This window comes from Podarcis raffonei, chromosome 13 (assembly GCF_027172205.1).
Source record: "Podarcis raffonei isolate rPodRaf1 chromosome 13, rPodRaf1.pri, whole genome shotgun sequence".
Taxonomy (NCBI): Eukaryota; Metazoa; Chordata; class Lepidosauria; order Squamata; family Lacertidae; genus Podarcis; species Podarcis raffonei.
In genome coordinates this window covers 31,621,884-31,764,525 of record NC_070614.1, presented here as the reverse complement: position 1 = coordinate 31,764,525, position 142,642 = coordinate 31,621,884, and the positions used below count along the sequence as shown (strand labels likewise).

The following is a 142,642-nucleotide window of genomic DNA, read 5'->3' as shown; positions in this document are numbered from 1 at the left end:
CCAGGCGGGCTTTCTCCCGAAAAGGCATTTGTCGGACAATGTAAGGAATATAATTGACATTTTGGAGAAGTTGGAAGTGAGTATAAACACTAAGGCTGTTTTGATATTTGTGGACGCCGAGAAAGCCTTTGACAATATTTCTTGGAGCTTCATGTTGAAGAACCTCCGGGGGATGGGGGTAGGCCAAGGGTTTGAAAATGGTATAGGTGCAATATATTCTGAACAGAAAGCAAAATTAATTGTAAATAATGTGGTAACAGAAGAGTTTAAGATTGAAAAAGGGACACGTCAGGGGTGCCCTATCTCCCCATTACTTTTTATTTCGGTCCTGGAGGTTTTGCTTAATATGATTAGGAAGGACCAGTTGGTGAAAGGGGTTCAGGTCGGAGCCAAACAATATAAACTGAGAGCATTTGCAGATGATCTAGTACTTACTTTACAGGAGCCAGAAGCTAGTACGAAAAGAGTTTTGGAGATAATTCAAGAGTTTGGCCAATTGGCAGGATTTAAACTGAATAAGTCAAAGACTAAGGTATTGGAGAAAAATTTAACACAGATTGAAAAAGAAAGGTTTCAGAATGAGACGGGGTTGACTGTGGTTAAAAAAGTGAAATATCTGGGTGTGAATATGACAGCCAAGAATGTGAATCTATTTAAAGACAATTATGAAAAAACTTGGACAGAAGTGAAAAAAGATCTGGAGATTTGGTCAAACCTGAAGCTTTCCTTGTTAGGTCGAATTGCAGTTATAAAAATGAATGTATTGCCAAGAATGTTGTTTCTGTTTCAAGCATTACAAATAATGGATAAAATGGACTGTTTCAAGAAGTGGCAGAAAGATATATCTAAATTTGTCTGGCAGGGCAAGAAGCCCAGAATAAAATTTAAGATATTAACGGATTCAAAGGAAAGAGGGGGGTTTGCCCTGCCAGACTTTAAATTGTACTATGAAGCGGCAGCTTTCTGCTGGCTAAAAGAATGGCTGCTTCTTGAAAACACAGACATTTTGGATTTGGAAGGATTTAACAATATTTTTGGGTGGCATGCATATTTGTGGTATGACAAGGTTAAAGCGCACAAAAGTTTCAAAAATCATATTGTCAGGAAAGCACTATTAAATGTCTGGGTTAGATATAAGGACTTGCTGGAAAATAAGACTCCAAGGTGGCTATCACCAATGGAAGCTAAGGCAGTTAAAAAGCTAAATATGGAGTCGAAATGGCCAAGATATTGGGAAATTTTGGAAAAGGAAGGGGACAAATTGAGATTGCAGAGTTTTGAAAAACTAAAAGGGAAGGTGAGAGATTGGTTACATTATCATCAAATAAATGAAGTGTTTAAATTGGACAGTAAAATAGGCTTCCAGGTGGAAAAATCAAAATTAGAGACTGAACTGTTAGAATCCAGTACTAAGAATTTGTCAAAAATGTATGATCTGCTGCTGAAATGGAATACACAAGATGAAATGGTAAAATCAAGTATGATTAAATGGGCTCAGGACATTGGTCATAACATCATGTTTGCTGATTGGGAAAAGTTGTGGACCACCGGGTTGAAGTTTACGGCGTGTAATGCCTTAAGAGAAAATATAATGAAAATGATTTATAGGTGGTACATAACCCCAGTCAAGCTTGCAAAGATCTACCATTTGCCTGACAATAAATGTTGGAAATGTAAAGAAAAGGAAGGTACATTCTTTCACCTCTGGTGGACGTGCCCGAAGATTAAGGCATTCTGGGAAATGATTTATAATGAACTGAAAAAGGTATTTAAATATACTTTCCCCAAGAAACCAGAGGCCTTTCTCTTGGGTATTGTCGGCCAGGGGGTGCTAAAGACAGATACAACTTTTTTTATGTATGCTACAACAGCAGCCAGAATACTCATTGCAAAGTACTGGAAGACGCAGGATCTACCCACACTGGAAGAATGGCAGATGAAGGTGATGGACTACATGGGCTTGGCAGAAATGACGAGCAGAATCCGAAACCAGGGAAGAGAAGCGGCGGAAGAAGAATGGAAAAAGTTCAAGGACTATTTAAAGAAATACTACAAAATTAATGACAGTTAGAATGATGTTGGATTAAAATAAATGGTTACTATTAGTAATGGTTAAGACAAAGAGAATAAGGATGATTAGAATAAATTTATAGTAAAATAAGGGAAGATTCGCTGAATAATTATAAGAATTTGGAATACAGAAACGGGAGGCAAGAGGAAGTCGAGGAAGAAAGGCTTAAGAAATTAGGATATGAAATGGTACTTGTTTTTTGTTCTGTTATTGTTTGTTGTCTGTTTATGTATGTTTTGTTTGTATTAATATAAAATTTGTTTAATAAAAATATTATTAAAAAAAAAATGGATGGTGGCTTGTATGCTATTAATAATTGTGTGTGCAGTGATATAGTGAGCCCCTATACTAGTCATAGAATCATAGAATCATAGAATCATAGAGTTGGAAGAGACCACAAGGGCCATCGAGTCCAACCCCCTGCCAAGCAGGAAACACCATCAGAGCACTCCTGACATATGGTTGTCAAGCCTCTGCTTAAAGACCTCCAAAGAAGGAGACTCCACCACACTCCTTGGCAGCAAATTCCACTGTCAAACAGCTCTTACTGTCAGGAAGTTCTTCCTAATGTTTAGGTGGAATCTTCTTTCCTGCAGTTTGGATCCATTGCTCCGTGTCCGCTTCTCTGGAGCAGCAGAAAACAACCTTTCTCCCTCCTCTATGTGACATCCTTTTATATATTTGAACATGGCTATCATATCACCCCTTAACCTCCTCTTCTCCAGGCTAAACATGCCCAGCTCCCTTAGCCGTTCCTCATAAGGCATCATTTCCAGACCTTTGACCATTTTGGTTGCCCTCCTCTGGACACGTTCCAGTTTCTCAGTGTCCTTCTTGAACTGCGGTGCCCAGAAAGTCTTCAGATAAGTTTATGTGGGGCTATGATACAATGGTGCTGCATTCATCTGAGAGTCCTCCATCTTCTAATGCGACCAGAGAGAATATTGAGTAGCAATTCTTTGTTTATGGGGGGGGGGACTGCTAACTGTGAAAAGGGCCTGCTGTTTGGTGACCTTTCTGGGGCAGGCAGAGGAACTGGGACAAATGTGTTCACACAGTTTGTGGAAAGGGTGGGAGGAAATAGTTGAAAATATGAAAATAGTTGATCCACCCTGCCTTCTCAGGCTGCATTAAGTTTCATATTTCCTTCCACGTCCATCCAAACACCCAAAAGGAAGGCTATATGTGTATATTGTGTGCATATAAAATGGTAGTTTAATTGAGAACCCTGAATCATTGGGACCTACAGTATAGCTTGGTGGTGAACTCCTATGACATAGATGTGCCTGCATGTTGGCTTCTCTTTCTGATGTCCCTCTGAATGCATAGATGTCAGGAGAAGAGATTATGGATATAGTCAGACCTTGCCCTGAACACATTTGCAACAGATATAGAGGCTCAATGAGTGGACAGGGATTCTCTCATGACAATACAGAGGGGTCAGACAGCGTATCATTATATGTTTTCATTTCATATTTCAGCAAAGAAATATCAGCTTCATTTGATTATTACACAGAAGGAGTCCAGCTTAAATTAAACTGTTTACTCAATATTTCTTCCTATTTTATTCTGGTACAGGTAATATGTGAATATGCCCAGTGAAAAAAATGCACAATCTTACCTCCATGTCAACATTTCTGCTGCTGGGATTCTCAGATATTCGAGAACTGCAGATCTTGCACTTCTTTGTGTTCCTAGCATTGTACATTATAGCAATCATAGGGAATCTCCTCATTGTTGCTGCAATTGTACTTGATCACCACCTTCACACACCCATGTACTTCTTTCTACTGAATTTGGCTATGCTGGACATTGGAACAATTTCCGTCATGGTACCCAAATCAATAGTTCTTTCCCTCCTAAACAGCAGGTTTATTTCTTATTTTGGATGTGTTGCTCAAGTTTTCTTTTTTATGTTATTTGGAACATCAGATTTTGCTCTCCTAACTATAATGGCACATGATCGCTATGTTGCTATTTGCAACCCATTGCAATATGAGTCAATAATGCACAAAGCAGCCTGTATTCGAATGGTAGTGATTGTGTGGGCTATTTGTGTTTTATATTCTGTGTTACATACTGGGAGCACCTTTGCAAATACCTTCTGTTCTAATGCTGTTAATCAGTTCTTCTGTGAAATCCCACCACTACTGAAGCTCTCCTGCTCTAACTTCTACCTGGTTGAAGTTGGGCTTCTTGTGCTAAGCTCTGGTATAGCACTAGGTTGTTTTGTTTTCATCATCTTAACATATATGCAGATCTTTTCTACAGTGTTAAAAATCCCCTCTGTTCATGGAAAGAAAAAAGCCCTCTCCACTTGCCTTCCTCACCTCACTGTTGTCTCTGTGTTTCTTATAAGTGGGGTGTTTGCCTATGCAAGGCCTCCTAGTGATTCTTCTTCTGATCTGGATATAGTTCTGTCTGTGATGTACACCATAATTCCTCCCACATTGAATCCATTCATCTACAGCATGAGAAACAAAGAAATCAAGACTGCTTTGTGGAAACTTTTAAATTTTGGGAAATCTTCTAAAGTTTTCTCCTGAGTTGTTCTGTGAAAATGGGATTCTGTGCTCTTCTGTATGTGAATGGTTTCCTTTAAATAAAGTGCCACACACATTTCAGTAACCAGCAAACATTACTTCTATCACATACATTACCCTATGCCTCTTCTAGCTTACATTGAATTTCTTTCATCCATCATTTTTCATATTCATAGTTTGGCTACATTCAACCTAATATCAGCTGAATTCTAATCTATGCAGAAATCAACATGGCATTCTAATATTGTCTGGCTTTTATTGATTAGGTTCCTTTTCTAAGCACTGGTGTAGGCCTCGTCCCTTGCTACTTCCAATAACAATGGGTGAGAATTCCACCGCAGCTCTCATTCTAAACTGAATCTATCAAATTTTCAGTTGATAGATTTCACTTCAATATACGAACTTAACCACAAATTCAGTTCTCTGAATTTTCCTATGAAGTTTGCCCATAAACCAATGTTTTAGAAAAATCCATATATTCAGGGAATTTATGTAAATAAATGGATATATTAGTGAACCTAACACAAAAAATGCTTTAAAAATGTGTGCATTAGTAAAAACTGCACATAAATATATTTATTAGAAGATATGCACACTAAAATGCTGAGGAAATGTCATGAGGATTTTTTTTTTAACAGCGAATTGCTCCAAAAATTGAGAATTGAATTTATGGTTAGAAAAATGTGCAACTGAGATAGGACCTTTATCTGGGACTGAAGAGAAAATGTTTTTGGACAATGTCAAGGACTTTAAAAAGACTGGAACATATTGCTAGTTTGCTTAGAGAAATTTGTTACTTTGCATTTTGTAACATTTTATTTTGTAACTAGTTTAAAACATTTTGCAGTAAAACTTTTTGGAATTCATTCTTGTGGTGGAGCTTATTCACTTCTATGGTGCACAAGATCCAGAGTAGGGAATTCCATTCTAATATCTCTAACAAGAGGTGCTGAGGGAAGGCACATTCCTTTCTGTTTGTGGAGCTTTCTGACCTGCCAGCAATGGCAGTGTGGAACAGCAAGAAGGCCGTGCTTTGACTTGGGAAGCCTCATACAGATCCCATGTCAGCTTGGGGAAATCCAGAACCCACCCTGCTGCCTCCCTCAAGGCACCCTGCTTTGGCTCAGGATGAATTTGGTATTTGTCTGAATTCACTGCACACATCCTTAATCTTAAGTAATTCATGCACTCTTACAAGATTGCACATAAATTGCAGGTCTCCAGCAGGATGGAGGACCCAGAGTGCTTCTACATAATACAGTGGTATTTTATTTCTTATTTCTTGGACAATAGCACAATTGGAGGTTACCAGAGTCTGAGTGATGGTAGCCAAGCTATCCCTGTCCATTAAAGACAATAGTTGTGCACCAGCTGAAGCTTGGCATAAGCACTTCAAGCCACTGACTCCTGATCCCAAATGATTATGAATTTGCTCCTTTAAGGGGAGTGGAACACTATACAGGACAGATTGTTTTTCCATTTCCCAAACTCAGGAACCATACACCCAGAACAACTCCATCTTGCCTTGATTTCATTTCATTGTCTGGGCCCACATCAAGACTCCGGACACCAGTCAAGTACTTTACAAGCCTCTCCTGGTACCAATGGAACACAGAGAGAGAGTTGTGTGTCATCACTACATATTCTCTGGGGACTATTCATGGTGGGCCAGGAGCTGGCAATACCTGTTTTGCCTCAATAACCCCCATATCAATGCAGCCTTTGTTCCCTTAACCCACCTCCAATCATAATAGTACAATGTGGGGGTGGGGGTGTTGCGGGGAGAGACAGATCCAGCCATCCCAGCCAGAACCACCCCATCTCTAACCGAGGGTCACTGGCAAATTTATGACATCATTTCTGAGAGAAGTTTTTTGTGTTAATTTAATTGCATTATATTGTTTAAAAATATCAGCACATCCTCCGTTGAATTTTTGGCATTAATGAGATCAGTTAGAATCTCAAGATCTTTCCCAATGTTCCTCTGAAGTGCCAGATCTATGACAATCTATTTGATTGAAGGGGCACACGGAACAGCCTGCTGGACCAACTGCACAGGAATGTACTTAATTAAAGGCACATAAGGGGAAAGATGTACTGTCTACCATTGTAAGTGGGGGCTCACTTCAGAAGACTGAATCTTCCATCACCCTTGGTCACAACAAGATTCCTCAGGTATGTGCATGTGTTTGTTGGCATGGTCAGAGAATTCCTGCTTTTCATATACAGTCATACCTCATGTTGCATCCGCTGCAGGTTGCGGACAATGTCAAGGAAGTACCGGAACGGGTTACGGCAGTCGTGCATGCGCAGAAGCACTAAATCATGCTTTGCACATGCGCAGAAGTGCCAAATCGCAACCCGCGTGTGCACAGACACGGGTTGTGAACACTGCGGGTTGCGAACATGCATCCCGCACGGATCACGTTCACAACCCGAGCGTCCACTGTATAAACTTTTCATGTGTATGTGTGCGCGCACACACATGCTTAACTCTTGATGGCATTCTGATCTGCCTGTTGTTGTTTTTATGTCCTGGAAACATCTACAGGTATAGAACAGCCTGGTGACTTCACTACCCACACAATTATATTTTTCTTTGTTTTAAGTAACTCAACTTTCAGAATTGGATAGTTAAAGTGGTTGGAGCCTGTAATTTAAGTGCTGCATGATCTATGTCTAGAAACTTCTCTTTATTAAAACTGTATTTTGCAAGGAGAAAACAACCAACATTGGAGTCAGCTAGGGGACCTTTCAATCAAATACAGTCCAATCCTGTGCATGTCTTATTGGAAGCAAACCCTACTGACCTCAATGAGATTTCCTCCAAAGTAAGTATATATAAATTTGCAAACTTCAGATGAACTGTGTCTTAGACTTGCAGCAACATAAAATTTATGAGGGCATAGTAGACTAGATTATGTAGTTTGACTGCAAAGACTTACGTGTGGTTCTCCTTTCTGTAGTGGGATACACTACATAGCTTTTAGACACTTTCTAAGTATAAATCAAAATGCTGAATGCATAGAGTAGAGATATTTTTAATCCAGTATGTATGCTGTGGAACATAGGTGGTGGTGGGGGGGAGAGAACTGAAATGTGAATTTATTCCAAGCACAGCCAAGCATGACTTAATCCTCCATTCACCAATTGGTGAGAGGAGAATTCAATCCTATGGGGTGCAGGGGACTCCTTTGTCCTTGTGCCCCTTTGCTTGTAAAGAAATGTCCTGCAGAATCCACACTCTGACCCCCTAGCTTTCTCATAGCCCATTTCCAAGGCCCCAGTGACACAGGAACCACCTGGGTCTACCAACAGACATTGCTCTACTGCAGGTGGCCAGCCATGTCAGATGATGACTGAAAGCATGCTGGGACCCACAGCTAGCTGAGCACTTCTGAGGACTGTACTATGCCTAGATGTAAGTCTGGGTAGTTTCCATGGCAATGGGACTTGGGGAATTGGTTGTGAGAAGGTCTGCTTGCGAGATATTTGGGATTCATTTCTGTGGGACGCTCCTTTGCAAACACATTGCCTGGTGGGAAGACACTTGCATGGGAATGCCTTGTATTGCACAGGAATGAACCCTCCTCCTCTTATTCTCAGTGTGCCCATATTAGTTATTTGTTTATGTTTGTGACACAGATTAAGTAATAATTGAGGTGAGGGAGTTCTGTTTCTGATAAGCTGTTTTGGGCTCATGGGAGCAATTTGCCAAAATGCCAGAGTTGATATACAATTAACTTCCTTCCTACACAGAGAGCTCGAAAAATCAGTTTGGATATAAAACTGCTAGGCAATATTCTGGAAAGGGCTTGTGCAGCAGCTAAATGAAATACTTCATTTACCCACACTGAAACCTAACTGCTTTTAAAGGAGCAAGGTAAGTTTTTTTTTATTAAGAAAAAACAACAACTGTGAATCTAACACTACCCATGATGAAAAAAATGACTGTTTTTTCTTTCTTCTCATCAATCCCTTTCTCTCAGTCTACAACCCTCTCTGACTGCTACTCTTACACTACATTTCTCCCTTAGAATTTTTTCTCACAGTGAAATCAATGAATTGAAAGTATAATAAAAAAACAGCATGTTGCATTAACTGGGACATTACTATATCTGTGGAAAACACCAGGATTAGAATTCTAAGATATGGAAGTAACACATGAGTACACCTGACCAAGAAACATGACAAACAGAAAAAAAAGAAAGGTAAGACGTCACCTCACATTGCATTCAGTCCTCCAGCTATATACTGCTCACAGGACTAGACACTCTTATAATGAATTATTTTGGGGACTTAGTTGACTGAAGAAATGTTATTGGATCAGGTTTTTCTGCTGTACAGTGGTACCTCAGGTACTTAATTCGTTCCGGAGGTCCGTTCTTAATCTGAAACTGTTCTTAACCTGAAGACCACTTTAGCTAATGGGGCCTCCCGCTGCTGCCATGCCGCCGCTGTACAATTTCTGTTCTCATCCTGAAGCAAAGTTCTTAACCTGAGGTACTATTTCTGGGTTAGTGGAGTCTGTTACCTGAAGCGTATGTAACCTGAAGCGTTTGTAACCCGAGGTAGCACTGTATTTGGGGACACAAATCCAGATTAGGCTACAATTGCAACCCAGTCAACCTTGGTTGATCCAAACATTTTGATGACTGAGGTGAAAGCTGAGTTGTCCCCATCCCCATTAACCACTTAAACACTGGGGATGGGAAAGCATCTTACAACAAACGTGAAGGTGGAAAGGGAAAATGAAAGGACAGTAGTACTCTCGTGACAATACCAAGGGAACAAAGAGCCCATAATAACATTTGCCTGTCTGGTATATGTGACTGCTAGATTAAAGGAATCTTGGTTAAATTAAACTCATGAATCAACATTTGTATATTAATAGTTATTTCCTTCTTATTTGCACAGCAAGCATCTGAACAAGTCCTGTGAGCATAATGCACAATCTTACCTCCATGTCTGCATTTCTCCTGCTAGGATTCTCAGACATTCGAGAACTGCAGGTCTTACACTTCTTTGTGTTCCTAGCCTTGTACTTGATGGCAATAATAGGAAATCTTCTCATTGTCATTGCATTTGTCCTTGATCACCACCTTCACACACCCATGTACTTCTTTCTGATGAATTTAGCCATGATGGATGTTGGAACAATTTCAGTCATCGTACCCAAATCAATGGCTATTTCCCTCCTAAACAGCAGGTCAATTTCTTACTCCGGATGTGTTGCTCAAGTTTTCTTTTATTTCTTATTTGGGACATCAGATTTTTTCCTCCTAACTATAATGGCACATGACCGCAATGTTGCTATTTGCAACCCACTCCACTATGAGACAATTATGCACAAAGGAGCCTGTATTCAGATGGTGGCCATCCTGTGGATTACGAGCCTTCTTTTTGCCATGTTACATACAGGTAGCATCTTTGCAAACACTTTCTGTTCTAATGCTGTCAATCAGTTCTTTTGTGAAGTCCCAACATTACTGAAGCTCTCCTGCTCTGATTTCTACTTAGTTGAAGTTGGATTCCTGGTGCTGAGCTGGAGTGTGGGACTAGGTTGTTTCATATTCATTATCATAACATACATTCAGATTTTTTCTACAGTGCTCAGAATCCCTTCAGTTCATGGTCAGAAAAAAGCCCTCTCCACTTGCATTCCCCACCTCACTGTTGTCTCTGTGGTTCTCTTCAGTGGAGTCTTTGCCTATGCAAGGCCTCCCAGTAATGCTTCTTCTTATACAGATATCTCTTTTGCTGTGGTCTATACCATCATTCCTCCCACATTGAATCCATTCATCTACAGTATGAGAAACAAGGAAATCAAGGCTGCTTTGTGGAAACTCTTAGATCTTGGACATTCCTTGAAAACATTTTCCAGAGTTATTATTTAAAAATAAGTTTGCATGCTTTTATGTGTGTGGATGCACTTTTTAACATAAGTGCTATACACATTTCACTTTTCAGCAAACATTTTTATAAATGAATTTCTCTCTGTCCTCCTTCAGTGTCATTTGTTGCTTTCCTGTGCATCTTGAGTATTTTGACTACATAAAACCTAAAATTATTCAATCCTGATTTCTAATGCAGAAATAGGATCTCCCCCCCTATTTTTTCCTCATTTCTTTTCCTTTTTTAGAAAAATAATATTTCAATGACTTATTGATTAGCATCATTTCTGTACCACTGAAAATGATCCTGGTAAAGCTTTTCTCATAGTGCCTTAATTCAGCATTGCGAAGTCTCATAGCTCACCTGCAAATGCCAGCCAAGTTCACCAGCCATGCACACCTCCCACAAAATTAATTTGGAGGACTGTTGCATGAATTACCCCTGCTCTTTAAATTCAGTGTAGCAGATCTTTCAACTAGGCTGTTGAATTGAGAATGGTGAAGGTATAATGAGCAGGAGGAGAAGGAATGAATTTGAATACAAGTAAGCCTGACATGTAAATGGAGGGAATTCATGAGAAACATGATCATGGAAAAGAAGAGGAAGATCATATTGACTAGAATGATTCCTTATCACTTGGTTTTTATTCCTGGGTTATAGGTATGAATTGAATAAAAAGCTGGCCTCCATGGTGGCAGGGCCAATTTGTATGGTAGCCCAAACTTTAAGTCTTTATGTGTATATGCGTTTATCGTTGTTGTTCAATGTTTTAAATGTATATTTTATTCTTGTGAAAACTGTCCCAGTTGTGCTTTTCGAGCTGGTCTTTGACCATAATAAATTATGATGATGATGTCCCCAAACAAAAATCAGTATATTGCCAGAATTTACATCCTTATCAATTAAAATAGTTCTAATCTGACCTTCATCACAAATATTCCAGACATAGATGTTATTCGTACGATCCCATTCTACTATTTTTGGAGGGGGCAAATTTGCCACACCCCTCCTCCCTTGGAAGAAGAGGAGAGGTGGTATCTCCCTAGGGGAGAATGTTATGGCCTGATGGGCAATTTTGCCCAATGGAGAGAGGTGGTGACAGCCTATTTCAGCTTGCTCTGTCCTGCACTCTTACCTCTTCTTTATTCAGCGCCTACCCTCCTGCCCTTTTGCAGTCTGGGTCTACAGGTTAGTCATCAGTTTTCCAAGGGCTGAGTAGGAAATATTTGTGGAAACCTTAATTGACTGGGGTCTTCTATTTTTTGCCAACTCCAGACTGTTGGGTGTTTTTTGTTGGAGTGGTGTTCCTTCAGTTTGGAAAACTGGCATGTGGTCCAGGCAGGTGATGAGATTTCAGAAGGAATGGAACACTTACAGTACCTAAGACAGTGTTGCTTGGTTGTGGGCATCCCTTAGTCACTGTTATCTTGTTATTAATCAACACCTGTCTGGACTTGATTTGATTTGGTTACATTAGTTGAATCTAACTAGTTAATTGGTTTTTGCAGATCCTCAAGTTGTTATATTTCATAAATAGAGCCGTACTTTGGATCTCATATGCCTTGCAACTCGAACATTTTGGCTCCCGAACCCGGCAAACCCAGAAGTGAGTGTTCTAGTTTGTGATTGTTCTTTGGAAGCTGGATGTCCGACACGGCTTCCACAGCTTCCAATTGAGTGCAGGAAGCTCCTGCACCCAATCGGAAGCTGCACCTTGGTTGTCAAACTTTTTTGGAAGTTGAACAGACTTCCGGAATGGATTTCATTTGACAACCAAAGTACAAAGTACATCCTATTTATTCACATTTGGTTGTGTTGATTCTTCTTCCTGGTATGTTGGCAAATACAATACAATAGCATTTTGAAATGTAATTTACATCCTGAGAGGGAACAAATGATCTTTGACACTGATAACAGACAGATGCACTTTAACCCTTTGAAATGCCAGAACAGACAAAATAATGTAGTGCAACCTATGAGGGTTATCTTGAAGAGCTGGGGCATATCTATCTCTATCTCTATCTCTATTTCTATCTATCTCTGTCTCTCTATATATTTGTAGTGTAGTGCATGCAGAATGCAGCTGTGCTGAGGGAAACACTAGGCAAAAGGACTTAACCAAAAATCTTAAGGGACAAGCAGGATGCTATGGAAGGTAGCATTTTAAAGGTAAACTCCACTGCCAGCCACTTTTAAATGGAGTAACATTACTCCACCTGGTTGAACCAGTTAGAATATTCAACGGCAGAAGACTGAAATGTTTTGGCCATCTTCAAATATCCAAAGAGCTGTCACATGGAAGATGGCACAAGCTTGTTTTTCACTGCTCCAAAGGATAGGACCTGAACCAATGGATTCAAATTACAAGAAAGGAGATTCTGATTGAAAGTTAGGAAGAACTTTCTGATGGTAAGAGCTGTTGGACAATGGAACCGACTACCTCTGAAGGTGGTGGACTATTATTCATTGGAGGCTTTTAAATAGAGGTTGGATGGCTCCCTGTCAGGGATTATTTACTTGTTATTCCTGCATTGTAACGAGTTGGGCTATATGGCCATTGAGGTCCCTTCCAACTGTTCAATTCTAGGTATAATTCAATGCAACAATTCAAGCAAGAGGTAACCAGAACATGGATTGCTGTGAAAGACTATCTCTATACATAAATGGCAAGAGCTGAGTAATCAGTCAAAGCTGGCAGAATAATTCCATGTCACCAAGTGACAATGGTGGATCAAAGATCTCCTTCAAAGTTGTGCAGTTGCCCCTTTGGATGGGGGTATTGGACTGTAAAAAAATGGTTGAACCTCATGGTTTGAAGCTTCATAATGATGATGAAGATGGTTTTACTGTACTTTTATCAGTGAGGTCAGGAAAAGCTGTGTGTGGTGGACAGTCCTTTGGTCAGCCTCCTGAAGACTCAGTAGCCAATCACAGCAAGGTGAAGTGCTAGCCAATCAGGAGGGAGTGGAAAGGTAAAAGGTAAAACCTGACAGTTAAAGTGTTAGATAGGGCTTGGATGGGAGAATAGCTGAGCAGCTAGAGGTTTGCTAGGCAGGGCAAACTAGATTATTTCATAAAACAATTATAACATATTATATAAGGGGGCTAGATGTGTTTTACTAGCATGGTGGGACAAAGAGCCATTCTAGGATGAATCAGGTGATTTAGGAACACTGTTAAAGTCATTAGTAAAATTCTTAAACACTTCTGTAAAAAAAGACTTTGACCAAAATCAAGCTTGTACTTTACCAAAGTAACCATCAAGCTGTAATGCTCATTGGGTGTGTATAAATAAAATACCAGTTTTGTTTTAAACATGTCTAATTTAATTTATTCCCACTTTAAGGAATAAGTGGTCACAGATCGTGAGTGAATGCCTGGAACCCCATGGGCTCCTGCCACCGCTCAGCAAAGAGAGAGGGAGGCACCCAACTTTTGTAACAGTATGTTTTATCTGCATGGTGGACAATTTACCAGGCAATCCAATAAACTTTTTAAAAAACATGGAAAGAAAGAAGGCAGTCCTCAGAAATCTTCCCAAGTACCATTGAGGAACCCATGTATGGATTGATTCATAGATATGCAGACAAATCCTCTTTTCATGTTCCAATGTGCACATAGGTCTGCCAGGGTCAAGATGGAAAACCTCTCTGTATAGGCAGTGTGATCTGGAATCCTCTATAAGACAGTGAGCATATATGAGTTGCTTACATTTGTGACAGAAACAGAGGAAACAATAATTGCGGAGTTCTGGTTCTGATCAACTGTTTTGGACTCATGGGAGCAATTTGCCACAATGCCAAAGCACATATCCAATTAAGCTCCTTCTAACACACACACCTTTTAAAAACCAGTTTATAAATACATCTGTTATACAATATTCTGGCATGTGCCAGAAGAAGAAGAAATAATCTCAGATGTCTCAGTGAATGTCTGACCAGTCATGGCCTATAGTAGTGATATGAAAAACTTCACTTACCCAGGCTGAAACTGTTTTAAAAGGAAGAGGTAAGTGGTTGGGGTTTTTAGCTGTGAACTTTACTGTGAACAATACCTGTGGCAAGAAAACTGCAACTCATTATTTCTTCTCATCATTCTTCATCACCACACCTACATCTTTCTGCATGTTACTCTTACACTCAGTGCTTTTCTTGAGGGGGGGGGAGATGCATGGGTACGCATACCCCTAAACATTTTATGAATCTAAGTTTGGCCTCATTGAGGGGCAGTATTTCAATATGAGTAGGAAAATGAGAGTACCCCAAACATTTTTTTTTTTAGAAAAAAAGCACTGCTTACACTGCATTTTGACGTAAACAATTTCTCAGAACTGAGGTTAATGAATTGAAAGAAAAATAATACAAACATATTACATTAACTGGCATTCCTATATCTGTGGAATGAATCAGAATCAGACTCGGCAGATAAGGTGGTAACACTTAAATATCTTTGTACATTTAAACTGGAAACATAACAAATCTAAGAATACTGCAAATTGTGATTCCACATACCCACCCATCCCCAGTAGGGAAGAAGTGGTCTCAGATTAAAATCAGTTTCCCAACAGTATATTGCTCACAGGGCATAGGCAGATTTGTGATGAATTATTTGTGGATATTAGCTGGCTGAAGAAATGTTTGCACCAGTTGTGTTTTTTAAAAAATCCAGATTAGACTAGGACTTCCACCCAGTCAATATGTATTGTGTACATTGTGTGTCTTTAGTCTGTCCACCTTATCTGGCACCCTGCATAATTGGGGCCAGCAACTGATTGGTGAGCTCCTATGCACATATAAATATATGCATGTAACTTCCATTTCTGAATGCATAGATGCCAGGGGAAGGATTTCAGGGAGTATAGACTCACCACACCTTGCCTACATTTGCAAATGGTGTGTGTGGGGGGGGGCACAAGTGGATAGGGATTATCTGATGAGAAAACAGAGGGGACAACAATTATTGCTGATTATGCAAAGGAATATTTGGTGGACTTGATTTCTAGATCAGAGAAGCTCAGTTTAAATTAAATTGATGAATCAATAATTGTACACTAATAGTCCTTATCCTCTTGCTTGTACAGGTAACATGTGGATAAGTGCTGTGAACATAATGCACAATCTTACCTCCATGCCTGCATTTCTGCTGCTGGGATTCTCAGATATTCGAGAACTACAGCTCTTGCACTTCTTCATGTTCCTAGTCTTGTACTTGATGGCAATAATAGGGAATCTTTTAATTGTCATTGTCATTGTCCTTGATCACCACCTTCATACCCCTATGTATTTCTTTCTAATGAATTTGGCCATCATGGACCTTGGAACAGTCACAGTTATGGTGCCCAAATCAATGGCTATTTCCCTTTACAACAACAGGTTAATTTCTTATTTTGGATGTGTTGCTCAGGTTTTCTTTTTACATTTTTTTGGAATATCAGATTTTGCTCTCCTAACTATAATGGCACATGACCGTTACGTTGCTATTTGCAGACCACTGCAATATGAGACAATTATGCACAAAGGAGCCTGTATGCGGATGGTAGCCATTGGGTGGATCACAGGCTTTCTTGCTGCCATGTTACATACTGGGAGCACCTTTGGTAATACCTTCTGTGCTAATTCTGTCCATCAGTTCTTCTGTGAAATCTCAAAATTACTGAAGATCTCTTGCTCCGACTTTTACCTAGTTGAAGTTCGGGTTCTTGTGATAGCCTTTATTATATCAGTAGGATGCTTCATTTTCATCATCATAACATACATGCAGATCTTTTCTACAGTGCTCAGAATACCTTCTTCAGATGGTCAGAAAAAAGCCCTCTCCACTTGCATTCCCCACCTCACTGTTGTCTCTTTGCTTATGTTCACTGGTGCCTTTGCCTACGTAAGGCCACCCACTGACTCTTCTTCTGATCTAGATATAGTTTTTGCTGTGATATATACCATAATTCCTCCCACATTAAATCCATTTATTTACAGTATGAGAAACAAAGAAATTAAGACTGCTTTGTGGAAACTGTTCTATAAAAATGGTGTTGTATACTGTTCTATATGTTAAAGGTTGGCAATGCCATTTTTAACCCAGCAACATAACTTTTGGTGGAGTATTTGCTTTCCATGCAGCAGGTTCCTGCCTTTACCCCTGGCAAGTCCTGGCTGGGGGATCATGATTCCACCTCTGAAGTAATAGAGGGCTACTGCAAGTCAGTGCTGACAATACTGAACTAAATGGACCCAGTGAAATAAGTGTAAACCAGTTTGTTCTGTTCCTGAATCTGTGATACAAATCATTCCATAATTCCTCCACCTCATTTTTCATATAATTCATTGTCAATTGATCACGCATTTCACCATCATCTCAAGACAGTGTATTTCACTTACAAGTGATACATGTATACGACAATCGAATGTCACCATATTAACAAATATTCCATGTAAACATTTAGTTAGAAAAAGAAAGTTGAAGAACATAAAATGTATCATTTTCCCAAAATGTTCTGAACAGAACATGACATTGTGGGGCATTTTGTTCTTGATCATTCTACAATATTATAAAAATTATTTTTGCATAAAAATGTCATCTGGCAATTTTCTTTCTATTGTTTCATAATATTGATTAGTAAAGGTAAAGGGCACCCTGACCATTAGGTCCAGTCATGACCGACTCTGGGGTTGCGGCGCTCATCTCGCTTTATTGGCCGAGGGAGCCGGCGTACAGCTTCCGGGTCATGTGGCCAGCATGACTAAGCCGCTTCTGGCGAACCAGAGCAGCGCACGGAAACGCCGTCTACTTTCCTGCTGGAGCGGTACCTATTTATCTACTTGCACTTTGACGTGCTTTCGAACTGCTAGGTTGGCAGGAGCTGGGACCGAGCAACGGGAGCTCACCCCGTCGTGGGGATTCGAACCGCCAACCTTCTGATCGGCAAGCCCTAGGCTCTGTGGTTTAACCCACAGCGCCACCCGTGTTCCACAATATTGATTAGTAAGGTAAAGGTACCCCTGCCCGTACGGGCTAGTCTTGCCAGACTCCAGGGTTGTGCGCTCATCTCACTCTATAGGCCGGGAGCCAGCGCTGTCCGCAGACACTTCCGGGTCACGTGGCCAGCGTGACAAGCTGCATCTGGTGAGCCAGCACAGCACACGGAATGCCGTTTACCTTCCCGCTGGTAAGTGGTCCCTATTTATCTACTTGCACCCGGGGGTGCTTTCGAACTGCTAGGTTGGCAGGCGCTGGGACCGAATGACGGGAGCGCACCCCGCCGCGGGGATTCGAACCGCCGACCATACGATTGGCAAGTCCTAGGTGCTGAGGTTTTTCCCACAGCACCACCCGCGCTGTGATTAGTAGAACCATTAGTAGAACCCACAGTGCCACCCGCACTGTGATTAGTAGAACCATCTAATTTGAACTTTTGTTGTCCAGTGGGTTGTGTTCATGATAAATTATCCCTCCAAGAGCTGCATGCCAGAGCTGGGTCTCCACTCTTAGTCTATTATACTCATACTACACACACCGGCGGACATGCAGCACACAAACCTACAGATATGGACACACACTGATCATAAAAAGAAAACAAGAACATAAGCAACACCCCGCCCCCAATTGACCCAGGGAGACAGTTCCTTTCATGTGCAGATAGCACTTGTGCAGAGTAAATTTTCACACATCACAGTGCAGGACTGCTTGGAGATTGGGGTGACAATATGATAAAATTTATACATTCAGAAATTACTAAACAAAATATTAAATTATTATATGCTATTATGACAGAGATGTGCATAACATTATGCAGAACATTAACACAACAAATCTTTAGCATCTCCACTCTTTTCAGTTCACACAACCATCATTTCTAATGTATATGAACACTCTGAATGACAGGAACCAACTGGAAACTAATAGAAAAATACAAGGAACAATTACTGACCACATACCTCATCATTCATTAATGGAGGCCATTCCACATGTACCATACTGTGAAGGCTTGAGATCAGTTTACTTGTAAGCTTGCTATACCCCATTTATGCCCATCCGACTGTTTTTGTCTGTGGAACTGGCAATGTTACAGGTGCCACATACCGGTAATTTAGGACTAAAAAAGAAAAGAAAATGTTTTTAACTATTTTTATTAATAATTATATATTTCTTGTTAGCCATGTGGAGGCTTTATTACAATCAAGTGGTATATAAATTTTGTTAAATGAAACAAATAAACAGAGGTTATTCCCTCAGCAACTGGGCCAGATAGGTCAGTCTGGGACTGACTATCCCAAAGTCACACAATATGTTTTATGACTGATTTTAACCATGGTCTCTCACGTCCTACTCCACTTAATATTCCTCCGTTTTTCCCCACATTCTGGGAAAATGACATAGAAGTGAGTAAACTGGGGGGATGGAAGTAATCTTTTCTGATAGGTCTGGAATCTATTGCAGATAGAGGCACATGACGGCAAATAAATAAATAAATAATAAAAAATGGAATGGTAGTTAGAATTCTCTTCAGTTAGAATTATTGCAGCCAGGTTTTGCACTAAAGGAGTCATATTGAAGGGCAGCCCCATGTATAATGCAATATAGCAATTCAGCCAGGATGTTACCAGGAAATGGATAGTTTGTGAAAGCCTATCTCTATCTAGAAATGGCTACAGTGTTTGGATACAGTGGTACCTCGGGTTAAGTACTTAATTCGTTCCAGAGGTCTGTTCTTAACCTGAAACTGTTCTTAACCTGAAGCACCACTTTAGCTAATGGGGCCTCCTGCTGCCGCCGCGCCGCAGGAGCATGATTTCTGTTCTCATCCTGAAGCAAAGTTCTTAATCTGAAGCACTATTTCTGGGTTAGCGGAGTCTGTAACCTGAAGCGTATGTAACCTGAAGCATATGTAACCTGAGGTACTACTGTATAACTAAATAAATAGCCATAGAGTGATCATTTTTCATGTACTGAAGCACATGTTGTATCTGTTGTTTTTTGTTTGTTTCTATTACCAAAGTCGAAGCAGCAAAATTGCCTTGAGGATTCTGATCAGCTCTGCTGCGCTCTTGGGAGCAGGATCCCAAGATGCCTAAACAAGAATTAACTAACACTCCCTCACATGCCTGCTGGCACTAATAGCTGATGCTACATTTAGTGACTATTACCTTTAAATATGCTGTCTTTTTTAAAGGGAAAAAATACTCGGTTACATGTTTGGGGGTAAGTGTCCAGGGAAGGTTGAAAGTGCTTGGTTGAGAAGGTACATGGGCTCTTGCATCTGAAGCATATCTTACCCTATGAATTTTACACTTGAAGGCATTTCAATTGCTTGCCAACTTTTTCTAACTGGATTTTAATTTTGTTCGATTAAATCCAGACTTGGTGATGCTATTAGTAGACCCATTGACTTCAGAGGTTCTGTTGCAAGTATATGACTAAATGTGAGTCCAACCCAATACGTTCGATTATAGTTGTATAATTGTGAGATCTGGTATGCCACATTGAATGGGAAATTGTGACAAAAATGGAAGTGCACAAGCCAAGTTATAAAAGATGATATAAGTATTTTATTATTCATGTGATAGTAATAACCGCAAAACCAATACTGTGGGGTGAGCTCTTATGTACATGTATGTGTATGTAGGCTTCTCTTTTGGATGTTCCATCAAACGCACAGATATTAGAAGGATTGAGGGGGTATAGCCTATACCCTTCAACATTCCTCATATGAAAATAGGGATATTCTGTTCTACATCAGTGTCATTCCACCCCCATGCCCATTAGACAAAGTCAAGTGACCATCTCAAGCAGCAAATGCTGGGGATTGGTGAAGCGGCAGTGAAGTTGGGAGGTTAGGGCTGCGTGTACAAGGTGCCCTGCCCTGTATTAACTCATTGTATTCTTATAAGCTGTTTAGGACCATGCCCTCACAATGCAACATACAGACAAGAGCAAGGCCAGATATAAAGGTATAATAGCTACATGACCAAACATACAACATACTTTAAGAAGCTGTCCTGTAAAACCCAGTTATGGCCTAAGTAAAAGGTAGCATTAAACATAAAGGTCTTCACCGCTTGCCTAAGTGCCTGTACACATGGGGTAGGGCACAAGTCAATAGGAAGGGAGGGTATGAGCTCATGATATAATAAGCCAGAAAGTTAACAGTGAAATATTTGATTTTCCTATCCTTTATTTTTGCAGTCCCAAGCAGAAACCCACCTACCAAACCTTCAGGGAGCCTCTGTTCATACTGTCTTCAATTTACTGAGTCTACCTAATTTGTGCAGGTCTGCTGCAAATTATCCCAAATTAAAAGCATGTGCATGTGTGCATAGTGATAACAAAGTCAGTTTATACGAGCACCAATTCCAGTTCTTATCCAGGTGCTGCTGCAAGCCACTGGCAGACTCAGGAGCACATATATAAAATGGGTATAATAGTAACCTGCCATTTATTTTGGCTAAAAGAAGTAGATTGATTTTGAGCACATAACTCTGAAATTATTTGATGATATGTGTTGTACTCTTAACTCTTAATATTGTATAGGTCACATGCAAGAACATGCAGATTGTTCTGTGTAAACAAAACTGCTCTGCAAGAAGGCTCACAATGCAAGTTGCAAATCAGTGTTGCTGGGAGGAATTGGGACAATCCTGGATAAAATGAGAAGCCAAAATGGCTTCTGTAATTCCAGGAGTGTCCTGGGAAAATTGTGACACTTCAAGGTTTTGCTAGCCTCCCCACACCATGCACACAGTTCAAATAGGTGCGGGGGGGGGGTCAGTGACAATCCTAGGGGGAAAGCATAGAATGCATGGTGGATTTGACTCTTTAAAGGAACTTTGTTTAAATTAAACGGGTTAATAAACATTTATAAACAAACAATCCTATCTTCTTCCTTGTACAGGTAATGTGTGAACACGTTGTGTGAATAAAATGTCCAATCTTACCTCCATGTCTACATTTCTGCTGTTGGGATTCTCAGACATTCGAGAACTACAGATCTTGCACTTTTTTGTTTTCTTGTTGTTGTACTCGGTGGCAATAATGGGGAATTTTCTCATTATTGTAGTAGTTGTCTTCGATCACCACCTTCACACCCCCATGTACTTCTTTCTCATGAATTTGGCCATGATGGACCTTGGAACAATTTCTGTCATGGTACCCAAATCGATGGCTATTTCTCTTTTAAACAGCAGGTTCATGTCTTATTCTGGATGCATTGCTCAAGTCTTTTTTTCATATTTATTTGGAACATCAGATCTTGCCCTCCTAACTATAATGGCACATGACCGCAATGTTGCTATTTGCAACCCACTCCAATATGAGTTAATTATGAAAAGAGGAGCCTGTATACGGATGGTAGCCATTGTATGGATTATCAGTCTTCTTAATGCCACCCTACATGCTGGTTGCACCTTTGCAAACACCTTCTGTTCTAATGCTGTCAATCAATTCTTCTGTGAAATCCCAAGGTTACTGAAGCTTTCCTGCACTGACTTTTACTTAGTTGAAGTTGGGTTTCTTGTGCTAGGATGGAGTATAGGGCTCGGTTGTTTCATTTTCATCATCATAACATACATTCAAATCTTTTCTACAGTGCGTAGAATCCCTTCTGTTCATGGTCAGAAAAAGGCCCTTTCCACTTGCCTGCCCCACCTCATGGTTGTCTCTGTGTTTATGTTCACTGGAGTATTTGCTTATGCAAAGCCCCCCACAGATAATGCTTCCAATGTGGACATAGCTTTTGCTGTGGTCTATACCATCATTCCTCCCACACTGAATCCATTCATCTACAGTATGAGAAACAAGGAAATAAAAACTGCTATGTGGAAACTCTTAGATTATGGACATTCTTCTAAAAATATATTTTGAGTTTTTAAAAATGGGATTGTATGTTCAATGTGAATATTTTGATATACAGTTTTTAACCTAGCACTAGAACCTTGGGGTGGACATTTGCTTTGCATGTAGGAAGTTCCTGCTGTAACCCCTGGCATCTGCAGGTGGAGGAATGAATGATTCCATATAGCGTGTTCTCCCTAACAGAGAGCACGTGTTGCGGTTGGGGGAACAAGCCACCCTGCAGTGACTAGGCAAATTTGGTAAGGAACCCAAGCCTTTAAGTGGTTAAATTTGGGTTGCTGGGGAGTTTTGATTGTTGCCAATTTGGAGGAGGGGTAAGAGTCTTTAAATACAGGGGCCAGACGTTGGACGTCCTCTTGGCCGTTTTGCACCGGATCACCCGCCCTCCCTCCCTTTTATAGGGTGGTTTTTCTTGATCACTTGACCTTGCTATGCCTGTCATGGGGTCGTCCGCCTTGGAGCGGGGGCCTGGTAGGAATTTTGCCATTTGGCTGATTGGCTGGTGCCATTTGGTTTTTGCCTACTGCGTAGCAAATCGTCACAACTTGTAAGGTTGGCGGTTAGGCATTGGTTAAATTGGTTCTTGGAGGGGTAAGTGCCTATCCCTCCAAATGATGCGGAAAGGGAATTCCGTTAAAGGAATCCAGGGGCTTGCCATTCTTTTCGTCCTTGTCCCCGGAGTCGGACTTGGGCCGTGCAAGCCCCACAGGAACATGAGGGTGAGAAGTGAGGGACTGATGCCCAGCTTCATTTTCTCACCCAATACTTGTTTCCCACGCTGGCTTCCGCCGGAGTCCGGAAGGCCAGCTCTGTCCCTGAGGGCAAGGACAGATAGTCATAACCAATGCCTAAGCAACCACTCACATTTTTTGTATTTTGAATAAAGTTGTGGCCAAAATTATGCCAAAAACCTTAAACAAAAATTGATGTGTGAAGTGTGAATTTTTTTGGGGGTGGCATTGTGGGACTCAACACGCAACTCAAGCCATAGGGAGCCACTACCAATCAGTGTCAACAATACTGAGCTAAATGGACCAATGGGCTGATTCAGTGTAAAATAACTTCCTGTGTTCCTAACTCTACAATGCAAATAGTCTTATAATTTATTCACCTTATTCTCCATGCCATTTATTGCCATTTGTTCATCCTCTTCACTCTTCTCTCCCCCCCACAAATGTGTTTTACTTACTACTGATACAAGTATAGTACAATTAGATATACTGTAACTGTATCAGCAAATACTATTTCCAATGCCTTTAGTAAGAAAATAAAAGTTCAAAAGCATAAAATGTATGTCCCCAAAATAATAATGAATTTTATTATATTTTTGCTTGCCACTCCAGTCTCTGAGTAGTGTGAGATTCCAGGGGTTCCAGGAATTTACCCAGGGTTAAACTCGTGGTGCCTTGGAACGTAACCCTTACTTAATGGGCGTTGCCTATATAGAACAATCAAATGTAACGAATATTCATTCTAAAACGAAAAAGTGTTGAAAAATGTGTAATTTTCCCATCAGAATTTTCAGCTTTACTGTAGTGTAGACAGAATCAGACATTTTGATTGTGACCATTCTAAATTATAAAACTTATTTTGATAAATTAATATATGATGTTGCAATCTTCCTTCTCTTATTTTGATAATATCCATTGCTAGAAACATTTCCCTTGCCATATTCCATCTTCCCATCAGTCACCCTGGAGACTGCCTCTCCCTCGGGAGTTGTTAGGATCCACCTCTGGCTCAGTCCATTGGGATTTCTTTCCACTAAATAGTGCCATTCACCGCTCTAAGAGATACTGCTGTGAAAAACCCAGCCACACTTGCAGTTACTTCCAGGCTAACATAATTAACAGGAAACTAAAATATTATCTTAAAGATTTCAAAATAAAACATTACCAAAGGAAATCAAATGCAAAATGCACATTTAAAACAGCACAATTAGGAAGATAATATTATCATAGATACCATGCTCTCTGTATCCAGTATCCAGTAACTAGTTGTTGTGGTTCGATCCCCGTGTAGTGGAATGAAAACACACGGACACGTGATATAAGGTTAATGGGCAAGAAAAGGCCACAACTTTATTGATTACAGCAAATGAAAAGGTATTGGCTTAGGCATTGGATCACGTCAGTTGACTCCACCCACTCGGAGAGGGGTGAGTCAGAAAGGGGGTTTATTCACCAGTAGGTGGAGCCTGTTGATGCTAATCCAACTATAAGCTCTCCCCTGATGTCACCGAGGGTCGTGCCATGGCCTCCCGCCACACAGGCATCAGACAGAATACACGACCGCCGGATTCCTTTAACGGAATACCCAAAAATTGAAGGCGTAGGCGATGGCCACACCTAGCCCTTCCACACACCACAAACACATTATTCCAATGCCTAACCGCCACCCGAGCCCAGAATGGGGCTCGCCGCCAATACTCTCACGGCTGTAACCAATCCCTAATGCTGATGATGATGCTACCTAACCACCATATATCATTCCCATTGGCCACTCGTTCATGACATTCTACAAGCCTCACTAGGTCCAATGAGCATCAACTGCCACTGTCAGAGCCTGTTATATTCAAAACTATATTATGTACCAGGTGAGGCGGGGTCTGTGTGTCCTGAAGCTGAACAAGAAAATGTCAAACCTGCAATGTGGAAGAATGCAAATGGATCAAAGAGAGGCAGGTCCTATGTAGCTGGTTTCCACAGTAGATATAGTACATTTGATCAAGAGGCATGACAGGGTTTAGTTGGGAGGAAAGGTCCATAGCAAAACACACTTCCTCCTCCTCCTCCTCCTCCTCCTCCTCCTCCTCCTCCTCCTCCTCCCTCTTCTTCTTCTTCCGCTCTACACCCAGAGATTTCAGAGCAGTTCAGAGATGGGGCAACCCAAAAAATGGGGGGGCTCTATGGCCTGCTGACCATCCGTTTCTGGCTCTATGGACAGAGACTTCCCCCTCAAGACCCCTTTAACAGGGTACCCTGTAAATGCCACTGCTGTTGGGGGGGGTGGATCACCCCTCCCCCCTCCAGGTCAGAAGATAGACTAAAGGATTCCGCCAAAGGACTAATCCGCCAAAATTGCGACTAGTGCTACAGGGAAGGCAAAACCTGACAATCAGGGGAAATTCCTTCCCAGCTCCGAAAAACAGCAACCATTAAGGAATCATAGGAAAGCCCACTAAGCTGGATAGGAAAAGGTTAGAAGAAAATCAGAAAAACAACAGCAATGCTAAGGGGTGGGCAGGGTTGGTGACACCACAAGGCTGACTTGGCTGCAGTGAGTTGTGTCGGCCTGATTATAAGTCCAGGGAGTGGACCTGAGTGAAGCCTGCAAAAGCTTCACCCCCACAGACCACCGTGGATTGGCAAGATGCTCTGTGGTGGCTGGGGAGGAACACAACAGTCAGGGCAACATGGCGAGGCTCCAGGGGCTTAGGGAGGCACCGTGGTGGGCCGCAACTGGCACTCGCCGTGGAAGAAGGGTTAAGTGGTCATTGTCACTTCACTGGATAAATGTTATACTCTAGCTCTCCTCTGATCCTTGCACTAAAACTTTGCATTGACTTGTGGGCATTCTTTCAGGTTTAATAGTTTTCCCGGGGGGTGTAAAACAAGTTTGATTTTGGACCCCTCCTGTATAATTTCTATATAAATACTTTTTTTGTTTACTGTGAAAGTAGAAGCAGTAACTTTCAACAATGTTTTCAGATCAGCTGTGCTGGACTCTTGGGAGTAAGATCCCAAGACGACAAATAAGGCTTAAAAGAATGATCTTTCCCATGTCTACTGCTGCTAATTTAGTGACTATTATCCTCACCTATGCAGTCTATTTAAAGGAGAGGGGGGACGTTACACGTACTGTGGCAAGTGCTGCAAGAAGGCTGAAAGAGCTTGGTTGAGAAGATGCATGGATTCTGACATCTTTATCGTATCGTACCCTAAAGTATTTGGAGAGGAAATTGAATCTTATCATCAAAGGTATTTTAAAACGATTTAAGGTGGTTTGGTAGTTTCCTTTTACTCTGATGTAATCTAGATATGTCTATCAGCATTTTATTTTCTTCTCATCTATCAATTTTAAAGGGGTCTTATATACTCTTGTATGCTGATACCAGTCCTTATTAGAGTGCTCAACTTTAAAATGAACAATGACCACCTGGTATGCTAAACACATTCCTAATTATTGTTCCAAAGGCAAATAGATGTAGCTGATGCGGATATATTGTATCATTCAACTGTGTGGTCCATTTGTGATGCGTGAATCATGGATCTGGGCTGTGTTCTGTTCCATTCAGTCTGCGTGCTGGAAGAACGATCCCAATCAAGGCTACAGCCTTTTCCCCCAGTAACTGGATAATTTGCAGCAGGTTTTTTCCCCCCATGTCAGAAAAATAAGAGAGTGATGACATGAAAATCCATGCAGGCAGAACTAGATTTGTGTTACATTTCATGGGGACGCAAATCCACCCCAGATCATTATCACCCACTGAAGTATTAGAGACATATATTGGCACAAACAGTAGCACTACTGGCCTGTGAAATTCATTAGGAGATTTTATGTCAATATAATGCATTCACTTTACTATTTATCTGTAGCCGACTACATTCAAAACAGGCTGTTGCCTTAGAATTCTGCCTTATTCGCAAACACATATATACTCTATTACTTATTTTTGAAAAACATGGGTTTGAATTAGGCCACAAGCGATGGGACAGCTCTTCAAGTGACATTAATAGCAGCTTATTTTGTGGGGCAAGGCAACTAAAGGAAGTAGTTTAAAAGCCCCCAGATAGCTTCATATCACTGTAAGATTACTTGTTGTTGTTGTTTAGTTGTTTAGTCGTGTCCGACTCTTCGTGACCCATGGACCAGAGCACGCCAGGCACCTCTGTCCTCCACTGCCTCCTGCAGAATCCTCCAAACATGGAGACTGAACAAAAATATGCAATATGAGTTAATATGTAAATTTTGGAGTAAAAGTGTTTGAGATACTTTAGATAATAACAGATATAGAAGCTTCAATTTACAAACTGGCTATTTTGGCATAACCTTTAATTTCAATTGTTTTTTCACTACTTGATTAGCAAAATAATGTGGAATATATAATGAAATTTCAAGAAGCATGTTTAAATTAGCTTGTTAATCAATATTAACACTTTTTAGCTTCTTCCTCCACCAGAGAAAATACAAATGTTGAAGAAAAAATGAGCAATCTTACTTCCATTTCAACGTTTCTGCTGTGGGAATTCTCAGATGTACGAGAACTACAGATCTTATATTTCTTTCTGTTCTTAGGATTGTACTTGACTACCATGACTGGGAATCTCCTCATTATTGCTGCAATAGTGCTAGACCATCACCTCCATACACCAATGTACTTTTTCCTAACTAATTTGGCAATGATGGACATGGGCTCTGCTTCTGTCATGATTCCCAAATCATTAGCCAATTCCATCATGAACAGCAGGTCGATTTCTTACTCTGGGTGTGTGGCCCAGGTTTTCTTCTATATGTTCTTTGTAGCAGCAGATTTTGCCATTCTAACAGTAATGGCACATGATCGCTATGTTGCCATCTGCAACCCATTACAGTATGAGACAATTATGCACAGAGGAGCTTGTATTCAGATGACCATCATTGTGTTGACTTCTAGTCTTCTTTATGCCATGTTACACGCTTGTAGCACTTTTGCAATCACCTTCTGTTCAAATGACGTCCATCAGTTCTTCTGTGAAGTTCCAACATTACTGAAGCTCTCTTGCTCTAATATCTACCTCGTCGAAGTAGGGGTTATTGTGTTAGGGTGTTGCCTGGGACTAGGATGCTTCATGTTCATTATCATAACATACATGCAGCTATTTGCTACAGTGCACAGAATTCCTTCAGTACATGGTCAGAAAAAAGCCCTCTCCACTTGCCTTCCCCACCTCACTGTTGTCTCTTTGTTTATGGGCACTGCACTCTTTGCCTATGCAAGGCCTCCCACTAATGCTTCTTCTGATCTGGATATAACTTTTGCTGTGATTTATACTGTAATTCCTCCCATGTTGAATCCATTCATCTACAGCATGAGAAACAAAGAAATCAAGACTGCTTTGTGGAAACTCTTAGATTATGGGCATTCTTCTAAAAATATATTTTGAGTTTTTAAAAATGGATTGTATATTCAATGTGAATGTTTTGATATACAGTTTTTAACCTAGCACTAGAACCTTGGGGTGGACATTTGCTTTGCATGTAGGAAGTTCCTGCTGTAACCCCTGGCATCTGCAGGTGGAGGAATGAATGATTCCATATCTCAAGCCATAGGGAGCCACTACCAATCAATGTCAACAATATTGAGCTAAATGGACCAATGGGCTGTTTCAGTGTAAAATAACTTCCTGTGTTGCTCACTCTGCAATGCAAATAGTCTTATAATTTATTCACCTTATTCTCCATGCCATTCATTGCCATTTGTTCATCCTCTTCACCCTTCTCCCCCCAAACAATGTTTTACTTACTAGTGATACCAATTAGATATAACTGTTTCAGCAAATACTATTTCCAATGCCTTTAGGAGAAAAATGAAAGTTCAAAAGCATAAAATGTATGTCCCCAAAATAATTATCAATTTTATTATATTTTTGCTTGCCACTCCAATTTCTGAGTCGCGTGAGATTCCAGGGGTTCCTGGAATTTACCCAGGGTTCATGTTTCCTTTGGAATGAGGGACAACAGAGACTGTTGTGTCTTTATGATATATGCTTCATTTACACATATATACAACTTGTGCCTACATTGGAGGGTTTCAAAGCATTAAGACTCCAAAAAGGTTGGTGTGTACTATCCATCATACAACTTCAGTTAGAAATACTCCAGTCAGTTTCTGCACTAACTGAGGCTTCTGAAGGGCAGCCCTATGTATAATGCAATACCACAATTCAACATGGATTGCTATGGAAATCTATCTCTATCTAGAAATGGCTACAGTATTTGAATATTGCAAAATAAATAGACATGGATTTCACCACATGTGTGATCATTTTTCATGTACTGACGCACATGTTGTATCTGTTATTTCTTTGTGTCTGCTACCAAAGGACTACCAACATGTACCTGAGGAGTGTGATCAGTTGTGCTTACTCTTGGGAGTAAGATCTCAAGATGGCAAAACAGGCTTAAAATAACTCTCCCTGCCATGTCTGCTGGCACTAATACCTGATGCAACCTTTAGCGACCATTATTCCCACATATGCAATCTTTTTAAAATGGGGAAAACAGCTACCTCTTCAGTGGTAAGTTCCACAGGAAGATTGAAAGAAGATGCATGGGCTCTCACATATGAACTGCATTTTACCTTAAAACAGCTGGAGGGAAAACTGAATTTCACGATTAAAGGTACTGTATTTTAAAATGATGTAAGGGGGTTCAGTAGTTTCCTATTACTTTTATGCAATCTCAAGGTGTTTGCCAATTTGTTTGTCTTCTGGTCTTCTATCAGTTCTCAAGGGGTCTCATACATACATACTTGAAACAATGAAGCCATCACTACACTGCTCTACTTTTAAAAATGTGTAGTTTCTTTCTAACTGGATCATCATTTTGTTAGGCTGGGTCCAGACTTGGTAACACTTGGAATAGACCCATTGATTTCAGCAGGTCTCCTGCAAGTAGGACTAAATAAGGATCCAACCCAGTATGTTTCATATTTGTGAATTCTGGTACACCACATTTAATGGGAAACTGTGGCTAAAAAGGCAGCGCAGTTATAAATGATGGTATAAATATTTTATTATTCCTGTAACAGCAACAACCAAAATGAAATCCCCTACCACACTGAAACCCAGCCCTATCCCCCACTGAATGACTGAGGTTAGGACAGAATCTTACTACACAAGGGGACGGTAGACTAGCTCTTAGGAGATCCAGGGCAGATCACATAGCACAAAGCAGCTCTGTGATCAGAGCAAGCAGCCCCAAGCATTGATTTTCACCATTACATATCTTTTGAGAACTGTTCATGAAAGGAGTCAATTGAAGTGGGGTTGTGGGAATAAAGGCTGCTCACTGAAAAGTCACCACTCAGCTGAGAAACAGCCCATTCATTCAGAACAAAAATGTGCTTAGGAGTTTCCACACTAGCAATGAAAGCAGATGCACGATGAGTTATTTTTTCAGACCTCAACACAGATAATCCAGGTTAAAGGAAGAAAAAGTATAGGCTGGAATTTTGATGGTGACAAAATTGTGTGGATGACGTGAGAACTTTCTGAGCATGACCAGCACCAAGTCCACAATAAACTGCCATGTGGAAGCACACCTTGTGATATGCATCAAACAAGGGTGTGAGTAGTTGTTTTGTTCCTCCTCCTGCACTACTGTTCCCTTACTCCTGCGTAGGTCTGAGCTAAAATGGTACAAATCTCTCCCCCCCCCAATGAAAATTGCTGTAAAAATGATGTGGTGTATCTGAGGTGGGAAACTGGAGCCAGTGCATCCAAATCAGTTTGTGGTGAGGGTTGGAGGAAGGCAACATCTCTCTGCATCATGGAGGCTGGTGGCTGATGTGTTGTCATTTCCTATGCTGCACTCTGTTGCATAAGTTTTAGAAAGAAACCTAGGGTTGCCCAGTTGCACTGTTTTCCGTCTATCCCAGTGGAGACAATGGGGGAGGTGGACTACTCCCTTTTATTCTTAGAAAAGGCTTGCAAGGTAGGTTAGGCTTCATGGAGAATGCAGATTCCCCCCTCTGCAGAATTGCCCTTGAACCAATGTTCTCCTTTAAGCATTTTAGCCATGACCATTCATTATTTCATTAGACTATTGAACTAAAGCAGTGGTTCTCAAACTTTTTTCTTTGGGCTCACTTTTAAACTACATCTATTCCACAACCCTACAATGAGTAACTTCTTCCATCCTTCCATCCTTCTCCCTGACATCTGCATGTCCACCCAAACATCAGAAAAGAAGCATGTAGTTTTGTGCATGTATTCGGTGCACCTTAATCAGAACCCTTCATGATTGGGGCCAACAACTGTGTGGTGAGCTCTTACACACATATAGATGTGTGAACATAGGTTTCCCTTTCTGATGTTCCATTGAATGCATAACTGTAAGCAAAGTGTGGAGGGGATAGTCTCACGCCATTCTGCACACATTTGCAAGAGATGTAGAGGCAGGACTGGCAGCAACAGCAGCAGATATGTTCTATGCCTATGATAATGTTTTATTCTCTTGTTAATTATGTTGTTTTAAAGGTGCATTTTATATTTGACTTCATTTAGCAATGTTTTATTTTGAAATGTTTAAGTTCTTTTGTTAACTTGGTTTGTGTTAAATATGTATTCTGTACTTGACTTCCTTTGTAATGTTTTATTTTGAAAGCTTTAAGGTAATATTTTAGTTTCCTGTAAATCATGTTGCCTTGACTATATACAGTGGTACCTCGGATTAAGAATTTAATTCGTTCCGGAGATCTATTCTTCACTTGAAACTGTTCTTAACCTGAGACACCACATTAGCTAATGGGGCTTCCCGCTGCCACCGTGCCACCGTGCCACTGTGCGATTTCTGTTCTTATCCTGAAGCAAAGTTCTTAACCCGAGGTACTATTTCTGGTTTAGTGGAGTCTGTAACCTGAAGCGTCTGTAACCTGAGGTACCACTGTATTTGACTTTCTTTAAAAATGTTTTATTCTGCATTGTTTTATTTGATGTTTTAATGTGCTGTAAAGCACTCTGAGATTTTTTTCTTTAAACTATAAAGCGGTATAGAAAATGATGATGATAAAAATAAAAATAAAAATAAAAATAAAAATAAAAATAAAAATAAAAATAAAAATAAAAATAAAAATAAAAATAAAAATAAAAATAAAATGAATAGACACAGATACTCTCAGGACAATATCCATGCTGGGATAGCTCAGTTGGTAAACCTGAGACTCTTAAACTCAGTCATGAGTTTGAGCTCCATGTTGGGTAAAAGATACTTGCATTGCAGGGGGTTGGGGTCCATTCCAACTCTACAATTCTATTGTTCTATGGTTCTAAAACTGAGGGGGCAAAAGGGCCATCACAACATTTGCCTATTAATCAGTTAAGCAAAGAATACCATTAGATTTGATTATTAGATAAAAGGCACTGTGCTTAAATCTAACTGGTTAATCAATATTTGTACCCTAACAATCCTTATCTTCTTCCTTGTACAGGTAGCATGTTAATAAGCCCTATGAACAAAATGCACAATGTTACTTTTCTGCTGCTGGGATTCTCAGACATTCGAGAACTACAGATCTTACACTTTTTTGTGTTCCTAGCATTATACATGACAGCAATCATAGGGAACCTGCTCATTGTTGCTGCAATTGTCCTTGATCACCACCTTCACACACCCATGTACTTCTTTCTACTGAATTTGGCTATGCTGGATGTTGGAACAATTTCCGTCATGGTACCCAAATCAATGGCTATTTCCCTCTTAAACAGCAGGTATATTTCATATTTTGGATGCGTTGCTCAAGTTTTCTTTTTATATTTATTTGGAACATCAGATTTTGCTCTGCTAACTATCATGGCACATGATCGCTATGTTGCTATTTGCAACCCACTCCACTATGAGACAATTATGCACAAAGGAGCCTGCATACAGATGGTAGCCATTGGGTGGATTGTAGGCCTTCTTGCTGCCATATTGCATGCTGGCAGCACCTTTGCCAACACCTTCTGTTCTAATGCTGTCAATCAGTTCTTCTGTGAAATCCCAAAATTATTGAAGCTCTCCTGCTCTGACTTTTACTTAGTTGAAGTTGGGCTTCTTGTTCTAACCTTTAGTATAGGAACAGGTTGTTTCATATTCATTATCATAACATATATGCAGATCTTTTCCGCAGTGCTCAGAATCCCTTCTGTTCAGGGTCAGAAAAAACTCCTCTCCACTTGCCTTCCTCACCTCACGGTTGTATCTGTGCTTATATTCACTGGGATCTTTGCTTATGCAAAGCCTCCAAATGACGCTTCTTCTGATCTCGATATTGCTTTTGCTGGAATATATACCATTATTCCTCCCACACTGAATCCATTCATTTACAGCATGAGAAACAAAGACATCAAGACTGCATTGTGGAAACTCTTAGATTTGGGGCCTTCTAAAACTCAATTTAGAGTTCTCTAAAAGTGCAATTCTATACCCTTCAATGTGTGAACATTTTAATATGCAATTTTTTAACCCAGAATTATAACCTTTGATAAAATAAATCCTTTGAATTCAAACAGCATGGGAAGGAATTGTTTCCTCTTTCAAGCCCTAGAGAGCCACTGAAAGCCATTGTAGGCATTACAGAGCTAAATGGACAAATATTCTCATTCAGAATATTGCAGTTTCTGTATGGTAATATTTGGCTCTGCAATTTTTTACCTTGAACTATAAGCTTTTGGTAGAACATCTGCTTTGCATGTTGATAATCCCTGACATCTCCAGGGATGGATCATCTGCTTTGGATACAGAAGGTTCTCAATTTAACCCTGACATCTCCAGATAGAGGCAGGAATGATGCCCTGTCTGAAGAGAGTTTACCATGCTCCTAATTCTGTGATACATATTTCCCTCCCACCCGGTTTCCCCACAAAATTCTCCGTGTCATTCATTGTCATTTCACCCTATTTTTAAAATTGTTTATTTCACTTACAACTGGCATAAATACAGCCAACCTGCCATTTACAGATTTTCAATATGTGTTCAACCTCACAAAAGTGCATCACACTGAACCCCGAAGTGACCTAAAAATGTCACAGAAAGGGGTGGAATGAGGTGTTTACAGGCTTTTTCAATGATGTTTCAAATACACATTATTTCGCTTGAACTCGTGGTGCCTTGGAACATAACCCCCACTTAATGGGGGTTGCCTATATAGAACAATCAAAGGTAACGAATATTCATTCTAAAAAGAAAAAGTGTTGAAAACGTGTAATTTCCCATCAGAATTTTCAGTTTTACTGTAGTGTAGACAGAATCAGGCATTTTGATTGTGATCATTCTAAATTATAAAACTTTTTTTGATAAATTAATATATGATGTTGCAATCTTCCTTCTCTTATTTTGATAATATTCATTGCTAGAAACATTTCCCTTGCCATATTCCATCTTCCCATCAGTCACCCTGGAGACTGCCTCTCCCTCGGGAGTTGTTAGGATCCACCTCTGGCTCAGTCCATTGGGATTTCTTTCCACTAAATAGTGCCATTCACTGCTCTAAGAGATACTGCTGTCAAAAACCCAGCCACCCTTGCAGTTACTTCCAGGCTAACATAATTAACAGAAAGCTAAAACATTATCTTAAAGATTTCAAAATAAAACATTACCAAAGGAAATCAAATGCAAAATGCACATTTAAAACAGCACAATTAGGAAGATAATATTATCATAGATACCACGCTCTCTGTATCCAGTATCCAGTATCCTATCCAGTATCCAATATCCAGTATCCAGTAACTAGTTGTAATTGCACACTCTAACCACATGTGCAACAATGTGCATTCCCTGATGAACCAATTTATCATAGTTGATTCTTCCATGAAATAATCCATCATGGAATGTGGTATTCTGCCCCCACACCCCGTTTGCACACACTCTCACCTTCGCATTTTTCCAGCACTTTTAATACAGGTAGTCCAGTTTGCACATTATGGTCAAATATGCAAACATTATCAACTAACTAACTAACTAACTAACTAACTAAACTAACTAAATCATACCCTCACAGCAAGCTCATGAAGTACATTAGACTGAGAGGCAGTGACTGGCCTAAAGCCACTCAGTGAGTTTCATGGCTGGGTTTAACCTTGGTCTCTCAGGTTGTAGTCCACTTACACCTTTTTACATCTTTTGGAAAAAAGATGTAGAAGTGAATAAGCTGGGTGAAGGGGATATTGGTCTGGAAATTTATTGGGTTTCTTGTTAGCAGTCCTATGTAGCACTTTTAAGATTCACCAATTCAGTTTGCTAACCTGTACATACTTATCACAGCTCATTGGCCACTTGTTCATGACATTTTACAAGTCTCACTAGGTCCAGTGAGCACCAACTGCCACTGACAGAGCTTGTTATATTCAAAATTATATTATGTATGGATCAAAGAGAGGTAGCTGGTTTCCACAGTAGATATAACACATTTGATCACTGTGTTGTTTTTCCTTATCTTATTCAAAAGTATGTTAGCAACAAACAAACAAAACCGTGGGTGCTGTATTAATTGGGCTCACTCTTATTTGCCTTTGATTCCATTAACCAACAGTGTCTATGGCTGAGGTTAGAGGAATAGTTGCATGCCCAGCCACAGAGGCCCTGCCCCCAGGGAGACTAGCTGACTGGTGGGAAGAATGAATAGACATGACAACTGTAATGGGATTAAAAGGCCACAGTTTTATTAATTTCAGATGTAGGTAAACCTTGGCATAGGCATTGGGCATCTATTCCCCATGGGGAACCGAGGCATGACTGGGTCCTGGTTGGGAGGAAGGGTTAATAGCAAAACACTCCTCCTCCTCCTCCTCCTTCTTCTTCAGGGCAGTTAAGAGATGGGGCAGCCCAAACATTGGGGGGGGGGGCTCTATGGCCTGCTGGCCAACCGCTTCTGGCTCTATATAGACAGAGACTTCCCCCTCAAGACCCCTTTAATGGGGTACCCTGTAAATGCTGCTGCTGGTAGGGGGGGTGTATCACCCGTCCACCCCTCCAGGTCAGAAGATAGACTAAAGGATTCCGCCAAAGCACTAACCCGCCAAAATTGCGACTAGTTCTACGGGGAAGGCAAAACCTGACAATCAGGGGAAATTCCTTCCCAGCTCTGAAAAACAGCAACCATTAAGGAATCATAGGAAAGCCCACTAAGCTGGAAGGAAAAGGTTAGAAGAAAAGCAGAAAAACAATAGCAATGCTAAAGGGTGGGCAGGGTTGGTGACACCACAAGGCTGACTTGGCTGCAGTGAGTTGCGTCGGCCTGATTATAAGTCCAGGGAGTGGACCTGAGTGAAGCCTGCAAAAGCTTCACCCCCCCAGACCACCGTGGATTGGCAAGATGCTCTGCGGTGGCTGGGGAGGAACCCAACAGTCAGGGCAACATGGCGAGGCTCCAGGGGCTTAGGGAGGCACCATGGTGGGCCACAACTGCCACTCGCCGTGGAAGAAGGGTAAGTGGCCATTCTCACTTCACTGGATAAATGTTATACTCTAGCTCTCCTCTGATCCTTGCACTAAAATTTTGCATGGACTTGTGGACTTCCTTTCAGATTCAATAGTTTTCCTAAGGGGTGTAAAACAAGATTGATTTTGTGCCCCACTCTTGTATAATTTCTACATAAATACTTTTTTTTCTACTGTGAATGTAGAAGCAGCAAATTTCAACAATGTTTTCAGATGAGCTGTGCTGGACTCTTGGGAGTAAGATCCCAAGATGGCAAGTAAGACTTAAAAAAATGATCCTTCCCATGTCTACTGTTGCTAATTTAGTGACTATTATCCTCACCTATGCAGTCTATTTAAAGGAGAGGGGGGGGACGTTACACGTACTGTGGCAAGTGCTGCAAGAAGGCTGAAAGAGCTTGGTTGAGAAGATGCATGGATTCTGACATCTTTATCGTATCGTACCCTAAAGTAGCTGGAGAGGAAATTGAATCTTATCATTAAAGGTATTTTAAAACAATTTAAGGTGATTTGGTAGTTTCCTTTTACTCTGATGTAATCTAGATGTGTCTATCAGCATTTTATTTTCTTCTCATCTTTCAATTTTAAAGGAGTCTTAAAGGTAAAGGGACCATTAGGGGTTGCGACGCTCATCTTGCTTTATTGGCCGAGGGAGCCGGCATACAGCTTCCGGGTCATGTGGCCAACATGACTAAGCCGCTTCTGGCGAACCAGAGCAGCGCACCTATTTATCTATTTGCACTTTGAAGTGCTTTTGAACTGCTAGGTTGGCAGGAGTAGGGACCGAGCAACGGGAGCTCACCCCGCTGCGGGGATTCGAACCACCAACCTTCTGATTGGCAAGTCCTAGGCTCTGTGGTTTAACCCACAGCACCACCCGCATCCCAAAGGGGTGTATCATTCAACTGTGTGGTCCGTTTGTGATGCGTGTATGATGGAACTGGGCTGTGTTCTGTTCCAATCAGTCTCTGTGTTGGAAGAAAGATCCCGATCAAGGCCACAGCTTTTTCCCCAGTAACTGGATAATCTGCAGCAGGTTTTTCCCCCCATGTCAGAAAAACAAAAGTGATGAAATGAAAATTCATGCTGGCAGAACTAGAATTGTGTTACATTTCATGGGGACACTAATATACCCCAGATCATTATCACCCACTGAAGTATTAGAGACATATTTTGGCACAAACAGTAGCACTACCAGCCTGTGAATTCATTAGGAGATTTTATGTCAGGGGTCAGCAAACTTTTTCAGCAGGGGGGCGATCCACTCTCCCTCAGACATTGTGGGGGGGGTGGACTATATTTTGAAAATAAATAAACAATGAATAAATTCCTATGCCCCATAAATAATCCAGAGATGCATTTTAATTAAAAGGACACATTCTACTCATGTAAAACACACTGATTCTCGGACTGTCCGCGGGCCGGATTTAGAAGGCGATTGGGCCAGATCTGACCCCCAGGCCTTAGTTTGCCTACCCATGTTTTATGTCAATATAATACATTCAATTTAATATTTATCTGTAGCAGACTACATCAAAATAGGCTGTTACACTGTTACCTTAGAATTCTGTCTTATTCGCAAACACATGTATACTTAGTTCTGAAAAACCAGGAGCACCTATAACTGAGGATAGCAGTATGTTATAGTTTCCAATTTCAATACCTGACATTTCCATATATATATATATATATATATATATATATATATATATATATATATGAGAATGAAAGATTAGGTAGTGGACTAGTCATGTAGATGTAGACAGTATTTTGCAAGATAGACATATAGAAGCACCCTAATTCAGTGATATACAAAGTGCTTTGTATGCAAGATCTTCCCATTTGACAGATGGTTTCAGGTTTGGGAGCTGCCAGTCCAACACTATCTTCTTCAAGTGATATCTAAATGCCATATAAAACATATGTTTAACATCATGATTATCTCTTCAAAGATTACTACAGTGGTACCTTGGGTTACATACGCTTCAGGTTACATACGCTTCAGGTTACAGACTCCACTAACCCTGAAATATTAACTCAGGTTAAGAACTTTGCTTCAGGATGAGAACGGAAATCATGCAGCAGCGGTGCAGCAGCAGCAGGAGGCCCCATTAGGTAAAGTGGTGCTTCAGGTTAAGAACAATTTCAGGTTAAGAACGGACCTCCAGAACGAATTAAGTTCTTAACCCGAGCTACCACTGTATAGCAGATGAGGGTTTGAATTAGGCCACAAGAGATGGGACAGCTCTCCAAGTGACATTAATAGCAGCTTCCTTTGTGGGGCAAAGCAACTAAAGGAAGTAGTTAAAAAAAACCCAGATAGCTTCATGTTACTGCAAGATTACTTAGAGTACCTCAAACATGCAGACTGAGCAGAAATAGAAAATATTAGTTAATATATAAAGTTTGGAGTGAAATCAGTGTTTGAGATACTTTATATAATAACAGATATGCATGCTTCAATTTACAAATGGGCTATTTTGGCATAATCTTTAATCTCAATTGTTTTTACACTACTTGATTAGCAAAAGAATGGGGAATATATAATGAAATTTCAGGAAGCATGTTTTTTTTTGTTTTGGTTTTTTTAATGTTCTGTATTCTGATTTTAATCTGTTGGGAGCAGCCCAGAGTGGCTGGGGAAACCTAGCCCGATGAATGGGGTATAATAAATAAATAAATGATATAATTAGCTCATTAATCATTATTAACACATTTTAGCTTCTTCCTCCAACAGAGAAAATGCAAATACTGAAGAAAAAATGAGCAATCTTACTTCCATGTCAACGTTTCTGCTGTGGGAATTCTCAGATGTACGAGAACTACAGATCTTATACTTTTTTCTGTTCTTAGGATTGTACTTGACCACTATGGCTGGGAATCTTCTCATTATTGCTGCATTTGCGCTAGACCATCACCTCCATACACCAATGTACTTTTTCCTAACTAATTTGGCAATGATGGACATGGGCTCTGCTTCTGTCATGATTCCCAAATCATTAGCCAATTCCATCATGAACAGCAGGTCGATTTCTTACTCTGGGTGTGTGGCCCAGGTTTTCTTCTATATGTTCTTTGTAGCAGCAGATTTTGCCATTCTAACAGTAATGGCACATGATCGCTATGTTGCCATCTGCAACCCATTACAGTATGAGACAATTATGCACAAAGGAGCTTGTATTCAGAAGACCATCATTGTGTTGATTGCTAGTCTTCTTCATGCCATGTTACACACTTGTAGCACTTTTGCAATCACCTTCTGTTCAAATGACGTCCATCAGTTCTTCTGTGAAGTTCCAACATTACTGAAGCTCTCCTGCTCTAATATCTACCTTGTCGAAGTAGGGGTTATTGTGTTAGGGTGTTGCCTGGGACTAGGATGCTTCATGTTCATTATCATAACATACAGGCAGCTGTTTGCTACAGTGCGCAGAATTCCTTCAGTACATGGTCAGAAAAAAGCCCTCTCCACTTGCCTTCCCCACCTCACTGTTGTCTCTTTGTTTATGGGCACTGCACTCTTTGCCTATGCAAAGCCTCCCACCGGTGCGTCTTCTGATCTGGATATAGCTTTTGCTGTGATCTATACCATAATTCCTCCCATGTTGAATCCATTCATCTATAGCATGAGAAACAAAGAAATCAAGACTGCTTTGTGGAAACTTTTAGATTTTGGACATTCCTCTAAAAATAGATAAATATATATATATATTTCTATAAAACAGCATCTGCACTTCTTCCTGTGAATGGTTGGTCTTGAAATGCCATTGTTCTTTGACCCTCTCACCTTATTATTCATGGAATTCATCCATTTGTTTTTCATCGCCCACTTTTAAAATTGTATCTTTCATCTGCAACTGTTTCAATGATCAGATCTGATTCACCACGTGTCTTCTTAGACATAATACCTAAAAGAGAGACATTAAGAGTGGGGCAGGGTGGGAAATCAGGAGGGCTCAGAACCCTCCCCTCCCCTTCCTATTTCTATTTTCCAATGCAACTGATTTTAAATTATAGATCTGGTTTACTGATCAGTAACAGTGGATGAGTAGGAAAATTCCAGCCTGATGTTGACACAAGTCCTTGTTGTTATGGTGTTTTAAATTTCATGGTATATATTGTTGTACGCCATTCTATGATAATATATGAATCGGTGGTTTATACCTTTGATATTAAAAACAAATAAACCAGATTTGTGATAATATCAAGACAGTGGGTGGCTCATAGACAGCAAGACAGCTGTGTGGGTATAGACCTGAGTCGTCCAAACAAATGGTACTTAGGGAAGAATTGTTTCAAACGTGGAGCCAGTGTTCACACCTTCCCTAGGTTGATTGTATTGGCTCCTCTGTAACTCTCTCAAGGTGGTGAGGACAATGGGGTCAGGTCAATATGTGCACAGAGCAATAAGACAGGATGGCAAATCTTTCAATACTGGGGCATGACTGATGCCATGGCTGGTCATGGCTGTGGCCAGTGCCCAGCCAACCAGCAAAGAAACTCCCCAAGACCTGGGCCCTTATTTCCCCATTTGAACCTGGCTTTTGACTAGGAGGTAACACCCCCATGGTTGCAATGACCAAGGGAATTCCCCACTGGCCAGAGACCAGGAGGGTCTGGCTGGCCAGGAAGGAGGCAGAGGGTTAGGGTCTGCAACAGATGCCCATCAGGAAAGTGGTGAGCATCCATTATAGTAATCATATTCAGGCCAAGGAATACAATACAGCAAGTCACTATTTACTATCAGCAATTCTTAAGAAGGCCTGAAGGTACACCAAATGGGTTTTAGATCTTTAGATCTTTTGAATTCATAGACATATCTCTTTAGTATTTCACTGTAAAACCCTCTTGTCAGACATAACACATAACTCCAATTCTAGCCAAAGTTTATTGATGGTCCAAGTTAAAGATTATATATGTATATTGTAACTGCTGAATAGCTTTGATTTTCCTTATGAGTTTTAGGTACCTGATCCCCTTAGAACAGCCAAGGGTTGATCTACATTTTTGGGGATGTGAAAAACTTGCCTGTATACACAAAATTAAGAAACAAAGTATACAATTTTATTAGTTACATGCAGCATTCTATATCATGGCAATGAGCAATAAATAATTGTAAAAGGAATACATTTGCATCCATAATTAATTATTAGTTAATTAATACAAATTGTATCTCAACCTACATCACTAGAACAAAAACATACATCATGCCTTTCAACCATTAAACTTTCTGTGTGGGGGTAGTTGAGGTGTGCTTTGTCCAGGGCTTCTTTTCCCCAGCTCGAATTGAGTTCTGGCAACTCTCAGGTCTTTGCCATTTTAAGAGAACAAGGTGAGTTCATTATGCATTCCAGCCCCTTGTTATCTAGAAAAATAGCACTACCTTTGCCTCTTACTTCCAGATGTGAAAAAAAGAAAGAAAAAGACATGTTATAGGGTGGGGAACCTATGGACAGTCATATGTTGTTGGATTCCATGCCCCAGATAGCATGACCTATGGATAGGAATCATGAGAACTATACTCCAGAACATCTAGAGAGCACAGGTTCATCACTTCTGTTCTAGAGAGACAAATAACTTAGGAAAGAGAAAGAATCAGTCTCACAGGAAAACTGTAGCAAACTGTTATGGCTTGGTCTCTCCCACAAATGTGAGACGACTCTGCCTGCTAATTATTTCAGATTTATTTCTAAAACAACAAACTAGGATGGAGCTCCTCTACTCAACATCCTCCCCAGAAGATGGAGTTGCCTGGACTGAGCTCCTCCCCCTTCCCCAGCACGGAAACCCCCACCTTCTCTTCCGATAACTTTTGCTCGTCTTGGCCACTTTTGAGATCCTACGAGATTTGGGAGAGAATGTTTCCTGCATTCCAATTTCTGGCTCACTATTGGAACTCTCACACAGCTGCCTGTCACTTTGACCCTGTTTTTCTCCTCCCCTTTGTTCTGACCTCAGATTACAGCTGCTCTCCCCCTCCTCTCTGCCTTCCGCTGCTAACTGTTCTCTCCTTATGCCTGCTTCTTATCCTCCTGTCAGCACCTGAGCTTCGCTGACACAAACTCTGGGATAGTCTATGGGATAAACAGAAATATATCACTGCAAATGGAACACTTGAAATTTGCACGATGATATTTAATACACATAACACACTCATGTGTTCCATTGAACTAAAAATTCAGTTCCATTGAACTGAAAATTCTTAGAAAACTGGTTTCATGGCTGTGACCAAAAAGATGATGCATTTAAGTTTCCTTCCTGGCAGTAAGCAGAGAACAAAATAATCCAGAAACAACTATCACATCACAAAGCAGTTTCAGAAGAGATTGTAAAACAATATATCCACCAGATGGTGGCCAAAGCAGGGTGTTCATAGATGGTGAAGATCAGTGGTAGAGTGTATGCTTTGTAGGCAAAAAATAAATAAAATGCTGAATTTCTGGAACCTTGGGTGAAAAGATCCTTAAAGTCAGGTTAGTCAGTTCTGAGAAAAAAAATGATTTGGAGAGCTTTAGGGAAGATCTGCAAATGGGAAAATGCTAAGGGTGAATTTCCCAGAGGTATACTAGTGTGTATGCATCCAAAAGGTACTGCACATTAGAATATGACTGAAAACAAATACATTTGAGTATGTCATGCTTTTCTTCTTATTATCTGTTCCCTGTTGTTCAGCTCAGGCCTCAACACAATGATATAAAATTTTGGGGCAAATATGCAGCCCAGCAACCCAGCACTAGAGGCTAAAATAGAAAAGATCTCCACAGCTACCATGTACTTTCCCTTCGAGCTCAGATAGGATGGGATAAAGGATAACCAAACACTGCAAAAGACCAACATGCTGAAGGTGATGAATTTGGCTTCGTTGAAACTGTCAGGTAACTTTCTAGCAAGGAAAGCCACACTGAAGCTGATAATGGCCAGAAAGCCCATATAGCCTAAAACACAGTAGAAGAAAGTCAGAGATCCCTCATTGCACTCCAATATAAGTTCTTCTCTTACTGAATGAATGTCAACATCTGGGAATGGGGGAGAAGTTACCAACCACACAAAGCAAATGCCTGCTTGGATGAATGAGCAGGAAAGAACAATGGAGTTAGCTAATGACTTCCCCAGCCAATTCCTCATGCTGGATCCCGGTCTGGTGGCCATGAAAGCCAGGACCACTGTGGTGGTTTTGGCCAACACACAAGAAACAGCTACTGAGAATATGATCCCAAAAGCAGTTTGTCGGAGAAGACATGTCACCTTCTGTGGCTGGCCAATGAATAGCAATGAACAAAGGAAGCAGAGCAAGAGGGAGACAAGGAGAGTGTAGGTGAGGCCCCGGTTGTTGGCTTTGACAATGGGAGTGCTGCGGTGCTTCAGAAATGCTGCTAGCACGAGAGCTGTGATCAAGGAAGAGAAAAGGGCAAAAAAGGCTAAAGCGACCCCCAGTGGTTCTTTGTAAGACAAGAAGGAAGTCAATCTGGGAACACAGGAATCTTGGTTCTTGCTTGGATAGCTTACGTCACTGCATTTGGAGCAGTCATTCATATCTGAAAAGGGAAAGATAGGTGCTTTATGCCGCCATCTCTGCTAGTTCAAGGCAACTGGAGGAACACCAAATGGATACAATGCAAAGTAATGGTTATGTACCTTTTTATGTTCATCTGGTAACACTCTAATGTTTAAGGAAAAGGTGGGGGCAGGTGAGATTTACATCCTTTGGAGCAATAAACTTGTAGCCTGCATCTGCTGCACTGTCGCTTGCTTCTGCTTTCTGGTGCTCTATCTTTGGTGTGCTCTGTTGTTTATCAAGAAGGTTTGACATCATTTGGCAATATATTTCTTACCGTGTTGGATGGAAATCTTCCCTTCTGGACATGGGATGCAATCATAGCAGCAAAATGGATCCCCCTCCTTCACTTTCTTGCTAAAACCAGGACGACAACTTTCACTACATACAGAATGAGGCTTTGCCTAATCCACAAATGAAAGAGGACCATGTAAGTACTAAAGAACAAAAGAAGAACAAAATATGGCTAAAGGTGGTACCACCTCAGTTTTAACCCCTTCTGTTTTACTCCAGCCCTGCCAACTGAAATTACTAGCAATTGGCTCCTACCTGATTAAACCAGCTGTGCCACGTTATGGCACTCTCATTGATGCTGAATACATTGTCCAGAAGACCTTGGGGGTCCACCTGTCCAACTTTCACTCTATGAAAGGATTGGTTTGAAGAAAAAATCCAGTTGAAAATGTCAAATCCAGCTACTAACTCCCCATTCTGGTCAAAGGAAACCTGGTCACCAGCACTGTTGTTAAAGGAGACTCTTCTCAGAAAGTGATGGGACTAGAATGCAAAGGGAAATGTAAGAGTGTAGGGCATGATGCATTTTAACAGTAGTGCATTGAATCTTTTAGATGGAGTTATAAAAATGCTTTCCCTTGATGAAGAGATGTCCCCCCCCTACTCCCCTTCCCTCAAATTGCAGTATAGCAATAACCAAATGAGAAAGAGTATTCATACATTTAAAGTTTACTTTTGAGAAGCTTCATTGAAATCCTTTTATTTATTCCTGACTGGTAGCCTCCTTAAAATACACCCAGAAAGAAATGGATTCTCATGTTATTATTTTTTGAAAATCAGTTTTCTGTGTATATAATTGTCTAAAAGGGTAGATAATATCTTGGTGTCGATATAGTTAGATACAGACATCATTTTCCCTACTTCATAGGGAAGTGAAATAATAGGAAATTGGGAGCCATATGCAGCTTGGGAGTCAGTTTACTTGGCATTTTGAGCCTGGTGGAATGTGCGCATAGACACTCTAGGTGCTGTATTCCTTGGGTCCATTACCTGCCAGAACTGTAGATTCCAAAGCTTCTGTCCCCCTTCAGCCCCCATTGCTCTGTATGGGAGTCTAGATGAGAACATCGTTTGTAAAGCATAGGCCACAGCATAGACAGCGTTATAGATGCTGTAGCTGTGGCCAATCATCCTTGTTTCAAAAAAGGGCCCCGGAAGACTCTCCAGTTTCTCTTCCCCAGTACAAAAATCTCCATCCAATCGCTCAGTTACTCTATTTGCAAATATACAACCAAATGCATGTTGCCAGAAGTCCAGGATAAAGCCATCTCCTTTTGCATTCAGAGGTTTCCTATTCTCAACATAATGTTGAAATCCTGAAGGATCCTTGGAGTGAATTGAGAAGGAGAGAGCACCATGGATTATGTCTATACTCCAAGTCCTTTGATATGTAATAGATGTGAGCTCCATCTGGGCTGTCAGTATCCACACTATACCTTTTTCTTTATTTGTCACATGTTGTTGTTCTGATAGGTATGATAGCCATCGCAAAAAAACAACTGCCAATGATTCTGCATAGGCAACCACTGCATTGGCTTTACTCTCAATGATTTTATCATGTATTTTTGCTCCCTGAGTAAACATGTTATTAATTTCACTGACAATTGTTTGTTTGTGGCTTCTTTCTATGAAGGCAAAACAGATACCACTCTGGGAGAAAAGTGGAAATACAGTTTGGACAAATCTATCTCCATATTCATCGTTGGAAGTAAGGATTCCAATCCATATCCACTTGAAATGCAGAAGCAAAGAGAGAATCCCTGCATACTGAATTGCTTCCTGAGGTGTCATCTGGTAAAAAGAAAGGCCAGGGGTTTTATCATTCATCACTGGAGCAGGGCTATATATGAGCTAAAGGAGGTGTGAAGGAGAATAGAGAATGAGAGAAGTCTTTTTTACTATTTGAAGTCTTCAAAGTAATCTACAGTCATCAAATGAACAATTCTTAAAACTCTCCTGGAACGTTAAAATTGTATCTTTCCCATGCAGCATTGTGGCTTCACTGACAAGTTACTGAAAAGTTACGCAGCTACTCTACTACTGGGGAAAATTCACTTTCCAGATGAGGTGTAGAAGAGGACCCCTCTGACTCCCACTCCCCTTCCCGGACCCCTGATGAAACTGGGGTAGGACCTTATCCAGACCACCGTCCTGATGTTCCCCCTCAGCCAAATTGGAGGCTTCCTCCTTCTCCCCTTCTGAACAATGACTGTCTTCATGGGACCAATGATAATTTTATGCTTTTAAAGTACATTCTCTCAATTCAGATTTACAGATCAATTCAGCGGGCTTTATTGCTTGGCTTAGATTTGATATTTGTCTTTTTATAAGGAAAATCTACCTGTTTGCTCCAATTGTACCTCCTTCTGTCCCTTTCACCCTTTGTCTGCCTCTAAGAATCTGGAAGGATCTGTCCTACCTGTGGAATCTTGTAAATATCCAAGACTGTTGCCATGTGCAAGGAGGTCAGTGGGTCCAGTCCTCCAATAACTGCAATGAGGTTCTCCTGGATGTCACATTTGTAGTTTGGGAGATGTTTCCATGGTGTGAATATAAGTAGCATTGTAGCATGGTAGGTCCCTTTGGCAGTGAAATAGCTGTCATAAATGCGGAAACCCAAGGTAATGTTGGGTAACAGCTGAGGGTTTTCATTTATTTCCTTGATTGCAAATGCCAAGGTGAGAATGTGTTGGTAATTTTTTGTCACCACACTAGAAAGAGAGATGTGTATTGTATTATAATGTCATTCTGCAGTAGGGTTAGGGCACTGGTGGCGTATAGATAACCAGATCAAACTCATTAAGCCTTTTCAGCCATTCTGCACCCCAGCAGTGGAGTAAATTGACAGGGTTAAAGCCACCATCTACTGCAGTGTACAGTCTACATTACTGTGCTGCCAAATCATGCTTGGAGCAAGGAGGTAGCTGCAAGGCCTCTTCTGATTTCAGCCAAGCAGAGAAGCACACCTGCCCTACCGCCTGCTTTCATCTAATTCCACCCATGATTGGCAAAAGCATATATTCATTTTGTTAAAAGGCCAATTCCATGGAAGCAACAATGCAGTGCGTCTGTTGAAATATGTTAAATGATCAAGCCACATTTCCAGTATCAGCTGTGAGGGCAGGAGACAGGAGTTTTTAAATATCTCTTTCAGGTGACATCTCCCCAATTAAGAGGACAATGTGTATGCATGTGTGCGTTTTGAGTGCAGTGCATATAAATGTTGTATACAAGATATTTTAGGGATGCTGGCATGTGACTCTACACACAAAGGGTAGATATGAACCTTGGCTTAACATTTCCCCTCACCTGTGTACTGCATCTTGTAAGATGAGCACCATCTTCACTACTAGAGCAATTAAATAGACAATTTATTGAAGCAATACTTGGCTTAGTGGTCCTATATGAAGATTAAATAAGCAAACCATGTAAAAGTTAAATAAGCAAACCATATGAAAGTTGGAGTACTTCCACACTGCAGTTTATTGAGTGCTTGTTGCTGCAAACAATATTAGCGGGGGTTCCACAGTGGAAGCTATTAAAAGTGGGACAAACTCAGGTGGCAACTGCCAATGCACATCACTCAAGTGACAGAAAGAAAGAATAATGCATTAAAAACAAACTCCTTACAGAAGCTCTTCATGCAGAGTCTGTGGCGGAACTTCTGTGAAGGGGATGAAATTGGAGATGATGATGCTCTGGGAAACAATTCCACCAATGAAGAAGTCACCTGGCTGCTGATAGTCCTGAAGTGGAGGCTGTGGATCTTTAACCCGGCAGTTAACAGTGTGATCCTTGCATGCCATAGGAGGAAGCAGTATCAGAAGAAATGCTACTAGAATCCCCATCCTGGATACATTATTATTATTACTATTAATAGTAGTAGTAGTAGTATACAGCCGTTCCTCTGAAGATTGCAGGGCAGTTTACAATATTAAAAAAAAGTCAAAATGTGTAACATAGTAAAAAAAGAATTAAGAATGAAAACAAAAATGGGGAACAAATCCAGATTGGTACACATATTTTTTCTTCTCATGTCCAAAATCAGAAAACAAATTACCATTCAACAGCAATACAGCCTTCATTTTAAAAAGTGTGCACATTTTCCTTGCCTTTGACATGGATTCTTCTGTTTCCTTCTATTCTCATCTTTTACGGTTCCAACTTAAATGCAAAACATCAGGGATCAAACTGGAAGTCTTTTGTCTATATTTTCTTCTGGCCCCAGATTGGAATGCCATGAGGTATATTTATATCATCCTACAAATTTTGTAATTCTTTTATTTTCTGTTTTTGGAGGTGGCCACTGCAATTCCTTGGGGTTTTAGAAAAAGAGGGGAAATAATTATAGTCCTTTTGATAATTAAAAGGCAGGGTAATCTCCAGTTTGAAGTTGCGAATTCTCTGCAGAATTGCTGCAGACCACCTCCCCCCAAACAATTTTTTTCCTTTTCATTTAACTAAGTTGAGTCTCTGCCGTGGAGAAAATCGTCAAAATTCAGGAGTGTTATGTTATTTTTAAGGACAAACTTTAATATTGATATGTGAGTGAATTGCATAATTGTTTGGGGTAGAAACACATGAGCCAGTTTAATAAAAGGGCTAAGAATATTAGGAATTTTCATTTTTTATTGGTTATTTAAACATGATTTTTTAAAAAGGAACCTAGGACTAGATACATAATTTTGAGGAAGATTTATACTGGGCAGCTGGTGAACAGTAGGTGGTGAACAGCATTTCAGTCCCTGACTACAAGTATGACTCTGGACTTCAGACTGCAAGAAAGTGAAGAGATATTTATACCCTTTTATTTCTTCTTCACGTTAACTTTTCCCTGATTCTAGATATGTACCACTAAGTATGGGTTTAACAGGGGAAGGAAGCAACTTATGTAAGGAACTGTGAGACAGTGAATCTGATAAGCAGCAACATATCTAGATTATCAAAAGAGACACGTGCAAAGTTGAATTGTCCTGCTTATGGTAACAAATGTACTGTGCATGTATTTCATGTGATACCTCAGATGCATTTTCATGATGTTCATTCGTTCCACTGAGCTAAAGCTTCTAAGAGAACATGTTTTATATATATTACCCATTTGTGCCCCAAAACACAAACTGTTATTTAGCAAAATAGACAAGTAATTACCAAGCCTTCAGTTTATAAGATATTCCCTTTTTAAGGGGGGTGGGGGTGAGCAGGAATTTATGGGAACCGAGTTCCCTTACCTTTTTCTGCTGGGGCTGGAATGGATATACATCCAATGCCTGAGCCAAAAATCTACCTATATCTGTAATAAAGTAATAAACAATAAAGTTGTGGCCATATCTAATCCAGATCATTGTCCGCTTTGGGTTTTTAAATCACATCTTACCTTTAGCCACTGCCTGTGTGTGTGTGTGTGTGTGTGTGTGTGTGTGTGTGTGTGTGTGTGGCACTGCAACTAAGTCCACAGTAAACAAACCAACAAGCAGACAAGCAAGCAAGCAAGCAAACAAACAAACAAACTTCATGGTGAGTTCCTCCAACTTTTCTTCCAGAACATGGCCCGTTATTGTTATTGTTATTATTATTAAAATCATCGTCGTTGTCGTCGTCCATTTTTTAGAAAGCAACTGAACAGCAAGGCATTCAGAGGAAAGATGGAACTCAGCAGTGCAGATGTAGTGGTTGAACGTTTATCAAATCTGAGTATCTACAAAATCGTTAAAACAAAACAACTCAAAGTGACTTTTAAAGCTTTGAGGCAGCTGCCAAGACAAAATGCCTTAGGAAATACCGACACTTTTACAGACAAAATATAATCACATCTCTTTCTTATTATCTGTTCCCTGTTGCTCAGACCAGGCTGCCAGTACTGCACAGTAGAATATAAATAAACACAGATACATCTGGGTATGTCATGCTTTTCTTCTTATTATCTGTTCCCTGTTATTCAGCTCAGGCCTCAACACAATGATATAAAATTTTGGGGCAAATATGCAGGCCAGCAACCCAGCACTAGAGGCTAAAATAGAAAAGATCTCCACAGCTACCATGTACTTTCCCTTGGAGCTCAGATAGGATGGGATAAAGGATAACCAAACACTGCAAAAGACCAACATGCTGAAGGTGATGAATTTGGCTTCGTTGAAACTGTCAGGTAACTTTCTAGCAAGGAAAGCCACACTGAAGCTGATAATGGCCAGAAAGCCCATATAGCCTAAAACACAGTAGAAGAAAGTCAGAGATCCCTCATTGCACTCCAATATAAGTTCTTCTCTTACTGAATGAATGTCAACATCTGGGAATGGGGGAGAAGTTATCAACCACACAAAGCAAATGCCTGCTTGGATGAATGAGCAGGAAAGAACAATGGAGTTAGCTAATGACTTCCCCACCCAATTCCTCATGCTGGATCCTGGTCTGGTGGCCATGAAAGCCAGGACCACTGTGGTGGTTTTGGCCAACACACAAGAAACAGCTACTGAGAATATGATCCCAAAAGCAGTTTGTCGGAGAAGACATGTCACCTTCTGTGGCTGGCCAATGAATAGCAATGAACAAAGGAAGCAGAGCAAGAGGGAGACAAGGAGAGTGTAGGTGAGGCCCCGGTTGTTGGCTTTGACAATGGGAGTGCTGCGGTGCTTCAGAAATGCTGCTAGCACCAGAGCTGTGATCAAGGAAGAGAAAAGGGCAAAAAAGGCTAAAGCGACCCCCAGTGGTTCTTTGTAAGACAAGAAGGAAGCCAATCTGGGAACACAGGAATCTTGGTTCTTGCTTGGATAGCTTACGTCACTGCATTTGGAGCAGCCATTCATATCTGAAAAGGGAAAGATAGGTGCTTTATGCCGCCATCTCTGCTAGTTCAAGGCAACTGGAGGAACACCAAATGGATACATTGCAAAGTAATGGTTATGTACCTTTTTATGTTCATCTGGTAACACTCTAATGTTTAAGGAGAAGGTGGGGGCAGGTGAGATTTACATCCTTTGGAGCAATAAACTCGTAGCCTGCATCTGCTGCATTGTCGCTTGCTTCTGCTTTCTGGTGCTCTATCTTTGGTGTATCTATCTGTTGTTGTATCTATCTTTGTATCTATCTGTTGTTTATCAAGAAGGTTTGACATCATTTGGCAATATCTTTCTTACCGTGTTGGACTGAAATCTTCCCTTCTGGACATGGGATGCAATCGTAGCAGCAAAATGGATCCCCCTCCTTCATTTTCTTGCTAAAACCAGGACGACAACTTTCACTAAATACAGAATGAGGCTTTGCCTAATTCACAAATGAAGGAGGACCATGTAAGTACTAAAGAACAAAAGAAGAACAAAATATGGCTAAAGGTGGTACCACTTTAATTTTACTCTGGCTCTGCCAACGGAAATTACTAGCAATTGGCTCCTACCTGATTAAACCAGCTGTGCCACGTTATGGCACTCTCATTGATGCTGAATACATTGTCCAGAAGACCTTGGGGGTCCACCTGTCCAACTTTCACTCTAAGAAAGGATTGGTTTGAAGAAAAAATCCAGTTGAAAATGTCAAATCCAGCTACTAACTCCCCATTCTGGTCAAAGGAAACCTGGTCACCAGCACTGTTGTTAAAGGAGACTCTTCTCAGAAAGTGATGGGACTAGAATGCAAAGGGAAATGTAAGAGTGTAGGGCATGATGCTTTTTAACAATAGTGCATTGAATCTTTTAGATGGAGTTATAAAAACACTTTCCCTGAATGAAGAGATGTCCCCCTTCCCTCAAATTGCAGTATAGCAATAAGCAAATAAGAAAAGTTTTCATACATTCAAAGTTTACTTTTGAGAAGCTTCATTGAAATATTTTTAGTTATTCCTGACTGGTAGCCTCCTTAAAATACACCCAGAAACAAATGGATTCTCATGTTATTATTTTTTTAAACAACAGTTTTCTGAGTATATAATTGTTTTAAATGGAAGATAATATCTTGGTGTCAATATAGTTAGATACAGACAGCATTTTTGCTACTTCATAGGGAAGTGAAGTAATAGGAAATTGGGAGCCATATGCAGCTTGGGAGTCAGTTTCCTCGGCATTTTGAGCCTGGTGGAATGTGTGCATAGACACTCTAGGTGCTGTACTCCTTGGGTCCATTACCTGCCAGAACTGTAGATTCCAAAGCTTCTGTCCCCCTTCAGCCCCCATTGCTCTGTATGGGAGTCTAGATGAGAACATCGTTTGTAAAGCATAGGCCACAGCATAGACAGCGTTATAGATGCTGTAGCTGTGGCCAATCATCCTTGTTTCAAAAAAGGGCCCTGGAAGACTCTCCAGTTTCTCTTCCCCAGTACAAAAATCTCCATCCAATCGCTCAGTTACTCTATTTGCAAATATACAACCAAATGCATGTTGCCAGAAGTCCAGGATAAAGCCATCTCCTTTTGCATTCAGAGGTTTCCTATTCTCAACATAATGTTGAAATCCTGAAGGATCCTTGGAGTGAATTGAGAAGGAGAGAGCACCATGGATAATGTCTATACTCCAAGTCCTTTGATATGTAATAGATGTGAGCTCCATCTGGGCTGTCAGTATCCACACAATACCTTTTTCATTTTTTGACACATGTTGTTGTTCTGACAGGTATGAGAACCATCTCAAAAATATAACTGCCAATGATTCTGCATAGGCAACCACTGCATTGGCTTTACTCTCAATGATTTTATCATGTATTTTTGCTCCCTGAGTAAACATGTTATTAATTTCAGTGACAATTGTTTGTTTATGACTTCTTTCTATGAAGGCAAAACAGATACCACTTTGGGAGAAAAGTGGAAATACAGTTTGGACAAATCTATCTCCATATTCATCGTTGGAAGTAAGGATTCCAATCCATATCCACTTGAAATGCAGAAGCAAAGAGAGAATCCCTGCATACTGAATTGCTTCCTGAGGTGTCATCTGGTAAAAAGAAAGGCCAGGGGTTTTATCATTCATCACTGGAGCAGGGCTATATATGAGCTAAAGGAGGTGTGAAGGAGAATAGAGAATGAGAGAAGTCTTTTTTACTATTTGAAGTCTTCAAAGTAATCTACAGTCATCAAATGAACAATTCTTAAAACTCTCCTGGAACGTTAAAATTGTATCTTTCCCATGCAGCATTGTGGCTTCACTGACAAGTTACTGAAAAGTTACGCAGCTACTCTACTACTGGGGAAAATTCACTTTCCAGATGAGGTGTAGAAGAGGACCCCTCTGACTCCCACTCCCCTTCCCGGACCCCTGATGAAACTGGGGTAGGACCTTATCCAGACCACTGTCCTGATGTTCCCCCTCAGCCAAATTGGAGGTTTCCTCCTTCTCCCCTTCAGAATAATCCTGCCAACCTCACTGTGTCCTGATTGTCTTCATGGGACCCATGATAAGTTTATTCTTTTAAAGTACATTCTCTTAATTCAGATTTACAAATCAATTCACGTAGGCTGTATTGCTTGGCTTAGATTTGATGTTCATCTCTTAAAAAGAAAAATCTGCCCGTTTGCTCCAATTGTACCTCCTTCTGTCCTCTTTCCCCTCTGCCAGCCTCTAAAAAACTGGAAGGATCTGTCCTACCTGTGGAATCTTGTAAATATCCAAGAGAGTTGCCATGTGCAAGGAGGTCAGTGGGTCCAGTCCTCCAATAACAGCAATGAGGTTATCCTGGATGTCACATTTGTAGTTTGGGAGATGTTTCCATGGTGTGAATATAAGTAGCATTGTAGCATGGTAGGTCCCTTTGGCAGTGAAATAGCTGTCATAAATGCGGAAACCCAAGGTGATGTTGGGTAACAGCTGAGGGTTTTCATTTATTTCCTTGATTGCAAATGCCAAGGTGAGAATGTGTTGGTAATTTTTTGTCACCACACTAGAAGGAGAGATATGTTCTGTATTAGAATGTCATTCTGCAGTAAGGCTAGGACACTGGTGGCCTATAGATAACCAGATCAAACTCATAAAGCCTTTTCAGCCATTCTCCACCCCAGCAGTGGAGTAAATTGACAGGGTTAAAGCCACCATCTACTGCAGTGTGCTGTCATTACTGTGCTGCCAAATCATGCTTGGAGTAAGGAGGTAGCTGCAAGGGCTCTTCTGATTTCAGCCAAGCAGAGAAGCACACCTGCCCTACCGCCTGCTTTCATCTAATTCCACCCATGATTGGCAAAAGCATATATTCATTTTGTTAAAAGGCCAATTCCATGGAAGCAACAATGCAGTGCGTCTGTTGAAATATGTTAAATGATCAAGCCACATTTCCAGTATCGGCTGAGAGGGCAGGAGACGGGAGTTTTAAATATCTCTTTCAGGTGACATCTCTCTAATGAAGAGGGGGATGTGTATGCATGTGTTTTTTGTCTGTGTATGTATGTATGTATGTGTGTGTTTTATGTCCAGTACATGCATATTATTTGATCATGGGATTTTGGAGATGATGGCATGTGACTCTAGACTTGCAGCAAAGGGTGAATATGGACCTTGGCTGAACATTTCCGCTCACCTGTGTACTGCATCTTGTAAGATTATCACCATCTTCATTACTAGAGCAATAGGCAATTTATTGAAAAGCACTTCTCCTAAATGAAGATTAAATAACCAAACCATATGAAAGTTGGAGTACTTCTGCACTGCAGTTTATTGAGTGCTTGTTGCTGCAAACAATATTAGTGGAGGTCCCACAGTGAAATCTATTAAAAGTGAGACAAACTGAGGCGGCAGCTGCCAAGACACATTACTCAAGTGACAGAAAGAATAATGCATTAAAAACAAACTCCTTACAGAAGCTCTTCATGCAGAGTCTGTGGTGGTACTTCTGTGAACGGTATTAAATTTGTGACGATGATGCTCTGGGAAACAATTCCACCAATGAAGAGGTCACCTGGCTGCTGATAGTCATGAAGTGGAGGGTGTGGATCTTTAACCATGCAGTTAAGAATGTGATCCTTGCATGCCATATGAGGAAGCTGTATCAGAAGAAATGCTACTAGAATCTCCATCCTAAATACAATATATCTATTATTATTATTATTATTATTATTATTATTATTATTATTATTATTATTTCTATACAGCCCTTCATCTAAAGATCACAGGGCTGTTTACACTATTTTAAAAACATGCAAAATGTGTAACAAAGGAATTAAGGAATTAAAACAAAAATGGAGCAAAAATCCAGATTGGTACACATAATTTTTCTTCTCATGTTCAAAATCAGAAAACAAATAACTATTCAACAGCAATACAGACTTCATTTTCAAAAGCTTGCAAGTTTTCCTTGCCTTTGACATGGATGCTCCTGTTTCCTTCTATTCTCATCTTTTAAGGTTCCAACTTAAAATGCAAAACATCAGATATCAAAGTGGAAGTGTCTTGTGTGTACAGTATTTTCTTCTGGCCCCAGATTGGAATGCTATGAGGTATATTTATATCATCCTACAAATTTTGTAATTCTTTTATTTTCTGTTTTTGGAGGTGGCCACTGCACTTCCTTGGGGTTTTAGAAAAAGAGGGGAAATAATTATAGTCCTTTTGATAATTAATGGGCAGGCTAATCTCCAGTTTGAAGTTGTGAATTCTCTGAGGAATTGCTGAAGAAAAACTTTCCCCCTCCACATTTGAAAAGAAGTTTCCCATTTTGTTTAACTAAGTTGAGTCTCTGCCATGGAGAAAATGGTCAAAATTCAGGACTGTAATGTTACGTTTAAGGAATAAATTTGTATTAATATTTGTGTGAATCACACTCATAATTGTTTGGGGAAGAAACACATGAGCCAGTATGATTAAATGGTTAAGAAAACTGGGAATTATTATTATATTTAGGACTATTCATTTTTTATTTTATTACTGGTTATTTAAACATGATTTTTGAAAAAGGAAACCTATGACTACATAGATAATTTTGAGCTGTTATCTATTAAAGCAATACATATACATAAACTTCCTCCAATCTAAAGTTACAACACAATAATAATTACCGGTATACCATGTGTAATAATAATAATAATTTATTATTTATACCCCACCCATCTGACTGGGTTTTCCCAGCCACTCTGGGCGGCTTCCAACAAAGTATTAAAATACAGTGGTCTGTTAAACATTAAAAGCTTTCCTAAACAGGGCTGCCTTCAGATGTCTTCTAAAAGTATGGTAGTTGTTGTTCTCTTTGACATCTATTGGGAGGGCGTTCCACAGGGTGGTTGCCACTACCGAGAAGGCCCTCTGCCTGGTTCCCTGTAACCTGGCTTCTCTCAGTGAGGGACCACCAGAAGGCCCTGGGTGCTTCTGTATGGTCTTTCCTTCATTACCTATTCATTGAGCAAGCGAACAAAGAACTCTCTCTCTAAGCAGCCCCCACTGCACGTGATCTCTTTGCATTCCTTTCTACCTGAGGGGGTTAGGACATTTGAGCAGAGCATGCCTCATTGTCAAATGTAGACACTTAGGCATGTATTTACAACCTTGGGAGTAAAGCTACTCCTAGCACAATATAAGGCAGTATAAAGAAACAATAGGCCCAAGGCTTCTAGGCTGGCTAGTTAGCTGAGCTTATACTGTAGGTCTCCACATGCATCAGTTTTACTTTTAAGAAAATCTGAGTATATTCAAAATACTTAAAAGGAAACAACTAGAAGTGATTTTTAAAGCTTTTCGGCAGCTGCCAAGACAGAATGCCTTAGAAAATATTGACACTAGTATTGTCAAAATACGATCAGCTGCGGACTATAGCAAACTGCAGACACATTTCTTTCTTATTAGCTGTGCCCTGTTGCTCAGGCCAGGCTTAAAGTCAATGATGTAACACCTGGGGGGAAAGATGCAACCCAGCAGCCCAACAATGGAAGTTAAGTGAAAAAATATATCCACAGGCACCATGTATTTTCCCTTTGTGCTCAGGTAGGTTGGAACAAAAGATAACCAAACACTGCAAAATATCAACATGCTGAACGTGATAAACTTGATTTCAATAAATCTGTCGGGTAGTTTCTGGGTAGGCAAAAAAAGCCATGCTTGGCTGACAATGGCCAAGAAACTCATATAGCCTAGGACAGAGTAATACATGACAGATGATCCCTTGTTACGTTTTATCTGTGTGAAAGTGACTTTACTGGCACTTCCAATGAGTTTTAATATGTTTTTGAAATAAAGAAGGCAGCCCTCAGACAACTTCACAAGTATTGTTGCCAAACCCATGCATTGATTGGTTCTTTGATATGTGCTCTAATCCTCATATCTGTCTTCCCATCCACACATGGGGGACTGCAAGGAAGAAGAAGAGTAGTTTGGATTTGATATCCCACTTTATCACTACCCTAAGGAGTCTCAAAGCGGCTAACATTCTCCTTTCCCTTTCCTCCATAACAACAAACACTCTGTGAGGTGAGTGAGGCTGAGAGACTTCAAAGAAGTGTGACTAGCCCAAGGTCATCCAGCAGCTGCATGTGGAGGAGCAGGGAATCGAGCCCGGTTCACCAGATTATGAGACTACCACTCTTAACCACTACACCACACTGGGACAAAAGAGCTGAGCTCCCTCCAAAATGCAGTGTGCTCTGGAATGCTGCATCAGACACAGAGGGCTTATATGAATTATTTCTTTTTGTTTGTGACAAAAAACAGAGGCAGCAATAATTGGAGTAGGGGAATTCCAGTTCTGATCGGCTGTTTAGACTCATGGGAGTGTTTTCCCAAAATGCCAAAGCAGATATCCAATGAACCTCCTACACATACAGCTTTTAAAACCTGATTTAGAAATAAAACTGCTACACCATATTTTGGCAAGGGTGAAAAGAAGATGTAAAGTTCTCAGACGACTCTATTAATGTATGACCTACAACAGCTAAACAAAAGACTTCACCTACCCACAATGAAACCCGCTTGTTTTTAAAGAGCCTAGGTAAGTTTTGATTTTTGAAATATTAATTTAATGCTATCCATAGTAAGAAATCTATTATTCCTTTTCTTTTCTTATTTCATCATTCCCTGCCTCTCCACCTTCATCTCTCTCTGGCTGTTACTCTTACAGCACAAGTTTCTTACAGCACAAGTTTCCCTGAGCAGTTTTGTTGTTGTGGTGGTGGTTGCTTCTGGGAACAGAAATCCAAATTAATCTAAAATTGCCAGTCAGCCACTCAGAGATTATCTAAGTCATTATGCTGACTGAGATGAAGGTTGACTTGCTCTCTCTCTCTGCCTCACCCCAATTCCCTGTGCAAAGACTAGGGATGGGGCAGCATTGTAAACCACACACGAGGGCAGAGGCTACCGTAGGAGGCATTGGGCAGGTCACAAAACACAAATCCAGTTCTGTCCTCTAATATTTGGCTGCTTCTTGCTTATTGTGCTGCCTAGTTTTTCCTCAGTGGCTTTTTCAAAGAAAAGCTGCAATGCAGCAGTGGAGGTACCAACATTTGTAAGGTTGGCCCAAGACATATTGGTACCTGGGGTGAACATCAAAACAGCACTCCACTCCCTGCCGGGAAAGAAAGTGTGAGTGAGAATATTCAGGAACAAGCAGAAAATAAAGATCTACACCATGGTTTGCTGCCCCTGCTACCTAAGACGGTTACCTCACCTCGCCTCACCTCATGGGTGGGCTGACTCTGAGCATGTGTAACATGAGCAGAACAATGCATGAACATAAATGAAAGCTCCTGGCTGTCTTGATGCTTTTGTACTTAATCAGGCACATTTACCAATTTCAAGGAAAGAGGAATTACTTTAGAGAAATATTCACATACACTGTGCAAATCTGCTCATGCAAGGAGCAGGTGGAAGCAGGAATGTGGCAACACACTGAGCAGTTAGCCCACAGCTAACAAACCACCAATCCCCCCCAAAATGTGCTAAAAGATTTTCACACCAGCAGCGACTGCTGATTTTGCCACAGATTAGGGATGCAGGTGGCACTGTGGTGTAAACCACTGAGCCTGGGACTTGCTGATCGGAAGGTTGGCAGTTCGAATCCCCGTGATGGGGTGAGCTCCTGTTGCTTGGTCCCAGCTCCTGCCAACCTAGCAGTTTGAAAGCACGTCAAAGTGCAAGTAGAAAAATAGGTATCGCTCCAGCGGGAAGGTCAAATCAAATCAAATTTATTAAAAACGGTCACAGACCAGATGAACTCGTACAGCTAGTCAGCAAAGCATAACACCGGAAAAAACAAAGGACAATTTCAATACAGATTAGGCCATAACAGCAATTTAAAATTAGACAGCATAAATAAAATTAAGTATTTGCCTTCGCCTGCATATTGGCATTGGAAAGCTCTTGTTTCCTGCGCCTAATAGCGGCTACACAGAATTTGGCAACATTGATCGTAATTTCAGGAACCTTATCTTCTACCAAGGCTCTCATACGTTGGAGTTCTGGTTCATTTTTAAGCTTTTGTAGAACTGGGGCAATAAAGGTCAGGCGTAGATCCTCGTAGTAACTACAGTGCAGCAATACATGCAGATTTGTTTCCACTTCCGATGAGCCACATGGGCAAACACGTGACTCATATGGTTTGCCCTCATATCTGCCTAGCAGCAGGGCAGAGGGCAGAACATTAAATCTGGCCAGGGTAAAGGAGTGTCTGTACTTAGGTATTTGTAAATCAGCCAGATAATTTGCGGGTGAGAAGGTAAACAGTGTTTCCGTGCACTGCTGTGGTTTGCCAGAAGTGGCTTAGTCATGCTGGCCACATGACCCGGAAGCTGTACACTGGCTCCCTCGGCCAATAAAGCGAGATGAGTGCCGCAACCCCAGAGTCGGTCACGACTGGACCTAATGGTCAGGGGTCCCTTTAGCTGTACCTATAGGGAAATATGGCAACCTGTTTAGGGTGTATTGTCACCTCCTGGAAGAATTTTCAGATGACTCTACGAATGTATGACTAGTCATGATCTACAATAAGCTAAATATAAACATCACCTACCCACAAAGAACTACAGCTGTTCTTAAAGAGACAAGGTAAGTTTTAATTTTTGAACAGTGAATATAAAGCAACCTATTGTCATAAATCTATGATTCTTCATATTGGTATTCATCATTCCCTATTTCTCCCCCAACATTACTCTTGGGCTGTTACTCTTTCACCACTTTTTTTTTTGTTGCTTCTGGGAACAGAAACCCAGATGAGCCACTCAGGGTTGATCCAAGACCTTTTGCTGGCTGAGATGAAGGGTGTCTTCCTCCCCACACCCCGTTCCCTTCTTAAAGACTAGATATAGGACAGCATCTTAAACCACATATGAAGGCAGCAGACTTGTAAAGAGGCAGGTCACATAGCCCTAATCCAGCTCTGTGCTCTTAGTACTTTCCTGCTGTACTACCTAGCTTTTGCTCAGTGCCTGCTCAAATAAATGCTGCAATGCAATCCAGGATGTGTCACAGGAGCAGAATCACATGCACATACATGCTGCCTCCTGGAGTCCTGGTCTGGCTGCCAAGCTGCTTTTTCACTCAGTCAGACACATTCTCCAATTCCAAGGAAAGAGGAATTAATTGGTTCAGAGAAATAGTGGCATAGACATTAAATCAACTCTTTTTGGAGCAAACAGTCCCAATCATTGATTTTCATTATTACGTTTCTTGTGCAAATCTGCTAATGCAAGGAACAAATGAAAGGAGGAGTGGGGCAATAGAGGTTAGTCACTGAAAAGTCAGCCCAAAGCTGACAAACAGCCCACCCCCCAAAAAAACGTGCCGAAGAGTTTGCACCCCAGCAGTGACTACAGATGTACAACGGGTTATTTTTTGCAGATTTTGCTAGAGATCTTCTGTGGAAAATGTGGATTAAAGGGGGGGGGGGAGTACAGCCTATATGTGTACTTTGTATGCATGTTGTCCTCTAGCTGCTGCAAAAACATGCATCATTAGGACCCATAACTGAGTAGTGAGCCCCTTTGCACATATAAGTGTGTGCAAGTGGCTTCTCTTTCTGATGTTCCATCTAATGCACAGATGTCAAGGGATAGCTAGAGGGATATAGAATCATGTTGCAATGCACACATTTGTGAGTTGAGGCCCCATCCCCAACTTTATGATAAAATAAGACACATGGACACAAGTATTTTAGGTTAATGGGCTAAAAAAGGCCACAACTTTATTGGTTACAGAATGTGAGTGGTATTGGCTTAGGCATTGGATCCAAACTGACTATATTTGACTCCTGCCTGCTCTGCTAGAAGTCACACAAGGGTTAACAACCGGTAGGGGAAGCTTGTTGATGCAAATCAACTGGAAGCTTTCCCCTAGAGTCACTGGAGGATCATGCCATGGCCCTTGTCACCACCTGGGCTTTGGACAGAAACCACGACCACTGAATTCCTTTAACGGAATACCCTTCAAAGGGAAGGGTAGGTGATGACCACAACCTCCCCTCCAACACACAACACATTTTCCAATGCCAAACTGCCAAACCTTACAAAGTTGTGATGATTTGCTTTGAGGTAGGCAAAAAAACCAAGTGGCTGGTGCCAATCTGCCAAGTGGAACAAACCCCCAACCATGCCTCTTCAACAGGCGACCAACTGAGGTCCATAACAAGCTCAGTTGTTGAATGCATGAAAATAAGAGGGAGGAAAGGAGGGAGGGAGAAAGATCCGTGTGTGCAGGAAACAAACAGACTGAGCCACAGTCCCACACTCGTTTAAGAGTGGCAAACCACGCCCCCCCAGCCAACCATATTGGCTGTCTGTGGGCATGACACAGGCCAGGGACTCATCGATGCAGTGGGCCATCCATGCCCCCTGCGAAGCGTGGGAAGCGATACCTGCTCACAACCCCTCCCCTTGGCGAAGAGGAGAGGCTTTGCAAAAGGTGTACAAGGGAAATGAGTGGACATAGTGAGTGGGAAAAAGAACCATCATATTGTTTTCCCAGCGGGAATTAAACAAAGGAAAATGAGATGCATTTGACTGTTAAATTAAAGGAGCTCTGTTTAAATCAAACTAGATAATCAATATTTGTATGCTAAAAATTCTTGATTTCTTACTTGTACAGGTAGCATGTGAACAAAATGCACAATCTTACATCCATGACTGTCTTTCTGCTGCTGGAATTCTCAGATGTTCGAGAACTGCAAATCTTACACTTCTTCGTATTTCTGATAGTGTACTTAATGGCAATAATAGGGAATCTCCTTATTGTTATTGCTATTGTGCTTGATCATCACCTCCACACACCCATGTATTTCTTTCTACTGAATTTGGCCATCATGGATCTTGGAACAGTTTCAGTCATGGTACCCAAATCAATGGCGATTTCCCTCCTAAATTGCAGATTTATTTCTTATTTTGGATGTGTTGCTCAAGTTTTCTTTTATTTCTTATTTGGAACATCAGATTATGCTCTGCTAACTATAATGGCACATGACCGTTATGTAGCCATTTGCAATCCCCTCCACTATGAAACAATTATGCACAAAGGAGCCTGCATTCGAATGGTAGCCATTGGGTGGATTATTAGCCTTCTTAATGCCATATTACACACTGGGGGCACATTTGCCAACAGGTTTTGTTCTAATTCTATCAATCAATTCTTCTGTGAAATCCCAAAATTATTGAAGCTCTCCTGTTCTAACTTTTACTTAGTGGAAGTTGGATTTATTGTGCTAAGCTGTGGTATAGGACTTGGTTGTTTCATTTTCATCATCATAACATACATGGAGATCTTTTCTACAGTGCGCAAAATCCCTTCTGTCCTTGGTAAGAAAAAAGCCCTTTCCACTTGCCTCCCCCACCTCACTGTTGTCTCTGTGTTTCTGTTCACTGCAGTGTTTGCTTATACAAGGCCTCCCAGTGAAGCTTCTTCTGATCTAGATATAGCGTTTGCTGTGATGTACTCTATAATTCCTGCCACATTGAATCCATTCATCTATAGCATGAGAAACAAAGAGATCAAGGCTGCCTTGTGGAATCTCTTAGATGTAGGGCATTCTTCTAAAATCATATCCAGAATTCTATAAGAAGGCATGTGGGTGCTTCACAATCACCTTCTGTATGTGATTTCCCCCCTATAATCTGTTGTAGAACATCTGTTTTTCATGAAGGCAGCTCCTGGTTTAAAACTTGGCATCTCCAAGCAGGGCAAGGAATGATGACCTGTCTGAAGGCCCAGAGAGCCACTGGAAGTCCGTGCATAGAATACAGAGCAAAATGGAACAATGGATGAATGCATATCAGGCAACTTTGACACAAATTCCCCCTAATGCGTCAACTTTATTCTGCATGTCTCCATAATTTGATCACCTGCGTCTTGCAATGGAGCCATATATCCCATGAACGATCCTATGAAGCCTCAGTCCTCCAACAGGGGGCTGAGAGGGATATATGCCCAATGCCTATGCTAAATCCTACCAAATTCTGAAATCAATAAAGTTGTGGCCATTTTTTTAAAAAATCCCGGAACATTGTCTTGTTCACTTTGTTCACCTTCTTAAATTGGGCCTTGTTCTCAGAGGTGGGGGGAAATACCATCATCTCATCCACACCATACATTTAAAGCACTCTTATCACCCTTAAAGATCCATGGCTTTCCTCCACCGAATCCTGGAAAGTCTGATTTACTGAACAATATGAGAGCTGTTAGGAGACCTCAACAAACCAAGTTTCTGGGAACTTTGTCTTTATTGCATCCTTTATCTTTACTGAATACAAAACGCACCTCCATTTAGATAATACTCAGCAAAAGGCTATAATCAAAGTCCTTCTGGTGTCAAGAGAATGATATGGGGAGTGGCAATTCAAAGGTAGGTTTCAGTGCCATCCTCTTATAATAGGAATTATATTACTACATCTTATTGAACCGGTTAGAATTTTGGCAGTCAGGTTCTGCACTAACTGAAGCTCCTAGATTATATTCATGGGCAGTCCTATGTATAATCCAATACATGATTCAACCAGGGGGTTACCAGAACATGGATTGCTATGAAAGTCTATCTCTATCTAGAAATGGCAACTATATTTGAATGTAACCAAACAAATCTGAAATAATGCTAGCCATAGATTCACCACAAGTGTCGTCATTTTTCATGCATTGAGGAACATATTGTAGATGTTATTTCTTTTCATCTGCAACTAACGTGGAAGAAGAAACATTACTTTGAGGAGTTTAAACAATGTTTTCAGATCAGCAATGCTACACTCTTGGGAATAAGATCCCAAAATGGCAAAAGAAACTCAGAATAGCTCACTTTCCCATGTGTGCTGTCACTATTAGTTGATGCAACATTTAATGAATTTTACTGTAACGCAGGCAGTCTTCATAAAGGCAACAAATCAATTACATAGTCTGTACTAAGAGTCATAGCAAGGGTAATGTGATTGGCTGGGAAAATGCAGGGACTCTCAAATCATCAGAAAATTCAACCCTAAAGCAGCTGGAGGGGAAACTGATTCTTACAAATAAAGGTATGTCAAAATGATTTACTGGAGTTGAGTAGTTTTCTATTATTTTGATGTAATCTAGAGGTGCTGGTCACTTTTTCATTTCCAGTCATCTATCAAGTTTTGAGTGGTCTCATGTATACTTGATACATCAGAGTAATGATGCAGCCATCCTTAAACCGTTCTGCTTTTCCAAATGTCTAACTTGTGAATTCTTTCCAATTTTAAACTATATTTAAAGTAGCCTAGCCCTCAAATTTATTTGGGACTGGATCTAGGTGAGGCAAGAACTTACTGAGCATGTTTACAGTATTATTGTGCTATTCTTTTTAGGGAATCGTATGTGGGGGAAGGTTGCTATTTATCAAACAATGATATTAAATCCTTGCTGGACAGTCTCCTCTTGAACAATTATTGGGAGCAAAAAAAAATTCCTGCCTGCATCTCTAAATATATTATTGGATGTATTGTCATTTCCTGGAAGCATTTTAAATGACCTTCTATTTTTGTGCTGCTGACTTTACCAGCAGCTCCAAAGAGTTTTAAAATGTTTTTGAAATAAAGAAGGAAGTATTCAGACAACTTCATAAGTACTTTTGTGAAACCATGCATTGATTGGCTCATTGATTTGTGCAGTAATCCTCATAGCTATGTTCCAATCTGCATATGGGTCTGCAAGGGGCAGAAGGGAAGAGCTCCCTACAAAATGCAGTGGGATCTGGAATGCTGCATCAGCCGCAAGAGAGCTCATATTAACTATTATATTGTGTGTGTTTGTGATTAAAAGAGAGGCAGCTATAATTGGGGGCGGACGGCGGACGATGACTTCTGATTCCAATCAGCTGTTTTGGATTCATGGGAGCAATTTCCCAGAATGTCAAAGCACATTTCCAATTAATGTCCTGCACATACAACTTTTAAAAACCAATTTAGAAATATTACCGTTGCACAATATTCTGGGAAGTACCAAGAAAATATGAAAACTTCTTAGATGATTCTATGAATGTGCAAATAGTGATGATCTACAACAGCTAAACCAAAAACATCACCTACCCATAAAGAAACATACCTGTTTTTAAAGAGCCACGGTACTCATAAGTTTCTGAACTATGAATCTAATGATACCAATGGTGATCACACTATGATGCTCTTTCTTTGTTTTCATCATTCCATGTTTCTCCCCCTGCATTGCTCTTGGGCTGTTACTCTTTTACCACTATTTGTTGCTTCTGGGAACAGAAATCCAGATTAGTCTAGAACCATCACCCAGCCAGTCAGGGTTGATGTGAGAACTTTTGATGGCTTCTATTTTGACTGGTATTTTGATGAGGACAACCCTGTGTATATGCTACAGAAACATTCCAAGGATGACTTGCACCAAATCCACAATGAACTAACCATGCTATGGATAAGGATGTGAGTAGGAGATTCATCTCCTACCACACTACCCTTCAGTTACTTCTATGCAGGGATAAGCTGAAATGGTACAGCATCCTTTTTTATTGAAAACTTTTGACAGCTATGAGTCAGTGCCAATCACTGGTGTGTGTGAGAGAGAGGGAGAGAGAGAGAGATGGGAGGGAGTGAAGGTGGGAGAAGGAGAGAGAATGGATGGATGGATGGAAGTCCTGCCATGGCTATGCAGTTGAGCACTGTATTTGAATTTATGCCCCAATATGAGCTTTCTTTTGGGGTAAAGGAACTAAAAGAAGTGGTTGAAAAGACCCTATCTGCCCATGTTTACTGTGGGCTTACTAAAGTGGAATCTGTACACATATAAAAAATGCTCTGAAAATGCTTTTTTAAAAATACGTTTAGAAAAATATATTGAATTTTCCATAAGTTCACGATCACCATCTAGTGTCACCTTTGTATAATGCACTTAAAATGTCGTATTTGCAGCTGTAGAGTCTCAGAAATATTCAGAAAACTAGCAGAAATGAAAATTTCAATTATCATATATTCAATATTTTTTTGTATTACAAAAGAATATTAATGTTTATTGGGTGGCAACTGCACTTCTTAATACATTTAATAATAATAAATGTATGAGATATAGCTTACAAATGGAATGTTTTGGTGTCATCACTATGCACAACTGTTTCACAACTGTTCATCAAAGCAAAATCTGATGGCGTTTATAGTGAAATATGAATAAACCTGTTTTAAATAACCAGTTAATATTGCCATATTAACACTTCCCAGTTTCTTCCTTCTACAGAATGAATGCAAGTACTGAAGACAAAATGAGCAATCTTACATCCATTTCCATGTTTTTGCTGAAGGAATTCTCAGACGTACGAGAACTACAGATCTTACATTTCTTTCTGTTCTTAGGATTCTACTTGACAACCCTGGCTGGGAATCTTCTAATCATTGTTGCAGTAGCATTTGACCATCACCTGCACAAACCTATGTATTTTTTCCTAACGAACTTGGCATTGATGGATGTTGGCTCCATTTCTGCCATCATACCCAAATCTATGGCGAACTCCATCATGAACAGCAGGTCAATTTCATATTCTGGGTGCGTGGCTCAAGTTTTCTTCTACTACTTCTTTACATTCGCTGATCTTTCCCTTCTAACAGTAATGGCACACGATCGCTATGTTGCCATTTGCAACCCATTACAATATGAGATGATTATGTACAAAGGAGCTTGTATTCAAATGATTGTCATTGTGTGGATTACAAGTCTTCTTTATTCCATGCTACACACTTGCAGCACTTTTGCAATCACCTTCTCTTCTAATGTTGTCAATCAATTCTTCTGTGAAATCCCAAAGTTACTAAAGCTCTCCTACTCTAACATTTACCTAGTTGAAGCTGGGCTGATTGTGCTTGGGTGTTTTATAGCACTAGGATGCTTAATTTTCATCCTCATAACGTACATGCAGGTATTTGCTGTAGTGCGCAGAATACCTTCGGTGCATGGTAAGAAAAAAGCCCTCTCTACTTGCCTTCCCCACCTCACGGTGGTATCTTTGTTTCTGGGCACGGCAATATTTGCCTATGCAAAGCCTCCCAGTAATGTTTCTTCCTTTCTTGATGTAGCTTTTGCTGTGATCTATACCATAATTTCTCCCATATTGAATCCATTCATCTACAGCGTGAGAAACAAAGAAATCAAGACTGCTTTGTGGAAACTCTTAGATTTCAGGCATTCTGCTAAAAGTACATTTAGAGTTCTATAGAAATGGCTTTGTTTCCTCTTCTGCATATGTGTGGTTAGCACTGGAATTTTTTCCGCTTTGCAATGTAAGCATTTTAATATTCATTAGACATTGCTCTGTGATTCCTTCTCCTTATTATCCATGTCTTTTTAGCCTTGATTGTTCCTCTTCATTCCCATTGTGAATTGTTTATTTCATTTACAAGAGATTCAAATATAATAAAAGACAACAACCATTTCAGCAACAACATCAAAATCTAAAGCTTTGTAAGAAAGTTTTGAAGGAAACCAGGTTTCACCTCATCATAATTATGTTTTTATTGTATTGTTCACCTTGCAAAATCTCATAGCTCAGTCAGTAGAGCATAAGACTCTGAATCTCAAGGTTGTGGATTTGAACCCATTTTGGACAAAAGATTCCTGCATTTCATGGGGCTGGACTAGATGACTCTTGTGGTCCCTCCCAACTCTACAAATCTATGATCTATGACTCTATCTATACGGTACCATTTGTAATAGATTGTAATAGCTTATATGCCACTACATTCTAAAATTATTATGTTTGCTTATTAAGACTTCACCCTTGCTCACTTCATTCAACATGTCCTCTGTTATTTCCTCACATTCGTCCTCTAGAGATTCCTCTTTTCAACCCATGTAACTTCTCTGCTCACTTTTCACCTTCCTAGCCCCATTTCTGAAGCTGCCTCGATGTTATATTCTGTAGTACCACTTTGCAACCCTATTTTCACCTTCACCCCAATGTCCATGCCTTGCGATCCATTGCACACAAACTACTGCCATTGTAAACTGCTGCATCTTTCTCCTTGCACTCATTGAAACTACTAAGCACACATCCTGCCCAATTATGCAGCCACCATTCCCTCCATTTTGTCATACCTTTCCATGCCCCTTATGCCATCATCTTTCCACTTTTTTCTTGTAACTCCATTTGCACCCCACTTTTCACCATCACTGTCTTTCCCCGCCTCCCTACTTACTTTTCACAACCCCTCCACTTCACAAACACACCCATTTCCATGCCCTTTCTTCTCTGTTTTCTGTGCACACACCCCTTTAATCTTTTAAAAAACAAAACAAAACAAAAAGTCCCTCCCTTTTCTATGTAATCTTTGCTCACTGAGTTTTTCTTCTTACTTTCATCTAGCTCTCCTTTATTCCACCCTTTTCCTCTCAGGTCCCTCCCTTTCTGCCTCCCACAATCACTCTGTGACACTCTCTCTCTCTCTCTCTCTCTCTCTCTCACACACACACACACCCCTCATACCACATACCGAATACATGTACACACATGAATACATAATGCAGGAAAAGCATTATTTGTTTTTTGTTTTTTTTACTGCTGTATAGAAAAGCACATGAATCTGACATTTGAAGAGTTTGTAAATAAACTTTTTAAAAACTTGCTTGCCAAATGTGTGGTCTCTTTCTATGCAAAGGGAAGAGGTGAACTTTGGAAGCAACGTAGAAGTGGATGTTTTAAAGGTCTAATGGCCTGTATCACCTTGCTTTACTTTGCTGCATGTTTTGTGATTTAAATCTCTGCTGGGGTTCTCTCATCCAAGAGTACTTGCCCAAAATCTGGATCTTGACATCCAGGAGTTGTTGCATTCGTTGATATCTATCTCATTTGCCTTTGTCTCAATGGAACAGCATTGTCTATGGGGTGGTGGGTAGGGGGAAGGAGCACTCACTTCACTAGATAAATAACTGTGGTTTGTTATACACCAGTTCTCCTTTAATACTGATGTTAAAATTTGAACTGGAGATGTGGGCCTTCTTTCAGATTCAGTATTTACCTCAAGGAATTTTAGCCCTACATATCATTCTTACATAGATACAATTATGTTATATTAATCGTGTATGAAACCCCAATATCATCTACTGAATCAACACTGACTTCTTGAATACACATACACACATATACTGTACATATATACATACAAATGCCAGCCCACTTGTGAACATTTTTCATGTTTTCAATCACTTGTTGCATTTATTTCATCATGCATGCTAAAAAAAGGAGAAGAAGCAACATGAACTTGAAGAGTTTCAACAATGTTTTCTGATCAGCTGTTTCATCAACTTGGGAGTAAGATCCCAAGTTGACAAAACATTCTAAAAATAATTTGCTTTCCCGCATCCTTACATATGCAGACATTTCAAAGACAAAAAACATCAGTTACATGTTCTGTGGCAAGGGGCACAGGAAGGTTGAAAGTACTTCATGGAGAAGATACATGGACTTGCATATCTTTGGCAAGAGAAATTGAATCTTGCTATTAAAGGTATTTCAAAATGCTTTAATGGGATTGAGTAGATTTGATGTAAACTTGACATTTATCAAGTTTCTCTTTTCCTGTCATCTATCCATGTTCAATTGGTATCATATATACTTGAAACATGATGCTGCTGATTCAACTGTCATCATACTGTTTGACTTTAAAATGAACAATGGTGCCCTGGTAAATATTCCACATAAATGTAGGAAAGATGCAATGAGGAACTTGTTTGAAATGACTGGTTAATGAATATTGACACGCTGACACTTCTCAGATTCTTCCTTCTACAGAATGAATGCAACGAATCAAGGCAAAATGAGCAATCTTACTTCCATATCAACATGCTGAACGTGATAAACTTGATTTCAATAAATCTGTCGGGTAGTTTCTGGGTAGGCGAAAAAAGCCATGCTTGGCTGACAATGGCCAAGAAACTCATATAGCCCAGGACAGAGTAATACATGACAGATGATCCCTTGTTACGTTTTATCTGTGTGAAAGTGACTTTACTGGCACTTCCAATGAGTTTTAATATGTTTTTGAAATAAAGAAGGCAGCCCTCAGACAACTTCACAAGTATTGTTGCCAAACCCATGCATTGATTGGTTCTTTGATATGTGCTCTAATCCTCATATCTGTCTTCCCATCCACACATGGGGGACTGCAAGGAAGAAGAAGAGTAGTTTGGATTTGATATCCCACTTTATCACTACCCTAAGGAGTCTCAAAGCGGCTAACATTCTCCTTTCCCTTTCCTCCATAACAACAAACACTCTGTGAGGTGAGTGAGGCTGAGAGACTTCAAAGAAGTGTGACTAGCCCAAGGTCATCCAGCAGCTGCATGTGGAGGAGCAGGGAATCGAGCCCGGTTCACCAGATTATGAGACTACCACTCTTAACCACTACACCACACTGGGACAAAAGAGCTGAGCTCCCTCCAAAATGCAGTGTGCTCTGGAATGCTGCATCAGACACAGAGGGCTTATATGAATTATTTCTTTTTGTTTGTGACAAAAAACAGAGGCAGCAATAATTGGAGTGGGGGAATTCCAGTTCTGATCGGCTGTTTAGACTCATGGGAGTGTTTTCCCAAAATGCCAAAGCAGATATCCAATGAACCTCCTACACATACAGCTTTTAAAACCTGATTTAGAAATAAAACTGCTACACCATATTTTGGCAAGGGTGAAAAGAAGATGTAAAATTCTCAGACGACTCTATTAATGTATGACCTACAACAGCTAAACAAAAGACTTCACCTACCCACAATGAAACCCGCTTGTTTTTAAAGAGCCTAGGTAAGTTTTGATTTTTGAAATATTAATTTAATGCTACCCATAGTAAGAAATCTATTATTCCTTTTCTTTTCTTATTTCATCATTCCCTGTCTCTCCACCTTCATCTCTCTCTGGCTGTTACTCTTACAGCACAAGTTTCCCTGAGCAGTTTTGTTGTGGTGGTGGTGGTTGCTTCTGGGAACAGAAATCCAAATTAATCTAAAATTGCCAGCCAGCCACTCAGAGATTATCTAAGTCATTATGCTGACTGAGATGAAGGTTGACTTGCTCTCTCTCTTTGCCTCACCCCAATTCCCTGTGCAAAGACTAGGGATGGGGCAGCATTGTAAACCACACACGAGGGCAGAGGCTACCGTAGGAGGCATTGGGCAGGTCACAAAACACAAATCCAGTTCTGTCCTCTAATATTTGGCTGCTTCTTGCTTATTGTGCTGCCTAGTTTTTCCTCAGTGGCTTTTTCAAAGAAAAGCTGCAATGCAGCAGTGGAGGTACCAACATTTGTAAGGTTGGCCCAAGACATATTGGTACCTGGGGTGAACATCAAAACAGCACTCCACTCCCTGCTGGGAAAGAAAGTGTGAGTGAAGATATTCAGGAACAAGCAGAAAATAAAGATCTACACCATGGTTTGCTGCCCCTGCTACCTGAGACGGTTACCTCACCTCGCCTCACCTCATGGGTGGGCTGACTCTGAGCATGTGTAACATGAGCAGAACAATGCATGAACATAAATGAAAGCTCCTGGCTGTCTTGATGCTTTTGTACTTAATCAGGCACATTTACCAATTTCAAGGAAAGAGGAATTACTTTAGAGAAATATTCACATACACTGTGCAAATCTGCTGGTCTTGGGCTGTTACTCTTTCACCACTTTTTTTTTTGTTGTTGCTTCTGGGAACAGAAACCCAGATGAGCCACTCAGGGTTGATCCAAGACCTTTTGCTGGCTGAGATGAAGGGTGTCTTCCTCCCCACACCCCGTTCCCTTCTTAAAGACTAGATATAGGACAGCATCTTAAACCACATATGAAGGCAGCAGACTTGTAAAGAGGCAGGTCACATAGCCCTAATCCAGCTCTGTGCTCTTAGTACTTTCCTGCTGTACTACCTAGCTTTTGCTCAGTGCCTGCTCAAATAAATGCTGCAATGCAATCCAGGATGTGTCACAGGAGCAGAATCACATGCACATACATGCTGCCTCCTGGCGTCCTGGTCTGGCTGCCATGCTGCTTTTTCACTCAGTCAGACACATTCTCCAGTTCCAAGGAAAGAGGAATTAATTGGTTCAGAGAAATAGTGGCATAGACATTAAATCAACTCTTTTTGGAGCAAACAGTCCCAATCATTGATTTTCATTATTACGTTTCTTGTGCAAATCTGCTAATGCAAGGAACAAATGAAAGGAGGAGTGGGGCAATAGAGGTTAGTCACTGAAAAGTCAGCCCAAAGCTGACAAACAGCCCACCCCAAAAAAAAACGTGCCGAAGAGTTTGCACCCCAGCAGTGACTACAGATGTACAACGGGTTATTTTTTTGCAGATTTTGCTAGAGATCTTCTGTGGAAAATGTGGATTAAAGGGGGGGGGAGTACAGCCTATATGTGTACTTTGTATGCATGTTGTCCTCTAGCTGCTGCAAAAACATGCATCATTAGGACCCATAACTGAGTAGTGAGCCCCTTTGTACATATAAGTGTGTGCAAGTGGCTTCTCTTTCTTATGTTCCATCTAATGCACAGATGTCAAGGGATAGCTAGAGGGATATAGAATCATGTTGCAATGCACACATTTGTGAGTCGAGGCCCCATCCCCCACTTTATGATAAAATAAGACACATGGACACAAGTATTTTAGGTTAATGGGCTAAAAAAGGCCACAACTTTATTGGTTACAGAATGTGAGTGGTATTGGCTTAGGCATTGGATCCAAACTGACTATATTTGACTCCTGCCTGCTCTGCTAGAAGTCACACAAGGGTTAACAACCGGTAGGGGAAGCTTGTTGATGCAAATCAACTGGAAGCTTTCCCCTAGAGTCACTGGAGGATCATGCCATGGCCCTTGTCACCACCTGGGCTTTGGACAGAAACCACGACCACTGAATTCCTTTAACGGAATACCCTTCAAAGGGAAGGGTAGGTGATGACCACAACCTCCCCTCCAACACACAACACATTTTCCAATGCCAAACTGCCAAACCTTACAAAGTTGTGATGATTTGCTTTGAGGTAGGCAAAAAAACCAAGTGGCTGGTGCCAATCTGCCAAGTGGAACAAACCCCCAACCATGCCTCTTCAACAGGCGACCAACTGAGGTCCATAACAAGCTCAGTTGTTGAATGCATGAAAATAAGAGGGAGGAAAGGAGGGAGGGAGAAAGATCCGTGTGTGCAGGAAACAAACAGACTGAGCCACAGTCCCACACTCGTTTAAGAGTGGCAAACCACGCCCCCCCAGCCAACCATATTGGCTGTCTGTGGGCATGACACAGGCCAGGGACTCATCGATGCAGTGGGCCATCCATGCCCCCTGCGAAGCGTGGGAAGCGATACCTGCTCACAACCCCTCCCCTTGGCGAAGAGGAGAGGCTTTGCAAAAGGTGTACAAGGGAAATGAGTGGACATAGTGAGTGGGAAAAAGAACCATCATATTGTTTTCCCAGCGGGAATTAAACAAAGGAAAATGAGATGCATTTGACTGTTAAATTAAAGGAGCTCTGTTTAAATCAAACTAGATAATCAATATTTGTATGCTAAAAATTCTTGATTTCTTACTTGTACAGGTAGCATGTGAACAAAATGCACAATCTTACATCCATGACTGTCTTTCTGCTGCTGGAATTCTCAGATGTTCGAGAACTGCAAATCTTACACTTCTTCGTATTTCTGATAGTGTACTTAATGGCAATAATAGGGAATCTCCTTATTGTTATTGCTATTGTGCTTGATCATCACCTCCACACACCCATGTATTTCTTTCTACTGAATTTGGCCATCATGGATCTTGGAACAGTTTCAGTCATGGTACCCAAATCAATGGCGATTTCCCTCCTAAATTGCAGATTTATTTCTTATTTTGGATGTGTTGCTCAAGTTTTCTTTTATTTCTTATTTGGAACATCAGATTATGCTCTGCTAACTATAATGGCACATGACCGTTATGTAGCCATTTGCAATCCCCTCCACTATGAAACAATTATGCACAAAGGAGCCTGCATTCGAATGGTAGCCATTGGGTGGATTATTAGCCTTCTTAATGCCATATTACACACTGGGGGCACATTTGCCAACAGGTTTTGTTCTAATTCTATCAATCAATTCTTCTGTGAAATCCCAAAATTATTGAAGCTCTCCTGTTCTAACTTTTACTTAGTGGAAGTTGGATTTATTGTGCTAAGCTGTAGTATAGGACTTGGTTGTTTCATTTTCATCATCATAACATACATGGAGATCTTTTCTACAGTGCGCAAAATCCCTTCTGTCCTTGGTAAGAAAAAAGCCCTTTCCACTTGCCTCCCCCACCTCACTGTTGTCTCTGTGTTTCTGTTCACTGCAGTGTTTGCTTATACAAGGCCTCCCAGTGAAGCTTCTTCTGATCTAGATATAGCGTTTGCTGTGATGTACTCTATAATTCCTGCCACATTGAATCCATTCATCTATAGCATGAGAAACAAAGAGATCAAGGCTGCCTTGTGGAATCTCTTAGATGTAGGGCATTCTTCTAAAATCATATCCAGAATTCTATAAGAAGGCATGTGGGTGCTTCACAATCACCTTCTGTATGTGATTTCCCCCCTATAATCTGTTGTAGAACATCTGTTTTTCATGAAGGCAGCTCCTGGTTTAAAACTTGGCATCTCCAAGCAGGGCAAGGAATGATGACCTGTCTGAAGGCCCAGAGAGCCACTGGAAGTCCGTGCATAGAATACAGAGCAAAATGGAACAATGGATGAATGCATATCAGGCAACTTTGACACAAATTCCCCCTAATGCGTCAACTTTATTCTGCATGTCTCCATAATTTGATCACCTGCGTCTTGCAATGGAGCCATATATCCCATGAATGATCCTATGAAACCTCAGTCTTCCAACAGGGGGCTGAGAGGGATATATGCCCAATGCCTATGCTAAATCCTACCAAATTCTGAAATCAATAAAGTTGTGGCCATTTTTTAAAAAAATCCCGGAACATTGTCTTGTTCACTTTGTTCACCTTCTTAAATTGGGCCTTGTTCTCAGAGGTGGGGGAAAATGCCATCATCTCATCCACACCATACATTTAAAGCACTCTTATCACCCTTAAAGATCCATGGCTTTCCTCCACCGAATCCTGGAAAGTCTGATTTACTGAACAATATGAGAGCTGTTAGGAGACCTCAACAAACCAAGTTTCTGGGAACTTTGTCTTTATTGCATCCTTTATCTTTACTGAATACAAAACGCACCTCCATTTAGATAATACTCAGCAAAAGGCTATAATCAAAGTTCTTCTGGGGTCAAGAGAATGATATGGGGAGTGGCAATTCAAAGGTAGGTTTCAGTGCCATCCTCTTATAATAGGAATTATATTACTACATCTTATTGAAGCGGTTAGAATTTTGGCAGTCAGGTTCTGCACTAACTGAAGCTCCTAGATCATATTCATGGGCAGTCCTATGTATAATCCAATACATGATTCAACCAGGGGGTTACCAGAACATGGATTGCTATGAAAGTCTATCTCTATCTAGAAATGGCAACTATATTTGAATGTAAGCAAACAAATCTGAAATAATGCTAGCCATAGATTCACCACAAGTGTCATCATTTTTCATGCATTGAGGAACATATTGTAGATGTTATTTCTTTTCATCTGCAACTAACGTGGAAGAAGAAACATTACTTTGAGGAGTTTAAACAATGTTTTCAGATCAGCAATGCTACACTCTTGGGAATAAGATCCCAAAATGGCAAAAGAAACTCAGAATAGCTCACTTTCCCATGTGTGCTGTCACTATTAGTTGATGCAACATTTAATGAATTTTACTGTAACGCAGGCAGTCTTCATAAAGGCAACAAATCAATTACATAGTCTGTACTAAGAGTCATAGCAAGGGTAATGTGATTGGCTGGGAAAATGCAGGGACTCTCAAATCATCAGAAAATTCAACCCTAAAGCAGCTGGAGGGGAAACTGATTCTTACAAATAAAGGTATGTCAAAATGATTTACTGGAGTTGAGTAGTTTTCTATTATTTTGATGTAATCTAGAGGTGCTGGTCACTTTTTCATTTCCAGTCATCTATCAAGTTTTGAGTGGTCTCATGTATACTTGATACATCAGAGTAATGATGCAGCCATCCTTAAACCGTTCTGCTTTTCCAAATGTCTAACTTGTGAATTCTTTCCAATTTTAAACTATATTTAAAGTAGCCTAGCCCTCAAATTTATTTGGGACTGGATCTAGGTGAGGCAAGAACTTACTGAGCATGTTTACAGTATTATTGTGCTATTCTTTTTAGGGAATCGTATGTGGGGGAAGGTTGCTATTTATCAAACAATGATATTAAATCCTTGCTGGACAGTCTCCTCTTGAACAATTATTGGGAGCAAAAAAAAATTCCTGCCTGCATCTCTAAATATATTATTGGATGTATTGTCATTTCCTGGAAGCATTTTAAATGACCTTCTATTTTTGTGCTGCTGACTTTACCAGCAGCTCCAAAGAGTTTTAAAATGTTTTTGAAATAAAGAAGGAAGTATTCAGACAACTTCATAAGTACTTTTGTGAAACCATGCATTGATTGGCTCATTGATTTGTGCAGTAATCCTCATAGCTATGTTCCAATCTGCATATGGGTCTGCAAGGGGCAGAAGGGAAGAGCTCCCTACAAAATGCAGTGGGATCTGGAATGCTGCATCAGCCGCAAGAGAGCTCATATTAACTATTATATTGTGTGTGTATGTGATTAAAAGAGAGGCAGCTATAATTGGGGGGACGACGACGATGACTTCTGATTCCAATCAGCTGTTTTGGATTCATGGGAGCAATTTCCCAGAATGTCAAAGCACATTTCCAATTAATGTCCTGCACATACAACTTTTAAAAACCAATTTAGAAATATTACCGTTGCACAATATTCTGGGAAGTACCAAGAAAATATGAAAACTTCTTAGATGATTCTATGAATGTGCAAATAGTGATGATCTACAACAGCTAAACCAAAAACATCACCTACCCATAAAGAAACATACCTGTTTTTAAAGAGCCACGGTACTCATAAGTTTCTGAACTATGAATCTAATGATACCAATGGTGATCACACTATGATGCTCTTTCTTTGTTTTCATCATTCCATGTTTCTCCCCCTACATTGCTCTTGGGCTGTTACTCTTTCACCACTATTTGTTGCTTCTGGGAACAGAAATCCAGATTAGTCTAGAACCATCACCCAGCCAGTCAGGGTTGATGTGAGAACTTTTGATGGCTTCTATTTTGACTGGTATTTTGATGAGGACAACCCTGTGTATATGCTACAGAAACATTCCAAGGATGACTTGCACCAAATCCACAATGAACTAACCATGCTATGGATAAGGATGTGAGTAGGAGATTCATCTCCTACCACACTACCCTTCAGTTACTTCTATGCAGGGATAAGCTGAAATGGTACAGCATCCTTTTTTATTGAAAACTTTTGACAGCTATGAGTCAGTGCCAATCACTGGTGTGTGTGAGAGAGAGGGAGAGAGAGAGAGATGGGAGGGAGTGAAGGTGGGAGAAGGAGAGAGAATGGATGGATGGATGGAAGTCCTGCCATGGCTATGCAGTTGAGCACTGTATTTGAATTTATGCCCCAATATGAGCTTTCTTTTGGGGTAAAGGAACTAAAAGAAGTGGTTGAAAAGACCCTATCTGCCCATGTTTACTGTGGGCTTACTAAAGTGGAATCTGTACACATATAAAAAATGCTCTGAAAATGCTTTTTTAAAAATACGTTTAGAAAAATATATTGAATTTTCCATAAGTTCACGATCACCATCTAGTGTCACCTTTGTATAATGCACTTAAAATGTCGTATTTGCAGCTGTAGAGTCTCAGAAATATTCAGAAAACTAGCAGAAATGAAAATTTCAATTATCATATATTCAATATTTTTTTGTATTACAAAAGAATATTAATGTTTATTGGGTGGCAACTGCACTTCTTAATACATTTAATAATAATAAATGTATGAGATATAGCTTACAAATGGAACGTTTTGGTGTCATCACTATGCACAACTGTTTCACAACTGTTCATCAAAGCAAAATCTGATGGCGTTTATAGTGAAATATGAATAAACCTGTTTTAAATAACCAGTTAATATTGCCATATTAACACTTCCCAGTTTCTTCCTTCTACAGAATGAATGCAAGTACTGAAGACAAAATGAGCAATCTTACATCCATTTCCATGTTTTTGCTGAGGGAATTCTCAGACGTACGAGAACTACAGATCTTACATTTCTTTCTGTTCTTAGGATTCTACTTGACAACCCTGGCTGGGAATCTTCTAATCATTGTTGCAGTAGCATTTGACCATCACCTGCACAAACCTATGTATTTTTTCCTAACGAACTTGGCATTGATGGATGTTGGCTCCGTTTCTGCCATCATACCCAAATCTATGGCGAACTCCATCATGAACAGCAGGTCAATTTCATATTCTGGGTGCGTGGCTCAAGTTTTCTTCTACTTCTTCTTTACATTCGCTGATCTTTCCCTTCTAACAGTAATGGCACACGATCGCTATGTTGCCATTTGCAACCCATTACAATATGAGATGATTATGTACAAAGGAGCTTGTATTCAAATGATTGTCATTGTGTGGATTACAAGTCTTCTTTATTCCATGCTACACACTTGCAGCACTTTTGCAATCACCTTCTCTTCTAATGTTGTCAATCAGTTCTTCTGTGAAGTCCCAAAGTTACTAAAGCTCTCCTACTCTAACATTTACCTAGTTGAAGCTGGGCTGATTGTGCTTGGGTGTTTTATAGCACTAGGATGCTTAATTTTCATCCTCATAACGTACATGCAGGTATTTGCTGTAGTGCGCAGAATACCTTCGGTGCATGGTAAGAAAAAAGCCCTCTCTACTTGCCTTCCCCACCTCACGGTGGTATCTTTGTTTCTGGGCACGGCAATATTTGCCTACGCAAAGCCTCCCAGTAATGTTTCTTCCTTTCTTGATGTAGCTTTTGCTGTGATCTATACCATAATTTCTCCCATGTTGAATCCATTCATCTACAGCATGAGAAACAAAGAAATCAAGACTGCTTTGTGGAAACTCTTAGATTTCAGGCATTCTGCCAGAAGTACATTTAGAGTTCTATAGAAATGGTTTTGTTTCCTCTTCTGCATATGTGTGGTTAACACTGGAATTTTTTCCACTTTGCAATGTAAGCATTTTAATATTCATTAGACATTGCTCTGTGATTCCTTCTCCTTATTATCCATGTCTTTTTAGCCTTGATTGTTCCTCTTCATTCCTATTGTGAATTTTTTATTTCATTTACAAGAGATTCAAATATAATAAAAGACAACAACCATTTCAACAACATCAAAATCTAAAGCTTTGTAAGAAAGTTTTGAAGAAAACCAGGTTTCACCTCATCATAATTATGTTTTTATTGTGTGCCGAGGTCCCCAAGACACACCAAATAAAAACACAATGACACTTAATTTTTGTTTAAGGTTTTTGGCATAATTTTGGCCACAACTTGATTAAAATTACAGCAATGTGAGTGGTTGCTTAGGCATTGGTAGCGACTAACTGACCCCGCACGGGGACAGCTCTGACATTCGCACCCCCCGTGAAGTCAGCAAGGGTAAGTCACCTGGGGAGAGAGACAGGACTGGGAACCATGCCTCACCTCTCCCCAGAATGCTCCCAGGGGCTCTTGCGTGCCCCTAGCCCCTTGCCAGGGGGTTTCGGACAAAAGCATGGGGTGCCCCTGGGTTCCTTTAATGGAAAACCCTTGAAGCAGAAGCAGCAGCAGCAGCATTTTAGAGGGGCAGGCACAGCCAAATCCATACCCCTCCAGCAACCAATTCCCAAACCAATGCCTAACCGCAACCTTACAAGTTTTGACAATTTGCTACGCAGTAGGCAAAAACCGAATGGCACCAGCCAATCAGCCAAATGGACAAAATTCCTACCGGGCCCCTGCCCCAAAGCAGATGACCCCATGACAGGCATAGCAAGGTCAAGCAAACAGCCTAACATTAGGGAAGGGAGGGCGAGTGATCCGAAGCACGCAGAGAAAAGAGGAATATCATAGCTGCGTGCAATGTTTTTAACAAATAGGGCTGTCAATCAATAAATGGCAACATATAAATTTCCCCAGTAACAGCCCGCCCCTGCTTAAAAGATGGCCAAACTCTTTTGCCTAGCAACAGTGAGGTGTCTCGTCAGCCCCCACCGCAACACGTGCTCTCCATGAGGGAGAACACGCTTTGTATTGTTCACCTTGCAAAATCTCATAGCTCAGTCAGTAGAGCATGAGACTCTGAATCTCAAGGTTGTGGATTTGAACCCATTTTGGACAAAAGATTCCTGCATTTCACGGGGTTGGACTAGATGACTCTTGTGGTCTTCCTCCTTGCACTCATTGAAACTACTAAGCACACATCCTGCCCAATTATGCAGCCACCATTCCTTCCTTTTTGTCATACCCTTCCATGCCCCTTATGCCATCTTCTTTCCACTTTTTCTTGTAACTCCATTTGCACCCTAATTTTCACCATCACTGTCTTTCCCCTCCTCCCTACTTACTTTTCACAACCCCTCCACTTCACAAACACACCCATTTCCATGCCCCTTCTTCTCTGTTTTCTGTGCACACACCCCTTTAATCATTTTGAAAACAAAAAACAAAAAAGTCCCTCCCTTTTCTATGTAATCTTTGCTCACTGGGTTTTTCTTCTCACTTTCCTCTAGCTCTCCTTTATTCCACCCTTTTCCTCACCGTTCCCTCCCTTTCTGCCTCCCACAATCACTCTGTGACACACTCTATGTGTCTCTCTCTCTCTCTCTCTCTCTCTCTCTCTCTCTCTCTCACACACACACACACACACACACACACACCCTCATACCACATACTGAATACATGTACACACATGAATACATAATGCAGGAAAAGCATTATTTGTTTTTTGTTTTTTTTACTGCTGTATAGAAAAGCACATGAATCTGACATTTGAAAAGTTTGTAAATAAACTTTTTTTCAACTTGCTTGCCAAATGTGTGGTCTCTTTCTATGCAAAGGGAAGAGGTGAACTTTGGAAGCAACGTAGAAGTGGATGTTTTAAAGGTCTAATGGCCTGTATCACCTTGCTTTACTTTGCTGCATGTTTTGTGATTTAAATCTCTGCTGGGGTTCTCTCATCCAAGAGTACTTGCCCAAAATCTGGATCTTGACATCCAGGAGTTGTTGCATTCGTTGATATCTATCTCATTTGCCTTTGTCTCAATGGAACAGCATTGTCTATGGGGTGGTGGGTAGGGGGAAGGAGCACTCACTTCACTAGATAAATAACTGTGGTTTGTTATACACCAGTTCTCCTTTAATACTGATGTTAAAATTTGAACTGGAGATGTGGGCCTTCTTTCAGATTCAGTATTTACCTCAAGGAATTTTAGCCCTACATATCATTCTTACATAGATACAATTATGTTATATTAATCGTGTATGAAACCCCAATATCATCTACTGAATCAACACTGACTTCTTGAATACACATACACACATATACTGTACATATATACATACAAATGCCAGCCCACTTGTGAACATTTTTCATGTTTTCAATCACTTGTTGCATTTATTTCATCATGCATGCTAAAAAAAGGAGAAGAAGCAACATGAACTTGAAGAGTTTCAACAATGTTTTCTGATCAGCTGTTTCATCAACTTGGGAGTAAGATCCCAAGTTGACAAAACATTCTAAAAATAATTTGCTTTCCCGCATCCTTACATATGCAGACATTTCAAAGACAAAAAACATCAGTTACATGTTCTGTGGCAAGGGGCACAGGAAGGTTGAAAGTACTTCATGGAGAAGATACATGGACTTGCATATCTTTGGCAAGAGAAATTGAATCTTGCTATTAAAGGTATTTCAAAATGCTTTAATGGGATTGAGTAGATTTGATGTAAACTTGACATTTATCAAGTTTCTCTTTTCCTGTCATCTATCCATGTTCAATTGGTATCATATATACTTGAAACATGATGCTGCTGATTCAACTGTCATCATACTGTTTGACTTTAAAATGAACAATGGTGCCCTGGTAAATATTCCACATAAATGTAGGAAAGATGCAATGAGGAACTTGTTTGAAATAACTGGTTAATGAATATTGACACGTTGACACTTCTCAGATTCTTCCTTCTACAGAATGAATGCAACGAATCAAGGCAAAATGAGCAATCTTACTTCAATATCCATCTTTCTGCTGAAAGAATTCTCAGAAGTTCGAAAACTACAAATCTTACACTTCTTTCTGTTCCTAGGAATGTACATGACAACAGTGACTGGGAATCTTCTTATCGTTGCAGCGGTAGCCCTTGATCATCATCTGCACAAACCTATGTATTTTTTCCTAACAAACTTGGCACTGATGGATGTTGGCTCCGTTTCTGCCATCATACCGAAATCAATGGTCAATTCCATCATGAACAGCAGGTCAATTTCATATTCTGGGTGTGTGGTTCAAGTTTTCTTCTTCTTCTTCTTTTCAGCATCAGACCTTTCCCTTCTAATGGTAATGGCACACGATCGGTTTGTTGCCATCTGCAACCCTTTACAATATGAGACAATAATGCACAAAGCAGCTTGTATTCAGATGATCGTCACTGTGTGGATTACAAGTCTTCTTTATGCCATGTTACACACTTGTGGCACGTTTGCAAACACCTTCTGTTCAAACACTGTCAATCAATTTTTCTGTGAAATCCCAAAGTTGCTGATGCTCTCCTGCTCTAACATTTACCTAGTTGAAGCAGGGTTTATTTTGATAGGGGTTTTTATAGGAATAGGATGCTTCATTTTCATCATCATAACATACATGCAGGTGTTTGCTGCTGTGCGCAAAATTCCTTCAGTACATGGTAAGAAAAAAGCCCTCTCAACTTGTCTTCCCCACCTCACAGTTGTCTCTGTGTTTGTGTTCACTGCAATCTTTGCCTATGCACGGCCTCCCAGTAGTGTTTCTTCTGATTTGGATATATATTTTTCTGTTATATATACCATAATTCCTCCTATGTTGAATCCATTCATCTACAGCATGAGAAACAAAGAAATCAAAACTGCTTTGTGGAAACTCTTACATTTAGGGCATTCTTCTAAAAGTATATTTAGAGTTCTATAAAAACCAGGTTGAATCTGTTTCTGCATGTGAATGGTTGGCTCTACAATTTTTCAGCTTGAACTGTAATCATTTTAATATATCTTAGGGATTGCTCTGTGTTCCCTTCATCCAATTTTCTATGTTATTCTATGTTTTCTAAGTGGTCCTTCTACCACTTTTAAGATTGTCTATTTCACTCCAACACATTCAAATGTAGTGCAATCAGACTTAACTGTGTCAGCAAATCTTAAGAGAAAGTCTTTTGATTATCTTGTTCAGTTAGAAAAGGTTCAATTCGGTTGAAGGACGTTGTGCATATATTGGTTTCTATTTGATAATAAAATATATTTTAAAGTAATGCATTGAATCTGAAACTTCATGCTGCAGACAATAAATAATACTAGGAATAAAATATATTGTGGGGTAGTACTGTGGAATATTTGAGGGCTCTGCATCCTTTATCTCTCTCATTTGATAAAGTTATGGGGCAAGTTCCAAAGGGGGGGGGGGATGCACTGGGACATCCAATCTCAGTGATCATGGGTAGGAGGAGGAGTTACGCTAAGACCAAGCCATGTCATTACCAAGGAGGCAGGCTTAGTCATTGTTTGAAGACTATCCCTGCCTCTGGGTCTGGTCTTGACTGGTTGGATACTGGAATCAACAAGGGAAACCCACATGACCTGAAGGTGTTGCTGTGCAATGCTAGGCAATGATTCATAAGACCACTGCCATCCATGACTTGATTGTGGTTCCAGTCCTCCAGCAGGAAGCTGGAATGGATATGCACTCAATGCCTGAGCCAAAATTCCACCTATATCTGTAATGAATAAAGTTGTGGCCATTTAAAATCCAGATAGTTGTTTGTCTGAATTATTAATCATATTTTACATGTAGAGACTGAGCCAGGGGTTGGCAACAATGCGACTGGGCTTGCAAATTACTATATTTTATTAAATTTATGTTCTGCCCTTCAGCCCATGCTCATAGGGTGGTCTACATTATAAAAATACAAAACACATAACAATAAACAAACAAAGCAGCTCTGCTGAGGACAGGACTCAGCAAAAGACCTTAACCTAAGAATGTATGTGACATGCAGGCTAATATGGGTAGTTACAAAGGTAAGTTCCAGTGCCAGCCACTTATAATTGGAGTAACATGACTCCATCTGGCAGCCAAGTTCTGCACCAACTAAGGCTTTTTAGTCATATTCAAGGGCAACACCATGTGTAATGCAATGCAGCAGTTCAATAAGAAGGTTAACAGAGCATGGACTGCTGTGAAAGTCTAGCTCTATGCGGAAATGGCCACTGCTAAATAATCCGCCAAAACTTGTAGAATATACTTCATCCCACCAAATGACAATGTTAGATCAAAGAACATTGATAGAAGTTTTTCAGCATGGTTTTAGAGAAGCCCTCAATTGCCTCACTTTATTGATAGAAGTGCTTCTCAGTCTTGCCAGTACCTGCCAGCAGGGTCACTTCCCATTCCCTTCTGCTTAGAAAATCTATAGCATAGAGTCAAGCTGAATAAGGCTGTGGGTAAAATAGGTCTTCAGCTTTGTACCAAGTAACATACAGTAATTTCAGACATATGATTTAAAGTAATTTAAAGTCTTCACATGAGGAAATTGAAAAATAACTGATCACATTCAAATTACATATAAAACGCCCCAGAAGCAATTGTTAGCTGATCATAGAAATGGGGAAAAGATTTGGAGCAATTTGCATTTAAAGGCAAAGCTTCCTAATTTACACTTCCCAAGACAATAGTTTTTTTTTGGGGGGGGGGGGTTTAATTGTCAACAGGTGTAGAAATATAACCAATCAGATGCCCTTTTCCTGGTATGTGGCCAGCACCAAATATATATCTCCCTGACCCCAGGGTTTTTCTTCAACCAGAACTCATCGGAACTCAGTTCCAGCACCTATCAGGTGGGCACCATTGCTATTGCAAGGGAGGTGTTCATGGTGAGTTCCAGCACCTCTTTTTCTAGAAAAATATCACTGCTGACCCCATTTAAGTGGGACAAGATCTGGGAAAACCCTAAATATACAGAACTGGGTGTAACTTAAAGAACTTAAAGGATATATAACTAAAAAAAAGAATTATGAAATATTATTCCAATATGTGATCACAGTGGGGAGACTAACATGGACATGAACAGAAGACTTTACTACTACTCAATATGAATGGTGGTAGGAATTAATGGAGGTGAAGTTGACCTAACTGAATTTTCAACTACATTGAAGTCAAGGTCATGAAATCTCTGGGCTACACTACAATGTGATAATAGAATGACACCAGTCACAAGCATCCACTATGTGCATCATATGTGATGTCTGGATTGTTTGAAATGTCCTAATTTGTGCAGTGTCACTCACTTTTTTTTCTTAAGTGGAACAATCATGCTGGCCAGGCTATTGCATTTATTGTTTTCCACACAGAATATATACCTTGTATGTGATGCAATATATTTTGGGGAGAGAATAGTGCTCCTTTGTCATAAAAATAGGAACACTCCTCATGTGTTTTACATAAGACACATTTCGATCCATAGATAATTTCTCTTGGGACCACTACTATTGAATGCTACTGGGATTTGTAGTTTCTCCAAGGACACATGCAGAGTGTAGAGTCATAAAACCTTGTCACTACAAGGTACATATTTACCCACACAGCTCATTGCTATAGAAGATATGGAAAATCAAGAAGCTCGTTTTAGAGATTTTGACTTTATTTTCATGAAATACAAATGAATAAATCAAGCAAGACTAATGACAATGCAGCATGCAAAGGTAACAAAGAAGGAAAGAATAAACTCTCCCTCCTAGTGTTTTCCCTATTGTCATGCAGTAGGAAATGCCAAAGAATAATTTGCAATGTAGAAAACTTGGCAGGTGGCAGGACATAATCCATCACAACATCCTCTCCTTACATCTGCTAAATGCACTTTAACATTGAGAAAGCAACTGCAGGCTAGATATTTCAATTGTTGTAAGCATTACCTAGATAACATTGTGAAGCAGTCTGAACCCTTGAAATATTTAATATACGTGTTAAGCAGTGTGTAACTGTCAAGTCAATACATAGACTGAAATCAGTGTCAGCATCAAAAAAATCACAACCTACCATTTCATAACTGGGATGTCTCTGGGCTGCTTAATACTGGCAGTAAATATTCTGTAGCTGCTGTATTTTTATGGTAAAGTGCAGTAACCTGGTTTCTGCATGCATCTGTTCATGTGGTATGGACTCCATACAGAAAGCAAAAGATCTGTGATTACTGAAAAGCAATCCCCTTTAAATTCAATGTGACCAACTGCCAGATATGTGTACCTAGGATTGCACCCTTACCTAAGCACATGCACCTTGCATTTTTGTACGTGAATATAGCTGACTGAACACAGTGGGATCTGCTTCTGAGTGCACACACTTGCACTATTTAAATGTATAGGTTAATGCCCCGTGTATGCACTCTTCTCTTTTGCTGAATGCAAACTTCCTCTACTCTCTCTTACACACAAAAACATACATAGTGTCTTATCTTCTCACAGGAACACAAACATATGTTGTCTTTAATTTTCACAAATCTCTTCATCTCATCTCATTTGTTAGACTTCAGCAGCACAGCTGGGAGTGTGTGCGCCCTTTTTCAGCACACTATGTGCACCTGTGTCCCCCACCACCACCACCAAATGCAGTGACTCTGAAGAATCAGCTGTGCAATTCAACACTTAATTTAGATATATTAGCTAAAATAGTCACTAGCTCCCAAATACTGATTCTTTAATGACACATATAATTCAATAATCAAACCATCTCCTGTTTTACGATCAGAATTAAGATCTATATAGTTTTGAAAATAAAAATTGCTGAAAGAATTGTTAAACAATGAGTAGAGTTTATTAGATCAGGATTACTCATAACTGGACAGGAGGCCTCCTTTCCAGCAAATGTCATTGGAATATGTGGGAATAAACAAAGTTGGCAGCATATTGGGCATCCCCATTGAAGGAAAAGGACCGTATCCTTTACTGGTATGTATAGGTACAATAGAAGTGGGGGAGGGGGGCTTTTTATGTGTTATAAATTTATTCAATGTGACCATTTCCAAAAACTTGGTGTTAAGCCATACTTCCAGACATGTTAGTTGTGTCTAATTTGTTGCAGGAAAACCAACATAGGGCAGATCCAAGCTATACACTGAAAGCAAACATAACTCACACTTAAAGCACATGTTTAAAGGTTCTTTGGGGGAAAGTCATGTGCTTCAAATGAGCTTGGATATGCTTTCAAATGTATAACAAGAAATGACCTATAGATTTCTGTGGCACTTTAAAGTTTAACAGAATTGTGGCATAGACTTTGTGGCATGGTGGAACATAAACTTTAATGAACTGAGAGCCTTTTGATTGACTAAAACAAAGTCCCTGAAAGCATATTTTCTGTCTTTTGCTCCTCTTTTTAACATTTATATCCTTTTTTTCCACATAGTTACATGTACTTGGCATATCCATGTAGGGACTGGAGAGATCCTTGTTGGAACATCTGTAGAACTGCTGCCAGTCCATGTAGACAGTTTTCAGTTAGATAGACCAAAGTTCTGACTCAGAGTTAAGCAACTTCATTTATTCCCATGTTTCTTTTTGGGTAGCAGGAAGCTGTGTTTAGGAGCAATGAGAGGGTCCACAAGTTCTTCTCCAGTTCTCCCCCAGTTCAGATTTTACCCTGAACCAGAAAAGAATTTTCAGGCTTTTGAAATGCTTTCCTTTTCTTTGACTCAAGCAGTTGAGTCTTTGATGGTTGTAAACCACAACCTGGCAAGCTTTGACAACATCTCAGGTACATCATTCACAGCAAAATTTTATGTATTTCTGTTCAAAAGCATATAGGGTTGCAACTCTAATTTTTTGAATTCTCTTTTCTTCCATAAAGCTGTCTATCATAACGGGGATGATATACCTGCTTTTTCATTAGCTATAATGCTTGTGTGTGTGTGTGTGTGTTATACACACATATATAATGCTTCATTTCTATCGTTACTGATTGTGACAATCATGAAAAACGTTAATAAATTGCTGAATACATGCATTAAATAAGCTCTCTTTCTCTCTTATGTATCAGCAGCCATGTCACATCTGTAGGAGAAAATGCCTAATTCAACTGTCCTTCCTACTTTTCTTCTCTTGGATTTTTCTGACAACTGGGAGCAAAACGTTTTGTACTTCACTCTTTTTTTAGTGATTTACTTGGCAGCCTTGACAGCAAATTTTCTTATCATCTCAGCAGTTTCCCTGGATCAACAACTTCATACCCCCATGTACTTTTTCTTGGTGAATTTATCTGTTGTTGACCTTGGTTCCATTTCTGTCACCATCCCCAATGCCATGATCAATTCACTTTGGAACACCAGAGAGATTTCATTTTCTGGGTGTGTTGCACAAGTGTATTCTTTGTTCTTCTTCTTGATCTCAGATTTGTTCTTGCTCACAGGCATGGCGTATGATAGGTATGTTGCCATCTGTGACCCACTGCACTATGAGACAGTGATGGGCAGGAAAGCCTGCATCCAGATGGCAGCCAGTGCATGGATAGCTGGCCTTCTTTACTCGGCCTTACACACCGGTAGCACTTTTGCCATCACCTTCTGCTCCAACATCATCAACCAGTTCTTCTGTGAAATCCCACAACTGCTGAAAATTTCCTGTGATAATTTGTACCTCATTGAAGTTGGAGTTATTGCTTTCAGTGCATTTATAGTCTTTACCTGTTTTGGTTTCATAGTTGTTTCCTATGTGCAGATTTTTAAGTCAGTGCTCAGAATCCCTACTACTCAAGGACGGAATAAGGCCTTCTCGACTTGCCTACCACATCTCATTGTTGTCTCCTTATTTATAAGTACTGGTGCCATTGCCTACTTGAAGCCTGTCTCAGGTGCACCTTCAGATCTGGATCTGGTGATTTCTGTATTATATTCTGTAGTACCTCCACTGATGAATCCAGTTATTTATACCATGAGGAACAGGGACATCAAAGTTGCACTTTGCAAAATGTTTCAGTACATTGTTTCTTACAGTAAATAAGGAAGCTTTTCCCACTGTGAATCCGGTATCCAGTCCTGTGAGGTTTAATTAGAAACAATGCACTTTTATAGGCAAATGCCAGAATGAAACGGGACATAACATAGATATGTGTATGCATGTATCAATCTATCTAGTCATCCTCACCCATTTAAACTATTGCACTGAAGTTATTTGAATCCTTTGAGTTCAGTCCTGAGTATGAGTAACAACGGATGCATTTTGTCAAAAGTTCATCACTGTTACAGGCACCACATAATATATGTTCTGCATTTGTAAGAAATATATATATACTAGTGTGGTGGCACCTATACTGTGGAACTCCCTGCCTACTGACATCAGGCAGGTGCCTGCACTGTACTCTTTTGGATGCCTGCTGAAAATATTTTTGGCTAGATAAGCCTACACAGAGGATTGAAATGGCGATGTGTTTTCAGTTTATTTCTGGTTTTTTTAATTAAAAAAATGTTTTAATTGTTTTTACTAGTAATATTGCTGTTTTATTCTTTCTTTAACTCACTTTGAAGTTTTCTACAGTCAAACACAATATAAATTTTATGAAATAAATAAAATTAATTTTTAAAAATGATCTTTTAATCTTCCACTGACATTAGTCACCTATATACATAAAAATCCAAGGCTCACATCACACAGACCCTATTGGAGGATGTGTAGTGCAGCATCAAAGTCCTAGATTGTATGAAGTCAGCTCTAACCATGTAGTAGTCTGACCTTGCACTCTGTAGGAAACTGTACTTTCTTATAAATTCATTGAATATGGTTGTCAGCAATAATATTAATGTGGGTATTGCTTAACACGGAGTAGGAATCCATTTACAACAGTAGACCTGAGAGTTACTGAAAAGAGAAGAAATTGTTGAAAGCTACAGAAATTTAAGAACTGCAGAACTATAGTTTTATTTCTCAGTATAGATGCTGTAAACACATTTTAAAGATGAGTGAAAATGAACATTTTTCTACTTACCAAAGCAATGACATTTTTTTTCAAGGGTGATCTCAATGTATAGCCCTGGAAAAAAAACAGAGGGATGGATTTCTCCCTCTCATTTGCTCCAATGCCTTTACTTTCATGCTAGCAAGTGGAACCAGTTGAGTAGAGGTGGGGTGCAGGCTGATGTGGCATAACAATGATAGCACAACTAGAGGAAAGGAGCAGCACAGCTTCTTCTCATCTCACCCCCAATGTCACAGGTACGTCATAGGTTTTCCAGTTGAAAAAGGCACCAAATAGAACTTAGGGAGGGAGCATAGGCAACTGAACACTGCAAAGGTGGAATTCACCAAAGGCAGAGAAACCAAAGGACATGAAATGTCTGGAATGATATATGGAGCAGGATATCTGGGGAGAAATGAGGGAAGAATAAGAATATCTGAAGCTGTTCCCATAATCTTCTTAATTTCACTATTACATTTATTGTCAGGAACTGGACTGAAAAGGAGAAGAATGGTGCCCTCCCCCCTTCTCCTGAACCTTCCCGAGAACAAGAGGACAGTATAGATTTAGAACAGTGGTTTGCAGAAGGGCATAGTTCAGAGGCTGAAGAGGGCAGAAGCTGGGAAATACTGGAAGAGGAACAGCAGGAAGAAGGAGAAACACCAGGGGAAAGAGAGCTGACACACTCAGTGTCCTTGGAAAGCATTCCTGACCCCACCTCTCCCAAGACCAGATGGGCATTGAGGGTTAGAACAGGGAGCTCAGAGGCAGAAAGCTGAGATTAACTGATGCAGGAGTGACATCGAATAGGGGACATGTAGGGGGGTGGAACTTTACTTGGAGCAATGTCATTGTTGAATAGAGACAACATTCTTTGTCTCTCTGTGAATACTGAATAAATTACGTGGTAAGGACTCTTCGTCTTTATCTGCTTTTTTGGCTGCCGCCAGGGGAGGGATAAGAATCCCCTAAAGCCTTGACATTTATACACCACCTTTCTTTCAAGATGGCACTCTTCAATGATCACACTAAAGATCATGTGATACATAGGATTTCCATGCTGTCTTCCATCTAGGTATGAGATGGACCCAGAACTCATTATCTTCAACAATGCCTTTTAATTACATTACTTCAGACCATGGTCTGGAATCTCCCCTTTTTAATATTTGAACTTATTTGAGCTGCATTTCAAAGTTAAGCAGTTCAGGATAACTTTGTAGACCAATCTGCACATCTGACAGCAATATGCTGAGTTTGTCACTCATGATGGATCATTTGAAAGCTCCATCCTGAACATTTGCCTTTGTCCTCTGCAAACAGTGGCATTCCATAACATGTTTTTCTCACTTTGGCTCTCAAATAATTTAGACATAATGATCATTCTCTTGGGACTTTGGAAATAATCTGGACTGAGCTCCTGGGGGGGGGGAAATCTCTAAGTACTGTTTCAGAAGGAGCATATATAATTTTCCTTCCCCCCAAAAAACCCACACTTCAACTGTAGTTTGAAATCAGAAGCAGAGACCTGGAGCACAATGTAGATGATTTCAGTATCACATTTATTTCATTATAGAAGATAAATTGACAGATCCTTTCTCATGTTAAATTTGTGAAAGTTACATAAATATAAAGACCTTAATAGAGAAATACTGAAAGATCACTGAAAGTATGAGAAAATTGTACAAATCTTAGAAGAAATATATACAGTAAACCAGTAATTATAGTAATAATAATATCTTGTTCCTTTCTCTTGTTGGATGCATCACCGTGATAATCTGTTTTCCTAATATATGTTGGATAATCTTCTTTCACATATGCAAGACAGTACACCAGCTATACTTTCCAGATCCACAGTGCAAGCAGTTGTATAATCTGATGGGAATGAGAATGGAATGGAATATGCCAAACAAATGTGTATAAGCAGCAGATCCAAGGTAAGATGGATTTCCCTTGGATAAGGAAAGTAGTTCTTTGCATTCAGAAGATGATAATAAATTCTAGATGGGTATAATTTATTCCTTTAATTTATTCTAAAGTCATTAGCTCAGAGAAAATTGATGGGAACCCTAGATAGGATCATAGATGGCCCTACAGATGTTGCTGGATTGCAACTTCCATTGTCCCTGACCATTCTGGCTGGGCTGATTGAATGACACAGGTTACACATCCTTGATATTTGGCATGGTTAAATAGAAAATAATCTAAGAGAGGATGGCTGGGATTTGAGAAGTCCTTAGCTTGAGATTCTAATGTACTAGTTATATTGCTAAAATTCACCTTATACCTGTGACTGAACAAACACAGAATGTATGATGAGCTGAAGTTGTCAAAAAAGAATTTCCTCTAATTATCTAGGGAACTAGCTTTACATTTCAGTTTTTCCACACAGTGGAGGAAATCAAAGCTTATCCCATATGTTGCCATGAAAATTCTGAATAATTGCAGTCTAGACTATTGCTGTGATTTTACTGAAGTTCATCCATTAATGGAGGAAACCTTCACCACTGTTGCCAACCCATCTTTACTGTTGTGAGGCCATGAATTTATTGTTAGGATAAAATCATATGCAGGAAACTCTATGACACCCCACCCCTCAAAAATCAGTATTGATTTTCTCACATCTCATTAAAACTGCAAATGTGTATACCAGAATAATATATAGAGTCATAGAGTCATAGAGTTGGAAGAGACCACAAGGGCCATCGAGTCCAACCCCCTGCCAAGCAGGAAACACCATCAGAGCACTCCTGACATATTGTTGTCAAGCTACTTAAAATATGTGTGCATATTTTATACACCAAACCTGCACAAGTTGTGGCACTCTAAAATTAGCAGAGTCTTGTATTGTGGCTGTACTGCCAACATAGGTGTTTCATAGCACACAGCCGTTCAGTTTCTCAGTCCAGAACAAGCAGTTAAAAGCAGGAGGCTTGTATACTCTCTGGTGGGCTATTATTTATGACTGATGGACAAGCATGGGGTCAAAGTTGTTCATGCCTCTTGCAGACTCAAATCATTAATTGAGAGTATCAATGAGCATTTTTCTTCTTCACTAACTATAGGCTGGCTACAGTTTGCCAAGAAAAAAATGAGCAACCATAGCTTTGTGAATGAGTTCCAGCTCAAAGGATTCTCTGATGTTCTGGAGCTGCACATTATATACTTTTTGGGTTTCTTCCTCATCTACTTGGCAGCTTTGATTGGAAATCTTCTCGTGATAACTGCTGTAGCCCTCAACAAACACCTGCAAACCCCAATGTACTTTTTCCTGGTTAATTTAAATATTATTGATATGAGTTTCTGTCACTGTTCCCAAAGCCATGGCTAATTCCCTGATGAACACTAAGAGAATTTCATATTATGGATGCATGGCGCAGGTCTTCTTCTTCTTTTGGGCTGGGGCATCAGAATTCGTCCTCTTGACAGTCATGGCCTATGATCGTTATGTTGCCATCTGCAATCCACTGAACTATGTGAGAGAAATGAACAGGGGAGTCTGTATTAAAATGGCCACCAGCGCATGGATCTTTGGGTTTTTGGATGCAACACTGAACACTGTCTGCACATTTATCATCCCTTTCTGCTCCAATAACATCAACCAGTTCTTCTGTGAAATCCCACAGCTTCTAAAGCTTTCCTGTTCCAACTCCTCGTATCTCATTGAAACTGGGGCACTTGTTTTTACTGTTCTGATATGTATAAGCTGCTTTTGTTTCACAATCATTTCCTATGTGCACATTTTCAGAGCTGTGTTTGCTATTCCTTCTGCAAAGGGAAGGCAAAAAGCATTTTCTACCTGCCTGCCCCATTTTGCTGTGCTCTCCTTGTTCTATTTCACTGGAATCTATGCCTGTTTGGGGACAACCTTTAGGGCCTCGTCAGGCTTGGATTTCTTGCTTGCAGTGTTGTATTCAATGGTCCCTCCTTTCATGAACCCGATCATTTATAGCATGAGGAACAAAGAGATAACAGCAGCACTTCAGAGGTTTTGCCATAAGAAAAGAAATCTGCTGTCGATTTAGAAACTTGAATTGAGCTGGTATAATTCCAGTCCACTGATGTTTTAGTTAAAAGAACAAGTTGTATATCTAAGAAGTCACACAGATTTGAACAGAACCTAAGGTCAAAACTAGATGATCATCTAAAAGAAAGGGGGGGGGAATTATTTAGAAAGGTAGTAAAGAGCATCCAATCTGGTTTTGAATCTTGGCATGACATTAGAGAAATTGTAATCTTTTGTCCCTTGTTGTGTTCCCAATCTGGACTATGGGGATAAATGTTCCCATTCATATCAGTAGATGTTTTTCTTCTAATGCAAATAGATGTGGAGACCACTATGGGGAACAAATGGTTAAAGTACCTCTATTCTGCTTCACTAGAGTCCCACTCCAGATTCGGACCCTTAAGCCTGCTATTTCTTTATTTCTTTAGTCCTTCTCAATTGCTATTTGAGGGCAGACATTTTATCTTGTTGGGACAACAGTCACACTAATGTTAGCTGTATGGACGATTTGCTGATCCTTCCGATCCAAAGGCTGCCCTTCAAAATGAATATTTCTCCAAATATTTATCTGATAGAAGAAAGATTTCCATCAAGGCAAAGAGTATTTCATATTTTATCCATTATGTATAAAATATTTGTATTTCACTGATTCCCTTTCCCCCACTTCCTTCCTTCCTTCCAAAATCCAACACATAGTAAATGGTCATCTTATTCCATTTCACATCACCCTAACATTTAGGTAATCTTTCTCCACTACTGTATATTGTGAATGTATACCTTATGCCAGTAAAGCTATCTTCTAATTTCTGAAAGTGTGCATATGTATTTTAAAAAGGAAAACATTTGCCCTACATTTGTATTCCTCTTTGACAGTATTTAATAATGCCAATAAAGCTGAGATGTTGCAGTTCAGATCTGTCAGGAAAATGAAAAGCCCTTCAGTTTAACCATTAACACATACACAAACCCTTTGTAGTTGCCCAGTGAAAAGGGGTGTGCATTCTCCGCTGCATGGACAAAAGTTACATGATCTTTGCATTTAACATGCAGACTTTTTTTTAAAAAGCAAATTGCATCAGTTAGCAAGAGCTGAGAATGAATTGAGGGGATCAGAGGGGGCATAGAGAGAAAATTTATCCACTTCTGTAGCCCTAAAGAAAATCCTTATGAAGGTGGAATTTGCTTTTTGAGGAAATTGTTCATTGGTGCCCTACACAGAATGAATTCTTGAAGCAGAGGTGCTCTGTCCCCATTGTTGGTTATAGAGATACCCTGAATGACAGCTGGAAAAGCAAGCCTTGCCATGATTCTCAGCCAGGAATAAGAAGGACTGGGCAAATGCTGTACACTGAATAATTTTAGTGTAAAAATTACAGAGATTCCAATGACACCTCAATGACTAACTTTAATCATGTTATGTAATTATTTAAAGTTGAAACAAAAGGGAAGTTGCAATGAGTCTTTACAACAAAAAGTTCATTAAAAAAACAAATTGTTACATGAGTCCTGGAAGACCTGCTACTTGCTTTGCAGATCTTTTCCCACCTGGCTGGGGCCCTGACTGACTCCACCTAAGGCTGCTGAAAAGACTCTTGGGATGGGGTATTGCTGTTATTGATATTATTTTTTGTTTACTATGATTTATGTGGAAATGCTTACATTGGTTGTATACTTTTTGATGGTTTATGAATTGTTTATGAAAAGCGTGTTCTCCTTCAGGGAGAGCACGTGTTGCGGTGGGGTCTACTGAGCCACCCCCTTTGTTGCTGGGTAAGTTCTCCAAGATGGCCAGGGGGCATTGATTGGATTGCCGAGTTGCTGGGGGAAAAGTTATGTTGCAATTTTGGTGGGAGGGGTAAAAGGTTTAAATACTCTGCATGCAGCCTTCTACTTTCTCTTTTGCTGCATGCAACGGATCACCTGGAGCACTTGGACCGTCTGGAGGACAGTGGAGCGATCTTCTCATTGTCTGGTTACATTTCTTTATTTTCCCCTTCTTTTTAGTCTTCTCTAGTCCCTTAATTAATTTAATTCCCCCCTTTTTTCTGTTTGATTTCCCACCCCACCCCTTACCCTGCCCTTTGGGAAGATTCTCCCTGTACCTGTGAGCGCTGCCTGTGCATAATCCTCCTGGGCTTGCCTTTCCCAATAGGGAGAGAGCCCCCATTAGGGGCTTTCTTTTGCAAAGAGGTTTTCCCCATTTTCGCCTGTTTGATTGTGGGGCTAGTCAGGGCTGTTCCCAGCTTACCTGGAATCACTTTCATTTATAGTATCCCCATAGATTGGCTTTATTTTGGGTGCGTGCAGTGCTGTTGGCCAAGTTTTAATCTAGCCTTGGGCGGGAGCACTATATTGAGTTCCTTTAATATTGCAATGAGACTATAAAAGGCAGAGAGCAGAAGCAGGGAGGCCTTCACGGCCTGCTCGGCCTGCACATATCATTCAAGCCTAGCCTGCTACAGTTAGCAGTACAGTAATTGTTAAGTCACTGTGACATGTGACTCTCTTTCTCTATAAGAATTTATCTGTTTGTTTGCAGGCTCACTTGTTGCTAATGTATATCTTAGGCAGACAGAGTGGAGCCAGAGGCTCTCTGTGCCTCCAATGAGCACTCTGTGTATGCTCTTTAACTATGCTGTTTCTGAACAAGTTTATTTTCTTCAAGTTTGTTTTGCCCTGATAGTGGCGACTGCCATTTTAGAGACGAGCCATTGTGGCTTAGTGGCTAGAGTGCAGGACTAGGACCTGGGAGACAGGGTTCATATCCCCCACTTAGCCATTGTTATAACAAAGCAAAACAAGCTGCTCCTTTTGGACTATTTTGTTGCTGGGTAGTTTGGCCCATTTGTGATATTGCTCCCAAAAAGAACTTTGGGTTTCTTGAGGAGGTGCTTCCCTCTAAAGGGCAAGCAGGGGTACCTGGACAGGCGGCGGGCTGCCTCAAGTTTGTTATCTCATTGGAAACATTTATGTCTGGCCTAGCAGGTGATCCTAGGGCTTGGCCCGCTTGGCCCTATAATTTGATGGCCTCTGGCAGCGTTTCTGGCCTGAATAGCGTCCCCATATGGTGCACAAAGCATTGGTTTCACCTGTTCCTCACATTGTTTAGGTTTTTTCTTTTTGGAGTCTATGACAGGGCCTTTGCAGATGCCTCCAGAGCTTGCCTCTCCTGCAGAGGATGACTTGCTGATGCCCCAGGTGCCTTCTTCCAGAAGGAAGCGTCTTCAGAGGCAGGAAAAAGCGGAGCAGGGATGATGCTTACACCTCCTTGCAGGTAAATCATCCCTGGGCTCTGATGATGATTCAGACATCACCTTGGACCTCTCCAGGGGTCAGGGTGAGGCTGTTCCGGGTCTTTAGGGATCATCCTGGATAGCTCAGCTGGTCAGCGTATGGTGCCGGTAATGCCTAGGTTGCAGGATTGGTCCCTGTTTGGGACAGCTGCATGCTCCCTCATCACTCTACCTGGACACTGAGGTCCAGCGCCGAGGGCCTTCTGGTGGTTCCCTCACTGTGAGAAGCCAAGTTACAGGGAACCAGGTGGAGAGCCTTCTCGGAAGTGGCACCCGCCATGTGGTACACCCTCCCACCAGATGTCTACTACCAGACTTTTAGAAGACATCTAAGGCAGCCCTGTTTAGGGAAGCTTTTAATGTTTGATGCATTACTGTATTTTAATATTTATTTATTTGTTTATTTATTTATTTATTTATTTATTTGGACGCTGCCCAGAGTGGCTGGGGAAGCCCAGCCAAATGGGCGGGGTACAAATAGATGATTATTATTATTATTATTATTATTATTATTATTATTATTATTATTATATTGTGGGAGAGTGGACTAGATGATCCTTGGAGTCCCTTCCAACCCCACTATTCTATAAGTGGTAATTCACTATGATGGGAATGTTAGACGCAGGGCTGCCATCATCCCCTCAGCTCACTAGGATCCCAGGGACGGGGACATGTGGACCACTTGCGCAGCTCCACATTTCAAATGGAAATTCCCTGAGCAATAGAACCTGAAGCTGGTATGCAGGAAGCTGGCCCGGTGGCAGCTTTGTTGGGACTTCTTTAGGGTTTCTGGCCAGCGTTGGCCCTGTAAATTTACACATCATGGTGGCAACACGAGGCAGGGCATCTTGCCCAAGCGGGAGCCGGCAAGCAATAACTCAATACCTCTTGCCCATATTTCCATAAAAATATCTCCCTTGAAAGCCTGGCAAAAAGGTTATCTAGATGGGTCAGTGGCTTTGTGCTTGTGGGAAGGATTTTTCCCAATGTTTGGGATTCCTCTGGCTTTTCAGCCAGTGGCTCGGAATACAGCAACTCAAAAGCCAGTTAGAGAGCTACCTGTGGTAGCCTGAAAGAAGGTTAGGAAGCAGCTTGCATTGGGACCTATGGTGGGATCCCCTTGATTCTCCTTCTATTCCCGATTTTCATTTATCCCCATTGGGGATCGTCCCTAAGAAAGCCCCATATAATTCCATCTGATCCATGTTTATCGCATCCCAAAGGCACCTCAGTGAATGATGCTATCCCTCCGGAATTGTTCCGTGAAATATGCATCTTTGGATCAGGCAGTTGAGCTTACCAACAAATTGGAGGAGGTGCCTTGTTGGCATTATGCGATATTGAATCGGCTGTTAGGCTGCTGCCGGTTCACCCTCAAGATTTTAAGTAGTTAGGCTTTAATTGGATGGTCCTTATATTGATAAGGCGATGCTGGTGGGTTGCTCAGTAGGCTGTGCAGCACTTGAGTCCTTTAGCGCCTTTCTGGATTGAACATTGCGAGTCAAGACTCGTTTAACTGGGGGTATTGTTATGTGGATTATTTTACTGGCTGGTTCATGTGACACCAGCCACTGCTTAGGCTAACTGGACACCCCTTTATTCCCTGAGGAGCTGGGTGTTCTGTTGGCAGTGGAGGACAGTGGCTCCTACTGCCCCTTTTAACGTATTTGGGGGCTAGCTGGATACCATTGCTCAAACATCTGCTTGCCTGTGGAAAAGCTGTTTGCCTTGAAGGACGTTATTCTTGTAATACTTCCTCTGAAGCAAGTGTTGCTTTGTCAGATCCTATCGTTCCTAGGTCAGTTAAATTTTGCATGCAGGGTGGTTGCTCCAGGCTGCCCCTTCCATTCCCGCTTGGCCAGGTGGTCTCATGGCCCGGGGTCCCTTCATCATCATGTACAGTGGCCTTGAGCCTGGCAGGGCAAAGCAATCACATGTGACCTAACTTTTCTCGAGTTTTCCCCATTGTAGTGTCAGCGCACATCTGGACTGAGGAGTTTAGGGACCGTCGGGTCTGTCTTGGTCTGATAACCAAGCAGTGTGAGAGTCCTGGCAAAACGGTCCTTGTGCTCTGGCAGAGTCTTCGCACTGCTTAAGGTTTAATATTGCGTTTCTGCTCTCTTTATTTCGGGATCGTCTAATGTTTTCGCTGTCGCTCTATCCCGTTTTTTCAGTTGGAGAGCTTCAGATCCTGGGCTCTGGATGCCCAGCTATAGCCGGATTTTTCCGGAGCTCCTGTGGCACTTGGCAACAATTAATAATTATGAGGAGTAGTAGCTTACGTTTCCCCATCCGCTTTCAGGTCTTATGAGAAGGCCTGGACTGATTTCTTAAAATTTAGTTGGCAGTCCTCGGCCATTCAGAGGAACCTGCCCCCATCTTCTGAGCAGGACCTGCAGTAATTCGCCCACCTGCTGTAGATCGGATACACTGTTAAAACTATCAGAATTCAGTCCGCTGCAATGTCTGCTAGAGTAAAGCTTTAATTTTTCAGAGACCCTTCTAAAAGTGTGTCGTGCGCAGGGTCTCGGAAGGTTGGAATAGGCTCCAACCTTCACAGGACAGCAGGCAGGAAGCCGGTCAGTCTTTGACCTATGCAGTATCCGCAACAAGTTAAGACTTGTCGGCTGGTTCAAGATCAAGACGAGACTTCTTTCAGTATTCCATTGTAATTTTGGTGTACTGAGGGTTGGGGAAGTTGTGTTGGAGCCAGCACGGGGCTGAGAGTTTGGAGGCTTATTGCCTCAGGACTTTTCCTTATCTGCGTTGGAGCTTGTCATAAGTGTCTGGAGCTCTAAGTCAGACCTAGTGAGCAGGTTTGCCACCATCAGGCTTCCAGTCACAGGTGAGGTGGGCCCTTGCCCTCTTATTGGATACCGGAAATATTTGGCTTTTCGTTCCCTTGGGGGCTGCCTCGATCTTAGTGCACAGAAATGGGTTCCGGTTCGACAGGCATCTAATTGCTCACGTCGTGCGCCAGTTATTGCAGCCTGCGGCTTGCCTACCGCTGAACACGCCTCATTCAGCCCGGTTAAGGATTTGAGGAAATTCTTAGCAGTGAGGCCCACTGGGGGGGGATCCACTGTTCATTCATGAAAATGGTCGTCCCTTGGCATGGCATCAGTTTTCCAAGGTAATGCGTAAGGTTATTTCTGCTTGTGGGGCCCCGGCTTATGGTTTTGCACCCCATTCCTTTCGCATTGGTGCTGCTACAACAGCAGCCCATTGGGGGTTGTCAGCCCACAGGATTAAGGACTTGGGCCGGTGGAAGTCTGATGCGTTCAAGGGTTACGTGCGGAAGAGATGTTGAATTATTGTATTGATGTGTGCTTGTTCTCCACCCTGTAGGTCTCGCTCCAGTCCGTATCTGGATTGTGGGGCACAGCATCGTTCACTGGGCTGGCATCAGAGCGAGGCAGTCTGGAAGGGGACCGGATCTTGGCTTCCCACAGCACGTACAGGTGTCGTGGATATCCAGACGGGGAATGCGGTGGAGTGAATTCATCCCACTAATTAAGCGGAGGGTGCTTTCACATGGTCCCCCTTTGGCAATTGTGGTGCAGTTGGGGGAGAATGATATAGCAAAGGTTGATTGCTATACTTTGCGCTACACAATTCAAAGAGACCTGGGGGAGTTGGTGACCTTAATACCTACCGTTAAAATATTTTGGTCACAATTGCTGCAAAGGAGCAATTGGCTGGGCATTTCTCAACCCAAGGCTGCTGAAAGGGCCAGGAAGCGAATTAATTCCGCAGTGAGCAAAAGGGTAACGGAATTGAGTGGGTTGGTGATTTACAACCCAGATATTACCTTCAAGGCTCTGGCCCTTTACCGCAATGATGGGGTACATCTTTCCGAGCTGGGGAATGATGTCTGGTTGGATGCGGTAATTGAAGGGTTGAAGAATGGGTTGGGATTGTGAGTGGTTGGCGGCGAGCATAAAGGGCTCGATTGGCGGTTAGGCATTGGTTATAAATCTGGTGGAGGAGGGGTTAGGATAGGCTGGGCCTGCCCCTCCATGGTTGCTGCGGAAAGGGAATTCCGTTAAAGGAATCCTGGGGCTTGCCATCTTTTCGTCCAATCCCTGGAATGGGACTAGGGCCGGTAAGCCTTCGGGGAGCAGGCGGGTGAGAGTTGAGGGTCTGTGTCTCAGCTCCAATTCTTCCCCGACTTGCTTTCCCCCGCACTGTCTTTCGGTGGTGCCCGGAAGTCAGTTCTGTCCCCAGGCGGGGGGACAGATAGTCTTAACCAATGCCTAAACAACCACTCACAGTTTGTATTTTAATAAAGTTGTGGCCAAAATCATGCCAAAAATCTTAAACAAAAAATTACGTGTCCGTTGTGAGTTATTTTGGGGGGTGGATTGGGGACCTCAACACGCAAAGCGTGTTCTCCTTCAGGGAGAGCACGTGTTGCGGTGGGGTCTACTGAGCCACCCCCTTTGTTGCTGGGTAAGTTCTCCAAGATGGCCAGGGGGCATTGATTGGATTGCCGAGTTGCTGGGGGAAAAGTTATGTTGCAATTTTGGTGGGAGGGGTAAAAGGTTTAAATACTCTGCATGCAGCCTTCTACTTTCTCTTTTGCTGCATGCAACGGATCACCCGCCCACCCGCCCTAGAATAAGGGGTTGTTGCGTTGACCTTGCTATGCCTGTCATGGGGTCGTCTGCCTTTGAGCAGGGGCCTGGTAGGAATTTTTCCACCTGGCAAATTGGCTGGCTGGGTGGTTTTTGCCTACTGCGTAGCAAATCGTCACAACTTGTAAGGTTGTGGTTAGGCATTGGTTATAAATCTGGTGGAGGAGGGGTTAGGATAGGCTGGGCCTGCCCCTCCATGGTTGCTGCGGAAAGGGAATTCCGTTAAAGGAATCCTGGGGCTTGCCATCTTTTCGTCCAATCCCTGGAATGGGACTAGGGCCGGCAAGCCTTCGGGGAGCAGGCGGGTGAGAGTTGAGGGTCTGTGTCTCAGCTCCAATTCTTCCCCGACTTGCTTTCCCCCGCACTGTCTTTCGGTGGTGCCCGGAAGTCAGTTCTGTCCCCAGGCGGGGGGACAGATAGTCTTAACCAATGCCTAAACAACCACTCACAGTTTGTATTTTAATAAAGTTGTGGCCAAAATCATGCCAAAAATCTTAAACAAAAAATTACGTGTCCGTTGTGAGTTATTTTGGGGGGTGGATTGGGGACCTCAACACGCAAACATATAGAAAAAGTGGCCAAAAAAAGCTCCCTTGTTGGCTAGCAAGGTCAAACTTACACCTTATTAACTATAAGTATATTCTATTGTTGTACTGTGTATTTTGGGTCTATGGGCCACAATAAAGCTGTCTGTGCGGTTTGCTTGTTGTTGTCATTACTAAGAAGCATCTCACTTCTGAGCTTTGTCAGTCTCCAGGGAACACATTTCTGATCCAATTTATACAACCAAATATAGTATAAGAGAAATTAATATGGCTTCTTCCAGTGCAGTGCCCCTGCCCTTGTTCTGGTCAGAGCTAGAGAAAGAAAGGATGTCAAACCTATAGATGTACATTTCCTTCAAAAGCTGTACATTATGTATGAAGACACTGCAGAGAGAAACTGAAGATGTACTAATGGAAGAAAATCATAAAGAAAAAAGAGTAAGTTTCTCATTTTCTCTCTCACTCTGCAATTGGACTTCTCAATTTTCTTTGCTATCTACCTCTCTAATCAATTATTATGCTATTTGTTAATCCCCCCATCCACTCTTTATCCCATTCTACATTATTACTTGTCCTTCAATAGCACACCATTTCAGAAATATGTCTTCCTTTGCTATGCCTTTGCTATTTCAACCAAACAGCACCCTGTTTTCATATGCTGAAACAGATGGCAACCAAAATGTTCAAGATTCAGGAACAACTACCCTCTGGGGTTTGGTTATAATATTTGGATGGGGGAGGGAAAGGAGTTCCAACTTAGGAAACAAAGCTGAGTTGGGGGGGACATAACAGAACTGTATAAAATTATTCATAGTGTGGAGAAAGTAAATAGGTTTCTCCATCTTTCATAATACTTGAACCTGGGGCTATCCAGTTTTGGATGTTGGAAGATTCAGAAAAGGCAATGGAAAATACTTCTTCACATAGTACAGATGACCACCTCCTTGCATGGCTTTAAAAAGGGGAGTAGACAAATTCATGGAAGATAAGTCTGTCTCTGAATGTCAGTTGATGGGGAAAGACAAGTAGGGAGAGAGCTATTGCACATGTGTCCTTCTGTGAAAGAGGCACCTTATCTAAAGCAACACATTAGCTTGTGATAATTCACATAGAATTTGTAAAATGCATAATGACTTTAAGTGTAAATCAACTAAGTAGTGTTCCTTTTTTCATGGATGTAGAATTTCTCATAAATCCCTTTCATTTTACAGAAGTTGCTAGCCTGACTGAGCCAGGAACCTACCAGCTCAGCTGGACATATGCTGGATCCAAACTCCATGCATCCTGGAGGATCAAGCCATAGGATTTTGCCCTTTGGAAGAATATCCACTTCTTAAGATTTACACCAGCCTATATTTGACTGAGCCAAGTTAGGAGCAAGGAATCAGCCAGCTGACCTGGAGCTGTGTTGGAGCTCTGCAGCATCCTAAACTGCTCATCCCCATAGATCTTGCCACAGGATTGCCCCCTAGTCTGCTAGTCTTTTTAAATTCATCACATGATTCTTTTCAGTGTTTCATTTAACATATTAACAAAAGTACCCATCTTTAATTCACATCTCTTCAAATTCCCTCACTTTCCCCATAAAAAACTGATGAATAATTGTGAGTTATTTATACTAAAAGATTAAAGACAGGAAAAATCCTTCACGGACACCTGTCCAAATAGTCTAACACTTTCTGCATGACTTCATGGCTATCTTCCTTTCCAGAAGCAGCTGAGTTTCCTGAGGAGAAAATGTCCAACACAAGCACAGTAACATACTTTCTACTTGTGGGTTTCTCTGAGATTCAAGAACTGCCCAAACTAAACTTCATAATGTTTCTCATAATATATTTTGTTGCCTTAATGGGAAATATTCTCATAATAACCACGGTAGTTCTCAATGTCCACCTCCATACCCCAATGTATTTCTTTGTCCTAAATCTATCCATTGTTGACCTTGGATACATTTCAACCACTATCCCCAAAGCCATGACAAATTCCTTAATGAAGACTAGAGTGATCCTATATGCTCATTGTGTTGTCCAGTTATTTTCATTTGTTCTCTGTGGTGCATGTGAATTTTTCCTCTTGACAGTCATGGCCTATGACCGCTATGTTGCCATTTGTCATCCACTGCATTATGAAACCGTAATGAGCAGAGGCAGATGCATTCAACTGGCATGCTTTGCATGGACATTCGGCCTTCTAACAGCAACATTGCACACTGGGGCCACATTTGCAAGTCCCTTCTGCTCCATCGTCATCAACCAGTTCTTCTGTGAAATACCACAGATGCTCAGACTATCCTGCTCTGACTTGTATATTCTTGAAGTTGGAGCTATTGGTCTGACTGGCTGTTTATATTTTGGATGCTTCCTTTTCATCCTTGCATCTTATGTGCAGATATTTAAAGCAGTGATGAGAATCCCCTCTGTACAAGGAAGGGAGAAGGCCTTCTCTACCTGCCTGCCCCATATAATTGTACTATCCATGTTCTACTTCTTTGGTGTCTTTGCCTACATGCGGCCAGTCAATAGGATTCCATCGCCGATGGATCTGATTGCTGCTGTAGCCTATTGTGTTGTGCCACCATTGATGAATCCAATAATATATAGCATGCGAAACAAGGATATCAAAGGAGGACTCTGGAAACTGATTGCCTGGAAATCTCCTGGGAAGACAATTGTCCAATTGTCACTGCTCACTTCAGCATTTGCTCCTTCATGAAAATTCTCAAATGTAATTATTTGTTAGTAATGTAGCTGATGGAAAATAAGTGCTGGTTAAACTTTTCCTATATTTATCTTTTTAATAAAATAAAATAAAAACCTGAAGGAGACTGAGAGAGACATCCTCACTGAAGATGGGTGCTGGGTAACATGACTTGTATTTGGGGTGCATTAATAGATAAAATTCACCCTTGTGAAGAGGTCTACAATTAACTGACTGTGGTAGCATTTGAGATTTCACAGCAGCAAGGTATTATTGTTCAGGGAACTCTGCCCAGTGTCCCCTCACTCCCCATCAGAGGTTCAAAGTATATGGAACAAAACTGTGGTGTTTTTTATTACACTCGATGAGGGTTTAACACTGGATAATAACTGGATAATAACTGTAATAAGTAAGGCACACATCTTGGTTTTAAACACAAATTCTGAACATTTTAAAAATGGGTCCTCTGATGTATGTTTGGGTTAAATGTGGGTCCTGAGACTAAAAAGGTTTAAGACTACTTGTTCACTGGAGGGCACCATGTTGGCTACTCCTGCTTTGTATAATAATAATATAATAATATATAATATAATATAATATAATATAATATAATATAATATAATATACAAATCATAGAATCATAGAATCATAGAGTTGGAAGAGACCACAAGGGCCATTGAGTCCAACCCCCTGCCAAGCAGGAAACACCATCAGAGCACTCCTGACATATGGTTGTCAAGCCTCTGCTTAAAGACCTCCAAAGAAGGAGACTCCACCACACTCCTTGGCAGCAAATTCCACTGTCGAACAGCTCTTACTGTCAGGAAGTTCTTCCTAATGTTTAGGTGGAATCTTCTTTCTTGTAGTTTGGATCCATTGCTCCGTGTCCGCTTCTCTGGAGCAGCAGAAAACAACCTTTCTCCCTCCTCTATGTGACATCCTTTTATATATTTGAACATGGCTATCATATCACCCCTTAACCTCCTCTTCTCCAGGCTAAACATGCCCAGCTCCCTTAGCCGTTCCTCATAAGGCATCGTTTCCAGGCCTTTGACCATTTTGGTTGCCCTCCTCTGGACACGTTCCAGTTTGTCAGTGTCCTTCTGAACTGTGGCGCCCAGAACTGGACACAGTACTCCAGGTGAGGTCTGACCAGAGCAGAATACAGTGGCACTATTACTTCCCTTGATCTAGATGCTATACTCCTATTGATGCAGCCCAGAATTGCATTGGCTTTTTTAGCTGCCGCGTCACACTGTTGGCTCATGTCAAGTTTGTGGTCAACCAAGACTCCTAGATCCTTTTCACATGTACTGCTCTCAAGCCAGGTGTCACCCATCTTGTATTTGTGCCTCTCATTTTTTTTTGCCCAAGTGCAATACTTTATATTTCTCCCTGTTAAAATTCATCTTGTTTGTTTTGGCCCAGTTCTCTAATCTGTCAAGGTCGTTTTGAAGTGTGATCCTGTCCTCTGGGGTGTTAGCCACCCCTCCCAGTTTGGTGTCATCTGCAAATTTGATCAGGATGCCCTTGAGTCCATCATCCAAGTCGTTGATAAAGATGTTGAATCAATACCAGGAGTCCAGTGTTGGAATAGACGGATGACTGGGAGCAACTGCCAGGATCATATAACACCAGTCCTAAAGGATCTACATCGGCTCCCAGTACATTTCTGAGTACAATTCAACATGTTGGTGCTGATCTTTAAAGCCCTAAATGGCTTTGTCCCTACATATCTGAAGGAGCATCTCCACCCCCATCGTTGAGCCAGGACACTGAGGTCCACCTTTGAGGGCCTTCTGGAGGTTCCCTCACTGTGAATAGTGAAGTTACAGGGAAACAGGCAGAGGACCTTCTCAGTAGTAGCACCTGCCCTGTGGAACACCCTCCTGTGAGATGTCAAGGAAATGAACAAGTATCTGACTTTTAGAAGACATCTGAAGGCAGCCCTGTATAGTGAAGTTATTATGTTTGATGTCTTACTGTGTTTTAATTTGTTGGTAGCCACCAAGAGTGGCTGGGGAAACTCAGTCAGATGGGTGGCATATAAATTATTAATAATAATAATAATAATAATTATAACATTACTAATACTGCTGTATATTAACAGTGCATACTTTGATGTAATGAAAAACCATTTCCTCCTCTACCACCCACCCACAAATAATTTAAAGTGAAGCTGTCTTTCTGGGCTGGAGGAGCATTGGACAATTTCCTGTTTGGGCTGGAGCTTTCCTCAAACAATAAGATCTTCCTGCTTCTGGAATGTTTCTGTGTTGTCCTTGCCTTTGATGCCCAGTTCAACTCTTTGTTTCTCGTTGACCTCAGCTTCCTGTGTGTGGCATAGTAACAAATCCAAAGGGCTTACTCAATGATACCTGTTCTGTGGTATCTATCCAACATTTTTTCTCACTTTCTTATATTCCTTTATGTTTGCCATCTGTTATCCATGTCTAGATCCCCCCTCCCTTCAGGATTATATCATTCTGAAATTTCACTCATGATACATTTAGATTTATTGCTGATGTACTCAAATATCAGTTGAAGGCAGAAGCTGGAAAAGTTTGTGAAGAGATTAATCTATGGCTGTAATTAAGAAGGGTTTGAATAAAATAATTTGGTTGGAATTGACACTTCAAATATTTCAGTAGCTGTTTGTTGTAAGCATTACATCACTTCTAAAAGAAAAGTACATTTCCCCTCATTATTTCACAGGCCATTGTGCTCAGCTAAATTAGTTCAAAGGCATAAGACTGTCCCTTGAGGAACAGTTAAGCTAAATTTTTCCATCAAGACCACAAACACCTGAAAAACTGCCTTGATAATTACACTTCATTATATTGATTGGAAAGCATTATCTCAATAATGTTCACCTATTTCCCTTCTTATTTCTCTGATTTCTCTTCAGAGAAATAAAATAAGTGTACCATTTAAAAATAGTTGCAATAGTTAATTCAGAATTTGAATCCTCAGCAGATGAGAACCTTAATAAATCATGCTCACCTAGCATTGACCCTGAAGATCTTCCAAGTCTCACATTAAATGAGTTGTATAGAATGTGTGTTGTGTGTTCTCCTTATTTCCCTCAGAGACTAATTAAAACAGTTTGTAGATGCTAATGATTCATTATTTGTGTTTCATTATTCCTGCCATCCCAGTCGGGGGGGGGGGGAATTGTCAAAATCTTACTGAGGTGTATATTTCACAGTTTTTCTGCAGAGAAAAGGAAAATAAAGCTTAGATTCAAACACTTTTTAAAAAAATCCAATGTCCCATTACATAGGCCTACACTTTCAGATTGTGATTAGGTCAGGTGCAATCCTATAGTACTTACATGGAAGTAAGTCCCATAAAAATCACTGGGCTTACTTCTCAGCAGTCATGAATGAGTCTGCTGTAACTTCCCAAAAATATGAGAATCACCCTCCCATTCTCCAAAGTAAAAGAAATATGACCAATGGTGACACCAGGAAAAACAACAACAATGGGATGGGGTGGGGCATAGAGTGGTGAGAATTTGCTCCATATAGTAGATTCCTGAAAGAGAATGAATGCTATAGTACTCTATTTCACAGTCAAAATACATTTTCCCTGAAGGACACCTTATAGATTTTGATGGTAGACTTTCAAGTAAGGCTATGTAGCATTCCCCTGTTTTGAAACCTAGCTTAAGATAGTGTTTGCTGAATCACAGAATCGAAGAATTGCAGACTTGGAAGGGACCGCAAAGGCCATCTAGTCCAATTTTCTGCAATGCAGAAATACAACTCATGACCCTGAGATTAAGAGTCTCAAGCTCTACCGGCTGAGCGATTCTCACTGATCTCTACTTCTCAAAAGCTTTACTCCTTCCACAAAAGAGGATCTTGTTTCTGTCATTTGGAGTGCAGTTGGGATTTTTTTAAAGAATTTCTCTGCAATTTCAGAGGTTGGAGGGTTGAGCTTTCCTTACTGTTGCAAGGTGGTAGAAGACGGAAGGTGTGTTATTCTAGCCATTACATATTTGTTCTGCACTCTGCAGTCTCTCTGGTCACCCATATTCATGAACTGAAAAAGGGTTCCCCTGAGTTGTAACTGAAGCACAGGGAGCTGCCAAGGCTGGCTACCAAGTGCCTGAGAATGGTGCTCTTGATGCTTTTATTTTTTAGGAATTTCTTACTTTATGTTTCCCCCCTCATTGCTTTCTCTGAGGCAGCTAATTGCATAATAAATAATATGCATGTTCATTAAATTCACATAGTTTTCTTCAGAACCTTTTGTAAAATGTCAATTTATACACATTTTAAAGTTAAAATGATAAATTGAATAACTGGACACAATACTTGTATATAATTGGTTTAATAATGATACCAGTTAATACATGCAATGTGGCTCAGTTATTCAGTTTATCAATTTAATGTGTAAATGGGTCTAAACTGGCATTTTACAAAAGGTTCTGAAGAAAACAGGCATTCATAGATAGATAGATAGATGGTGTATGGCAGGAATTGGGAATCTGTGGGCTTCCATATGTTGCTGGAGTCCAACTCCCATAATAGTCAGAAAGGAGAGTTCCCCAACCTTTCTGAATATGTATGTTACAGCAGCCACATCCTAGAAGATTCCTTTCCTTCTATTAAAGATGAAGAGTGGGAATGCTTTAGTGAAGATGATGATGTTATCTAGTTTGAATATGGCCTTGTATAGAATGCGTGTAATTTGCCCGAACTTTCTTTCTTTCTTTCTTTCTTTCTTTCTTTCTTTCTTTCTTTTTCCACCTTTCCTTTCTTCCTATCCTCCTCTCTTTGTTATTGTCACAGCAGTTAGGCTGAAAGCTTGCGAGCAGCCGAAGGTCACCCAAGGTGAGCTTCATGGCTGAGTGGCGATTTGAACCCTGGTCTTCCAGATCCTAGTCCAACACTACACTAACCACTGCACTACACCAAATTTATATACCACTTGAGTATAAGAAAACTCTAAGCGGTTTACACAAAAATATAAAATAAATCTTTAAGGTTGTTTTCCCTATGCATATAGGTTTTGGGTTTAAATATTTAAATAAGTAAATGTGTTCCAGTTCACCCAGCCTTCTGTGTCTTGCATCCTTTGTGGTCACAATACCTGAAGCGTCTGTAATCCAAGGTACCACTGTATTGATTAAGATAGATCAGGGTGTTACTCAGCTTCCTATATTCCTAGCTGCATATGATCCCAGCTTTGGGAGCAGCAAATGTGGAAGAAAGCTTTTGCCCTTGTTTACTGCTTATGGACTTCAAAGAGACATCTGATTAGCTACTAAAGAAAAAAAATGAGCTGGACTGCATAAGATTTTGGTTTCATCCAGCAGAGTTCTTATATCAAGGATCAGGCACCTCCAAATTCTATCAGTTCTTTCTCTCCTTCTTCCCTTAGGGTAGATGATGTCAAATGAGACCAACTTTCTTCTTCTGGGATTCTCTGATATTCGGGAGCTGCAAATTTTACACTTTGTGATATTTCTTCTGATTTATTTGGCTACTGTCATGGGAAATCTACTCATAATCATACTCATAACCCTCAACCGTCAACTTCACACGCCAATGTACTTTTTCTTGATGAATTTATCCATCGCAGACATTGGAAACATCTCCATCAATGTTCCCAAAGCCATGAGCAACTCCCTCATGAACACCAGGTTGATTTCATATCCAGAATGTGTTTCCCAAGTCTTTTTCCTCATCTTCTTTGCAGTGACTGACCTGGTCCTCCTCACAGTCATGGCTTATGATCGATATGTCGCCATCTGCAATCCACTACGATATGAGACAGTGATGAACATGAGAGCCTGCATCCAAATGGCAGCCAGTTCATGGATTACTGGTTTTTTCTTTGCAGCGTTAGACACTGGGGGCACATTTTCCATCACTTTCTGCTCCAACGTTCTCAACCAGTTCTTTTGTGAAATTCCACAATTGCTAAAACTCTCCTGTAATGACAATTATATGGCAGAAGTTGGTGTCCTTGTATTTGTTGAATCTGTAGCTTTAGGTTGCTTTATTTTTATAATTTACTCATATGTACAGATCTTCACCAATGTACTAAGAATCACTTCTTAGCAGGGAAGAAAGAAAGCATTGTCTACTTGCTTGCCACACCTCATTGTTGTCTCCTTATTTATCTGCACTGGCACCTTTGCCTATATGTGTCCAACTCAAAAAGCCCCAAAACATCTGGTCATGATGATTTCTGTGTTATATTCTATGTTGCCACCCATGATGAATCCAGTGATTTATAGCATGAGAAATCAAGAGATCAGATCCGAACTGTCAAAACTTTTTGGATGGAAACTATGTTCCAAGCATCAGATGACAACCATCATTTTATGATCCTGTGCTAGTGTGTTTCACAACTTAAGTTCCTAAGAGAAATATACCCATATCTATATAACCTATACCTAGAGTTGCCTTAAACAGGGACAGACTACTTGTCTATCTAGCCTCATGAAATCATATATTATTTCTGCTTCTTTGCTCATCATTGTTGTGTGTGTGTGGTGAGTCAGATAACATTAGGCAGTATGACAGAAGCAGCCCAGGGAGCAAAGATCGGCACTTCTGAAGAACTATAGGAAAAAGCATGTTTATTTCTCACTATGCATACCAACCAAATTATTTGTGTATTGTCAGGAAATGCACAGCATTCAGCTGTGCTATGCACATTCCCAAAGGCATGCTGTCGATTCACTGCACTCAATTTGGCACTTGCTGTAAACATTTTTGTTTAGGCAAACCTTCCCAGAGATCTAAAAGGTTAATGTTTATTTCAATCTGTTTTTAGTTTATTGCTGATTCTATTTTTTTGAATGTTTAAATAGTTGCTTTTAACTGCTTTTGCCAATAATTTTTTTTATTCTTTTGTAAACTGATTTGATTTTTTAAAACAAACGAATAGTGTATATTTTTTTCTAAATAAAATTATCATTCTAAATAAAATATATCATTTGCCCTACAAAATCATGCACATGAGCAGGGTTGCCATCTCATCCTCCCTCCCCTGCCCTATACCCAATTGCAAAAAAATGAGCAAATGCAGCTTTCGTGGCCCTGGAATATCAATACTTTTTTTAAAAAAAAGATGCTCTACCCTTTCCCACTGCATGCTCTCATATACAGGCAGGGGGGTAACTGCTACAAGTCTAGGCTGCGGTGGAAGCTTTTTGCCTGCCTGGAAGTGGGCTTGCCCCAAAATGGGAGGAGGAGGAAGAGAGAGTCAAAGACAGGTGGCAGGGAGAGAATGCTAGAGAACCTCCACCCAGAAAGGAAGAGGGTGGGTGGGAAGTGGATAATGGCATAACCTCTCAACATTGTGGGAGGGCAATTTGAAGCACTCCCTCCATGCTGCCAACCTTGTTGCTCTTCTTGCTGCCGACACCTTCCTTGCCTGACTGGTCACTTGCCCCCTCCCTCCCCCTTGCCCATTTGTCCGCTGTCGTCCTCCTCCTCCTCAGCCTCAGGGAAGAATTGGGAGATGCCACAGGACTTGCCATGGGCCTGACGCTACCTGGCATGAGGTTGCACCAGCCTGCAGAGTGTGAGAAGATCCCTGTCCACAATATCCTTCTTAATAGGTTGTCTGCTTGAAAGACTAGTGGTACTTTCATTTCCTTACTTCTGCTCCTCTTTGGATGTTTGACTGTCATCAACAGTGGTTTCTCTTGAAAGTGAAATATCTCTGGAAGGGAACTTTTTGATATCCCCCCTGCCCCCCCCCACAAATACTAGATTCCTTCAGAAACTGAATGTACTCAGAAACATAGTTTAAAATATGCACAAGAAGTTGCTGAGAACCAATTGAGCCCCTCTTCAGAGTATTTTAAAGGGTTAATTTCTCTTTCCTACAGATTTGAACCACTTAAGAGGAATAGAATTAACAGAATTATAATAAACTAAAAGCACTTTTTTCTCTATCTATAAAAGATAATTTCCCAGCTGATCTTGTACGCTGAGACATAGTGGTCCCAAGGCAACAAGTTTCTCAAGTGCTCAGAAACAAAAAAGGAAGAAATGTTGCAACAATCAAAACAGCTTCAAATCACATGCACACATATATACCTCCTTGGCAGACTTGAATACTAGAATCAGTGGAAGACAGTCAATTAGATGTATATTTCAAATCTGAAGCTCAAAGCGGTACGTATTAGGAATGCACTAGCTGTGAATTTCCTCCACTAAATGGATGAACTTGATTGCCTACAAAGCCCCTTTGCACTCTACGATGCTGCAGTTAAGACATTAAAAGTACTAAATTGCCAGGTATTACTTCAAACCATTCACTGTTTTATGCTTTAATTCTGGGTGATGGAGAGCCACCTGTTCAGTACTAAGGGCTGGTGAATTTGAAGGGCAGTGGTAAAACTACTGATGATTAATGATGCATTTCCCATATTCACAATTAGAGGCAGATACATACTCTTGATTTCAAAATAATAATTTACAATTCTTTTTATGACTTCATGGTTCTTGTACAACATGGAGCTACTGTCCCAATCTAAGAATTAAGGAATTTCTACATGTCTCTCCTCTTGCTTTATGGCAGGAGAGTGAAAAACATTTCACCTTAATATTATCATGTTCCCTTGGGGTAACTAAGAAGATGCTGGATGCTAGCAATGGTTTGGGACTATGCCAGTGGAGGACAGAGTTAGAGCCAAAATTGCATGGGGCCATCCACTCTTTCCTTCTGCAGCCCTTCCCCCCCCCTTTCTCTCACAGAATGGTGCTGGGGAGGAACAGATCAATTGTGCCAGAGGGTCTGAACTGACCTTTGCCTAAGAGCATTTGAAATATATTGACGAATGCAGGTTGTTTTTTTTTTAAAAGACAAATGTTCAGGTAACAGCTGATATGGAACAAGTCAGATATTATGAGTCATTTGTTCCAAATCTTTCTCTGCTACATTCTTCCCGTCTCATATTCTTTTTTTATGTCTACTGTATTTATATTCCTGAGTCTTGGCTTCCTTCAATTATCGGCCTGCAAATTCATCAACTTGTTCTGCACTCAGCGAATGTGGGAGGATCTGTCCTGCTGATAGTGCTCAAAAGAGGGGAAAGGTGGTGTTTGCTGTTGTTCTCATTGATAACATCTTTTGAAACAGTGAATATGAGCTAGGGCACACAAACACTTAAGTAGTTGATTTCTTTAAATCTTAACAAATGATGTCTGAATGTGTGAATCAATTCAAATGATATGATGGTTAATTTGATTCGTTGTGATACCAAAATATGACTTTTCATGGGCCAACTGCACATGAATGTCCTTATTTCATGGGGCAATGATTAATGGATAACAATAAAACTTTAGGTAGGGCTAGAAAAGATTCTGCTCTGAATCATGGCAGTGGCACCTCAGGTTAAGAACTTAATTCATTCCGGAGGTCCATTCTTAAACTGAAACTGTTCTTAACCCTAGGTCACACTTTAGTTAATGGGGCCTCCCGCTGCTGCTGCGCCACCACTGGGCGATTTCTGTTCTCATCCTGAAGCAAAGTTCTTAACCTGAGGTACTATTTCTGGGTTAGCGGAGTCTGTAACCTGAAGTGTCTGTAACCTGAAGCGTCTGTAACCCAAGGTACCACTGTATTGATTAAGATAGATCAGGGTGTTACTCAGCTTCCTATATTCCTAGCTGCATATGATCCCAGCTTTGGGAGCAGCAAATGTGGAAGAAAGCTTTTGCCCTTGTTTACTGCTTATGGACTTCAAAGAGACATCTGATTAGCTACTAAAGAAAAAAAATGAGCTGGACTGCATAAGATTTTGGTTTCATCCAGCAGAGTTCTTATATCAAGGATCAGGCACCTCCAAATTCTATCAGTTCTTTCTCTCCTTCTTCCCTTAGGGTAGATGATGTCAAATGAGACCAACTTTCTTCTTCTGGGATTCTCTGATATTCGGGAGCTGCAAATTTTACACTTTGTGATATTTCTTCTGATTTATTTGGCTACTGTCATGGGAAATCTACTCATAATCATACTCATAACCCTCAACCGTCAACTTCACACGCCAATGTACTTTTTCTTGATGAATTTATCCATCGCAGACATTGGCAACATCTCCATCAATGTCCCCAAAGCCATGAGCAACTCCCTCATGAACACCAGGTTGATTTCATATCCAGAATGTGTTTCCCAAGTCTTTTTCCTCATCTTCTTTGCAGTGACTGACCTGGTCCTCCTCACAGTCATGGCTTATGATCGATATGTCGCCATCTGCAATCCACTACGATATGAGACAGTGATGAACATGAGAGCTTGCATCCAAATGGCAGCCAGTGCATGGATGACTGGCCTTTTCAATGCTATGTTACACACTGGGGGCACATTTTCCATCGCTTTCTGCTCCAACGTTCTCAACCAGTTTTTTTGTGAAATCCCACAATTGCTGAAGCTCTCCTGTAATGACAATTATATGACAGAAGTTGGGATCAATGTATTTGCAGCATGTGAAGCTTTCGGTTGCTTTATCTTCATAATCTTTTCTTATGTTCAGATTTTCACCAACGTACTAAGAATCCCCTCAGTGCAAGGGAAGAAGAAAGCCTTATCTACCTGCTTGCCCCACCTCATTGTTGTCTCCTTATTTATCTGCACTGGCACCCTTGGCTATTTGTGCCCAACTCAAAATGCCCCCAAAGATCTGGTCATGATGATTTCTGTGTTATATTCTATGTTGCCACCCATGATGAATCCAGTGATTTATAGCATGAGAAACCAAGAGATCAGAACCGCACTGTCAAAACATTTTGGATGGAAACTTTGTTCCAAGCATCAAATGAAAATCATTTTGTAATCTAGTGTATTTTGATATGGGCAGTAAGGAGGGAGAATAAATTATTTTGGTTTGCATTTTAACATCACCCACCATACTTTGTCAGTCCCTGGCTTTCTAATCGATTGGAACATGACTCTCAGTGAGATTGTGCATTTCTCCAATTTTTGCAATGCAGTGGCAGGTCAAATAAATGTGCAAGAATATGTTTGTTTTAATGAAAAGGTGCATTAAGAATAGGGTGAGAGACAATGTAAACAGACAAAATGCATATTTTAGGGGCAAAATGCATACCTCAGGTGAACAAACATACCATTTTAATTGGATTTTAGTAAAAAAAAAATTAAAAGTGAGTGGTTTGATGAATAAATGATTGTGTATATGCAAAATTGACATGGAGTAGAAATATTCTGGTCCATTTACAGCAAGTAGATACCTTCTTAATAGTATATGTTCTTTAGTAGCAATGGTAGATTTGGTGTGGTTTTTTTTAAAGGTATGGACTTATAGTTATTTCATAATCAGAAAGAAAGAAAGAAAGAAAGAAAGAAAGAAAGAAAGAAAGTCCTTTTTGTTTCAGGGCAGAAGTACTGGGATTTAAATTCCTACAATTCTTACCAATAAGGCCCAAAAGAGCTAGGAATCTGACCAGGGGCACCGACTTGCTCCCCATTGAGGGGGTGAGGCTACGTGACATGTCACGTGACTCTACCCAGCTTGCCCGGCAGGATGCACGGAGGGCGATCGTCATGTTTGTTTGTCCCAGCTGCTGCCCAGCTCCTGTGCTTCCAGGCTGCTGGGCAGAGGCTGGGGTGAATGGAAGGTGTGCAGTGGTGGCAGAGGTTGGTGGCAGCCCTCCCCCCCAATATTGTGGGGCACTGCCCCCTGCTGAAAAATAGTGGGGGAGCTGAAGCCTCCTCTGCCCCTGATACCTGGTGCGCCTGGATCTGACTATCTGAAATACCACTTCCTATTACACATGCCTTCACATGAAGTGCTCTTCCATCAGACACCGGTTATGTGGTGTTTGGTGTGAGAAAGATTCCATGCTTGTTGCACTTCTTGGTTTAAATACTTTCCCCAGAAAAGCTAACCTTTCACCATACTTACATTGTTTCAGCACCACTGAAAAGGCTTGGTTATTTGTAAACAAGGTTGGTTTACATTTTCTATTGACATTCAGAAACACCATATGTTTTCGTATGTGTTTGTTCATTTATTTAATTAATTACATTTATGAATACTTTCCATAAAATATCTCAAAGTAATTTCACAATAAGAACATAAACAATAAAGAGATTTAAAAACAGGCTGCTGTTTCCAGCCATGAACCTGAATAATTGCACCCCCAGCCTCTGAAGATGGGGGGCTCAAATTGGACATAATGAGAGATAGCAGAGGCTAGCTTCCCCCTTAATTCCCCCAGTGAATTTGGGGGGTGCCTTGAACCCACAGACACCTTCTGCTGTCAGAGTTGGAAGACTTCACCAAGAATGGAGGGGCAGGGTGCTGTGTTATGCCGTGACTCCATTTTGAAGAAAGCCTTGATCAACTACCTAGTTCACTGTGGATCCCCTTCTATTTTGGATAATTGGGTTAAATAAAAGGCACCCCAGCTGGCCTGATGTTGACAAAAGCTGCTGGCCTGATGTTGACAAAAGCTGATAACAATTTGACAGCTAATTTGCAGGTTAAATTGCTGCTCGGATGGGACTTTGAAAAAAGAGGGGTAGAACCTTTTACCACCATTTACTTACGTCCATGTACTTCTGAATCCTATCTGTCAGAAATGATGGGAGCCATGTCAATGAAGTACCCCCCTAACTCCCATTCCGTCAGGATGATCCATGGTTGACAATACAGGAAAACCAATGGGGCAACATTTCCCCTTCCAGCTCCTGGCCCAAAGCAGTTTCCATGCTGAAGCCTGGCCAGAAGCCAGAATGGAAAGGATCTCAATTATCAATTTCATATAGAAACATTTGGAACTATGTCAAAAAACAAACAAAGACAAACAAACAAACCACTTGTTCACACAACTTGTACAAAAAGGGGGTGTTGGACACAAAATGACAGTTCTTCAAATTGGAGGAGTCTGATTATGTTTTCGTTTCAAAAGAGGCCATATTATCACCTCATTTAGTACTTCCCCTGAGATAAGTGTTTATAACTTTGCTAGCCCAAGTGTAGAATTCTAAACATCCTGATTTCAATGACCAGGATGAGAATACAAGCAATTAGCTACACTTCTCCCAAGAGCATTTCCACATTTCAAGGTCAACAAAGTACAGTAGAAGGTATTCAAGAAGAGAGTGAGGGGGCAGGGTAAGACAACATCAGGGCCTCTTTCTATCAGAATGACCCCCTCTTAATGCTAAAGGACACCATCTGCCCTGTGAGTAATGAGAACAGAGTGATATATGCAGGCAAGCAATTTCAGGTCCTCCTCCAGTTGAACTGTCCTCTACCACTACCCCAATTCACCTTTATATTTTTTATCATTTTATCATTTTAAAATTGTAAATGGTCTTGGCCTCAGCAGAATGGTAGTATAGTTATATGTAACAAAAAATCCCATAAAACATAGCCTCCTCCAGAATAGCTACTGAAAAACCAGAATACAATCAAAATGGATCTCAGCAATGCTGTCTGCAAAGTGCTTTGCAAGCACGTGTCAGTGGGCCTCAGTGCCATCATCTATTTTCTCTTGAGGAGATAGCTATTGTCTCAAAGGCCTTTCGTAATATGGAGCAGCTCCTTGCAGCATAGAATCCCTGTACTCTTGAGTCTGAACCTGGACCTGAAGCTATGAAAATGAATTACTGACATAGGTCTAGCTCCCATGAGTTGAACAGTCCCATTAGCTTATCAGTGCCAATTATCTAGGCTAGGGTAAGGGAAATAATAATAAAGGCAAAAGAAGAAATATCAACAAACTTTTGTGATTAGCTGCACTGAGCTCCTGGGAACACGTCTCCAAGAAACCAAAGACAGACATATAAATTCCTTTCCACAACTGAAAAACTGAAAAGCTACATTGAAAGACACAGAGTCTTGATTCAAATGAAGAATGGAAGTGATGCAATGAAGAGACAAATGCAAACACTACACTGATGCAGCTGGAAGGAAGACAAATTGCATCTACTGTTGATAAAACACAGTACTTTTTCTGGGGGGTACTCAAGGACATGCCGTCCTGAAACTCCCCCTCCCCAGTGTTTAAAGTGTGGCACTTACTGCAGCAAAGTCATGGTGAGTAACAGTACCATTTTTTCTTTTAAAAATCACTGATAATATGTATGAGGAAAAGTAAATAATCAGTTTCTTATTCCCACCCCCTTTCTTCTCACCATCCTCATCCCCATTCTCTTGTCTCTTTGCCCATTCATCTTCCAAGGACAATTTCTCCATCTTTTAGTTTTCTCTCAGATGCTCAGGACAGACTGAAGACACACAATGAACAGAATGAGTTAGCTGAGATATATACGGGGGGGGGGGGGAGAGAGAGAGAGAGAGAAGAATAGAATAGAATAGAATAGAATAGAAAATAGATAAATATATAGCCCAACTTTCTTGAAACCAAATGTGCTTGCTTGCTGTGTTTGTGAGACACTTTGTGGACAGGTTTTTAGAGTGACAAACTTTCATGGAATGAGCAATTAAAGTAAATTAAAATGTTGTTTTCTAACTATGCAAAAGACCCCATTTGCACTTGTAACAGTGTGGGGTCTTTTAAGACCAGGTTGTGTCTCAGCAGCACTTCCTGGAATGACCCTGTCACATCACCATTTCAGGAAAGCTGGCCAGGCTAGAAGCTAGTTCTGAAATAGCCCAATGTCACTGTGTGCATGCCCAGGGCATGTGAAACATGTTTTGACCTTTTTCTTTTTTTTAAAAAAAGGAATCTCAGCCACCTCATTACATTAACAAGGAAGTCACTGCAAAATACTCACACATAGCATTTATATGAAGGTCTTACATTCCCAGCAAAAGAGGCAGAAAAAAAATAAGGAATGTTGCAGGGAGTGGTTTTGGGAGGGTGGGGAGAGGGGGAGAAAGCAGGCTTTGACACAGCACAGCATAATGTTTAGATCATGTAACAGCATTGCCAGAATAGCCATGGGGAGAGTTGTCATCTGAACTGACCACAGGGCCTATATCCTGTGTCCATATCTCTGTACTGTGGCCTGTTGCTGGTTATAGGTTGGGATGCTGGTCTTAGAAAGCAGACCCTCCAAGTGTCCCTTTTTTCCAGGGTCGCCCCTGATTTAGAGAAGTCATCCCAGTTTCTGATTTGATCCTGGAATGTCTCGCTTGTCCTTATGGTGTTCTTATTTTCATTGGAGAAATGTTGGAGGGTATGGTAGGATGTCCCTTTTTCATTTGTGAAATGTTTGAGAGTTTGGAGTTATCCAATTCCTGAGCCGTCTGAAGGCAATCCTGTATAGGGAAGTTGTTTTTTTAAAAAAATGTTAAAAGTTTTATTATGTTTTTAGATATGTAGGAATCTGTCCAAAGTGCTGGGGCCACCCAGTAGGATGTGTGGGGTATAAATATTAAAATTATCATTATGGAGTGGGGTGTCCCAATTTTGATCAGAGAAATGTTGGTGAAAGTAATGTGTGAGTACTATCAGCTGGGAAGTAAAAGTGAAATCAAGATATAGCACCTGTATAAGTCAGTAGGTTTCCTATATAAAGGGGGGGGGGTGTTCCCTTACATCTCCAGTATGTTGTTGCACTATATTCTCCAAAATATGAATGTCTTCCATGGATTAGTCTAGGCTCCGGTTGTTGGTGGGGTGTAATTCCTGTTGGAATAGCCTACATGACCCAGGTGTCAAAGGTCTCATCAAAGCAGAAGAGAGACTATGGTGGGCAGAAGCTGAGAAAGTGTTGTTCTAAGCCACGCATGAGGATGCTAACCTACTGCATGAAAATGCACCATTATCATCATCATCATCTAAGGTCCCAGGGTAGTATACAACACTATAAAAATGCCATATTAAAATCACTTAAAACAATTTCAGTTTGGAAAAAAGAGGTGTAACCCAAGATGTGTGTGTGTGCGTGTGTGTGTGTGTGAGAGAGAGAGAGAATATGTTTGTATTTGTGGTGTCAAGAAATAGGGTGAAGATATCTGCCTTCAGTATGTGGTGTAAACTCTATAATGAAAGAGCAAAATTCACCTTTTTTGAAAGTGGTTTGTACAAAAAAATACCCTAACCAAGAACAGTCCCATAAACTTCTAAGGACACTGGAACTACCAAGAGGAGCCCCTCTGCCATTCTTGACACAAGGCAGAGTCTTGTAGAGAAGGACGTAATATAAGATATTAGGAGGCGAATTCACTTAGCATTCTAAATAGTAATACGAGTAGTTTAATTGTGCCCAGAAACTAATTTGTAAACCACTGAAGGTGATTTGTGAGTTCAAAATTGAACCCTAGTCAGCAATAAGACTGCTGCATTGTGAAGCAGCTGGAATTTCTGAGGTATCTACATATTCTTCTAAAGTAGTTATATAGAATTTTCTCCTGTGCCTCAAAGCTTATCATCCATTCAAATGCATATATGACATCCACTTTGTTGTACTATGAGGAAAATGTTGCAGGGGCAACAGGATTATAACAGTCCTCCCTACAAGAAGCACAAATTTCATGGTGGATGCAGCACTGCCCAAAACATTATTAATTATGAATTTAAATTATCTGCATACAAGCATTAAATAAAATGGAGAATCAGTTCTGATATTTTGTGGGATTTTCTCTCCTTCATACCATTTCATTTAATGCCTATATGCAGATATTTTAAATTCATATTTATTAATGTTATGGGCAGTGCTTCATCCACCATGAAATTTGTGCTTCATGTAGGGAGGACTATGATATTCCTGTTGCCCCTTCAATATTTTCCTCATAGTACAACAAAGTGGATGTCATAAATGTATCTTGAGTAGATGATAATCTTTGGGGTACAGGAGGAAATCTGCACAATTACCTTATCCTTCAGAAAAAATAGGTAGATATCTCCAAAATTTCAGATGGTCAAAATGCAGTAGTGTTAGTACTGAACAGGGTTCCATTTTGAACTCACAAGTCACCTGCAGTGGTTTACAAATTAGTTTCTGGGCACAATTAAACTACTCATATTACTATTTAGAATGCTAAGCGAGTTGGTTTCCCAATATCTGATATTGACTCCTTCCATACAGACTCTGCTTTGTGATAAGATTGGCAAGGGGGCTCCTCTTGGTAGTTCCAGCATCCTCAGAGGTTCATGGGACCGAACTCGGAGAGAGTGTTTTTTGACCTTAATATGGTTGCACTTGAAAAAAGAAACTGCAAAAGGAGATTGCACCATGAAACTACTAAATTGCAAGATGTATAGTATTATAACATGAAATTGAACTGTTCCAATATATTTTTTAATAACTAAACATGTATTAAATGGTTTACCAATCCAGCTACTTAGTTAATTGACTATTTTTCATTGTCTCTGTACTTTTAGCAATTCACTGTTTACACCCTCCATCCCCTACCACAAAAGCTAACCACAGCCACATGTATACTCAAGATAATGCTTCGTGGACCTTTGTTCCAAAAAAGCCATAATAAATGTGCAAGTATTTCAGGCACCAACAGACTGTTCAGGAATGTGACGACAAACCTACAATGGCATCTTCGATTTTGTCTGGTTGTTTGTGCACTAACCATGAAGTCAAAAAGTTAGGGTAAATTTGTATAGGGGTGTTTTTTCCCTTCTTTTTTGGTCTTTGACTTCTTAAGAGATCAATATGTATTATATATGAAAATTCCCTGCACAATAAATTTATTAGTCCTCAAGAAAACTTTTATTTTTGCCATAACAGATCATATATACATTTTAGTAATGTAGGCTGCAATACTGTGAACACTTAGCTGAGAGTAAGTCCCACTAAATTTAATGAGACATACTTTGAGCATAGAGTTTTATCATTAAATGATTGAAAATGGATGTACTCACTTTCTTTGTTAAAGTAACCATCACTGGTTCCATGCAGAAGTCTCCTATCAGCTCAAATGCAGCAGTTTTCAAAAAAGATATTCCAGTTGCTCAGGAAGAAGACTTTGAAGTATTATGTTGCATGTATGTGTAGATTGAACTTTATTTTGTCTCAACAATGTTTCAATGGGCAGACAAGGCACGTAGTTCGCCCAGTCCTTTGAACTTCCTTAATTCTTCCTTTGAAAATTAATCCTCTGTATGTATCTACTAACACTGAGGTTTTTCTGCTGTGGGAAGGAATTTATAGTTCTGTTTTCTCTGACTTCTTTGAGACATGCTCTCTCAGGAGCCCAGTACACCTAATCAGGAAAGTGGTGTTGATTCCCCCCCCCCTTATCTTCTCTTTGTTTGTTCCCACACTATCCTAAATAGATGATTGGCACCAATAAGGCAATAGGAATGTTGATGTCTAATTCTATTCCTCCCCCCCTTGATGTTCCAGTTAAGGCTTAAAGTACATGTACTATACCTGCAAAGAGTTGTTCCTTATTGCCTTTTACAGCTGTTCCCTCCAGAGAAAATAGAACATTGTTGAGAGGCTGGCTCAACAAAGCATTTTGCAGATGCAGTTGGTTGTTGTAAATGATGTTTCTATGTTACATAGGGTTTTATAATTTGATTCCCAAATGTTAATCTGTTTGACAGAACTGTTGAGGAGCTGAGTCAGCATAAAGACCAAGCTTCAGCAAAGGGGCTTGGTGGTGACACAACCTGAAACACAGAACTTCACAATGACAGTTCTCTTTTATTTCTTTTATGACACTTATGTAAATTTTATCATTCATGTTGAAGCCTTAGTCTACAAGGGATTCATTTTGCCCGCTTGCCCCAGGACCGAGGAGAGAACAAACGCACCAGGGAAGCAACTTCCTCTTCAGAGAAAAAAGTTTTATTGAGATCTGCGCAGAGGCAGCCAGTGGAATCCTTTCCAAAGACTGGCCATGCCTATACAAGTAAACAAGCATTTTTATACCTGAGAGCATGCCCATCTCCCCAATTCCCCCCCAATCAGCTGGCAAAGTTATGCTTATTACCTTATATCGCATATGGCTATTTGGCTAGCTAAGCCCCCCTCCCTTTCTTGTTTGTGTGTTCCTCTTCTCTTGCGTTACTCAAGCAGAAAGCATAAAACAAGAAGTAGCTTCTGGCTTGCAGAACTGAAGCAATTGCGGTTTTTGCTAGCTGCTTTACCACAACTGCAGAAATCAGCTTGGGCACAGATAATATTGAGTTTAACCCTTCCTTCTCCCTTCAATGTAAAGTGAATGAATGAATTTACTGTTGTTTTATGTTTGCTTTGTGTCATTTTCACCGTGAAAGTACTTTGCTGGGAATCCATTCAGGGACCCTTAATAATACTGAAAATTAAGAATTTTTGGACAGTACTGAATATTATAAAAACAAATATGGGATATTCCCAAAAACCCTAAAATAATTCTCCTTTTTGACACTTAAGACATTTTAAGTGTATACTTAGCAAGCTGACTAGGGCCATTACCAAAGAGACTGGTTTGACCACTTCAGCAGTTCCTTGCATCCCAAGGCAACCGAGCCACAAAGTTCCCAGGAGAACAATGGTTCATGGGTTCAAAAAGGCCACAACTTTATTGGTTACAGATGTGAGTGGTTTGGCTTAGGCTTTGGGTGAAGCCAGACTATATCTTGACTCCTGCCTGTCTGCAGGGAGTCCACAGAAGGGTAAACCACCATTAGGGAGTGCCCTATAACTTAAGTCAGATAGTAACACCCCCAGGGGTTCCCATAGGGAACTGTGACATGGCTCTAGCCCATGCGAAGGCTCCAGACAAAAATCACACCCCGGATCCCTCTAACAGGATACCCTTACTGAGGAGGGGCAGGTGAGGCCACAACCTCCCCTCAACCAAACAAACCTCCCCTCAACCAAACAAAAGGCTTCCCAATACAAACCCCAGTCTTAGAGATGCAAAATCAGCTGTGTTGTCACTGTGGCATAATCATAAATCTGAAGCCATTCCTATCCATACTGGCTCTCAAAAAGAAAGTTAGGCATTGCGTTTTCTACATTATTATTATTATTATTATTATTATTATTATTATTATTATTATTATTATAGCACTTGAAAGATTGCAATAAGCACAAGGTGACACTCTTTTGATGGTAGTTCCTTGAGTGCTGACTGTTATTCATGACAAAAATATCTACAAGGTGGCTTTTGTGACAGAGCACTGGTTTTCCCTTGCAGAGAAAAATCATTGAACCACCTTAGCCTTTTGCATTTTGTTTACTAATTAAAATACTGCAATATAACATGAGAAAAAGATACAGCATTGTTGTATTAAGTGGTTTTTTGGTTTGGTCTTAAAGAAAAATAAGAGCCAGTATGTATCATGCCCCCACAACCACCACTACCCTGCCACTGCCCCTTGTCACTCACCTATTTCCTCCCTCCCACCTTGTACCTTTGCAACTTCCTCCACCACTGCTTCCCATGGCTGCAGGCAGAGCCTCCTGGAGGTGATTTGGCGTGACCCTTACCATCACCTTTCAGGAAGGTGCCTGCCAGTCATAAAAAGGTTGGGCCAGAGCCTATTCTGGCCTATGGTTTTCCTACCACTGGGATGATGTGGCATTCAGCTGAAGAGGGGGAGCCTCCTGCCTCCTTCTGCAAGCATGAATCACTGTCTCTTTATGGCAACTCAATGGACTGGAGTGCCTACGGAGTCCATTCATGGAGATACAACATGGAGATATCATCAATAATAAAGAAACCACCTCAGCATAGAAACAAAGCGAAACAAAGCAAATAGATAAGATATATTCTTAAAAGATCAATATAAACTAAAAGGGATAATATGTAGTAGCCATGAAAACTACTAAGGTAAAGGTAAAGGTACCCCGTGCTCATCTCGCTTAAGAGGCCAGGAGCCAGCGCCGTCTGAAGACACTTCCAGGTCACGTGGCCAGCGTGACGAAGCTGCACGAAGATGAAAACTACTAGGAGACCACAAATCCATAAATACAAAAGAGAAACCAAGCCCTACCCACCAAGTCTACAATCATGAATTTCTAGGTAGCAGCAGCATCCTCACTTCTGCTGCTATCCTACGGAATATCAAAGGGGAGGGAAGTCCAAAGCCAGGGCGCCACCGCAGGGAAGGACCACTCCTGCGGCCCCACATTTTATCTGTCTCCAATGATGGGACTTCCTTAGCAGATCTCAAAACTTTCAGCTCCTGGGCAGGAATATTCAAGGAAATCCCAAGGATTTCTGGATATATCTGGGAACAGTGTCACAAAAGTGTTTAAGGCTCAATAGCGTCTTCAATGCTGTTTGGATCTCTTTGTTTCTCATGCTGTAGATGAAGGGATTCATCATAGGAGGAACTATTGTATATATCACAGTAAAGACTAGATCCATCCCAGATGAGCTGCTAATAGCTGGTCCGATGTAGGCAAAAAGTCCAGTGAACATAAGCAGAGAGACAACCAGGAGGTGGGGCAGGCAGGTGGAGAGGGCCTTATGCCGCCCCTGTTCAGAAGGCATTTTGAGGACTGCAGTCAAGATCCACACATAAGTTACAATGATGAAGACAAAGCATCCAAAAACAGAAATCCAGCTAAATGCAAGAAGTCCAACTTCAACTAGGTATAAATTAGAGCAAGACAATTTTAGTAGTTTTGGCACTTCACAGAAGAATTGATCAACACGATTGGAACAGAACGTAATGGAAAATGTGCCTGCAGTGTGTAAGACAGCATAGAGCAATGTACTTCTTCCTCATGAACTTGGCCGTTTCTGATATTGGCTCAGTTTCTGTCATTCAACCCAAATCCATGGTTAATTCAATCATGAATAACAGGCACATTTCTTATGGTGAATGTGTCTCTCAAGTTTTTTTCTTTTTCCTCTTTGGGTGGTCTGATTTTACCCTGTTAACCATAATGGCACATGACAGGTATGTTGCCATCTGTAATCCACTGCAATATGAAGTAATTATGAACAAAGGGGCCTGCATTCAGATGATAACCATTGCATGGATCACCAGTATTCTCTATGCTGTCTTACACACTGCAGGCACATTTTCCATTACGTTCTGTTCCAATCGTGTTGATCAATTCTTCTGTGAAGTGCCAAAACTACTAAAATTGTCTTGCTCTAATTTATACCTAGTTGAAGTTGGACTTCTTGCATTTAGCTCTATTTCTGCTTTTGGATGCTTTGTCTTCATCATTGTAACTTATGTGTATATCATGACTGCAGTCCTCAAAATGCCTTCTGAACAGGGACGGCATAAGGCCCTCTCCACCTGCCTGCCCCACCTCCTCGTTGTCTCTCTGCTTATGTCCACTGTACTCTTTGCCTACATCAGACCACCTAGCAACAGCTCATCTGGGCTGGATCTTTTCCTTGCTGTGATATATACTATTCTTCCACCTATGCTGAACCCATTCATCTATAGCATGAGAAACAAGGAGATCCAGACTGCATTGTGGAAACAATTGAATCTGAAGCAGTTTCCTGACACTATTCCCAGGTTCATTCTGAAATGTTTGGGATTTCCTTTTATAGCCCTTCCTAGGAGTTGATATCTACTGGGGTTGCCCTTCTTAGGGAGCAATCCAATATTCAAGAAGCAGGCATGAAAAGTATGCAGCAGAATCATCCGGTAGACACATTTGTTGTTGCTCTGTACCCCATAGATGTTATTTTGTTGTGTTTTGAACCCTGGACCTTTCCGTATTTTGTTGGCACCCAACTGCTATCAGCTAGGACCACTTATCATCCTGTTTTGGGTTGAAGGGAGATGGAGTCCAACAAAATAGGAAAGGCCATTGGTCCTCACTCACTAGACTACCGGAGTGCTACTTAAATGGCTTGGTTTTGTATTGTCATCTAAAAGCAATGCATGGTATTAAAGTAACAACATTTATTTTTCCCGTGTTGTTTTTTGTGTTGTTATTGTGTAAATGAAATGGAAAGGTATCAACTCTTTTACCATATGGAGAGGAGTTATAGCTCAATACATCTGGAAGGTTGATCTTTAGTGATTCTTTCTCAATTCCAAGTTCACCCCTTCTTCTTAAATGAGTGATCAAGCTTGACCTTTGTGACTCTAGATTCACCCCTGGCAACATTCCAATGTGATGTAGGCTACTGTGTCAATTTCACTAGCAAAGTCCCATGGCAGTTTAGCCAACCTCTGTGCTCAGGGTTTTCCTTTGGAGTTCACTGAGGAAACTACATGAAGCCCAGGATGTTCATCTCTTATGAGAGAAAGAGATTGCTGATTTTAGGTTGATTTAGGCCTGAAGAATGTAGTAGATGCTACCTGCCTATATTATATTAAGTTTAGAAAGTAGGAGCTACATTTTATTTTTATTTTACTTTTAAGTTCTGTTTATTTTGCAGATATAGGAAGGGTATCTTCAGGCATCATTTATGTAAACATGCAAAATGGTGTTCTCAATTATATATGCAGTATCATTTGCAACAGGTAGCAATGTGCTCTGTTCTGCGGGTCCAAATATAGACTAGGGCGATGGATTGACTGAGCCCTTAAAAGTCCCAGTTGCAGAGATTCCAAAGGAAGATTCACAAAACACCTGAGTGATCAGTTCCAGTGCTTTATCATAAAGTTATATCAAGAGACTTACGTACCGCAATGCAATGTAGGATTCCTTGCCGCTACACTTCAGATCGGACACTGAAGCAGCAAGCACCATGGCTTTGTCTATGAGGGGCCAATTGGATATGGGCTGCTCTTTCTCCAAGAACAAAATGGGTTCTATCTTAATAGATCTCTGAAGTAGCAACATACCAACAGTATAGAAGAAAGGTTGAATTTATTGAGCAGAATAGGCCTTTATACACACATTTTAAAAGTGCAGAAACTCACCCAGGATCAAATAAAGAGGCAGATAATAAATTCTTAACACAGAAGACTAAACAGCCAACAACACACACACACACACAAACCATCCCAAACAAAACATTAACCCAACAGCCAACATCCAATAGCAGACAACCAACTGAACCCCTCCAGCCAGCTGCAGGGAGTCCCAGGGGTATCAGGGGCTATGCAGGACCAGCAATAGCATTGGCTTGCATCAAGTCTCCCTCTTGTCTGGCTCAAACCCTGCAGTTTTTATCAGCTCCAGGCAGTGGCGTAGCTAGCCGCTCATGTGCTGGGGGCGGCACGCACATCCTGCAACCGGGAGTGGGACGAGCCGCCCATGGGGGTGCATGCATGCATGCACTGCATGAAGCCTCTCCACCATCATGCCCTCAGCCATAGGGCAGCTAAGGCTCGGTGGAGGGCAGACGCATGTCCCATGCTGCCATTTTAAGCAGTGTGGAGCCTGCAGGCACCCAAGCCACCACGTCAGTCACTGGTGTGGCGCCTAGTGCCAGCCACATTTCGTTACATTTGTTTACTGATCTAAAAAATTTCGTGAGCCCATTTTTTTTAAAAAAAAACACTTATATTTGTGTCATTTTGTCACCCCCCCTCTCCTCTGTGATCACACCTGGGACAGTCTGCACCCCCCCCTCCCTCCACCACTGGCTCCAGGCAGATGAGGCTTAATGACTCAACTGCCGCCACCTGGAGTGGTTGATGCTATTTTCACCTGGCCTGTGAGTTCATGATCCAGGCTTGTAAACCAGCTAAACCTCAACTGGGCCACCCCACCCCCCACCCCCGGAACAGGAGTGCTCCTGAAAGCATGAAAGTTGGTACTGAATCAAGGATTACTAGCACAAGGCCACCTATGCCTCCTCGATTGTGATTCTTCTGCATTTCCACTGAAGCCTTAGTTTCCTGGGGATTCATTTGCCCGCTTGCCCCAGGACTGAGGAGAGAACAAACGCACCAGGGAAGCAACTTCCTCTTCAGAGAAAAAAGTTTTATTGAGATCTGCGCACAGAGGTAGCCAGTGGAATCCTTTCCAAAGACTGGCCCACAGACACAAGTAAACAAGCTTTTTTATACCTGAGAGCATGTCCATCTCCCCCAATTTCCCAATCAGCTGGCAAGGTTATGCTTATTTCCTTATATGGCATACGGCTATATGGCTAGCTAAACCCCCTCCCTTTCTTGTTTGTGTGTTCCTCTTCTCCTGCGTTACTCAAGCAGAAAGCATAAAACAAGAAGTAGCTTCTGGCTTGCAGAACTGAAGCAATTGCGGTTTTTGCTAGCTGCTTTACCACAACTGCAGAAGTTAGCTTAGGTGCAGATAATATTGAGTTTAACCCTTCCTTCTCCCTTCACTCCCTCCTCTTCTTTTGGACAACCTATCTCCTAGGTTCGTCCTGGTCTCTCGGGTTTATAATCCTGGGGGAGAGCAATAAGGGCCATGATTTTTTTGCATCACACCTTGTAAGCATTGCACCAAGCAGGGTATACAGAGGCAAAGAAGCAAAAGGATTAATAGCGGCCCTGCTAATAATACCACAATATGCCTGAGCCAACTGCCATGAGGCAGCCAGGAATATACCAACCCCATGGATCACCTCCTGTAGTTTTCAGCGGGTTTCCAGCTATCTTTGTTTCCATGTGGTCAATAGTGGCTGAGATGCTCACATTGTTATCTGGGACATATTTGTTTTATTGCTGAAGGGCCCACTGATATTCGTATTCTACCAGCTGCCTCGCTTTTTGGGAGGTTGTGTCCCACCTCTCTGAGGAGGAGCCTATTACCTTAACCAATTTTCCCACCTGTCCTTGTGGATGCTTAATACTCTCGTGATTTCTTCCCAACACACTGTATCCGAAAGGGGCTTTTCCCTCTACATATATTAACGTACCCCCACAGGAATATACCCACCCTTGCAGAGGCCTGACACACGGAGTGACTATATCAAAGAGTTCTGGCCCCAATATCAAAAGTCCTGGCGGTGCCTCGGAATTTGCTGGGGAAAAAAAGGTCTCTACATTGGGGACGCTGCCCGCGGGCGTCCCTCCCATCCACTTGTCCAGCCGTGCGTAGAGGTATCAGCACCCGGAGTGATACCAGCAGGGCCAACCGAAGGGAGTCCTCCGGATCTGGTGTTACTGTCCAATCTAAAATAGCCTTCTTCACTCGAGTGTGGTGGACCCAAGGGGTGATGTCAGCAACTTTTACAGCAGTGGGTGTCGAGAGCAATACGGTGTATGGTCCCTTCCAGCACGGTTGCAGCGGCGTCCGTGCCCAATTTGTCACCCATCACCTGGCTCGAACTGATGGAACAGTTCAGTCAACACACAAAGGGGTGTGAGCCTGGGTCTACCTGTTAAAATAGAGAAAATCTCGGGAGAGTGACTGCACATAATTATCAAACTGCACATCTCGACTAGCATGGGGGTTTATCATTCGGATATACGGGACTGGCCTTCCAAACATGACTTCAAAAGTGCGCTTTGATGGGAAACTGCGGACCCTGAGTAATGCCAGGGGCAGCATTGTCACCCAATTAGACCCAGTCTCCTGAGTCAATTTGGACAGCTGGTTCTTTAGAGAATTTAGAGAATTCTTTAGAGAATTTGGACAGCTGGTTCTGTTCATTCTCTCAACTTTTCCAGAACTCTGAGGCCTATATGCCGTGTGTAATTTCCAAGTGATCTGCAATGCCTTGGCCAGCTCTTGCAAAACTGAGTGGACAAAGGCTGGTCCATTGTCAGATCCTATTGACCTAGGTAGTCCATAGCGGGGAATGATCTCCCGTAACAGGCACCTGGTTACCTCAGACGCCCTCTCAGTTCTGGTAGGCCAGGCTTCAACCCATCCTGTATACGTGCAGATTGCCACAAGTAGGTAGCGGTATAATCCACAGCGGGGCAATTCAATAAAATCCACAACAAGGTCTTCCATGGGTGCAGTTCCACTATGCTGGATCCCCGGGGGAGCCAAGGGTCCTGTTCTGGGGTTATTCTTTTGACATAGCAGGCATTTCCTGGAAATCTGGGCTGCCAGTTGATAAAGGTGGGCTATATAGAAGCACTTCTTCAGCTGCCTGGTTGTAGCGTCCGGTTCCATGTGGGTGGACTCATGGTATCTCTGAGTTATCTGCCGGGACAGGGACTCTGGGATCCATATTCTGTCATCAGGAGTAAGGTAGCATCCTTCTTCGGACAATGTCAGCTCCTGAGCATCTGCAGTGTCCCTTTCCTGCTTGGTGTATATTGGCTTATCAGCGGTGCTTAAGATCCTTCCAGGGACCAGTGCTCCAATAACCGACGCTGGGGCCGGTTCCCAGGCTGCTTCCTTGGCCACTCTGTCTGCCAGTTGGTTTCCCCTGGCCACTTCTCCTGGTCCTGCCTTGTGTCCATAACAGTGTATCACTGCCACTGCCTCGGGTTCCCGGACGTTCCAGGCTGGAGTGGCTTCGCTTCGATCACTTGGTCTTCCCAGGCTACCACTGCATAGCCTGCCTTCCACTGCCCAGCCTCAACAAAGCTGCTTCCATCCACAAACCACGAAGGCCAATGGGGGTCTGCTTCATCTTTAAGGTCAGGCCTGCTAGAATATACTTCGTCCATAACATCAATGCAACCGTGCGTTGGCTCCTCACCTTCTCCTACCGGCAACAAGGTAGCTGGGTTGAGGGCGGTGGTAACCTGGAACTTCAAACGCGGGTGCAGCAGTAACATTTGACATTTTCTCATTTTAGCCTGGGAGAGAAAAGAGGTACCCTTCATGTCAAGCAGAGCTGGGACTGCATGCGGGGTCACACAAATAGTGTCTTGGCCAAAGGTGAATTTGTCTGCTTTGTTTAGTAGGGTGGATACTGCCACTACTGCTCTCATACACGACGGTAAACCTTGTTCTGTAGGCGTCAGGCGCTCAGATAGGTATGCCACTGGCTGTTGCCAGCTCCCCAATTTCTGGCACAAGACCCCTTTCGCCGTCCCTTGGTCCTCATCCACGAACAGAGTAAAGGGTTTTTCAGGATTTGGGATGCCAAGCGCTGGGGCTTGCTGTAGTCCCCTCTTCAAATCCTTGAAGGCTTGTTCTTGTTCTGTGCCCCCAAACAAAGGGGTCTCTCTCAGTTCCTCTGGTTGACTCATGTAGAGGCTTGGCAATGATGCTGTAATTAGGTATCCATATCCTACAAAATCCTGCAGACCCCAAAAAGCCGCGGAGTTCTCTGCGGTTCTTTGGCTCTGGTATCAGGATAATGGCCTGCTTCCTTTCTTCCCTCAGGGTTCGCCGCTGGTGGGATATATCAAATCCAAGGTATTTCATGGTGGGTTGGCATATTTGGGCCTTTTTTCTTGGATACTCGGTATCCAGCCTCAGCCAGATGATTTCGGGGGCTGCCTGGGCTACAAAGGCAGCCTTTATAATGGGGGCATTGGCATTTTAATCTGGGTCCAAGGGGGTGTATACTGCCCATATGCTTCCTTTAATCTTTCTAAAAACGCCCCAGGTGGCTCTTCGGACCCTTGGACCACCTCTCTCACCTTCATTAAATTTGTAAGTTTTCTGGCGGCTCTCCTCATGCCAATCAAAAAGTTCTGCCTATATGTATTAAGCAAATTCTGGCCTCCAACATCTTGATAATCCCAGTTAGGGGTTGTCTGGGGATAGACGTTCTCTATGGCCTGTTCATCCAGATTTTGAGCTCACAAATGCGCCCTTGCCTCAATATGGACTCTCCTAGTTTCTTCTGTGGTTAACAGGGAGTCCAGGAGGTATTGTACATTATCATAAGTGGGATTGTAGGTTTTAAAAATCCCTTCAAACAATTTTATAATTCTTGCTGGGTTCTCCTCAAAGGAAGGGTTTTGATTTTTCCAATTGCACACATCTGCACTAGAAAAAGGGACGTGCTGGACCGTGTAAGTGCGTGGTGGTAGCCATTATACAAAAACAGTTATGTCATTCAAGCAACGAAGGTTAAACATCGCCTAACAGGGTTCTATGTTTTCCAAGCTTGAAATGCAGTTGTATTAACCTCACAGACTAATCCTGAGAACTCATTTGGTTATTGTGGTCTCAGTGGGATCTACTGTTTGTTGTTGTTTCAATCATGTGTTGTAAATTCTAGAAGCTCCTTTCGCTACAGTTTGAGCATCTGCTAAATTCTCTTCCTGTTCTTCGGTCTGCTTCAGCTTAAGAAACACTTCTGATTTCAAGAAGCGGCTGTAGCTGTCGTACTTCATGAGGCTGAAAATCTGGTCTTGAAGTCTCTCCCTCTTCAACTTGAATCCCCAATCATCCTTCTTTGTTGCCGCTTTCCAGTTATTTAAAAAGCACTCCAAGGGAGTACATTTACTGCTCCCAGACCCCATGTCTAGGATACTCTGCTCCTAACCGGGCTTAAAATCCTCTCACACTCCACACGCTACAGACTGTGACTTGGACGAGCTCGCACTGCCAAGAAATGCACAATCCTGCAATCGCCTGGCCAAGGGGACGCTAAACCCCGACCTCTCATACACTCATCCTTCCAGTGGAGTATCCTCATACCACATACAACACACACATACAACACCCAACACACCCAACCCCCCTTTCCCTTCCCTCTTATCCCGTCCTATCCTTGTCTGGTGGCGGCACCTTATTGCCACGCCCAGTTCCTTTCCTGGCGGCACTTTACTGCCACGGCCAGTTCCTTTCCTGGCGGCACTCTACTGCCACGGCCAGTTCCTTTCCTGGCGGCACTCTACTGCCACAGCCAGTTCCTTTCCTGGCGGCACTTTACTGCTCACGGCCAGGTGAGGTTGATCAAGCCTCGTGCCCTTTCCCTTGGGCTTACCTTTTTCCGCTGCGGATTCCCTTCCTCGGCGCCGTCCTTTTTTTTCTCCCTCGACCAGGTGTCTCCACTCCGGAGCGGTGTGGCCGGCTCCCCCCACGAACAGGCAGGGGTGCGCACTTGGAGCCGCGAACGCCGGTCCGGGCTGTTCACCGAGGTCGAGCCTGGCTCCCCGGTCCCCTGGGGTGGGGCAGATCCCGGACGAGCCCCCAAATGAAGCCTTAGTCTCCTGGGGATTCATTTGCCCGCTTGCCCCAGGACCGAGGAGAGAACAAACGCACCAGGGAAGCAACTTCCTCTTCAGAGAAAAAAGTTTTATTGAGATCTGCGCACAGAGGTAGCCAGTGGAATCCTTTCCAAAGACTGGCCCACAGACACAAGTAAACAAGCTTTTTTATACCTGAGAGCATGTCCATCTCCCCCAATTTCCCAATCAGCTGGCAAGGTTATGCTTATTTCCTTATATGGCATATGGCTATTTGGCTAGCTAAGCCCCCCTCCCTTTCTTGTTTGTGTGTTCCTCTTCTCCTGCGTTACTCAAGCAGAAAGCATAAAACAAGAAGTAGCTTCTGGCTTGCAGAACTGAAGCAATTGCGGTTTCTGCTAGCTGCTTTACCACAACTGCAGAAGTTAGCTTAGGTGCAGATAATATTGAGTTTAACCCTTCCTTCTCCCTTCACCACTACAAATACTTATCCAAAAATCAAGCAATGCAAGCCTGCAAAAAGAGTCCAATTAACCACCCTTTGCTTAAAGGCCTGTTCCCCACTGCCATTCATCTCTTATATAAGGGAGTCACTGCTAGGCAACCAGCGTGAGAAGTCTCAACTCTCCCAACCAAAATTAAGACTTCAAAACAACCTCATTCTACAACTTGCATCAGTTAGTCGCAGGGTTATCTCGACTACCAAGATGTTGTTTACAGGCATTCCAGGACAACACATCATTTGGTTCTACAGCCAATGGGCCTCTGAGAAATCCTTAGTTTTGTTAGGATAACTTAACTTTAATATGTCCTTCTTAATACAGAAAAGCTCCATGCTGATATAGCACCTGTTCCCATGCTTGAACTCCAAGTCTAAACCTGGACATCAGTAAGGAAATTAAAAATGATTGACATTTATTTGGCTCAGCAAGCTTTTCAGATCAGCTGTGCAAGGCTCCTGAGAACATGTCTCCAAGAAAGCAAAACAAAAATATAAATTCCATCCCACAACAGAAAAAAACCACAGAAAATTGGCAGACACACAGAATACCAAGTTTCAAAGGAGCAATGAAAGTGCGTCAGTGAACAGACAAATGCAAATATTTATTTTATGCAAAAGCAGTTGGGAGAGAAATTAATCTTCTGCTCATGATACTTTGAGGAATAGTAAGTAAAAGTTTTCTCATCCCCCTTTCTTCTCATCATTCTTATTCCTATTATCTCATTTGTTTGCCCACTCAGCCATCTTTATTTCAAAAAACCATTTTCCCCTCCTAGCATTCTCTCACACCCATATCTAAATATGGTAGTGGCTTATATTTGTGGTTAATGCACAATCAAACATATAGTAGTATCTAAGAGACACAATAAGCAAATTTTATTTTCACATTTTCAAGCAAAATCATCATTTTGTAGCACCTGAAAGACTAACACATTTATTACAGCATATTCTTTTTGGGGGGAAAGGATTGCAAACAGTGAGGTCAGTGGAATATGAAATGCAGTAAGTACAAATAATGAAATTTATATTATCATGGTGGCAATTCACAGAACAGTTGCTGATAAACAAACCTCCTGAATTGTTAAGCGGTTTAAAGCATGCAGGATGTCTAAAGTCCACTGTTCTAATTCAGTCAACAAACCTCTTGCTGGATTGCAGCCCAGTGTTTTCCTGTTATATTCAGCCTTTGAAGCCCATTTATTCTTCAGTTCAGAGACTGGCCAGTTCATCCAATGTAGAATTCAGAAGGGCGTGACCGGCATCTGATGACATATATCACATTGGAAGCAAGGTGAATGAAGCCCTGTTATTCTGGATAATACCATGGCAAACCTTTACACAATGTATACTTCAACCATCCAGTGTGTTTGTGTGTGAAGAAATGATGCTTTCAAAGAGCAGGTAATGGAGAGTAGCACTTAAAGAAGAAAAATAGTAATGCTGTATAACTAGGGCAGTGAATTATCCTTACGTGATAAATGCAACATGGCAGCTGAGGGATTTTTATTTTTTTTAAGTCAAAATATGCTTGAAATTCTGTGTTATTGCTTCCAATTGTGACATTCTCTTTGAAAATAGGCTGGCAACACCTAGAGAGCATGATGTTGGGAAATGCTAGTTCACAGCTTTGTCATCTGTTGAAAAAATAGGACCAAGGAACAAGTCCTGCACATTTTGGATCACATTCCTGATTCTCCTGATAAATCATTTCCAGTATGGTCCAAATGTTTTGTGTTACACTGGAAGGAAAGAAGTCTATTTTGGGGGTAGGGAGCAGAGGGAGTGGCAGTCAAGAGTGAGGAGAGTATCATGTCAAGAATGCATTTCTGAGTGATGGCAAGGAGGGCAATTTTCCATTGACAAACACTGGCAGGATTTTGTGCAAGCATTCCTGGACGAGCCATTTTTTTCACCAGAGATGCAGATAAAAGAATGTCACTTTTCCAGGGATTGAAGATAGTTGGGGAAGGGTAGGGAAAGAAAACAGCACTACATGTGGATGATAACTATTATATCCTATCATACTAGTGTTGCAAGAGTAGACACAGGAACAGAGTGGACTTCTGCAGTGCCCAAACAGTCTGGTCACTTTGTCTACAGTATATCCCTGTGAAGTGGCCTGCTCTGGCTGATGACTGATGATAACTGCTTTAGTTTGGGACACTGTCTGCAACAAGTACAGACCTATTCTTAAAGACCTGTGAGAGGGAAGTGTAATTCAAGTGGTTTCAGCTGGGAACTATCAGGGCAAGAAGTGGTGTCTTGTCATTTTCTCTTCTAGGCCTCTCAAGAGGTAGATTATTCCTGGATACATGTCTGGCCTTCATTATCATTTTTTTCCACTTCAATTGATGGACGTTTAACCAGCTCAGGCTGATGGTGGGTTGTTAGTGTTGTTATAGATCAACTGTGATGATGCTAGCATATCCCATGACATCGCTTGTGGTAGATGTCCTCCTGAAAATTATAAATACCGTAATTGCGTAGAATGTCCTCCTGTACATCCCCTTTCTTGTACAATGAGGAAAATATTGATGATGCAAAATGATATCACAGTCATTCTCTCTTCAAGGAACACACATTTGCCAATGGATTGTAGCATTTCCCATCACATTAATCAGCATGATTTTAATGGCTCTGCAGACAAGTATTAAAATAAATGAAGAATCAGTTGGATAGCTCAGTTGCTTTGGAACATATGTGCTGATAACACCAAGGCTGCAGGTTCGAAGTCTGTATGGGACGGATGTATATTCCTGCATTGCAGGGGTGGGCCTAGGTGATCCTCAGGCTTCCTTCCAACTCTACAATTCCATGAATATATTATTCTAATAGATTTTATTTGCTGTACATACAAGTATAAAAATAAATGGAGAATCACTTTTAGTATTCTTATGGGTTTTATTCTCTCTCTCTTTCTCTTACAGGTAACACACCGTTGTTTTCACATACAGAATGTCTAATCTGACCTCCGCTTCTGGATTTCTGCTTCTGGAATTTTCTCAGGTCCGAGAACTGCAGGTCTTACAGTTCTTTCTGTTCCTAGCATTATACTTAATAATCATAATGGGGAATCTTTTGATCATTGTTGTGATAGCTCTTGACCATCGTCTACATATACCAATGTACTTCTTCCTAATGAACTTGGCCATTTCTGATATTGGCACAGTTTCTGTCACTCTACCCAAATCAATGTTTAACTTACTCATAAACAGCAGTCACATTTCCTATTTTGAATGTGTCTCTCAAATTTTCTTCTTTTTAGTGTTTGAATGCTTAGATTTTGCTATTTTAATAATAATGGCACATGACCGGTATGTTGCTATCTGCAATCCACTGCAATATGAACAAATCATGAATGAAGGAGCCTGCGTTCAGATGACAACCATTGCATGGATTGCCAGTATTCTCTATTCTGCGCTACACACTGCTGGCACATTTTCAATGAACTTCTGCTCCAATCGTGTTGATCAATTCTTCTGTGAAATCCCCAAATTAATGAAATTGTCTTGCTCTGACTTATACTTAGTTGAAGTTGGAATTCTTGTATTTAGTTATATCATAGCATTGGGATGCTTCATTTTCATTATTAAAACTTACGTGTGGATTTTCACTACAGTCCTCAAAATCCCTTCCAAACAGGGACAGCATAAGGCCCTCTCCACTTGCCTGCCCCACCTCCTTGTTGTCTCTCTGTATGTGTTCTCTGCAACCTTTGTTTATGCAACACCACATAGTAATATCTCACCTGACCTGGATCTAGTCTTTGCTGTGATATATACTATACTTCCTTCTTTACTAAATCCCTTCATCTATAGCTTGAGAAACAAAGAGATCCAGACTGCATTGCAGAAGCTATTGAATCTTAAACACTTGTATGGCACTGTTCCCAAATTTGTTCTGAAAAGTTGAAATGCTGTAGAGCCCTATCTTGGAGGTGAGATCTCACATGGTGATGCTTATTAGTGTCCCATCACTAGATGATGTACACTGTGTCGGGACATGTGGGTGGGCCTGCTCCATGGTGGCTCCCAAGCTTTGGAATTCCATTTCCCTTGAGATTTCTCAGGCATTCATGCTGTTTCCTTTCTAATCTTAGCTTAAAACAAGGGTGTGTGTTTTTTGGGGGGTGCCATTGAATTGATGCTGAGTTGCTTGTTTATGTGTTCTTGATTTTAACTTGTGCTGATTGAATTCTGTTGTAGGTTCCTAGTTTTAAGCTCTGAAATTACTGGATAGGATTGGGATATTTATATTTTAAATACATAACGCGTAATGTCCTTATTTTCTTAGAATGCACCCTTACCAGATTGTTAACCTTACTTGTTTAAAAAGAAGCTGTAGATTCACAAAGTGGGAACATATGTTGTTCTCTACATATATTATTTTGGCAATGCTGCCTTCTGTCCAGGTCTCCCAACAGTTCCAGCCAGCATGGCTCGTGGCTACATTTTTCTAAGGATTACAGCTTGAAAGTGAGTATAAATTTCTCTGAGCACTTGCTGAATTTGGAAATTTATACCATGAAAAATGAAAGTTGCTTTGTGGAAACTAGGGGTTTTTCTTGGTTATTATTTAGAATAAAACTCGTTAAATTTTGACGATATACACACTGTAAACATGAAGACGGGACTTAACATATTTTCATGTGTTGAGACTATGTGGCTCAAGAGATAAAGATTTAATTTACCAAAAATGTTAGTGAAACAAGGCACAATTCATGTGATATATTTATTCTAAATACAAAGTACCAAGGAACTGAACATTATATTTATTTATTCATTCCATTACCCCTTGCCAAGATACCTTTTGAACTAATGAAATACCTGTACATCTTTTTTCCCAGACAGAAATAAATAAATGCACAGGCTGGTTATTAGAAATAAGAAGCTTTACAGCTATCCAAGTTCAATTGTTTGTTTGTGAGTGTTTGTGTATAGATGGACAGATTGATACAGACTAATATTGTTAAAGGATTACAGGATTTGCTTTGAATATGTGCTTCCCCTTTAAGCCCATTATATTGTATCTCTATGATTGGACTCTGTGGGAGAAGGCACTGCAGTGTCTTTTTAAGCACCCTTTTTACATGTCTCAAGAGTCCATTGTATTACCATTAAGAGATAGTGATTCATGCTTGCAGAAGGCGACAGTAGACTCCCCCTCTTCAGCTGGATGCCACATGATCCTAGTACAGTGGTACCTCGGGTTACAGAAGCTTCAGGTTACAGACACTTCAGGTTACAGACACTGCTAACCCAGAAATAGTACCTCGGGTTAAGAACTTTGCTTCAGGATGAGAACAGAAATCGTGTGGCGGCAGCAGGAGGCCCCATTAGCTAAAGTGGTACCTCAGATTAAGAACAGTTTCAGGTTAAGAACGGACATCCAGAACGAATTAAGTTCTTAACCCGAGGTATCACTTTGTAGGAAAACCACAGGCCAGAACAGGCTCTGGCACAACCTTTTTATGATTGGTAGGCACCTTTCTGAAAGGTGCTTTGGTGATCCTAAGGTTTACGCCAAATCTCCTCCAGCAGGCTAGCCTTCAGCCATGGGAAGCAGTGGTAGAGGAAGTTGCAAAGGTGCAAGGGGGGGAGCAGGAGGGTGACAAGTGACAGTGGAGGGAGGGTTGTGGGGACATGGTGCATACTGGCACCTGTTTTTCTTTTAAAACAATAACAAAAAACCACTGAATATAGCATATGTTTTCTCGTGTTTTGTTGCAGTATATTAATAAGTAAAACAAATGCAAAAGGCCAAGGTGGTGCAATGATTTTTCTCTGCAAGAGCAAACCAGTGCTCTGTCACAAAAGCCACCTTGTAGATATTATTGTCATGTTCCCGAAAATGAATAACATCAGTCAACACTCAAGGAACAACCATCAAAAGAGTGTCACCTTGTGCTTATTGAAGTCTTCAAGTGCTTGAAGAACAAGAACAACAGCAGCAGCAGTCACCCTTTTCCATTTTATGCTTCTTTTAAATTTTGAATTGGACGATTAGGCTGAAGTCATGTTCTCCCACAAATCAATGTAAAAAATGCAATGCCAAACTTTCTTCTTGAGATTTAATATGGATAGGAATGGCTTCAGATTCATGATTACTGCCACAGTGATAAATCTGATTTTGTATCTCTAAGATTGGAATTTGTAGGAGAAGGAACTGCTGAAATGGTCAGACCAATCTCTTTGTTAAGGTAATAGCCCTAGCCTGCTTGCTAAGTATCCTTTTTACATGTCTTAAGTATAAAAAAGGAGAGTTATTTTAGGGTATCTTGGAATATCAT

The 142,642-nt window shown here is 41.0% G+C and overlaps 19 protein-coding genes and 1 pseudogene across 19 annotated transcripts; 18 read left to right on the top strand and 2 right to left on the bottom strand.

Moving 5' to 3' along the window:
- The first annotated feature begins 3,678 nt into the window (after nt 1-3,678).
- On the top strand, nt 3,679-4,617 carry LOC128399345 (olfactory receptor 14I1-like). Its single transcript, XM_053360687.1, has one exon. The coding sequence runs from the start codon at nt 3,679-3,681 to the stop codon at nt 4,615-4,617; it is 939 nt and encodes a 312-aa protein (XP_053216662.1).
- A 4,943-nt stretch (nt 4,618-9,560) lies between these two features.
- On the top strand, nt 9,561-10,511 carry LOC128399343 (olfactory receptor 14A16-like). Its single transcript, XM_053360686.1, has one exon. The coding sequence runs from the start codon at nt 9,561-9,563 to the stop codon at nt 10,509-10,511; it is 951 nt and encodes a 316-aa protein (XP_053216661.1).
- Nucleotides 10,512-15,618: 5,107 nt separating this feature from the next.
- On the top strand, nt 15,619-16,560 carry LOC128398749 (olfactory receptor 14A16-like). The gene has a single exon (XM_053360001.1). It carries the CDS (start codon nt 15,619-15,621, stop codon nt 16,558-16,560), a length of 942 nt encoding a protein of 313 aa, XP_053215976.1.
- Nucleotides 16,561-21,423: 4,863 nt separating this feature from the next.
- LOC128398748 (olfactory receptor 14A16-like) lies at nt 21,424-22,362 on the top strand. Its single transcript, XM_053360000.1, has one exon. It carries the CDS (start codon nt 21,424-21,426, stop codon nt 22,360-22,362), a length of 939 nt encoding a protein of 312 aa, XP_053215975.1.
- Nucleotides 22,363-27,560: 5,198 nt separating this feature from the next.
- Nucleotides 27,561-28,499, top strand: LOC128398747 (olfactory receptor 14I1-like). The gene has a single exon (XM_053359999.1). The coding sequence runs from the start codon at nt 27,561-27,563 to the stop codon at nt 28,497-28,499; it is 939 nt and encodes a 312-aa protein (XP_053215974.1).
- Nucleotides 28,500-32,574: 4,075 nt separating this feature from the next.
- On the top strand, nt 32,575-33,507 carry LOC128399346 (olfactory receptor 14A16-like). The gene has a single exon (XM_053360688.1). The coding sequence runs from the start codon at nt 32,575-32,577 to the stop codon at nt 33,505-33,507; it is 933 nt and encodes a 310-aa protein (XP_053216663.1).
- Nucleotides 33,508-39,296: 5,789 nt separating this feature from the next.
- On the top strand, nt 39,297-40,232 carry LOC128398745 (olfactory receptor 14I1-like). The gene has a single exon (XM_053359998.1). It carries the CDS (start codon nt 39,297-39,299, stop codon nt 40,230-40,232), a length of 936 nt encoding a protein of 311 aa, XP_053215973.1.
- A 2,935-nt stretch (nt 40,233-43,167) lies between these two features.
- Nucleotides 43,168-48,231, bottom strand: LOC128398744 (vomeronasal type-2 receptor 26-like). The gene is made up of 6 exons (XM_053359997.1): nt 48,014-48,231; nt 46,803-47,094; nt 45,374-46,174; nt 44,639-44,866; nt 44,367-44,493; nt 43,168-44,069 (listed from the first exon to the last, which is right to left on the bottom strand). The coding sequence occupies exons 1-6, from the start codon at nt 48,229-48,231 to the stop codon at nt 43,168-43,170; spliced, it is 2,568 nt and encodes an 855-aa protein (XP_053215972.1).
- Nucleotides 48,232-50,283: 2,052 nt separating this feature from the next.
- Nucleotides 50,284-55,292, bottom strand: LOC128398743 (vomeronasal type-2 receptor 26-like). Its single transcript, XM_053359996.1, has 6 exons — nt 55,147-55,292; nt 53,947-54,238; nt 52,495-53,295; nt 51,771-51,998; nt 51,514-51,640; nt 50,284-51,185 (listed from the first exon to the last, which is right to left on the bottom strand). Exons 1-6 carry the CDS (start codon nt 55,290-55,292, stop codon nt 50,284-50,286), a joined length of 2,496 nt encoding a protein of 831 aa, XP_053215971.1.
- Nucleotides 55,293-62,365: 7,073 nt separating this feature from the next.
- Nucleotides 62,366-63,313, top strand: LOC128400734 (olfactory receptor 14A16-like). The gene has a single exon (XM_053363176.1). The coding sequence runs from the start codon at nt 62,366-62,368 to the stop codon at nt 63,311-63,313; it is 948 nt and encodes a 315-aa protein (XP_053219151.1).
- A 3,666-nt stretch (nt 63,314-66,979) lies between these two features.
- LOC128399428 (olfactory receptor 14I1-like) lies at nt 66,980-67,927 on the top strand. Its single transcript, XM_053360876.1, has one exon. The coding sequence runs from the start codon at nt 66,980-66,982 to the stop codon at nt 67,925-67,927; it is 948 nt and encodes a 315-aa protein (XP_053216851.1).
- A 6,373-nt stretch (nt 67,928-74,300) lies between these two features.
- Nucleotides 74,301-75,248, top strand: LOC128400499 (olfactory receptor 14A16-like). The gene has a single exon (XM_053362713.1). The coding sequence runs from the start codon at nt 74,301-74,303 to the stop codon at nt 75,246-75,248; it is 948 nt and encodes a 315-aa protein (XP_053218688.1).
- A 3,663-nt stretch (nt 75,249-78,911) lies between these two features.
- Nucleotides 78,912-79,859, top strand: LOC128399384 (olfactory receptor 14I1-like). Its single transcript, XM_053360768.1, has one exon. It carries the CDS (start codon nt 78,912-78,914, stop codon nt 79,857-79,859), a length of 948 nt encoding a protein of 315 aa, XP_053216743.1.
- A 3,090-nt stretch (nt 79,860-82,949) lies between these two features.
- Nucleotides 82,950-83,897, top strand: LOC128401020 (olfactory receptor 14A16-like). Its single transcript, XM_053363845.1, has one exon. The coding sequence runs from the start codon at nt 82,950-82,952 to the stop codon at nt 83,895-83,897; it is 948 nt and encodes a 315-aa protein (XP_053219820.1).
- Nucleotides 83,898-89,035: 5,138 nt separating this feature from the next.
- Nucleotides 89,036-89,968, top strand: LOC128398742 (olfactory receptor 14A16-like). The gene has a single exon (XM_053359995.1). The coding sequence runs from the start codon at nt 89,036-89,038 to the stop codon at nt 89,966-89,968; it is 933 nt and encodes a 310-aa protein (XP_053215970.1).
- Nucleotides 89,969-105,480: 15,512 nt separating this feature from the next.
- Nucleotides 105,481-106,110, top strand: LOC128398741 (olfactory receptor 14A2-like). Its single transcript, XM_053359994.1, has one exon. The coding sequence runs from the start codon at nt 105,481-105,483 to the stop codon at nt 106,108-106,110; it is 630 nt and encodes a 209-aa protein (XP_053215969.1).
- A 5,384-nt stretch (nt 106,111-111,494) lies between these two features.
- Nucleotides 111,495-112,576, top strand: LOC128399769 (olfactory receptor 14A16-like; annotated as a pseudogene).
- A 3,384-nt stretch (nt 112,577-115,960) lies between these two features.
- Nucleotides 115,961-116,902, top strand: LOC128398740 (olfactory receptor 14A16-like). The gene has a single exon (XM_053359993.1). The coding sequence runs from the start codon at nt 115,961-115,963 to the stop codon at nt 116,900-116,902; it is 942 nt and encodes a 313-aa protein (XP_053215968.1).
- An 8,966-nt stretch (nt 116,903-125,868) lies between these two features.
- Nucleotides 125,869-128,497, top strand: LOC128398739 (olfactory receptor 14A16-like). Its single transcript, XM_053359992.1, has 2 exons — nt 125,869-126,035; nt 127,662-128,497. The coding sequence occupies exons 1-2, from the start codon at nt 125,869-125,871 to the stop codon at nt 128,494-128,496; spliced, it is 1,002 nt and encodes a 333-aa protein (XP_053215967.1). The 3' UTR covers nt 128,497.
- Nucleotides 128,498-139,308: 10,811 nt separating this feature from the next.
- On the top strand, nt 139,309-140,265 carry LOC128398738 (olfactory receptor 14A16-like). Its single transcript, XM_053359990.1, has one exon. It carries the CDS (start codon nt 139,309-139,311, stop codon nt 140,263-140,265), a length of 957 nt encoding a protein of 318 aa, XP_053215965.1.
- Nucleotides 140,266-142,642: the final 2,377 nt, after the last annotated feature.

Bases quoted from the DNA above. Each gene is read 5' to 3' on its own strand.
- LOC128399345 (XM_053360687.1), top strand. From the start codon at position 3,679: ATGCACAATCTTACCTCCATGTCAACATTTCTGCTGCTGGGATTCTCA.
- LOC128399343 (XM_053360686.1), top strand. From the start codon at position 9,561: ATGCACAATCTTACCTCCATGTCTGCATTTCTCCTGCTAGGATTCTCA.
- LOC128398749 (XM_053360001.1), top strand. From the start codon at position 15,619: ATGCACAATCTTACCTCCATGCCTGCATTTCTGCTGCTGGGATTCTCA.
- LOC128398748 (XM_053360000.1), top strand. From the start codon at position 21,424: ATGTCCAATCTTACCTCCATGTCTACATTTCTGCTGTTGGGATTCTCA.
- LOC128398747 (XM_053359999.1), top strand. From the start codon at position 27,561: ATGAGCAATCTTACTTCCATTTCAACGTTTCTGCTGTGGGAATTCTCA.
- LOC128399346 (XM_053360688.1), top strand. From the start codon at position 32,575: ATGCACAATGTTACTTTTCTGCTGCTGGGATTCTCAGACATTCGAGAA.
- LOC128398745 (XM_053359998.1), top strand. From the start codon at position 39,297: ATGAGCAATCTTACTTCCATGTCAACGTTTCTGCTGTGGGAATTCTCA.
- LOC128398744 (XM_053359997.1), bottom strand. From the start codon at position 48,231: ATGGGGATTCTAGTAGCATTTCTTCTGATACTGCTTCCTCCTATGGCA. The intron at 47,095-48,013 runs GTAAGGAGTTTG...CTCTCTTTCTAG, and splicing joins ACTCTGCATGAAGAGCTTCT to TGTGGTGACAAAAAATTACC. The intron at 44,867-45,373 runs GTAATGGACCCA...TTTGCATTCTAG, and splicing joins GGAATCTACAGTTCTGGCAG to TCCCATCACTTTCTGAGAAG.
- LOC128398743 (XM_053359996.1), bottom strand. From the start codon at position 55,292: ATGGTTAAAGATCCACACCCTCCACTTCATGACTATCAGCAGCCAGGT. The intron at 53,296-53,946 runs GTAGGACAGATC...TCTTTTTACCAG, and splicing joins ATATTTACAAGATTCCACAG to ATGACACCTCAGGAAGCAAT. The intron at 51,641-51,770 runs GTAGGAGCCAAT...TTTGTGAATTAG, and splicing joins GGCACAGCTGGTTTAATCAG to GCAAAGCCTCATTCTGTATT.
- LOC128400734 (XM_053363176.1), top strand. From the start codon at position 62,366: ATGCACAATCTTACATCCATGACTGTCTTTCTGCTGCTGGAATTCTCA.
- LOC128399428 (XM_053360876.1), top strand. From the start codon at position 66,980: ATGAGCAATCTTACATCCATTTCCATGTTTTTGCTGAAGGAATTCTCA.
- LOC128400499 (XM_053362713.1), top strand. From the start codon at position 74,301: ATGCACAATCTTACATCCATGACTGTCTTTCTGCTGCTGGAATTCTCA.
- LOC128399384 (XM_053360768.1), top strand. From the start codon at position 78,912: ATGAGCAATCTTACATCCATTTCCATGTTTTTGCTGAGGGAATTCTCA.
- LOC128401020 (XM_053363845.1), top strand. From the start codon at position 82,950: ATGAGCAATCTTACTTCAATATCCATCTTTCTGCTGAAAGAATTCTCA.
- LOC128398742 (XM_053359995.1), top strand. From the start codon at position 89,036: ATGCCTAATTCAACTGTCCTTCCTACTTTTCTTCTCTTGGATTTTTCT.
- LOC128398741 (XM_053359994.1), top strand. From the start codon at position 105,481: ATGGCCTATGACCGCTATGTTGCCATTTGTCATCCACTGCATTATGAA.
- LOC128398740 (XM_053359993.1), top strand. From the start codon at position 115,961: ATGTCAAATGAGACCAACTTTCTTCTTCTGGGATTCTCTGATATTCGG.
- LOC128398739 (XM_053359992.1), top strand. From the start codon at position 125,869: ATGCAAAATCAGCTGTGTTGTCACTGTGGCATAATCATAAATCTGAAG. The intron at 126,036-127,661 runs GCAATAAGCACA...GCAGTGTGTAAG, and splicing joins ATTATAGCACTTGAAAGATT to ACAGCATAGAGCAATGTACT.
- LOC128398738 (XM_053359990.1), top strand. From the start codon at position 139,309: ATGTCTAATCTGACCTCCGCTTCTGGATTTCTGCTTCTGGAATTTTCT.